At 37.1% G+C, this 144,179-nt stretch overlaps 1 pseudogene; it reads left to right on the forward strand.

Moving 5' to 3' along the window:
- The first annotated feature begins 6,485 nt into the window (after positions 1 to 6,485).
- On the forward strand, positions 6,486 to 115,764 carry LOC149217793 (eukaryotic translation initiation factor 3 subunit A-like; annotated as a pseudogene).
- Positions 115,765 to 144,179: the final 28,415 nt, after the last annotated feature.

The raw sequence follows: 144,179 nt of genomic DNA on the forward strand, positions 1-144,179 counted from the left end.
TAATTGCACAATTATGTTCGCTTGATGTTTCCACATTGGAATCATCTATTTCTCCAGATCTCCAAAAAGTCCTGGACAATCATTCCAAGGTATTTGAGACTCCCAAAGATCTCCCACCTATGCGTGATCGTGATCATGCTATTCATCTGATTCCAGGAAGTGTTCCTCCAAACATCAGGCCGTATAGATATCCCTATGTCCAAAAAAGTGAAATTGAACGTATGGTTGCAAAAATGCTAGAGGCTGGTATAATTCAACTGAGTCAAAGTTCTTTCTCAGCTCTAGTAGTATTGGTGCACAAGAAGGATGGATCATGGCACATGTGTCCAGATTATAGGGAGCTCAACAAGCTCACTATTAAAGATAAGTTCCCCATTCCTGTCATTGATGAATTACTGGATGAATTGCATGGATCAATTTACTTCACCAAGTTGGATCTTCGTTCGGGATATCATCAAATCAGAATGAAGATTGAAGACATTCCGAAAACAACATTTAGAACTCATGAGGGTCATTATGAATTTTTGGTCATGCCTTTTGGCCTTACCAATGCACCTTCAACATTTCAAGGTTTGATGAATTCAATTTTCAAACCATTCCTTAGAAAATTTGTGTTAATATTTTTTGATGATATACTAATCTACAGCAAGTCTTGGAAGGATCATGTTGAACATGTTGACAGGGTGCTACAACTGTTGGAGGAGAAACAATTATATGCAAAAAGATCCAAATGTTTCTTTGGAGTCCAGGAGGTGGAATATTTGGGTCATATTGTATCTCATAAAGGAGTTAAGGTAGACCCTAGCAAAATTAAAGCCATTAAGCAATGGAAAATTCCCACATCCATAAAGCATCTGCGAGGATTTCTTGGGTTGACAAGGTATTATCGCAAGTTCGTTAAGAATTATGGGAGAATAGCATTACCTCTAACAACATTATTGAAGAAAGATTCATTTTCATGGACTCCGGAAGCAACAAAGGCCTTTAAACATCTTAAAGAGGCAATGTGCCAAGCACCGGTCTTAGCTACACCGGACTTCACAAAAACCTTTATTGTGGAATGTGATGCTTCAGGAAATGGAATTGGTGCTGTTCTAATGCAAGATGAAAGACCCGTTGCTTTTGAAAGTCGTCCAATTAAGGGAAAGTTTTTAAGCAAAGCTATTTATGAGAAGGAAATGTTGGCAATACTCCATGCACTTAAGAAATGGCGACCCTACCTAATGGGAAGACACTTCAAGGTAAAAACAGATCATGATAGCCTTAAATACTTTTTAGAACAAAGATTATCCTCTAAAGAGCAACAAAAGTGGGTCACAAAGATGTTGAGTTATGACTTTGAAATCATCTACAAAAAAGGGAAGAAAAATGTGGTGGCAGATGCACTCTCAAGAAAGGATGAGGATATGGAAGCATTGTTGTGTGCCAATTCTATTATTCAACCAGATTAGATAAACGAAGCAAAGGAGGAATGGAAGAATGATGAAGAAGTGTGGGCACTTATTCGAAAGTTACAGCAAGATTCCAGTACTTCTGATACATTTAGCTGGCAAAATGATTCGTTATGGTATAAAGATCGCTTATACCTCTGTAAGAATTCTCAGCTAAAACAAAATATTCTTATGGAATTGCACACTTATCCCTTAGGAGGGCACTCAGGATTTTTAAAAACTTACCACAGGGTTAAGAAGGAATTTTTTTGGGATGGCCTTAAATCAGATATTCAAAAGTTTGTGGCGGAATGTTTGGTTTTCCAACAAAGTAAAGTTGAAACAATTAAGACACCGGGTCTATTACAACCTTTATCCATTCCAAGCCAACGTTGGGAGGAGGTTTCCATGGATTTTATCACAGGTTTACCCAAGTCTGAGGGAAAGAGTGTCATCATGGTGGTAGTTGACAAACTTACCAAGTATGCACACTTTTGTGCATTATCACATCCATTGAAAGCCAGTACAGTTTCTACTGCATTTATGGAAACAGTTCAAAAGCTACATGGAAACCCAAAGATTATTGTAAGTGACAGAGATCCCATTTTCACTGGAAATTTTTGGAAAGAATTATTTTCTTGTCTTGGTACTCAGTTAGCTCATAGCTCATCTTATCATCCTCAATCTGATGGGCAAACTGAGATAGTAAACAAATGTTTGGAAGGATATATTCGTTTCTTTGTATCTAATAAACAGACACAATGGGTCAAATGGTTGCCTCTGGTTGAATGGTGGTATAACACTTCCTTCCATACAGCAACAAAAATGACCCCATTTATGGCACTTTATGAGTACCAACCACCATCCATCACATCATATTTAAGAGAAAATTCTAAGGTTCAGGCAGTGGTACATCACATCGAACATCAACAAAAAGTCCTCCAACTCTTAAAGGATAACCTTGTGTTGGCACAAAATAGAATGAAACAACAGGCAGATCAACATCACAGTGAAAGAAGTTTTGATGTAGGTGATTGGGTATTCCTACGGCTACAACCATATAAGCAAATGTCCCTAAAGCAAGCTAAGAAGGATAATAAATTATCACCAAAGTATTATGGTCCGTACAAGGTGTTGTAAAATATTGGTACTATGGCATACAAATTGGAGCTTCCTGCAGCATCTCGATTGCACCAAGTTTTCCATGTTTCATGTTTAAAGAAGGTTATAGGCGACAAGCTCCCAGTTCAAACAATATTGCCAGAACTTGACGAGGAAGGAAAAATTATATTGGAACTGGAAGCAGTCACAGAAACAAGAACTTGACAGCTACGAAATCCATCAATTTCAAAGTATCTTATCAAGTGGAAGAACTTATCCGCTGAAGATTCCACATGGGAGGATGAAAATTTTAAGGAAAAGTATCCAGAACTACTCAAGCATTGAGGACAACACTTTTTTGTAGGAGAGGGGCATGTTGGGTCCCTATAATACTACTAATTACCCCATTACTATTGTAGTTATAACCCTTATTTATATTGTTGTGCCCCTATTACCCCCATATTGTTATTTCTGTGCCCCATAGAATCCCTCTATTGTTATTTTTGTGGCTTTATATTATTATTGTTAGGTCGGCTGGATTGTATTGTGACTCCTTAGACTCCTATATATAGAAAGGAGGTGTTCTCATTTGTATCATCCAAGAATTGTTCATTTATGTAATGTAAAGGAGGTTGCCCCCTCGAAGAGGCTGAATTCTAAGGCGTTGATATTTATTTTCTATCTTTTCTTGAGCTGGTTTCATAACATAGACAGAGCATTAGTGACCCATTTCCATGTTTTCTAAGAGATCTTGTGGACCAAAAGGGGGCAAACTTGTCCCAAGGGCTAAATAAGGATCTGAAATAGTATCATGCTAACAAATTTGGTGTCTTAAAATTTATTTTTTAAGAAAATGCTTTAGTTTTTCTCTCACAAAAGAAATTTTTGTTGAAAGAAAAGCTAATAAATTGTACATCTCATTTTGTTGAAATAGTTGTAGGCTACTCTGTTTTGGTTCAATAGTTGTTAAGGAATATTGAGAAAAGGAACTTTCGGTTATGCAAAGTGTTGAAATGACTTTAGATGCACTGGTGAATACATGAATATGTGAAATAATACATGTGTAGAATAAGACTTGTTTGCATAGGAAATTGAATTTTTTTTCAAAGCATAGTTCTGCACGGTTTATCGAGTCGAGAGTCTCATCATATTCATACGTCAACACCCCCTCTGAAGAAAAATAAAAAATTACACTAAAATGTACACTAAAATCAATCAGATACTCTTTTTTTAGAGCAAACCAACATTAGATAGATTAGGACCTTGGGTTAAGAGAGTGAGTCAACTACCCAAGGTTGAAAATCAAACTAATGTTGTTAAAGAGTGAAAAATCCTTCTGCACTCATGTTATCCAGATCACACCACTCACACTGGAGCAAAATACAAGACAATCAGATTGTAATCGAAGGTAGCCCACCTTCTTTTACATCTCCTTTGGTCATTCTATGTAACGGGGGTCCCTTCGGGGATTTCAGAACTGAGTTGGGGACTCAGGTATCCTGCCCACACATCATGCTATTTATGACTATGTCCCCCCTGATAATGTCTGTGATTTTAGGTATCTCTAGTGGCCAATACTTCTAGGTACTTACCTAAGGTGACTCGGATGGGCTGTCCTAATACCTCAAACGGATGGACCTACTTTTTCTTCATTTTTTGGGAGGGTGATCATCTTCACGAGAGTACTTGGCCCCTCAATCTAAGGTTTAGGTGAAGCTCAAAAGTAACCATAACCGTACATTTGGCCATCCTTCTCTGTTACTCATTGAGAGACTGGGTTTCATCTCTAGTAATCGGTGTTTATCAGACAAGGTAATTTCACTTTGTTTGTTGATTGTCATTTTAGTGTATTTTTTCTTTTTAGGTACCTGAGTGCTACCGTTTTTGAGACTTAAAGAATATCACCTTAAAATTTATCTGATAAAAAATACCACTCATTGTGGCTACATCCAGCCCTCACCGTCAATTTAGACGGTTGTTAGGACTTCCTCCACTCACTGTGGAGGATCTGCCAAGATCCACTAACTTGGATTCCTCATCTTCAAGGAATCAGTCTCCTAAATCACACACGGGATCATTTTGGATGACCAACAATTCTGATTTGCCAGAGGATTTCTTTACAAAAGGATTTCTTCCTCATTTTAACACTTCTCTTACAAATTTGTCAGACCTTGTTATTGATCCCATCGTACCAGTACTTCACTCTTCACTGGGAAGAACTCTCCCATCTATTCAGTAAACACCTGAAGGGTTGTGGAATTATAGAGACACTGTGAGTCCTCTACCACTTCCCCAATCGACGGTCATCACAACACCAGCAATGTGGAACCCAAAAATCCTGTTTGTCCTAGGTACTACAACTCACATAACACCCCCTATCAGTGGAACCCAGTAGATGCCAGGTTCCACTCCTATGGTGCGCCAAAGCATACCTTCGACTAGTGTCACATATAGTGCTCCATATAACACTCAATGTGGCACTATGGGCACGGTTCCAGTTTACCAAAGGCAAGGTTGGCCGCCAATGTATGGTTATAACCCCTAGATTCAAATATCTGGGGTGGTTCCCAATATGCACATGGCGGCGGGGAATGTCACAGTTCCCCCGCCGTTCTCAGGCATGCATGGACAGTCGCTGATTGACATGAATTTTCCTCCTGTCAACCAAACCCATATGGTTATTTCAGTGTTGGTTGGGAATCCACAAGGGATTCCCACCCAAACCATGGGGGCACCCTACTCACAAGCATAGATGAGTCAAGGGAGCACCGCTTATACTGGGGGCAACTTTATACCCCAGTATCAAAACCCTCATGGTAATCCACTTTACAACACCATACCGCAAAACAACTGTTACACCCCGCAGCCCATGTACAACATGGGGAACCAAACGATGGGAGGAGCGCAGAGCTCCTCTGGCCATCCGTCTTCAAAATGGTCCGAGTCGTGGGCACCCAACAATTTGGATTTTTGGGCAACATTGGATATCCCCAACTTATACAAGTTGAATAACGACCCCATCTACCATAACCTACAATGGCCACCGATCCCGCATAAAATATCGGTGGATATTCCTAAGTTCAACGAAAAACAAGGGGAGGATCCAGGCACTCATGTCACCACCTACCATCTATGGTGTGTTTCTAACTCCATGGTGGATGACAGTGTCTGGTTGCGTCTTTTTCAATGCACCCTCACTGGAAATGCTATAAAGTGGCATATTGAGTTACCACATGCATCAGTGAATACCTTTGATGCTTTAGCGATGGAGTTCTTAAAGCACTTTCAGTTACCTATCCATTACGAGACAGGGATGGAGCTCCTTAATTTGTTTCATCGGGATACCACCACCCACATCTTCGATCATATCCATGAATGGAGACGTAGGCAGAGGTTAGTCAAAGCCCCCATCCCTGATTTTCTCTTAATAGACTGGTTTTGTAAGTCGCTACTCCCACAAATCGCTAGGGATGTCGCTCTAGGTGGTGTAGTCACAGAGGACCAATCCATATGTCGTTCCCAGCACTTGGATTTAATTTATTGACAATCTGGCACTCTCTATGATATTATCCCCTATGCTCTCAATAACCCCAATCCTCCCACCACTCAGTGCCCTAGAGCGCATGATGACGAGATCGTCGGCATAACCTCCACAAGCACTGTAAAACAACTCAATGGGTTGGTTGACAAGTTGGTAGTGGATCCCTCTACCAAAACGACTACTCTTCCTGCCACTGCGATTAACTCTATGTAGTCTACAAAAAAATCCAGTAGCAAGAACAAGAAGAAACAGAACACAATCGCTCCTTCTGTGGATCAGTCATCTAAGCATCCCAACTCGAAATAGAAGGCCACTGCACCTACTAATAGGAAAAGGATAAAGGCACCAAATATTTTTGAAAACTCTATCTTGAAGATCATGTAACCTGGTGTTGTCTGTGTCTTCAAGAATGCATGGATTACCTCACCAAGAAGGATTCTGGTAAGGCACCGGCTGTCCTTAGCAATCCTTTTCCTAATCAACAGCAGCAACATCTCGTTTCCAACCAAACACCACCCATGTCAGGGGGCAATGATGATTCACAACAACCTTCAGCTGGTGAAGGAATTTCTACCGTTTACACATTTGAAACGGTAGGACTAACAACTAGAGCCAAACCATATGAAGCTCCTATCACTCCGACAACAGAATCATCCACAAGTCAAAACCCATCGCTGCCCAACAATTTGTGAATCAAAAGGCCAGTTGAGGACCTTGTAATTCGACCCCCCAAGGGGGCACTTCGATGCACAATGCACAGCACATTTGCACGTGCCACCCAACACTACAACATTGTAGAGGATTTGGCGCAAGCGTCGTCGACAATGTCAGCGGTCGAAGTATTACAAACATGCCCTAGCCAAAAGAAAGCCTTGCTTTTGACTATCCAGGGTATTGACCCTACGGATTCCATGCTTGCCATTTTTGACATGGACAAGTGTAAACCTCCCCTTTCCCACCAGCTTTCATTTCAAGTGTATATCACTTCGAAAGGTAAAGGTATACACCGAACTGTCATCGACGAAGGTGCTTCGACCTGCGTCACGTTGGCTTCATGTTGGCTTGCCTTAGGTTCCCCAACCCTCTCCCCACCATCGAACTCCATTAAATCTTTCGACGGCGACACCTTTGTCCCAAAAGGATACTTAGCCAATTTTCCCATCACTTTGGTTGGGAAAACAGTAATGATGGATGTAGAAGTTGTGAACGAAGAACTTGACTATAATCTATTGCTGGGTCGTAGTTGGACATATGCCATGATGGACATTGTATCCACTGTCTTTCGTATCATGCAATTTCCATTAGAAGGAAAGATCATTACCGTGGATCAGTTGTACTTTTGTACCCCTGATTATTCCCCATTACCAAGTGGCCTCGTACCCCTAGTAGGAGGTGGAATTGACTCTTACGTTAGTATCGGTACTGCTCTGTCTTCTTCCCTCATGGTTTGTTTCCCTCTCCAATTGCCCAAGGTTCGACAGATGGTAAATATGCTTTCATCTATTCCTCATGAATAGACTGATCCATGGATCCTACCAGCTCCTTCAGACATTGACACTTACGGAGAACAAATGCCGCTGTCACCAGCTGAACTGGCCTACAAAGCCATTCAAATTGCATCCAAATCTCTGGTCACTTTGGTTTCGGCCAATGGTACCATTGCCCCTCCCATAACCGCTCCTTCTGTCAATCCACTCAATCAAGTCCTATCGGTGGACGAAGCTATTAGAGAGATCATGAGGTTAGAAGAGCGACCTTGGGAGGATTCGTACCATCATGTTTCGATATCTGATTTGGACATGATGCCTCCTCAAGTCCTGTCACCTGCCGCACATGAAATCATTTCCTCACCGTATACGACTATCCAAATTTTGGACTCAGAAGGAAACAGGGGAAATATTTCACAAACATTGCTCCCCGATATTTCTTCCATGACATGCATCATGGAAAACATATAGAGTGGAGCCAATCACAATCCTGAGGAAATTGTGAGCTTCACCTACCCATATAGGGATTTCCGCGATGTTTTTCCTTGGTCTTATGAGGAAATGCATGGCATAGACCCTTCTAATGTCAAGAATGAGATCGAGAAATATCGAGTGTTCTTCTTATGGTATTTTTATTGCTCATTAATCTGAAAAACCTCGAGTCTTCTTCTTGGGCTCATTAAAATACTACAAAGATGAATAGAGCACTGTTAGGGATATTTTACTACTCTTTAAAAAAATATAAACATCCCCAAGATTTTGTCATTGCACTCGTTAAATCTATGCACCAACAAATAGAGAACTTTTGGAGACATTTTACCGCTCTTTAAAAAATACAAACACCTCCGAGTTTTTGTGGTAGAGCTCGTTAAACATATATACCACAACCTGTAAAGAAATTTTTATGATATTTTATCGCTCTTTAAACAATACAAACATCCCCAAGTTTTTCATCCTTTGCACTTGTTAAACATATGCAAACGATGCTCTGAGCACCTCTTTTTTGATCTAGTTCCAGCTTATAAACTGAAGAAGACCAACGGAGCATCTTTTTAGGCACTTTTTTCTCGCTCTTTAAACTGAAAAGATCCCGAGCTGTGCCTTGCTCCTCGTTAAACATGCTAAAGATGGCCCAAGAAGTCTTTCAGGTACTTTTTTTCAATTTCGTTAAAATATGAAAAATCTCAAGTTTTTGTTACTGAGCTCGTTAAAGTTACACGAAAAAACATGAGTTTAGTCTACCACCTCGTACTCGTAAGAAAATGAGGTCGACATCTATTGGAAAAAGGTTTCTCTTTATCCTGGTCCAGTAGATTAAATACAGAAAAGTAACCAATATGGGTATACTATTAACCTTTTGTCGCACTCGTTTAACAACTATGACAAAGGGATCACCATGGAGTCTCTCTTTACGATCTTTTCAGACTCTTTAAAGATGAAAAGATCACTGAGTTTTCTAGTCTGGACTCTTTAAATACACAGACAAGATATAGAGTCGTTATTTTTACGATACTTTTCAGACTCTTAAAAGATGAAAAAATCAACAAGTTTGCCTGTCTGGACTCATTAAACTAATCGGATAGGGCAAAGAGTCATTCCTTTTGTGATCCTTTTCAAACTCTCTAAACATGAAAAGATCAATGAGTTTACCCGTCTAGACTCATTAAAAATTAGATGGGGAAAAAGTGGAAATACAACCGTATCCTAAATCGTGATTTAGCAGCAAACTTCCCTTGAACATGGCACTCCCTTACATAAATCGTCATTTTGATAGCCTCTCAATATGAACCCTACCAACCTATGAGTTTTTATCCTATATACCCTGATGCCATTGCATCTCCGTATCTGAAACACTCTGTAGTGTTCATGAGTCTAGTGCTGTCTAGTTAAAACTATTGTCGTGCCTTCTATTGTTCAAGGGTCCCTACTTGTATCCTAAATCAACTGACCCTACATATCCTTTCATCGTTCCCTCCATTTTTTAGTCCCAAAATCTCAAAATATTCTTCAAATAGCAAAATCATCCTTGTCCAGTTTTGTGTCGACTGATGTAGGACACGTGATTTCCTACCTTTCGACAGGTTCCTTCCTATCAACATCAACACTCTATCTAGGAAGATAACCCAGAAACAGATTTAGTGTCTTGGTGCTTGTAGACATTAGTGGCAGGTTACCTTGTTCTTGATCACGAGTTTTCATCATGGGCTCCTCGTTAAGTGATTCTACGAGTGTTCGACGACAAAAAAGCTTTCGCACTCGCTAGTTTGCACTGTGCATCTTGGAGACCATCACCATTATTGGTGGCCTTCCTCGCATATGTTAACAGTCTCCATTATTGGTTGGTAATCAGACGATTTCGTGCATGTTCAACGTTAACTCATTTTATCACATGTACCGATCTATGTTGTTCAGTGAAGCAGGAATCAAGACCTTTAGTAGAGGCTTGCATCATTCAACCTTGTTTCCTCTCCCAAGCTACGATATTGTTCTTTGAAGACAACCATTTCAGGATAATCTATTATGGCACTGGATCTGCCTTGTGCCATGTTGGCGGCCAACATTGTTATATCTTTGAGGAGAAAGTTACTGTGACATAGCTACTGAGCATGGGAATGCCCAAGCTAGAACATGATTTTAATAGTTCATATATATGTACTTTTGTTGTATCAGGTTTTCCTTATTGCCAGAAAATTCTCTCTCTCTACAAAGATTTCGACAGGAAATTACAGTATTTTCATAAAGTATTTCGGCCATCATCTCTGCCTCTAATATCATACTTTAGGGGGCATCTGTTATAGGACGAATTGACCTCCTAATCAACTCAGAGGAGAAGGATAAGATGACTGAAAGAATGACCACAGTTGTAGGCCTAGAATCCACACTAACGCTCTCTGTACATTGATAACCTACTTTATAAAGCTTGTTTACAAGCATAAAGAAGCGTTGGTCAACCTGTTAACTCATGTTTTTAGACTAGGCAGAGCGTTAGTGAAATTTAGTGATGCTCAAAGTAGTTATGCCAATGAATCTGCCATTAAATATCTAGATATTATTTCCCTAAATTTGTGCAAGAAAAGCAAGGAGACTCCAAAAATCAAGATATTTGGAGAAATTCTATTATGGAAATAGAGGCAAATTGGAAAAAGCTGGTAAACAAGGAAAGTTCATGGTTTTTACCCAAATGAACTACAGGTGGAGTTGGGAAGCCCTAATTCGACTGCTATTTAAGCAATGAGAGGGCCATTGCACAAGGGTCAGAGCATTTAGAAGGATAGTACATGGTGTTGTCGTGATATTGTCATATTCTTGAAGGAGTTAGCTGAAAGAAGGAGAGAGAGAGAAGAATAAGGGATAAGGAAGGCTGATGCAACAAGGTTGTTGTAATCACTCTTTTGAATATAGGACTATGGTTTTGTTCCACAACCCGAAGTATCAGTGATATTGTACATTTATTTGTCCATTCTGATGGTTGTTGTGTTGAGTAGATAAGTTACACATTTATACATGTTTGTTACAGATCTTTTCATTAATTGTTAGAATTATATGTTGTGATTGGTTTGCTTTGTTCTTTTGTGCAGGAATCAACTTCGAGCTGGTCAGGAGGAGTTCTTCTTAACGCACGTAGATCCCCAAGTGAATCTAGAAAGAACCAAAGGTGATCCATTCTCCATATCCTGTCCATATATGTCAGATAGATGAACATGTGTGTAACATGTACCTTTTGCAGATAACCTTATGGTCTGTCGAAAGTCCCGGGAAGACTTTCGAGGGTAGTTTTCATCCCATGCATTTTACCCCATAGCAACTTGATCAACTCAAAATTAAAAGGGGAAAATGTTATTCTGAATTAAATGAATTTTATAAAGCTTTGACACAACTTGCTTTTTCAATTTTTAAGAGTCGAGAAAAAGCTAAAGATGACTCTAGTCGCCTTCGATTTTTAATGAGCCTGAAGTGACAAGTGCTTAGATGGAACTTTTCTTTTAGGGAGTCGAAAAGGAACAAAAGTGACTACTTTGGAAGTCTAGACAGAGGGAATACCAAACAAATAAAAAAACTACAATATACACCTTGGTGGTAAATTAAAGAGAAATTACCAAGGACTTTACATATGGCAGTCAATCTTCTCGAATGTTGTGTTTAGTGCATTGCGATTGATAGGGCGCTAGACATGGCTTCCTAAGGATAAAGGATATCAGCCTATTGTGGTCTCCCAATATGTACTCTATGGTACGGGGAGCACAAGTCCGTACTGGCACTTGTCATATCAAAGAGGAGGAATCACCCAACCTTCAATGAAAATGATAGTTACCAGGTTTTACGACAGCGAACGTCTCTAGCCTAGACTTCTAGATGTTGTGCGTTAGGTTCCAAAGCATTTTTATGTTCATTGAGGTTTATTTCAAAGTTGATCTTTCTTAAGAAGTTTCCCTTTCAAGGTTCACCGCATGATGTAGATGTAAAATTCCTAAATATGCAATCTAAAATGATAAACAGTCATTTGTTTTCTTTTAGCAATGAAAATCCTAGCTACTAAGGAAAGAAAAGTATGATTCTTTCAACAGAAAATAGAGAGCACACACTAAATGCACTTTTCTTAAATAATTTTCCGCATACAGTCTAAATGCAAATGCACATGGATGTATTTTTTTTTCTACTTCCTTAATGTCTGAATGCCAAAAAGGAAACTAAGTATAGATCTAAACTACTTTCTTCAAAGTGACACTTTAACAATTTCTTTTCAAAATGAAAGGAAGACTAAGATGACACTTTCAATTTCGAATGGAAAACTGCTTTTGACACTTCAAATATTGACAATTCAAATCAAATACAATGGAAAAAGTACAGTCAACTATATAAAATAGGAAGACTTTACGACACTCTTTTTCTTGACTCAAAATGACAGTTGTGACACTTTCGAATCAAAAGACGACAGCTCGATTAAGCTACATTTTGCAAAGGAGGACTGTAAATGATGAAAAATACATAAAAAAATATTTACAATTCCTTATCAATGGAGGCTGAATAATGTAAAAGAAGAAGGCTTCAACAATGATATACTGATCATAAGCAGCAAAACTACTGAATAGAGCTGAAAATAATGAAGAAAAACCAAAATCTAGAGAGGGAAATAGTCTCATTCAATCATTGCACCTGTCCTTAAGGGAAACAGGGATGCATCTCACTTGCAACACACGGGAGGTGTGATGCATCCAGACTGCCAATGAGAGACATTGTGATGGTCCAAGGATGAGATTGAGCTTGGTTTTCACTCACAATTTGTAGCTAAGTTCAGTGATTTAGGCCAAGCTTATGATGGACAGTAGAAACAAAGTATAGGGGTATGATCTTATGAGGTTATTGAGATACCACCAGGGCACTTAGGATGTTTGCAAGTTAGATGTCCAGTTCGTAAACCAAACCAGAGATTGACTGAAGTGTTGTTGATCTACTTTGTTGTTGCATAGCAAACACAATTCGAAGGCTAGCTAGCTTAACTTCAAGCTCTGTCCGTAGTTTATAAAGCAAACAATAGTAACAAACAAATGAACTATTTTCTCTCCAGCAAAGTCACCATTTTGTTTTCGGGAAAACTAGTGTCTATTCAAATCTGCTAATCCCACTAAGATGGGTAGCTATCTTAGAAACAAACAATTCAAAGTAACTTGTGTTTTCCTTTATGGGAGATAGATAAGAGAGAAGTAGAGAGCACCAACCTTGGTCTTTCACTTGGCTCCTTGCTTGTTTCCTTTCTCCTTTGATAGAGATTGCTACTCCTTTCTCACTTATTCCACTTCAAAGAACACCTGTAGGGGAAAAGCAACAAGAAACCATCAAAGCATAGAGATCTCTGATACCATAAACAATGTAGAATTAGAAGTACATTAACCATACATATGCATACACAAATACAAGATTCATAAACACACAAGCATATGGAGGAAAACTCAAATAACTTTATTGATAGTAGAAGTAGAAGAGAGGATTACAACTCAGCTATATGATCCAGCATCATCCTCCCAACATGAAAGCCCTCCACCTCATGAAAAGCTAGATCACCCAACAATACAATATCTCACAGAGAAACCAAAAACACTTCCTTACAAATTACAAAATTCTAGCCTCTGGATCTCTAGGATGAGGGATCCATATATAGATATTTGCAGGGGGGTGAGTCAGCTTCTGGGTTTTTGATTAGTATCATTTCAATGATAGTTCTTGGTTCCACTACAAGATTTCATGATCTCTTACTCATCCCTGGGCGAATTCAGAGAGGCAAGTGTCATATGAGCTGTTTCTAGAAGATTCTCTGGGTTTCCACTTAGCCAACTGCCTCTACCATTTGTCTACTCTCACCCATTGCACCCTATAGAAGGAATTTTTAGTATGCATCGTACCCCCCGTGTGTAATAGGTGAGATGCATTGCACCTTGGCCAAAGAGTAGTCTGTATGGGTTAGTTTTGACCAGTTCTAAGTAGTTTTTCAGGTGGAACTTTTGGGAAATGATGTAATCAGTTGACCTTGATCCTTTAGGGTATGAAACAACACTTTTAGGGGTCTAAGAGCCCTTAGTTTATCGACATATGTGATTGGGGTTGCAGTACCCAAATATGTCTATAATAGTAATGTTGGCCTACCCATGGTCTGTGGACGATGGGATTGTATAAATAGAGCGAGGCTCTAAGTTGTAAAGAGATAATACGAGGATAAGAAGATAGAATAGAATGGATAAAATGAGATAGCAAAGCATAGAAGAAGAATCAAAGTGTGTCTTGGGTCATAGTAGTAAGAAGAGGCTTTGTAGTTGAGTGCACAGAGGCCTAGTAGAGTCCATAGCTAAGTGCATGGACCCATGCAGCTGAGTGTGAAGGATAGAGTTGAGTCTGTAACTGGAGAAAAGATTAATAAATAAAGGTTTTGTTACAAATCCTGTGCATCTATTTTGAGTTATTACATGTTTCATCTCATTTGAAATTATACTATTTATTTACTCTGTGCACTTATATGAATTGTGAATATTGTCATGTATAATGAAAAGCATATAAATAAGCTAAGTAAATCAACTAATATCGGGCTACTAGTAAGGACTTGGGTAATAACACTATTTGTCCCTCGAGTAGGGCTGTACAAAGGCAGTATCACAGGCTATGAGGTATAGGTAAGTGTGCGTAGCGACGTGCGCGCAGGGTCGAACTGTAGACCACTAGAAACCATCAGACATCTCCAAGGTGCGAAAAATTGGTTCTAGCACCCTTCCATACTACATCGGGTGAGACCTCAGTTTGCGCTCTGTGGACTATTGGCGAAAGGGCCGGTAGTACCAAGATTTGTTTGGCTAAATCAACTTTGAACCTGGGTCAGTCCCCAACAAGCCAACAAATGGTTATTTCCAATACCGGGATCTACATAAGGGATGTCTGATGTTGTGTCACTGAAATCCAAAAAAGAAAGAAATTGAAGGGTCGTTGGAAAAAAAGATTCATGAGTTTGCAGCATAGGAAAACAGGAATTTGCAAGTATCAAAGGAACAATGGTTAGATCACTACTTATATATGGAAATCCATGAAATTTTCTTTACATCCTTCCCCTATGAGTTGTACAAGTGGATCACGAAGCTAGTAGACAGTCAAGGAAGGTGTAGGCTGGACAAGACGATTGTGTGGACTCTAGAAGTCATGCACAAAATAGAAGCATCAGAAGATAAGATTGCACACGCTATGTACCATTGCCTCGATCAAATTATAGGAGGGTTTATCACTGAGTTCGCGGTAGATACGACTATCAACTACAACGAGGCAGAACGATGCTTCCTCAAGGGACCGCGAGGTAAGTACATTAAATTGTTGAACACTTGGATTAAAATGCTATTGTGTGAAAAGTGGGTTATGAAAATAAATTGATGTTTGTGACTATGCGAAGTGGGAGGATCTATAGAAACAAAGGTAGTGCAGAGATAGAAAATAGTCCATTGATTTTGCCACAGCAGGAAAGTGACGAAGAGCTCGCGAAAGTTTCTCCGAGAAGTGAAATCAGTTTGATAAGGTAGCGAATTTCACACATACCACCCCCACCTACACCATCACCAGTTTCACCATTGTCACCCCCATCTCCACCAACACCATCTCTGCCACCACCACAGTTCAATATGGTGAGCGCGATAAAATTTATAGTATTCAAAGGAGTAGGGAACAGATATTTTGACCAGTTTTGGTTCATAGTAAAGGCTATATGGGAAGCCCAAGGAGTCATGGATGACAATATAAAGAAGGAAATGCTGGTAAGCGTGTTGTAGGATCACACACTAACATGGTATATTAAGAATTGTAATGACCATCCAAACGCAGGGATTGTAAATATTCAGGTCGCACTGAACAGGGAATTTAGCAGGCCAAAGTTGGAGACACAATTGATTATTGGGTTTAAGGAAATTTCGATTCTTCCAGGAGAGACCCCATGGTATCCAGACTAGAGACTAAAAAGTATGATTCACGAAGCCAACATGACCTTGAGGGATGGACATCACCGCACATGGTTTGTAGCGTCTCTAACACCACATTTAAGGATGATGTTGTCACAGTAGATGCTATCCACCCAGGCCGAAGCTTTGGAGATTGTAATGAGACTGCATGAGACCCCAATACAAGATCCTAGTTTGGGAGCCCAAAAAATCCACGTGCAACTGCAAAAGTTATGTTTGGAAATGCAGAGTTTGAAATAGGATAGGATGACTTGACCAGAGGCGTGCGAGGAGGTATGGTTCATAAAATGCAAAGGCCAGGGACATGACAAGGACCACTATCCAGTCTTCACGAACTACTTGATAGGAGGAGGGTCGATGCCATTAAGACTAAAGGCACAAGCACGACCGAGTGTGGTGCTTGCATTATGGTGCATGATTTCTTAGATATGAGGAAAACACACCACATATAACTGTCACCAATTACAGAAGTATACACAGGCATCCCAACAATTTTTTTGTAATTTTTGCAAGTCAGTAGGCCATGATGAGCACATCTATAGAGGTTATGAGTTGATAATGGATCAAACTCCTACCTATAGAGTGCAAATTGAAATGCAAGCCCTCGATTCAAATGCAGGGTTGGCACATACTAGATTTTAGGGGTGAGAATGAGGTTGAGTTGGAATGGGACCAGGAAGGGGTCATGGATAACTGATTTGTTACAATTTCGGAGGGCTAGGGCATTATGCTAGCAATTGTACAAATATGACAAGAGAATCATATTTATATTGTACCCAATTTGATCATGAGATGGAGGACTGCCCTACATTGATAGAAAGGTTTCACAATAAACGAGTACTCCAGACTCCCCCGACTCAAAACCTACAAATGATGAGGTTTGAGCCACGCGAAGAGGACCCAAATGTAAACATAGTGCTTCGAAGCAGTATTACAATAGGAGATGACAAAGGTAAGCAAGCAGAAGAAAGCATGTGCGTTCACAAGGTTCCTCCAAAGGAACCTAAATTTGATTTGGAGCACACTGTTACACAGTAATTTGTCACTGTCTCTCTATCAGTCACCCTACTGTGTCAAGAATTCACAATAATCAAGTTCATGCCTTCTGAACTGGCCCAAAACCCACTTTTCCAAAGTTTTCCTCATCAGCGCGTCTGTTTCTAAAATATCCGCGCTGACTGGCAGCTTGTTGTGTATTCAGTGCGCTGCCAGCGTGGAAGCACATCACTTTTCCGCGCTGGTCGCATTTTATGAGCCAGCGCGCCTCTCCTTTGTATTGGGTCACGCTGACATGACTTTCCTAGTTATTGAGGCGCAACGTCAGTGCGTCAGTCGCCTTATAATCCGCGCCGATCCTGTTTGGGCGAATTTGTTCCAATAGCCAGCCTTCCAGATAACTCCAGGTTTGGTTGTTGGCTTTGTGAGTATCGACTCCCTTCTATGGCATGTCTGTTCGACCCTTTGTAACCATTTCCCTCAAGGATAAGCTCATCCTTCCACCCTTTTAGGAGGCTCCTTCTCCTATATAAACTTCCACCATTACCATGAGCAGCTAGTTGGGAATAGCTTGGATTGTGTAGAGCTTATAGTGCTCAGATTGCTGCTAATATAGGTATTTGGTGTGCTAAGTGTGGAAGTGATTGATAGCTTAGGGAAGGTTGTTTTGTGTTGCTTGTGTGAGAGAGAGTTTCTTGTCTTGGGAGAATCATTTCCAAAGGTGAATGCTTGAGACGCTTGCTGACAGGCCCCTCCCGAGAAGGATACCGATGTCAGAACATTTAGTTGTACTCTTCTCTGTCTTGATTAATAATAGATGACTTCTATTATTGTTCCATTCTCATTTGTCTATGCAATGGTTAAATGTGAATTACATCTTTTCTGACTGATGTATGGTTGCTTTTACTAGATTTCACGCTTGCGTTTGTTTCCTCTTCGTGTGTGCAGGTATCTATTCGCGGGGATCGCGGAAGGATTGTGACCGGCCAAAGCGAAGGAGCGAAGGCAGCATCTCTTCATCAAACGACAGCGCTGGAATTCAAGTAGGTGCTCTTTACCTCTTGTTTAATTGTAATTAGGAACATGCATAGCAGCATTGTTTGATTGTTGCTAGACCCTTGCTAGGCTAGTAGGGATCGCCTCTATCCAGAGAGGGGATTTACCTCTCCAACAATTTGGCGACTCCACTGGGGAGCAACCTTTTTGTCTCTTGATTCCACTTTTGTGTTTGGATTTGATTGTTCTCTCTTTTCGAGATTCTGGGATTGTGTCTCTGCTTATAAACTTTCTGGGTGCATCTGGGAAGCGTCTTAATTGTTAAAAGGTTCTTACCTTTGGTTTGGGGAGTTTTTCCTTTGGCTTTACTGGCTTTTTACCCTCAGCGCGCTTTAATTCAAAACAGACGCGCTGGCGTCGTGCCCCTTCTTCTGTGTTGTCCTTGTCATCGCGCCTATACAATCAATAGTCGCGCTGACCTCGTTTTTAGAGACATCGCGCTTTATCCGTGTGCTTCCGCGCTGACGTCGCACACCTGCTTCTTTGTCCTCCTTGTCATCGCGCTTGTGTGACTTATAGTCGCGCTGACCTCGTTTTTCTGAGACAACACGCTTTATCCGTGTATTTCCGCGCTGACGTCGCAAAGTTGCTACGGGCCCCCTCCTGTCAGTGCTGAGTTGCTGAAGGCCACCCGCGCTGATCCTGTAAAACTTGATTTTGTCCAGATTAGCCTCCTGAACCTGTTGCTTTAGCTTTCCCCTCTTCTCTCCACTTGGTTTGTGACTTGTTTTTCACTATCTGAACTCTGAGTTGCTTTCTTGCGAAGTCTTGTCCCACAGAGTTTCGTTTTGCTCATTTTTCGATTTTTGTAAATACCTTCCTCTTTGCTTTCGATGCTTCGTTTGTATTTCCACCATCACTTTTACAGCTGTTGGATTGTGTTGAATCTCTATTTGACTGGTTGGGACTTTTATCCTCCGGGTGTTTGCTTTTCTCCATTGATTTCGCACTCTAGCCCTAGGGCATCTAGTGGCCGTGTGTGTGTCAGCCTCCCGTAGGGATCTTGTTTGCTTGTTTGACCGGCCAACTTCAGATTTGTTGTTGCACTTGTTTAGTGATTGTTGAAGTGTTTTGGGTTGTGTTTCCGAGTGGTTTTCACTTCCTCCTTGCTTGCAATCCTTGCTTGTCGTGTCGAGCTTAGATCACATAGCTCGTGCGGAACTTAGTTTTCCTTTTGATTTGGAAGCCTTTGTTGGATGTTTCGGGAACTTTGTGTGCTTTCATTAAGTGATTTGCTTGGTGTTCCGGTTCCTCCAAATTCATTTAGATGCTTTGTGCCATTGAAAGAGAATCAAACTAGTAGCTTTGCTTTTGAGAATTGAAAAGGAAAAGAACATTTCATTGATTTGCATTTTCAAAAGAAAAAAGTTTCCTTTCCTTGCTTTTAGCTGCATTAGGTTGTTTGGTTTCTTGTATTCGTTTTGTTTGATAAAAAAAAAAAATTCTTTGCCTTCTCATAGCTAGAATTCATCGAACAAAATGAAATTCTTTGGCATGTAGTCTGCATCTAGGGAATTGTGGGAGAACATACGATAGGACCTGAAATCGAAACTTAATCTCAAGATCAACTATAAAATGAACTGAATGAATCTAAAAACGCATTGGAACTAAACGCAAACATCTAGAGGTCTAGGTTAGAGACGTGTTCCGGCGTCTTTAAACATAGTCACTGTTGTTTCACATTATGGTTGGGTGATTCCTCCTTCTGTGACTCGATAGTGGTCTAACACGGATTGCGCTCCCACGTACCGTCGCGTATATAGGGAGACCCCACTAGGCTTTTATCCTTTATCCATAGGAAGCCGAGTCTGCCGCCTTGTGAACCGTAACGCACCGAACACAGCATTCGGGAAGATTGACTGCAGTACGGAAAGTCCTTGGCTCTCATACGATTGCTGAGGTGTATAAGCAGTTTTACGGGTTGCTTGATAAACCCTATGCCTAGAAGTCTCCAGAGTAGTCACTTTTGATCCTTTTCGGACTCCCTAAATGAAAAGGTGCCCATGAGCATCTTGTCACTTCGTGCTCATTAAATATTTGAAGGAGACTAGAGTCATCTTTTGTCCTTTTCTTGACTCTTAAAACATGAAAAGGTCAAGTTGTGTCTGTGCGTCTTAAAATTCATTTGGCTACGATAACATTCCCTGGTTAGATCTTGTGTGCGTTAGCTTGAGTAGGTTTCGTTTTCGTTTGCTATGGAAACTTTTCCGGGATTCACTAACCCAGGTTCCCCCTCTGATGGGAATCCAGGACAATTCCCTCCTCTTGGGAATGTTGGTGCTCCGTATATGGCGACGTTGTCCCTACCAGGGTTAACTGTCGGGTTGCCTGTGTGGTTTTTTTCAAACTCTTTGGTCCCTACCGTATCGGCTATTAGTCCATCAGTCCCTCCACCTGAACAACATCATGTTGATCCTAAGGTGGATCTCTCCCCTTCGACGCCTACTTCTACGTCGTCCTCTTGTACTTCGCCTGGTGAAATTCTCGATGTGAGTAACCAGGTGGCTAAGAAGAAGAAGAGGAAGACCAAGAAGAAGAAGTCCCCTAAGGGAGAGCCTACACACACAGTCCCCCTCTCAAGTCCAGCTATCCACTCCAGTACACCTAAAGTCGGGTCACCTTCTGCTCCTCCGCGGAAGGTTAAGTTTCCTTGTCGATTATGCAGGGAGGACCATCTGCTTCGTGATTGTCCTGGCATTCCCAGGGTATTAGAAGTTTGGTCTCACGATCCAGCCCGCCCTTCATCGTCCACTGATGATCATGGCGATGCTACCTCATCAGTTGGGAATGGTAAGGAGAAAGGGAAGCTTCGAATCCCCTGTCGACTTTGTGAAGGCAAACATCCCCTTCACCTTTTTCCACTCATGGATAAAGCCTCTGTTGTGTTGGAAAGTCTTGTTGCTCCTCCGAATCCATTTCACGCTGGTTATCAACGTCTTTCTGCAGCTGCAGATCATTTGCCTCCCGATAATGAGATTGGTTCACATTTTTCTCTTGTCCAGGCCCCTCTTCCTGAACCTGGTTGTGTCCAGCCTATTCCAGACCAACCATTGGTCGGAAAGAGTGTTGACTGGAGTCCACCTCCTGTCAACCACCCTGTTTCGGAAGAGCAAAATTCCCATGTTCTTCTCGTCTCATCGAATTCTCCTGAGCTTGATAATGGTTTGCCTATCCCAACCTCTCCGGAGAATCCTGATTCGGTTCCTTCCGAGCAGGGGGGCACCCATATGGTTCCCCCACCAAGTAGTTCGGTCATTTCCTTCGATTGGAGTTGTTTGACTACCCCTCCCCTTCCATCCCATGTGCCTTTCTGGGTCACCGCCTATGCCTCCCATATGGCGCTGCCTGGCACTGTGTTGGATGAAGGCGCATCGGTTAGTCTTATGCCCGTTACTACTTGGCAGGCTTTGGGTTCCCCATCGCTTGTATCTATCGCACCGAATCTCACCGCCTTTGACGGAGGAACGAGTCAACCATTAGGGATCCTTCCACAATTTCCTATTACTTTGGGAGGCAAGACCGTCTATATAGATGTCTCGGTTACCCAAGGTTCTTTAGACTTCAGTCTTCTCCTTGGTCGTGACTATGTGTATGCCATGGGAGCCCTTGTTTCTTCACTTTTCCATGTGGTTTGCTTTCCACACGATGGAAGAATAGTGACGATCGATCAATTATCGTTCATTCGTCCACAAGCCCCTCCAGCACAATTGTCCTTCCCTCCTGGTTTTCATCCACAAGTTGCATCTGCCTCGCCGCAAATCAACTACGTGGCCACCTACCCCGTGCCCGTACCCAGTGATGACACCATCATGCATAGTGTCCTGGGGACATTAGGTCCTGATTTCCAAGATGTCGGCCTTCCCTTCGGAGCCACTTTCTTGGGGGCCTCCACTTCCCGTTCATTATGATGAAGTCTGGATGGAGCATAGTTCCTTTCCAGTGTCAAGCTCCTTAAAAAATGAAACTAGGTCTGGTGGAGCATAGTTCACTTTCCTATGTCAAGCTCCTTAAAAAATGAAACTGGATCAGTCCCGAGGATAGTTCTGATCTTGTGTCGACCTCGTTAAAAAACGAAACAAGGAGACGAGCATAGTTCCTGATCTTGTGTCAAGCTCATTAAAAAATGAAACAAGGGTTATGAGGATAGTTCTTTTACTGTGTCAACCTCGTTAAAAAATGAAACAACTCCCTTTCCAAATCGAGTCTTTTGATTAAGATCTCGTAAAATACAAGTCGAGTCTTTCATAGATCTCGAGAGTGAACCTTCATTCCATCCACTTTGTTGAATGCAATGAAGCTTGGGGGGCATGTACCTTGATTTGCGTCATTATGCTGGGGGCATGCGAACTTATAACAAGCATAGTTTTTCGTTTCAAGCTCGTGTAAACATGAAACAGAATCCAATCAGAGTTCTCCATGGTTCAAGATTGTGTAAAAATGAACCCATACCCGATTTACATCTCGTGATTGCCATTTTTATCCGCTGAATTCTGCTGGATGAGCCTTGGTTGTTTTCATTCCATCGACGCCATCTCTTTGGCCGATCATATGCTCTCACTTGGTTGTTTATCCTTTCCTGAGGAACCGTAGCGATGAGTGGTTTTATTAGCCAGCCTCTTGACCATTACATGTTTTGAGCAGTTCCACCATTGCCGGAACCAGTTGCTACCATTTATACCACTCGTTCCTCTAGGACGAGTCACCTTTAAGCTCTTTTCTGACTCGTAAAATGTGAAAAGATTGCCGAGTATTTTTCCCTTTTTGACTCGTTAAAGAGAATAAAAATGGAGGTCTGCTTTCAGCTCTTTTCTGACTGTTTAAAGATGAAAAGATTGCCGAGTTTCCCCTTGACTCGTTAAAAGGAATGAGAGGCAGTCGCCTTTAAAGCTCTTTTTTCGACCGTTTAAACTAAAAAGATTGATGGGTTTTTGTCGTTTCGAACTCGTTATTGGCTCCAAAACGACGTGCTTCTGACCGCTTTTTTACTTTTTTCGGGTCGAAGTCACTATTTATGAAAAGTACTCCTCGATCATTTTGGTCGGGCGGTTCTTTCGAGTATTTTTTTATACTTTTTCGGGCTCGAGAGACACAACTTTACGAAAAAGGACCCCCCTGGAGTTTTCTTTTCTGCTGTCTTTTCAGACTCTCTAAACAGGAAAAGATGCCAAGTTCTTCCTTTGTCAGACTCATTAAAGCTTAAATGACATCGGGTATCATCGAAATGACACTTTTTCAAGCATATGCTACCCCCGTCAAGCTTGTCATCCAAAAATAATCGGGGTACCTGCCAGAAATGGTGGGGAAATGGAACTGTAATCATAGTCGTGTCGGCAGTATGTCGCTCTTGAACATGGCACTCCTCTGCTTCGTGTCTGTGTGGGACCATCTCATCTTGTTTTCCACTGGCCTCCATGGGTTTGGGTTATCCTATTTGACCTCTCATCTGCTCATTGTCTTGTCACCATGACCCCTGCTCATTTGATGTCAAATACTGCCAAGTCCGCTATCGTGCCGCCGATATGTTCAAGAGAAGTTGACCTCTACAGAGTTACAACCTACCCTTGACGCCTCACATACTTCTGATTCATCACACTAATCTTCCTTTGTCTCGTGTCGATGATGTGGGAAACATTATGGCCCACCTTCGATCAAGGTCACTTCCTGTCGACTTCAGCTCATTATCCGGGAAGGTGACTTAGAGACTCCCTTCAGGTGCCTTGGAGCCTGCATGCCTCAATGGCAGGTTCTTCGTGTTCGACGCGAGGTTTTCATCATTGGCCTCCGATCGAATGATTCTGCGGGTGTTCGACACCGGCTCATTGATTCACACGCCGCAGATTGTACCTACAGTACCTTGAGGACCATTGTCATTATTGGTGGTACCTCTCGCGTCTGTTAACAGTTTTCATCATTGACTGGTAATCAGATGATGTTCATGCATGTTCGACTCCAGCTCATGTATTCACATGCTTGAACTTGTACTTTGTTCGGGTCGGGATGAAGCGCAAGACCCTGGGTCCCTGTCTGTTATGGTCCAGGTTGCGATTTTGTGGATGATCATTACATGACTCATTGATGGATGGCTGCGCCCATACCTGAGTCTTGATGGATGGATGCGACCATACCTTATCATTATTTTGGTCTCTCTAGCTGGGTGGCTGTGTCCACTCCACAGACCTTTTCGCATGTCTTTTGGATGGCTGCGCCCATGCCTAGACTACATGTACTTGATTATCATAGATATTCGGTCCTTCCTGGTGGCGTTCCAGTTCGGCAAAGTGTTGTAAAGCATTTCACCCCTCCCACTCTCTCGGTCTTCATGCTTTAGGGGGCATCTGTTACACAGTAATTTGTCACTGTCTCTCTATCAGTCACCCTACTGTGTCAAGAATTCACAATAATCAAGTTCATGCCTTCTGAACTGGCCCAAAACCCACTTTTCCAAAGTTTTCCTCATCAGCGCGTCTGTTTCTAAAATATCCACGCTGACTGGCGGCTCGTTGTGTATTCAGTGCGCTGCCAGCGCGGAAGCACATCACTTTTCCACGCTGGTCGCATTTTATGAGCCAGCGCGCCTCTCCTTTGTATTGGGTCGCGCTGACATGACTTTCCCAGTTATTGAGGCGCGACGTCAGCGCGTCAGTCGCCTTATAATCCGCGCTGATCCTGTTTGGGCGAATTTGTTCCAACAGCCAACCTTCCAGATAACTCCAGGTTTGGTTGTTGGCTTTGTGAGTATCGACTCCCTTCTATGGCATGTCTGTTCGACCCTTTGTAACCATTTCCCTCAAGGATAAGCTCATCCTTCCACCCTTTTAGGAGGCTCCTTCTCCTATATAAACTTCCACCATTACCATGAGCAGCTAGTTGGGAATAGCTTGGATTGTGTAGAGCTTATAGTGCTCAGATTGCTGCTAATATAGGTATTTGGTGTGCTAGGTGTGGAAGTGATTGATAGCTTAGGGAAGGTTGTTTTGTGTTGCTTGTGTGAGAGAGAGTTTCTTGTCTTGGGAGAATCATTTCCAAAGGTGAATGCTTGAGACGCTTGCTAACTGGCCCCTCCCGAGAAGGATACCGACGTCAGAACATTTGGTTGTACTCTTCTCTGTCTTGATTAATAATAGATGACTGCTATTATTGTTCCATTCTCATTAGTCTATGCAATGGTTAAATGTGAATTACATCTTTTCTGACTGATGTATGGTTGCTTTTACTAGATTTCACGCTTGCGTTTGTTTCCTCTTCGTGTGTGCAGGTATCTATTCGCGGGGATCGCGGAAGGATTGTGACCGGCCAAAGCGAAGGAGCAAAGGCAGCATCTCTTCATCAAACGACAGTGCTGGAATTCAAGTAGGTGCTCTTTACCTCTTGTTTAATTGTAATTAGGAACATGCATAGCAGCATTGTTTGATTGTTGCTAGACCCTTGCTGGGCTAGTAGGGATCGCCTCTATCCGTAGAGGGGATTTACCTCTCCAACACACATGAAGGAGACATTCATGGAAGCAAAGAAGAGCTTCATGGAGGCCTCCACTTCAGGTAGTAAGGATCAACTAGAACCAAGGATGGATCCTTCAATGCTCACTACCTTTCTAGAGACATGCATGAAACTACTACATGACAACAACACACTAAAAGGACTACAGGAACTTATCACTAGGTGTGCTAGGTCAGGTGAACCGTGTGTATTCCGGAAATGTGGAAAGCATACATTGTGAATAGGAAGGGAAATGAGATTGACTACACAAATCGGAGAGTACAAAATGGATCAAGTAATTCTAGATCTCAGATCAGACATGAATGTACTACCAAATAAAACATGGGAATGAATGGGTAGACCTTCATTATAATGGTATCCTACTAAATTGCGAATGGCGAACTAGCAGAAGATCCTACGGATGGGAAGATTGCAAGGGATAATAGTAGACATCGAAGGTACGAGTGTACTGGTAGATGTCAAAGTGATAAAGATTGTCGATGAAAAAAATCACTATCTTGTGCTACTGGGAATATATTGAGCCACTGATATGAATGGAATAATAAATCTAAAGAAGCACAAACTGATTTTTGAGAAAAAGTCACTACGCATAGTGGTACCTTTAGACCTTGCAGAAGGATCGCACTATATAGAACCGATGCACGACGATGATAGTGATGACGATCTCGACTGTATCTACAAGATAATTTCTCGAGAGAAGGATTGGGTGAATCCAACTGCAGATGGTATGATTTCGTGGGAGCGCGAAAGCTCCTGCACTTCGGATTTGGATGAAGAAATAGAACAATGGAAGAATCGGTTACATGGGGTAACCACGATAAATTGCAACATGATGATAACATCACTGTGCTACGTGATAATTGAGGTGAGGAACCTGCCTAAGTATGATGGGTTAATAGTGGTGGATGAATTCCTAGACAAATTTGAAAGAGAAGTGCCGGAACAATAGAGTTTTGATGCTCTAAAATGGGCACTGCGTGCTATGCCTACAAGGTGGTGGGGTACGCATCAGAGAAGCTTTGGGGACTGGCACGAATATAGAAAGATGATGCTTTTATGATTTGGGAAGCCTTAGATGAGGATGGAAGCAAGGCATGATGAACATAGTAGCCTGCATGCCCACCTTTCCAGATGGATACAGGCATATGGTATGCAGCTCGCACAAATGCACACCGCTCTCACGGTCGAAAATAGGAACAACAAGCAGAAGCAGGAAAGATGAAGTGCACCAAATACTATCCATGGGAAGCCTTTGACAAGGTGTACAAAGTGCTAAACAGGTTCCACCATGTGAAATACACTGATTGGGACCTTTGCGTACTAGCAGTTCAATGGGCCTATAAGACCATGTGCAAAACCCTAACCGCGAGAGCAGTTCTAAAGTTGAAGTATGAAACAGGGGTTAAAATCCCTATGGAGCATGTGAATATGAGTCTGTGCGTAACAACACCTATACATACAACGATCCACATAGACCGGAACAAAGAAATCACACAGCTACGTGAAGCAGAACATATAAGACTTTAGGAAGAAATTCAACGGGGAAAATTTAGACTTCACGAACTTGAAAAAAGGCCAGGCAGGACTAAGCGAGAAAAGCGCTTTAATGGACGTAGAGGTCAAAGGGCTGGAAAACGAACTAAAGGAAGAATTTCTCATCAATAAACCAAGGATGGCAAGGTAAGGTTCGTATGATCATTCTGACGAATTGGAGGACTCTTTTTGAGAATTGGTTAGTCTACTACCATGGCTGGGACTGTATATCGCTAAACGCAGTAACCAAGGTAGCGCATTACAAATAGTAGAGTATTTGGTGCCAATCACCACAATGGTAGATGAGGATTCTCCACGAACCATGCTAGAGGATGGGGAGCCCCGCACAGGTGGTACAACCACTTGACTAGCCATGGGAAGGACAGTCTTAGTGCTCCAAGTAGTTGAAAGGGAGCGCGGGACTATAAAATATCCTACCTGGAAGCTGCACGATATTAGACATATGCGTAGAATCAGAATGTCATAGGGTCTATGTCTGTGCATTCAGGGCTACGTTGCCACGTGATTGGCTAGGAGCTAACCATTGGTGTCACTATTCATGACCGGATGTCCGATTTGAGGCCAAATGGAGTGGGCGGCGGGGATTTAAGATGCAAGTTGTGGGCAAGATTTGGGAAAATTTGCCACCAAGAAAGCATTAATGGCCCAAAATTGGGGGGAATGGTTGAATTCAAATCTGAAAGGTGCTATAAAACTCACAAGGCTAGCCAACAAAGAACACTTGGTCATTTGATAATTAAGCAGTTGAGCAGAGCACAGAGTGTTGAGAGCCAAGCGATAATTGAGCCCCTAAGTTCGCGAGAGATAGAATACAATCTAGAGATGATGAAAACCACTAAGGATGGGTTGGGAATCGAAGAGGTAACTGCCGACGAGGCCACCCAGACCCAAAATATGGGGGATATCCTAGAAGGTGTCGGGGTGGTGACAGAAATCCCCAAATCACTATGAAAACCACAGCCCAAGAAAGATAAATAGGTAATGGGTCCAGTATGCATGTTCCTAAGGAATTGTGTCACACCACAATATCCATGGAAGAGAAGGGGAAACTAGTCACAATAGAAACCAACGAGGAAGAAGAAGACTTGCAGGCCCTGATTGTCACAGCAGAAGAAGAAGAAGACATGGAGGAGCATATCCAACCGTTGTGCTCTGCAATAAAACTACTAGTGTATGTCCCTCCATGAAAATGGAAAGCCAAAGTATCGAAGGACTTGGACGAAATGAAAAGCTCTCTCTAGACCCCACTCCTCCCTGACGGTATTATATTTGAGGGCATGCACCTAGGCCGCATGCCAACCATGAAATTTGAAGACTGGGACCTCATTGACAGCGAGAAGCTCCCGCACCTAAAGACCAGGAACTTAGTGAAGCAGAACACCAAGGGGGTAGTGATAACTTTAGAATCACAAAAATGGTTGCGTGGTATGGAAAAGGGCAAGTTGCTACACTTGTTATGGATACCACATTTCCACCAAATGCCCATCACCATTTTCATCATCATGTGGTTGCTCTGCTTGGTGCATGATGGGTATCTATGGCTCGAGGAGCCTATTCCCATCATGATAGACCTCATTCACCATATCTCTCAGCTCCCTTATAAGGGAAAGGACCCAGTGACTATAGCCAGAAATGCTAGAAATTTGGCTCTTGTAGAAGCCGTGAAGGCAAAGTATAAGCTGGAGAAAAAAAAGAGGGGCTACACCATCTCCAGCATCAAGGACAAGGGTATGCACATAACAACTCAACTCCTGGCTCATAAAATTATGAGAAAATATCACGCTGATGAGGTATCAATGCTGGTGGTCACGCTGGCCAAGCAGTGGGAAAAGGGGGCCTAGTTCAACTGAGCTGAATTCCTCTTCGGGGAATTTTTGATAAACTATTGCGAAGCCCATGAGCAGGGTAAGACCTTCCACTACGCGTGGATTCTCTTATCCATATTGCTGGTAGCAAGAGAACTGTCAGAGGATAGTCAGTTCCCCAGCATTGATAGAGAGTTACCAGAGGTCGCGAAGTACACTTCGCCCTAGGCCACCAAGGACGTGAAACAGATTCGTGACACAAAAATTTCCTGGGTGCTCATGGAGGTGAGCATCCAGATTTAGATCAATAGGAGGTCACCATGTCACCTACAGTGCACAATAGTCTGCAGAGTTTTGCAGACATCAAAGCTGATATGCACAAAATCTATATCAGGGCACGAAAGGATACAATGAAGAAGTGGATGAAGCTACCATTTGTAGCCACTAACGATGTGATTTTTTTGTATTGGAAACATGGCCTCCTGAATGATGTGCTCCAGACATAGCAGAACTCGAGAAGGTGAAAGCCCAGAAGAAAAAGGATGATGTTAAGCTACGCGTCACTCAGTTCGCAGAGAAAAGGTGAAATGAAAAAGCAACAGCTGAGGTAAGGGCATCACACGAAGAGGCACAGAAGGTTGTGGGATAGAAGAAGGTCATAGAAGAAGTAACAACAACACAGGCAGCAGAGGCAACAATAACATAGGCAGACAAGGGCCAAGAAACTTCCTCAGGGTAGGAGGCAGAGGAAATAGAAATGGCAAAAGGGAGCATGGACCCAAGGGTCGTGTCCACACAGTTAAAGTGGTTGCATATCGCAGAGAGATCGGGCCCAAGGAAGAAGTTCAAGGCCTCAAATTTGGCCATTGACTCAATCACCTTAACCAAAGGTGATCTCCATGACATCCGTGAGATAGTTCACGATGTCTCAAGAAAAGCACTTTAGGAATTCATGTAGGAGCATCAGCTTGTGTTGGGGACCCTTAGGGCACAACTGTAGGAGTTACATGTGTGACCCCCTCAGGAAGGCACGCTGTCCACACATGTCGCAGCAAGAACTTCAACAATAGAAAAAATACTACGCTCAAGGATGGAAAACACAATAGTGTTGCCAGAGGGAGTGCTAGTATCATCCAATGCGATGGACTGGCTGTCACTGAGCATGATGAAAGACCTTGGCCTTAACTTGGATGCCCTTCCCTAGGAAATACTATATTAGTTACAAGATGGGATAACAACGGAGCTGTGGGCTAGGGAGATAATAAGCAGAAAATTAACATAGAAAAACTCAGCTTGTAGCGTGCCAAGTTGGTGTCACAAAATCAACATTTGGTGCACACAGTAGATGACACTTGTTGACACATCTCAGAGCTCACCATTGTAGCAGATCTACCAGTAGAAGTGCAGATCCATTGTTTGGAAAGTGGAGTCCATGACGCTAGAGAAGAGATGACAAGGGTGTAGCTAAAGCTGAATCTCTAGATTACTGAGTTGCAGTTGAAGGCGTAGCCTTCCAGTCCCCTGGAAATCAGAGAATAGCGCACCAGATCTATTGCAGTAGGATTGAAAGATATTGGAGGTGCAGTGCGTGACTGTATGAGTATGTTGAAATAGGCACTGGAGCTCCTCATGACTTTGCAGGAGGATCCCAACATCCAACAGCTGGAGATAGAGGCACGCGAACTCCAGGAGAAGTATGACAACATCAGAGGGACTGCGCAGACAGTAGTCCTCACTCAGTGGCTTGGGAGGATGGAGCAAGCCAAGGCACTAAAGGAGCAGGTGGACATGGCGTGCCATAAGGATGTAGTTCTCAAAGAGTGCGTCCAACCATGGATTGACATGGACTTCATAATCATGAAAAATATTGAAGGGGAGCTCACGCACATTCAAGGGATGCATGCGCAGATGAAGGGCGGCACAATGGAAACAGAGGCCTCAAAAGAAAACATGCAATAGGTTCAACAAGTAGCGGCTCAGTGCGCTGTGGACACCAGGACTGTTCGGGACCAGTTGGAGGGACTCCACACCAAGATCGCCCCGCTGACAGAGTGACTCAAGGGCGAGTCACAATGTTTGTGTTGGGGGCTTGTTGGGAATGGAATCCCCCCACCACATCTTTTGGGGCTCAAAGCCTAGGTTTTGAGTAATATTATTCTAAAGCCCTGCGAATTGCAGGTGCGGAACATATGATAGAGTCGTAGGGTTGTCCAAACTAAGTTTGAATGTAATCTCTGCCTACCCATGGTCCGCGGACCATGGGATTGTATAAATAGAGCAAGGCTCTAAGTTGTAAAGAGATCATATGAGGATAGGAAGATAGAATAGAATGGATAAAATGAGATAGCGAAGCATAGAAAAATAATCGAAGTGTGTCTTGGGTCGCAGTAGTAGGAAGAGGCTTTGCAGTTGAATGCACAGAGGCCTAGTAGAGTCTCTAGCTGAGTGCGCAGACCCATGCAGTTGAGTGCACAGGATAGAGTTGAGTCTGTAATCAGATAAAATATTAATAAAGAAAGGTTGTTACAAATTATGTGCATCTATTCTGAGTTATTACATGTTTGATCTCAATTGCAATTATACTCTTTATTTACTGCGCACACTTATATGAATTGTGAATATTGTTATGTATAATGAAAAGCATACAAATAAGCTAAGTAAATCAACTAATATCAGGCTACTGGTAATGACTAGGGTAATAACATTGTTTGGCCCCTAAGTAGGACTGCGTGAAGGTAGTATCACAGGCTATGAGGTATGGGTAAGTGTTACACGGAAAAGTGTCTATGCAGAACTGCTAATCCCACTAAGGTGTGGCAGCTACCTTAGAAACAAACAAAGTAAAGCTACTTTCATTTTTCCTTTATGAAATATAGATGAGAGAAGAACGAAGGAGACCAACCTCTATCTTGCGCTTGGCTCCTAGTTCGATTCCTCTCTCTTCTGATAGTCCTTTGCTACTTGCTTCCTTGTACGCCTAGCTTCGCAGAGTACCTATAGAATCAAAGTAGCATAACACTATACAAGAACATGGATCTATAATCATAAACAATTTAGGATCATATGTAAATTGACCATACAAATGCATAAAACATAAATGACACAAGAGTATGGAGGAAAACTTGAATAGCTTTTATTGATAATCAAGAAAGAGCCAAGGGAGTTACAACCAGTTGTTCTAACCCAGCATCATCCTCTCAGCAAGTAAGCCCTTCTTCACCTCATACAAAGCTTAGATCACCCAACACTATGATGTTGTCTCAAGAAACCAACAGCAATTCCTTACAAGATGCAAAATTCCAGCCTTTGGATCTCTGGGATGAGGGATCCATATATAGATATCTGCAAGGGAGATGAGTTAGCTGGTGATTTGATTAATGTATTCCCTCTGATAGTTCTTGCTTCCACTTGGAGATTGATCATATCTTACTCATCCTTGGTCGAATTCAGAGAGGCAAGTGTCATAGGAGAAGTTTCTGGAAGATTCCATGCCTCTCCACCTCGCGGAATGACACTGCCATTTGATACTTCTCGCCCATCACACCCCATAGAAGGGATTTTTGAAATGAAATCCACCCACAAAGTGTACTTAGGTGAGATGCAATGCACTTTGCCTATGGAGCAGGTGAAATGATCCTGTTTTGACCAGTTCTGAGTGGTTTTTCATGGAGAACTTCTGGGAGAAGATGTAATCAGTTGACCTTGCCCCTTTAGGGGTTAGAACAACACTCTTAGGGACTTAGGATCCCTTGGTTTATGGACATTTTATGCTTGGGGTTGTAGTGCCCAAAATGTCTATAACACTTTCCCCCTAAAGCATGAGGTCGTTAATCCTTTTTGATGTCGGGTGAAATGATTTATTATGAGGATCCGAAGTTCTTTCAAGCTGGGAGGAGACCTGTAATAAGATACAATAAAATACATTATCTTCATATTTTTTTCATGATCTAGCTGAGGTAGGCATTCCGATGCTCAGATTTATAAATTCATTTTCATGTACATAGGACAGACAATCGTCCAAGTGTAGACTGATGATTCTGGTAGAGTCATCATCCCTTTGATTGGATGATTATTTGTGCAGCAATGATGTACATTTGATGTCTTTATTTCCCTGAATATATATCGCAGCCCGGATGGATGAAACTAGATCCGGGGTCTTCAATCTCGTTCGATATTCACTTGAAGTACAAGTCTATCCATGTGAGAGTTGTTCTGGGGTCGAACATGGAAAGACATCGCCTGATTACTAGCCAATGATGTAAGTTGTTAACAGGCGCGAGACGAATCACTGATAATGATAATGACGTTCAAGGTACTGTAGTACAATTCACATGGTGTGAATAAAGGACTTGGCATCAAACGCCACGCAAAATCTTTCAGTCGAAGGCCATTGATGTAAGCCTATCGCCAGAAGTGAGAAACTTGCCATTGAGGCATGCAAGCTTCAAAGTACTGAACGGGGTGTTCCTAGATCGACTTCTTGGATAATGAGCTGATGTCGACAAGAAGCGATCTGTCATAGGAGGGCCTTAATGAATCCCACATCAATGACACAGAATGGAGCAAATGATTTTAATGGAGGTGAAAACGATCTGGTGATATAAGGTTCAGGGTGGCGGTCATGAAAGAATGGAGCGTAAATGTATTGTAGCGGGTGAGACACAGGTGAATTCTCTGAATGACTTCTCTTGAACATATCGGCGACACTGACGTGATGGATTGGTAGCATTAACCCCAAATGTGGATGGTGTGATGGGACCATGGTGATGTGACCGGTGAATGAAACAACCCAACCCGACTTGGATGCGGAGTGAAAGTGTCATGTTCAAGAGCGACTTGCTACCAACAAAGTTTCTTCAAGTTTTCTTCCCAATTTTTCCCTATTCATTGCTGACTAGTAACTCTTTATTTTTGTCAAGCTTGAGGAGGATAACATATGCTTGTTCTATAATTTGCCCTTTGGGCAAACCCATCTCTATGTTTTAATCAGCCTAGCAATAGTGAAACTTGTTCTTGTCTGCTATGGACAAGTTTGTCACTATTAGGTTTTAACGAGTTTAACGACAAAGATAACTCGGTCCTTTTCAATTTTAGAGAGTCTGAAAAGGGACGTAAAGAAAACTCCAAAATTCCTTTTTCGTCATCTAATCCCTTAAGTCCGAAAAATTATAAACAATACAGAAGGGATGAATTTTTGATACTTTTAACGAGCCGAACAAAACAAGCGCTCGATCTTTTTGTGTAATAATCCCTCAGGTCTAAAAAAATTAAAATCTAAATGAGGGATAACACTTCTGGTCCCTTTAACGAGCTGGAGAGGCCAATGGCTCGGCAACCTTTTCATATTTTATGAGTCAGTTGGAAAGAGATTAAAGAAGACTCGTTTTTTGAGGAATGAGTGATAAAATTGGGTAGCAGCTGATTCCAGGTAAGGTTTGGAATTTTCCAATCATGGCAGTGTTACAAGGATGGCTAGTGGGATCACTCTTCGCAGCTGTTCCTCAAAAAGGGGTAAACAATCAAATGGAGGTGAATGATCGGCCAATACAGAGTGGAGGTGATGATGAGAACACAACCAAGGCTTTAAAGGCTTAAGTACTACATTCACGATGGTTATTTATCGGGAAATAGTTCATTTTTTAATGAGCTTAAACGCGGGGAGAAACATTTGCTCATGACTTATGTTTATTTTCTAACGAGCTTGAACTATGTGCTAAAACTGCTCGATACAATGGTCATTTCTTGACTTTACCATAAATAGCTTCATTCTTTCAAATATTGTACTACATTTTCAATTGCTTCATCAAACTAGTTAGAAATGAACAATATATTCTTGAAAAATGAGTTAGAACACCAATATTTTACTCAAATTACGTAAAAAGTAATTTAAAAGTGATTTTACCTCTCATTTTACCATTTCATTTGAACTTTGGCTTGTTGGAGCTTTGGAGGTGCTTTTCCCCCTTGATTTTCATCAGCTGATTTCGGGAGATTCTGTGGACGATTCTCGGCGCCGTATGGACCAGGTAGGAGCTAAACCTAAGCTCTTTCATTTCATGCCTTCCATTTTGCATTCTAAGCTTGATCCCTAGTTTTTCTGAGCCTCTGGGGTTTGAGAAACTCGCCCTGGCTTCAGCGCACCCCTTGTGTATCGAAAGGTGTGTTGGATGTTAGCCTGTTTACTGACCAACTAACATGCAACGCACCCAGAACACTACTGTAGGTGCGATGGGAGAAAGGAAGGAAATTTATGCACAATTGTTGATGGAAATTTTGCCTGTTTCTCACCAAATCAGGATCTAACTCTTCTCTTATTTGTTTTCAGAGATTTTTTGAGCAAGATGACTATTACATGGCGAGAACATGAGCATGAAGAAGAGGACATGCTTGCTTTACATGATTTGGTTACAGTAAATGCATTGCGGAACTGTGGCTTGCTGAAGTTTTTCTGCATTTATAGAATGAGACAAAAAATCAACTTGCTGTAGTATTTTCTCGATGCTTGGGATCCTACCAGCCAGGTGTTCTAGATTAGGGGCAAATCCATCCCCTTAACTGTAGTGGACATCTATTTCTTGACCGGCTTATCGAGGCGAGGTGCCCCCATCTCTTTATCAGGTTTGGCCCGAGGAGGTGAATCTCTGAGAGATTATGTTCGCAGGTATTGTAGAGAGGGATCTCAGCCGAGTAAAGATGGCAAGATCATCATCCGTGATGTCACTGACAGGTCCCTGAGGACTATTATGTTTACTTTTGGTAGAATAGCTGGTGGTGCGGCTCTTCATGTAGCCAATCGATCTTATATGCAGTATGCCTTGGAATGTCTCCAACCGAAGGTGTTCAACTAGTGCAACGTAGTACTCCTTGTGATGAAAGAATAGTTGACCAAGGTGAAGAGTGGGAGGTTGAAGAAATTTGGATATGGTTCTATCTTGATCTCCTTTTCCTTTGAAAATATATCACTGATGCAGCCGCAGTATATTGCACTCGATTTACCTTCACCGATTGAACCACGTATGTAGAGATGGGTCAACCATATGTCTAGACATGCTGGTTAGTCTCAGATTTCCTTTTCTGATACCTTCTTTGGGTGGTTTGATCGTTAGGAGATGGTTTATTCCGAGTATCCATATGCTGGTATGGACTTCCGGGGCGAGCCAGATTTAGTACTGCCGGCTGGCGAACAGTGGGGTGCCATTGGTAAATTTTTTGACCACATTCCTGCCTATCATTTTTCTTTTATAATGTCCTTGTGCTTTATCCTATCAAGACTAATCAAAACTCATGTGTTCATGCAGATGTCGGTCCTGTTCGGCCAGTAGTACGCCTGAGAGTACCAGCTGCCATCCTAGCAGGAGAGGCTGTTGGAAGGGCTATCCTTCGCGACCTCGATGTGGCCGAGACTCTCACAACATTATAGGACTAGGTCGAGGGCCTCACTCTCGATATTCCAGATGTGACGACTAACGAGTTTCCTTTGAGGTTGTAGCAGCATACTACTGGTGTGCCAAGATGATGGACTAGGCTCTTACGCATGATCGCACAGGCTATGACTTGCTATCACGAGCATCATTAGACTAGGGTGCCCCCTAGCGTTTTGATTTTTGGGTCATTTGACCAATTTTGTCTTGGTTACAAAACATTATGTGTAAACCATAAACAATTATATATGTGTTTTTATTTTTGGAGTTTTATTATGGTTAAGTTACATGATCCAAACACAAATATTGATGGGATGCTTCCTTTTATAAATGTTGCAAATGTCTATCTAACACATAATTTTCCAATGAGTTAGTTAATGTGTTTAGGCTTCTGGAAATATGATGATATTGAATAAAATCAAATTTCCTTTCCAAAATCTTAACCCTTAGGAACATGCGATAAATAGTTGGATTTCGGACATAGTAGATACCAGTGAGTTGTAGTATGACAAGTTGTGAGTCTAGCCTGACAAGCAGTTGGCGTATACCATGTGTGATGGCATCAGAGAGAATTTCTATCAATGCGCTATATTTAGTGATGTTATTCGTTGATCGACCAATACATGCCCCTCTGAAACTTACTAACTCGCCGCTTGGATAAAAAATGGCCCAGGCCGCGGAAGATAGGTTCCGTGAGCTACGACTCGCTCCGTCAACATATCCAACACATGACTCCAATAGGTTTGACATTTGCAATAAATGTAAAAAGTGGATTACTTGACGAAAACAAAAACTATAGCGAAAACAAAAACATAACAAAAGCATATAGGTTACTATACTGAATCATGCATAGTAATGCTTAAGGTACAACCCATTACGAGGTTGCGCCAGTGGAATCCCGTCATAATCCATTAACTCGTAGGCTCCTTTTGCTAATACTTGCTTAACAATATAAGGGCCCATCCATAAGGACTTGAATTTACTTGCCCCCAATTTATCGGATTCTTGGTCATAAAGCAAGACCAAGTCACCTTTTGAGAAGACATGGGGTTTGACATTCTTGTCGAACTGCACCTTGACTCATTTCTTATGGGCTTCGTTAGCCAAAGTGGCATCACGACGGGTTTCATCCAATTGGATTAGTTCCAAGAAATGAGCTTCCTCTTTTGAAGTTCTGGGGAGAAGGTCAATTGCGAGTCTTAGGGATGAGATTTCACACTGGATTGGTAAGACTGCTTCTAGGCCATACACCAGTTAGAAAGGTGTAAACCCGGTTGCATTCCTTACTGATGTTCAGTAAGCCCATAAGGCTGAGTACAAGATTAGGTGCCAACTTCTTTTTTGAGCTCCAATCATCCTTTGCAGCATACGCTTCAGGACCTTGTTGATTGCTTCAACTTGTCTGTTGGCTTGCGAGTAATATGAAGTAGAGCTGTCGTGAGACAACCCTAATTTGGCAGCTAATTCGACCATCATGTGATTGCGAAAATGCAATCCATGATATGTGACTATAGCTTGTGGGACACCGAATTTGGTGACTACATGATTGAAAAAGAAGAGGGCAGTTGCTTCACCAGTGTTATCTTATGTAGGCATCGCCTCGGCCCATTTGGTAAAATAGTCAACTGCAACTATGATATACCCATGCCCCCCGGTCGAGGTGGGGTTACATGTCATGAAATTGATGCCCCATTTGGCGAATGGCCCAACAACAACTATTGGCTGCAAAGGTGTGGGTGGTCTTCTGGTTTTGCTATCAAAAATTTGACAGGCATGGCAACTTCTGACTGCAGTTATGCAATGTTTGAACATTGTTGGCCAGAAGTATCCTGCTTGTAAAATTTTTTGTGCTGTAGCGTAACCGGATTGATGCCCCCCACACGCACCTGAATGACAATCATTCAGGACTTTTTCGGCCTCCTCATGGGTGAGGCACCTCCGTAGAACTATATCGACACCACGACGGTAAAGTGTATCACCGACAATCATGTAGTCTTTTGATTGGTATCGAATACGTTTTTTTTCGAAGCGAGAGGTATTGGGCCTATATTTTTGGGTTTGGAGATAAATGATTATATCTCCATACCACAGATTGCTTGAAGATATCAGAAATTTTTTTTCGTCCACGATCGTTTCTTCGGATGTTTCATCGTTGGACGACGATGGGAGATCGCATAATAATTCTGCGAAAACCAGAGCTTTCTTTAACTTGGATTTTTACAAATTCCATATCAAACTCTTGTAGAATTGCTATCCATTTTGAATATTTTCCCCCTAGTAACTGTCGTGACAATATATAAGTCATGGGGTTGCAATCTGATAGAATGGTAGTTTTTCAAAAGAGGACATAGTGTCGAAATCTCTGTATTGCTTGAACAGCTGCGAGCGCTAGCTTTTCAACATAAGAATATTTTCTTTCTGTATCATTTAAGTTCTTACTTAAATAATATATAGGATGTTCAATTCCATTTTCCTCTTGAACTAAAACCATTGCGATGGTTGTATCCGCTGCAGCCAGATACAGGTTAAAGTCTTTTTGATAATCAGGAGCATACATTAATGATGCTTTCATTAGGGATTCTTTTAAAGCATCAAAGGAAGCTTGCGCAACCTGATCCCAGACAAAGGATACTTCCTTTTTCAAAAGACGCGCATAACCTTTAGCAAGTTCGACGTAATTTGGAATGAACCTCCTCAGAAAGTTTGCTTTCCTTGGAGTTTCTAAATCTGAAGCAAATTCGAAGGTGGAGGAAAATTTATGATTGCCTGAACCTTACATGGGTCGAGACGAATCCCGTCTTTTGAGACTACAAAGCCAAGTAAACGACTAGAACTGACACAAAATACACATTTGTGTGAATTGAGTCGTATTTTGTAGTGTCGACAATGTAGAAATATCGCTCTTAAATGCTGCGGATGATCAGTCCGCTTTCGTGAATGAGCTGGAAGGTCGTCGAGGTACGGTTGAACGATGTTCTTGATGTCATGGATTGCCCTTTGTAATTTTTCCCCTGCATTCTTTAAACCAAAGGGTAATTTTCGATATGCGAATGTGCCCCATGGACAAATAAATGCAGTCTTTGACTGGTCCTGTGGGCGGATATTTATTTGATTATAACCGGAGAATCCATCCATAAATGAAAAGATTTCACATCCGGCGCATTCATCAATTATCTGGTCAATGTAGGGTGTAGGATAGTTGTCTTTTGGACAAGCTTGATTTACATCCCTATAATCAACGCACACTCTAATCACTCCTTGTTTTTTCATAACAGGAACAATATTCGATACCCAATCGATTAGAGGAATCGGGTAAATGAAACCTGCATGGAGAATTTTTTCAACTTCTGCCTTGATGGCAGTGGCTTTCTTGGGGTGCACCTATCGTAGCCGTTGTTGTACTGGTTTGACATCTGGATACATCTTGATTTCGTGTTCAACGATACTCAATTCAATGCCTGGAATTTCATTATATGGCCAAGCAAAGACATCTATGAATTCGCGAAAAAGAGCGTTATATATTTCCAATTCTGAAGGAGAACAACATTTGCCAACATAAATATTCTCTACAACATCTGTTTTGGCCGAGATATTTATGGCCATAGTCTCTTGAATATTGGACAAGTTTTGCTCAGAATCCACCATGTTTACATTTTTTGATAGAAAATAAAAAACTGAAGGATGATAAAGGTCATCAGGAGTATTTTCTTCGCAATCCGGAAGAAAGGAACGATGGTGGTAATCTTCCCATGGTACCCCTTCAATTACCATTGATTGAACAATTCCTTCGTAAGTGACATGCACTCATGACCAAGGACATGAAGGGGTGCCATATTCCTTAGACCTATCTATCCAAACGCTTGATGAGCATTGATTTGGGTTTGCCTCCCATGCTAGGACCATTGATTGCTACAATATTTTTGTTGGGCTTGGAGGCAAAACTTGCGCATGATCCATGTCGATATCGTTTTCTAAGATATTTTTAGTTGAAGATATCATATTGTAGGTTCCTACCGACGCTACTTCCGCCAAATTGATTGGAGGTGGAAGGGAAAAAGTTCCCATTAATATAGGGTATTTTAGTAGGCATACTTTGATATTTTGAAGCAAATGGGGGCTTCCATGGATCATTGGAATGCTTCCCGTAACTTGAGAACCATTGGGGAGGAAGTTTTTTTTATTGACGATTGTAATCCCTCCTTGAAAGGGAAATGCAATCTTCCTAAAATAGGTCGATACAACAGCAGCCATAGCATATATCCATGGTCTTCCCAATAGGATGTTGTAATTGAGATTTCCGTCGATTACCTCAACATCTATTTCTACTGTTTTCCCTCCTAGTTTAACCTTCAAGTTACTTAGAATACCATATGGAGTATATGTTCATCCGTCAAATTCTTTTAATGTCATCGAAGATCGCGACAAGGTCAGAGATCCTAAAGTTTTCCAGCAACTCATCAACATAATACATGTAGATGCCCCCTCATCAATAATTGTTCGATGAACAATTTTGTTGAGGGCTTTCACTTGAACGAGGAAAGCTAGTTGAGCTGGTAACTTAGGAGCATATCCGTTATGGTCAAAGGATACAAGATTGGAATCCTTTAGGTCTATCCCACTGATGGATTATAATAAAGCTTGGTTTTGGGATGGGAAATTTTGTGGTACCATAAGTGTCGACATAGCAGACGGAGATTGGGCCAGACCCTCTACTATATTATAATTCTATGATACTTTGGCACGAGGATTAAATGTTGATTTGTGTACTACTCCCTTTTGTGGCTTTATCATTGGTTTAGGAACGATGGGTGGCACAACTTCGGTCAAAGTTGTTGAGTCGTCATTTTGTTACAGGGAAAAGTGTCTATGCAGAACTGCTAATCCCACTAAGGTGTGGTAGCGACCTTAGAAACGAACAAAATAAAGCTACTTCCATTTTTCCTTTATGAAATATAGATGAGAGAAGAACAAAGGAGACCAACCTCTGTCTTACGCTTGGCTCCTATTTCAATTCCTCTCTCTTCTGATAGTCCTTTGCTACTTGCTTCCTTGTACGCCTAGCTTCGTAGAGTACCTGTAGAATCAAAGTAGCATAACACTATACAAGAGCATGGATCTATAATCATAAGCAATTTAGGATCAGATGTAAATTGACCATACAAATGCATAAAACATAAATGACACAAGAGTGTGGAGGAAAAATTCAATAGCTTTTATTGATAATCAAGAAAGAGCCAAGGGAGTTACAACCAGTTGTTCTGACCCAGCATCATCCTCTTAGCAAGTAAGCCCTTCTTCACCTCATACAAAGCTTAGATCACCCAAAACTATGATGTTGTCTCAAGAAACCAACAACAATTCCTTACAAGATGCAAAATTCCAGCCTCTGGATCTTTCGGATGAGGGATCCATATATAGATATCTGTAAAGGAGATGAGTCAGCTTGTGATTTGATTAGTGTCTTCCTTCTAATAGTTCTTGCTTCCACTTGGAGATTGATGATCTCTTACTCATCCTTGGTCGAATTTAGAGAGGCAAGTGTCACAGGAGAAGTTTCTGGAAGATTCCATGCCTCTCCACCTCGCGGAATGACACTGCCATTTGTCACTTCTTTCCCATCACACCCCATAGAAGGGCTTTTTGAAATGAAACGCACCCACAGAGTGTACTTAGGTGAGATTCAACGCACTTTGCCTATGGAGCAGGTGAAATGATCGTGTTTTGACCAGTTCTGAGTGGTTTTTCATGGAGAACTTCTGGGAGAAGTTGTAATCAGTTGACCTTGTCCCTTTAGGGGTTAGGACAACACTCTTAGGGACTTAGGAGCCTTTGGTTTATGGACATTTTATGCTTGGGGTTACAGTGCCCAAAAATGTCTATAATAGTAAGCATGCGTATCGATGTTCTCACAGGGTTGAACCGTGGACCACTACAAACCATCATACATCTCCAAGGTGCAGAAATCTAGTTCTAACACCCTCCCATACTTTCAGGTGAGACCTCAGTCTGCGGTCTGCAGACTATTGCCAAAAGGGCCAGTAGTACTGGGATTTGTTTGGCTAAATCACCTCTGAACCTAGGTGAGGCTCCACAAGCCAAAATCAACATTATAAAATAAGTTGGTATTTTCAAGACCTAATGTCTTCTACAAGGGAAAATGTGAAGAAGTGGGAGGTAGGAGTAAAGAACAACCAAGGAGAGGTCTGACTTATTGAAGCTTATCTTATCCAAATATATGAAACTTATGAAACTTGTGTAGGTTTTCCTAATTTTGAAATTTCTCGCTATGATTTTGATGATAGTAACAAAAGAATGTCTTTGCTATGTAAGATCATTTAACCATTTTGCTTCATAATCTCTCTCTCACAGGGGCTTACCTCTAGAGAAACCTTTAGTTAAACATCAATTTCTGCATCTCCAAATGAGGCATGAACAAATCTTGAAGCAAATTGGGGTTGCATGAGTAAAAGTGAAAGCCCTAGAGTATCATTTTGTTTCTGTCTATTTCTAATCCTTGGCACTGAATAAAATGATTCCAGAAAAGAATTAGGACCAAATAGCTGGCCTTCAACATGTTTTTGTATGGTTTATCTATATTCTAAAATACAACAATGAATTCATATTGATCTTCTGGAAACATAGAAAACATAACACCACACTTCACTAGATTAGTAAATTTCCAAATATGAAGGTAGATATTTCTCATCGTAGTTTTAATTATGGTCCAAGTTCAATTTAAGTAGCATGTTAGTTTGAAATTTCTTATGTTGAGAGGCATTGTAGATTTGCTGTACTATTCTTTTGTTTTACAATATATTGTCATGCATCTCTGAAGGCCAGTTTCACTAATTCTATACTATCAGATATATGGAGGATAAAATGTTTCAGGAGGTCAAACAGGCATCTACATGACTTGAATAAATATATAAAGTATTTAATTTATTGTAAGTGAAGAGTTTCATAAGTTAGATGGCCGCCTTACAATAAGTTTCATATTTGGATACAAAATGTAGAATTGAGTAGATTTGAAGTTTCATAAGTTTCATAACTTATAATACATGACATCTTTTATGTGTCCTATTTAAAAAGTTATACCAATGCCCAATTTAGATTGGATTTCCAGTTCTCAATGAGGAAGGCGAGATGGTATTAGAACCATAAAGCATTTTGTACACCTAAGCCAAATCACTAAGATTTGGACAGATAATTGAATACTTAGTAAGGTGAAGAAATCTATCTTGGGGAAGCCAAAGGTAATGGGTGGAGAAGGGTGGAAGAGTTTCATTATCTACTAAGGAGGATGACTGATAACCAAGTTTTCTTGAAAGATTGAATCAACTCCAAAAACATGTCAAAAAGGATGGCTTTAGGTATTGGTCTGCAATTTTCTTAGAACTCAAGCATCAAGTGTCATGGGGGTTCAATGGTCATCTTATGCATTATGAATAAGCTCATAATCCCATGATCAATTAATATCAATAGGTTAAACCTTTGGAATAAAGAAGTGATTAAATATTTTGAAATCATTTATTTTACATGTTTAAGGGGAGGTATAATTTCCACTGATGTCTGTATTGATTTAGTCTTTGAAGCAACTTATCGCAATGGCAAGATTTAGACTTTGGCTCAGGCATCTAGATGATAAGTTATGAAAAAAATGAGGCATGCATTGAATTTGTCAGTAAAAATAGTAGCAAATATTGTGAGATAGTTCTTTTAGTAGGATTGTTCCTATTCATAGTTTTTCTCTTTTAACCAAATAAATCAAGGAAAACTACACTTCATAAAAATTATATGGCTTCGTTGTCACAAGAAGAGTCCAAAAGTGGTTATCGTAACTCTGTTCATACAACTACCAATTATATTCTATGAAAAGCATATTGGATAGTACTGTTTTATTCATTTGAATTCAAGGTAAAATTCATCAAAATTGCAAAAACGTATAAGAGATATCAATTTGTTATAAACAGTACATCTTCAGCTCCCCCTGCTGTCTCTTGTAAAAATTTTCATTTAGCTAGCCAACCTGTTATTTATCTAGCCAACCTGTTATGTCAAATTAAACTAACTCAACAAGAAATTTTCTAAATTGATCCTTAAATGTCAAAAAGAAATCATTGGAAGAATCAGTGTTAGCTAGACATTCCATCCTCTTCTTCTTGCTATGAGCCCTCTTTATTCCAGCACTAATGGAAGTGGTGGCTACAGCCTGATGATTGGTAACAAGAAGGGTACTGTCGTTATTTTCAATAGTATCATGGACTACCTTCATAGCCTTTTCTTTGTAGCTTCTTGATGAATTACAGAGGGATCAATGGCCATTAGGAGTTAATAGTAGAGCTAATAATAGTTCTCTTTCAATTTAATGAAAAAATCTCTAATCCACAAGGTGAAACCCAAGCAGGAACTACTAGAATAGTAACCACTATCACCAAAGCAACCTATCCTCTCATTTTTGGTTGACTCTTCCCCAACTTAAGGACTACATACCTTTGTCTTTCATGATCACTAGAGGCAGGTTCAAAGCCTTCTTCTTGATCTCATAGTCCTGGGCATTATTCTGGCCTTCAAGATTTAATTGTGGACTTGCTTCAAATGATCCAAGACACTTAAAAATGCCTTTGTTCAGGATGCCAAGCTAGAATAAGGCATTGGTATATTTTTATTTTTTAGCCATAAATTTGTTATTTCCACTCTATATTTAATAGGCCGTGAGGCTTGGTTCAATGTGGATATTTAAAGGGATTTGTACTACCATGGAAAATTCCCTCTAATTTTAAGAGGCAATGAAGCTTGGGTCAATTTGGATATTTAATGGGATTTCTATTACCAAGGACAATTTCTAGCTTGCCATATCCATTAAAAAAGGGGTAGAGGTCTATATTTCTGAGGTGAAAACATGTTGGGTTGATTGAAATCAGTGGATATCTTGATTCAAAGGTTTGTTGGGAGCGTGTCTCTCTTGATCCACATTTAAAACAACACATACACAACATTTCTTTGGGTTGTCGTAACAGATATATTACTACTGTGCAAAGTTTATTTCCAAACTATTTGAAAATAAACTCATGCTTGTCTAGTAGTTTGTATTTATTTGCTTGAATGAAAGTTTCACGTGTGCGTTGTGAGCAATAAATAGTCCATAATGCTTGGCAATATATTCCAGTTGTTCTTATGTGCAGTAGAACCATGCTATGTGAGTTTTAGCACTAAAATGTCTTATTATCTTGGGCATGAATAGATGAGTAGAACTGCATTCTAAATGGTTGATAAAATGGTGTGCATAAGTTATTCTTCACAATGTATGCCCACTTCAACAAAGAAAATTCAAATCTGGGTTTTCATAGGAATATTTGACATCCTGTTTAGTTTTCTCATTCAGAACCAAAAGTGGCAATTCCATAGTATGTCTAGAAATACTTGAAAGACCTACAATACTTTTTATTTAATTCAGATTAAGTGTGGCTGTTATCATCAATGGTCTTTGTCAACCTTTAGTCATTCACTGATTCTAAAATATTTAAAGAATAGTCACTTATAATTAATTCTCTGTTTCATGCTTCAACCCACTAGGATCAGGGTCTTTTCATAACGATTTCAATCTGTGGATAGTTTCAATGATTACTCTGTCAGATTCAAGAAACTAAATGCATGAATGCATTAAAGTGTTGGCTCTGAAATGTTGTTATTTCAAGATGAAACTTAGATTTCCTGTTTGTAAAGTTATTACATGCATTTCACATCTGAATAGATTGTACCTTATCACTTGGAATTACAACATAAGACAGTCTTGGTTTTGTCACTTAGGTTTCCAAGTAGTTTTCCTATGATATATATTATTGAATGTATGAAGAGACGATGTAAGAAAAGCATCTGGCAGATGTCTCGTTGAGAAATTTTTAGCAATTGATAGAGCCAAGTGTTGCATTTATAGGTAGTATAAGATACAAATAGAAACTTTACTTCCTTTTATGGTTATTACCATCAGGATATATTGCAAGAGTCTTGTTCAGGGAAGCCTCGCTTGTGGTGAGAAGATAAACCTTGAAAAGTGTTATCTGTTAGGTTGCACCAGGAAGAACTTAAAGACCTCATGGCCCAATGTATAGGGCACTAATCATTATTTTTTTCATAAGACCAGGAGTCAACAGGCACCTATTTACCTTTTCTCTATCCTCTCTCTATTCTTCTTCCTCAAATTTCACACCCTTATAAGGAATTGTATTAAATGTCACTAGTATGATGACCTTTTATAAAAGGCCTAGGTGACTTGGGACTCGATCGTTGAGTGAGTACACTCTAGAGTGTTTTTTCACCTAGCTAATTATTCTTTCTTTTCAACAATGAATAATTAACTGAGTTTTTTCAATCACCTACCTCGAAAGAGGGAGTGGTGGCTTTGATGATTCAGCCCCGGGCCTGTCCTAATGCCTAGAGTCGATGTATATTACCATACTAGGACATATCTAAAGTTTTTTGAAATTTGATTAGGTTTTGATATGATTTTTTAATTTATTAAAACTTCCAATAGAATGGGATTGTTAATTAAATTTTTCAATTTTTTTTTAAATAAGTGAGCCTAAAATATGTTGGGGCCTGGGGGCTTATAAGTACTTAAAAAATATGCTCTCCATGCCAACATTCTTCTAGAGTCCACTTTGAGGGTCAAAAGATGACTTATGGCCCCTCAAAATCCAATTTTCCTATTTTAGTGGTATAAAGTGGTGACAAAAATAAAAAAAAAATAATAAATGGCGGAAAAAATAAATATGTCACAAAGTGGAAATGATGTGGAAAAACAAAGTGAATTCAAAGAATAAGTTAATGACAACTTGGATAGCCACATAAGAGCGCCAAATCTGAGTTCCAAGTGGAGGGGTGAATTTGTGCTTACTACAGCAGTTTGGGGGGACCAAAGCCCACCAAATGTGGTCCATCTTCAGTTAGAAAGAGGGTCGAGTCCATCAAGTTGGGTGCTGGCAGTCAAAGGGTAGTCAAAATGGGAGTTAACCCCCCCATCTAGCCATGTGTTAACACATATCTAGCGACCATCTATGTTATGAAACCAACTCACAAAAAGATATAAAAGAAAGATCAACACCTTAGAATCAAACTCTTCAAGGGGGAAACCTCCTTTACATTACAAAAATGAACAATTATTGGATGAAAGAAATGACAAGACCTCCTTTCTATATATAGGAGCCTAAGGGGTTATAATAAAATAAGATCCGACATAAAAATAATAATGTAAGGGCACAACAATAACAATAGTGAGCTTCTATGGGGCAAAATAATAACAATATGGGGACTACATGGGCACAAAAATATAATAAGGAGGTTGTACTAATAACAATAAGGGGTTACACTAGTAGTATAGGGATCTAATATGCCCCTCTCCTTCAAAAAGTGTTGTCCTCAACACTTCAGTAGTTCTTGATTCTTCTGTATAAATTCTTGTCCTCTCATGTGGAATCTTCAGCAGGTAAGCTATCCCACTTGATGAGATACTCTGAAATTGATCTGTTTCATAGCTAACGATTTTTTGGTTTTGTGACTGCTTCAGGTTCTAATATGATTTTTCCTCCCTTGTTAAGTTCTCGCAAAACTGTTTGAACTGGGATATTTTGCAACTTTTGAATGAGTTCCCACTCCTTTGGGCATATGGATATCTGTAAGGCCTGATGTTTGGAGGAAGAATTCCTGGAATCAAATGAATAGCATGATCATGATCACGAATAGGTGGGAGGCATTTGGGAGTCTCAAATACCTTGGAATGATTGTCCAAAACGTTTTGGATATCTAGAGAAATACATGATTTCGATGTGGGATCCTCTAGTGAACATAATTGTGCAATTACGCCCCCATTATTCTTTATTTAGAAGCTTTATCATGTTGTTAGAGTTGATTACCTTTCCAGGTTTCCCTTCGATACCCATCAATTCAACTTCCTTTCCTTCCCAAAAAAATTTCAACAAAAAGTTCTTGAAAATTAAAAGCTATCGTACCCAAAGATTCTAGCCATTTGACTTCTAGTAAAAAATCAACACCACCCATTTGAATAGAAATCATTGGGCTATTCAATACATATCCTCCCATGGGTAGCTTGATATTATGGCACTTTCCAGAGAAATTTTTGGTTCCTCCACTTGCAGCCATCACTTGAAACTCTGGTGTTGGATATAGGAAGCAATTCAATTCCTTGGCTACCTTACAATGAATAAAATTATGGGTACTACCCAAATGAATCAACACTTTTACCTTTTTCTTCATGATATGTCCTTCTATCTTTATAATTTGAGGAGTGGTAATTTCATCCAATGCATTACAAGATATGGTCGGATTCATTTCTTGATGCTCAATGTGATCTTTCAATTCTTGAACATTTTTCTTCTTGATATGTCCTTCTATATTGATAGTTTGAGGAGTGGTAATTCCGACCAATGCATTACAAGATATGGACGGGTTCATTTCTTCTTTCTCGATGTGATCTTTCACTTCTTGAACCTTTTTCTTATTGATATGTCCTTCTATCATGAGAGTTTGAGGAGTGGTAATTATTTCCAATGCTTTACAAGATATGGTCAGATTCATTTCTTCTTTCTCTGGGGTGGGTTCCTGGTGTATATCCTCTTCTTTTGATGTTTCTTGATCCTTTTCCTCCTCCTCTTCATAATCTATGTAAAATAATTTCTTCTCATCACACTTATGACCTTTAGTGTATTTTCTATCACAATTGTAACAAAGCCCTTTTTCTCTTTTTTCTTCCAATTGTTGTGGTGTAAAACTTGTAGGTTGTGGAAGGCTAGGAGAAAAAACACTTCCATAATTATAGTCGTGAGTGGTGGGACTCATTGTTTCCATAATTTCACTTTCAATTTTTCTTGCCAACCTGAATGCCTTCTTCGATGAATTAGGTTCCCAGAGACGAACCTCGTGTTGAATGTTATCCTTTAAAGTCCCTATGAAGACATCAACCATTTTCTTCTCTAGAATATCATTTGCCCTTATATTGAATTTTTGGAAGTCCTCAATGTTCTCTTCCATTGAACCATTTTGTTTGATATTTATCAATTTGCTAAAGAAGGTGTTTCTCTTTGTATCCTCATAATGTGCTATCATTTCCTTGGTGAAAATTGACCACGTAACAAGTGGTTTACGAGAACAAAGCCATTTATACCATAAAAATTGATTCACTTCTAAATAATTAGATGCAATATGTACCTTTTGTAACAATGGTACACCATGTAGATAAAAATTTTTCTCCATCTATAGTATCCAATTTACTCTATCCTTGCCATCAAACTTCCTCATTCCGCTTTTTCTTGATTTTAGGAGCTTGATCTTGAAACCACTATAACTTTGTAATGTTTGATCTTCCATCTTTGAAATCATGGCCTTCAGTAGCCCTTTATGTCCTCTTTCCAATGCCACTAGTCTGATATAAATTGGATTCTCCAAGAAAGAGTTATGCACAATCTCCTAAGATCAACTAATTATATACCTTTTTCAAAAGAGTGAACTTGTATGAAGTTCCATGTGTCACTGTTTTTACCTTTGGATCTAAGAAATATACACAGAAAATTATAGCCCATCCTCTTTCTCTGACTTCTGATGAGATTTCAATCTAATTCTCATAGAGATAGTTATGACGATTTTCCTGAGGTCACATGTTTGGGATGTAATTCGGGAGCCCGCAGAAACCCTAAATGTCTTAGCTTGTATCTCCGAAAATGTAGTGAAACAAGATCTAAAATTTACGTCCAAGCTTCCACACAATTTGGAATCAAATGGGATTTTATTTCAGAGTCTAAACCATCATAGAAAACATATTATAGTGAACATTCCATGATGACCTGTTTGAGATGAAATTCTGGAGCTTGTGAAAACCCTAACTTCCTTAGATCATATATCCTAAAATATAGCAAGCCATGATCTGAAATTTGGTCCCGAGGTTCAGTGTCATTTCTTATCAAATGAGTTGTCATCTTGTCTTGTGAAACACCGTAGAAAAAAATTATAGAAAAAATTCCATGATGACCTGTTTGGAGCAGAAAAACCCTAGAATCCAAACCTTTGATACCAAATGTTAGGAAACAAGCTCACAAAAAGATAGAAAAGATATATGAATGCCTTAGAAATCAGACTCTTCGAGGGGGAAACCTCCTTTACATTATAGAAATGAGCAATTCTTTGATGATACAAATAACAAGGCCTCCTTTCTATATATAGGAGTCTAAGGGGTCATAATATAATCAGATTCGACATAACAATAATAATGTAAGGGCATAATAATAACAATAGTGAGCTTCTATGGGGCACAATAATAAACTTATGGGGACTAGATGGGCACAAAAATATAATAAAGGGGTTGTACTAATAACAATAAAGGGTTACACTAGTAGTATAGGGACCTAACATTCTATTATAGCCCACGCAGGTTAGACAAGATCCTCCATGCACAAGCTTGTACATATGTCATTTATTGGAGGATCATTCATAGTAGTTAAGCATAGGTTTTGAGGGAGTTTGTCTCCCACTCTCTACACTCAACTCATATGTGGCTAGTATCTATGTAAATGCACATATCTCAAGAAGAATATGCTACCAGAAGAGGAGATGCTACAACAATTTCACTTCACACTTGGAAAGCCCTTGTGCCACATGGAGAATTCAACCCTCATTAGGATTTCCACCGCTATGACACTTGTTGGATCACTTCTTCATTGGGATTTTCTCCCAAATATGCATAAATAAACCCAAAGAGCTCTCATTCTCTCATGGTTCGGAAGCTAATGCTTGGGTATATGTTATGATTTTATTATTGAACATGCTAATAAAGAAAAGTATTTGAAGGTTTTATCTTGGCATGATGTTGGTGATATTTTCTTGATGCAAGGTACATTTGTGTTTTTTTGAATTGGTTTTGTTGGATTTATTTTGGTCGAGAAAGGTCCAAATAGGGGCAGTATTGGCTAGGAAGAGGTAGAAAAGTATTTGACTATCCTCTAATAGTTGTGCAAATTTGAATAGATTTCATTGTGTGTTTGTGAATAACACAAGTTATTTTTTTATCTTTTGCAAATATATTCCTTGAGTTTATTAATTTTTGGATGCAAGTACCTTAAGTGAAGCACATATTACTTTTGAAAGATTGAAGGTTTGGGGAAATTGTTGGTCATATTAACCAACCTTAAAGAGCTAATGAATTCATGATCTTGCCATCATTAGGGGCAGCCAAAGACATCCAAAAGGAGGACATTGAATCTAAAAAATTCTTCTCTCAAAATTATAAATTTTTTCTCTTGGTTACCTTATTTATGGATTCATTGAAAATTTAAGCTATTTTAAGGCTATTTAGTGGCTGACCTAAATGCCACAAATCAGCCAAGAAGAGTTGGTTTAACCCAACATTTCTTGGCTACCATAGGGTAGAGTTTTATTCAAGTTTTAGTATTGTTAATTTTTTAATTTTTTCTAATTGAGTTCGATAACTAATCTAGTGGACGCCCAAGTAAGCTTGGCCTCTTTCACATTGGATTTTCCTTAACTTTTTTGTACATATCAAGTGTCTCCTAAAGCTGATTTGTCTCTCCTCTTTTGGACTCATATTGGGCAGCAAGGAACTTTCTTCTTAGTAGATTTCCTCTACCTAAGAAAGTTGATTTTCGTTGCATTGGATTGGCCATATTTGCCCTTTTTTTGATTGATATCTGGACGTTGTACTAAAAGACCTAAAACTTCATTTTGAGATGATTTTGGGGCAGATTTTGAAAGGGAACAAACATTTGTGGATTTGGACAACAAGGACAAGCAAACTTTTTAACTATTAGACCCTTTCATTGTACCTTCTAGAGTGGTTCTACATTCCAAGGATTCTTCATGGATTACCTATTTTGTAACTCATTTAGACTTCCCTTCTCATCCATAAAGGGAGTTCTAAGTTTTGATCTTATCATTGAGTGAAAGATCAAACCAAATTTTGTAACTATTTCCAATTAACATCTAGTTTGATTTTTTAATCACTTGTAACTATTGGAAGGAAGTATCTCTCCCTTTTGAGGGATCATTTGTAACTTCATCCAAAAACAAATTTCCATCCCTCATTTCATAAGAGGGAGATAATAAAATATAGAGGCACTTGTTCTTGGGAGCTTGGTGACCTTTTCCATTGGCATCCCACTCTTCCTCATTTGAGGAAGGTCTCCATGTTATTGATTGAGTGGTTTGTTTTTGTCACTTAACACTAATTCGATTAAATGAACACTAATTACTTTCATTTTCATTCTCTCTTTTGCTTTTATTTCATGCATTGTAGTTCATATGCTCTAAGCTTCACATGCAAAATACTTAGATGAGTCTTTTGAACTATTTTAATTTATTTTGAGCATTCCATTTCCTTGCATTTTGTGTCTTTCTCTATTGCAATTCCATTTTCTTATCTTCATAAGTTTCTCTTGTTCCTTTTCTTAAAGGAATCATTTATTTATTAAGGCATCTTTATCACTAGTTTGGCAATTGCAAATCCTTTCACCTCCTTTTGAGCAATTAGTAGATTTGAATCTTTTTTGCAGTTAAAGGAAATTAACGTCTAGCTTAATTGGTTGTATTGTTTTATAGGGCTCCTCTTCACCCATTTATTTTCCAATCTTGGAAACGATAAACACTCGACTTGCTAAATTAGTTTGGGCATGCCAAATGTTGGATCTACTTGCGAGTGGGTTCACTTGAAAAATTAGTTGGATACTCATTAATGAAGCTAAGCTTCTCCATGTTGGATCTCCTTGTAACCATCCTTATCTTAGCTTGGATAAAGTTTTGGATCCTCCACCCTTAGTTCAGTTAAGAACCCTAAAGAGCCAACCGACCACTATGTCTAATGGGAGGAAAAATGTCCTAAGGCATTTTCCAATGTTAAGGGATACAACAACTGTCTCAGATAATCACAAATTTCTTCTACTAGAAGTGGCTAGCTAACATAATGTCTGCAATTCCCCTTCCCTAGGAAAAAATAATGCTAACCTAGCAATAGAAAGATAGTACTTATAATAATCCATTCATTAACAATACTGAAAAATAACTCTACGCACAGAAAGTTTAGGGGATTCCATCAGTTGTTCATATAATGTGTATAAACAATGGGGACAATATCAAAGTTGGTGAGGGTAAGTTCAGATGGATCAACAAACCTTTGTGTTGCATCTTTCTAAGCCACACAAATTTGTCCCATTGCCTCCGCGACCCATGCACTTTCCTTCTCTCCTGCAACCAATAGTTTCAATCTACGGATGATCTGGTATTGCTGGCCCTTTTTTGTTCCCATGACGTCTTTTTCTGTTTCTGGTTATCCTCCCAAGTCTCCTCCTTCTGCCTTTTTTTCCTATTCCAAATCGAGGTTTCCTAGAGCGAATGATTTATGGTTAGCATATTGAAGATGGAAGCGAGATCCATAGGTTCCAGCTCTAACCCTTTTTGTTCCCACTTTGTCTTTTTCTGGTTATCCTCCCAATTCCCCTCCTTTCGCCTTTTTTGCTATTCGAAATCAGGGTTTTATGGAGCGAATGATCTATGATTAGGGCATCAAAGATGGGAGTGAGGGCCATAGGTTCGAACTTTTTTCCTGCACTAATGATCTATGGTCAGATCATTGAACATTGGAGTGAGGGCCATAGATTCCAGCATAGTTAGGGAAAGCCAAAAAAATAACGTATTTATTGGCCAGGTATATTTATTTCTTGAAATTAAAATAATCCCTCATAAATAAAAAAATAAATATATATACAGATTCATCATCTCCAATTAACAATTTCACATTAATAAACTTCATGCACTCCTATATCGATAAACATGCTTATTATCTTTCATGAGTTTCATCAAAGATTTAACATATTATTCATTAACTTTGGATATTCATCATATCCAATCAACAAATATACATTAAGCAAGTTCATGCACTCTTATATCAATAAACATGCTTATTATATTTCATGAGTTTCATTAAAGATTTAACATATTATTCATTAACTTTGGATTGGGCGAGGATGAATTCTAGTATATTACCAAGTGTGATTTTTTTCAATTGTAGTTTTTACATTCACGATTAATTTAGTTATAGTTTTTAGTTCCATGATTAGTTTAGTCTAAGTTCTCTAGGTAGTCATTAATGATCTATTCGGTGCTATGTGGGGGTTTTAGTTTTCAATAAATCTGAACTATCTATGTTGCATTGGGATCTAGTGACCTTGTTGAAATACCCTAGCAAACATCTTTGAAGCCATCTACTAGCACTATTTGAACTTGAGATTTCCCAACAACTGAAAGGAACAAATAAGGGTTGCTTTTCCCATCCACTCATAACCTAATCCACTTTGGTGATGAAGGGAAACCAACTATAATATATCAAGCACCTTCCCTCATGCACAATGTACATAGAGGATCTACCCTTGTAAAGGTTTGAACATGTGTTGCTTACATTGTAGTGCCCATAGTTGTACCATTTATTCTTTACTCCTGTCCCTTTGGGAGGAATAGATCACTTGGGCATCATTTAGGATTTATTGATTTATGCAATAATTATTTTAGTCATTATTGATTTAGGTGTGAAATGCCATAGTGGTTTTTTTCCAATAAGAAAAAAATATCATTTGTGTATTAATATTAATGCAAAGGTGTAATTTAGATCATGTAACATATATTAAATATGTTTCACATGTATGACATGGTATTATAATATGTGAAACATCTAATGTTCGTTAAATATGGAAATCTCCATTGGATTCAAACAATTTCATGAGAGTCTAGTACCACTATGTTCCTAATGTACATTCAAACTAGATAAGAAACTTGATATCCACATTAAAAACTAGTATCCAAAATTCAATAGATATGAACCTAATAATCAGAAGTGCAGATATGCATTAAATGTTAAGTCTTCAACTCGGGTTCAATCATTATCATAAGAGTGTCACAACAATGGTGGAGAATTTCATAATTGAAAATGCAAATAGCTAACATGAAAATTAGAATGGTTAAATAATGGAATAAGAAATAATACTATAACAATTCTATAGACGACTTTAATAAAAATTGCTATCATTGTTGTGTATTGCAGGTGCTAGGAGAGGCCATGGAAACAAATGAATTTATTTCCAATGAAGACACACAACATGATTTAGAGCATCAAGTACTTAAATATTACATTAATTTATGCAATATCAATAAAATGAAATTTAGTTTCCAATCCTTGTTTCCTAAACCTAGTAATTATATAGATTATGATTCAAACTTGAAAAAAAATAATGCACATCGTTGATTATTTTAGGTGGAAAATGTGTTTGCAAAAAATACAAAGTTGAACCGTTTTATTATTAAACAACCAAAATATGTACACAAGGGTGGACCCCATACTGTTAAAGCACATCGTATGAAAGTGGGTGGAAGAAGATATGACAATTGAGTCTGCAAATACAATAGAAATTGGTGGGAATGAACAAGATGTTAGTCATGATGATAATACATGGAATGAATACTTTGATACAATTGCTATACTTTGTGGGTGTTATAAATAAGTTCAGCTAGAAATTAATGGACAATAGTACATTATATAGTCTAATCTCTAACCTTGGAAAAAATAATGCATGTATCAATTATTTTAGGTTTTCAATGGAATCAGAACAAATGAGGAGTTTAATCATTTTGATAGACCAATACAAATACCCACATATGGATGTGGCCCAAACTGTACAATTATATCACGCAAAAAGAAATGGGTGGAAGAGGATATGACAATGGAGTTTGTAAATGCAATAGAAAATCAACACAATGAACAAGAGGTTGGTCATGATGATACTACATGCATGGATGAATACTTTGAGAAAATTGTTGTTTTTGGATGTTCATAAGGTAGAAAATATAAGAATATGAAATTGATATGGCTTGTTTATGAAATAATGTGTTCAAAAATAATATTTTTAATTTATTGTATATATGTATAATATTGTTTTGTTGAGTAATTTATTGCGTATAATATATAAAATTAAATAATGGTTGCATTTAATTATCGTTAAATGATATTGATGATACACCTACTAATTACCAAGATCCAACTAGACCATTAAGAATTCAACAATATGATCCAATTCATCCTTTAAACCATATTAGGAGAAGAAGTGAAGCACTGAAGAGAGCACTACCACGTGAAAAATTTGAGGAATTGATGAAATTAGCATACATTGATCACATGCCATCCACTTCTCATAGTAGAGATGTTGATGGAAACATAATGCATGAAGAAGGACTGAACGAAATGCTCACAAGTTTCTTTGGGGATGGAAACAATGATGAGGGTGATGATCCTATGCATAATAATGATGATGTTGATATAGAGGGAAATTACCACCAACATAATTATGATGATATCAACATCAATGAATCAATTAAGCAAGAAACAAAGACAATGGTGTTCAAATCGGGTGCAAGTAGAACATCCAAGCTTTCATGCACATTAATATTATTGGAAATCAAGTCAATATTTGGTTGGTCAGACAAGAGATTCACTACCTTACTAAAGTAATTTGAATTACTTTTCTACTTTTGCATTGTCAATTTTGTGTCCTCAATTAGAATATGAGTACTAACTTCATTTAATTTAATTTTAGGTGGATTTTACATTATGTTATATAAACAATGTTATAAATAACATTTCTAACATGTGGGTTTGAAAGAAAAACTTACAGGGCTCTAAAGGATAAAATATTCCCTGAAGATAATGTGTTGCCACCAACTTGTAGAGAAGCGCATCAATTGTTAGTCAAGTTGGGGATTGAATATAAGCAAATTCATGCATGTAAAAATGATCACATATTATATGGAGATGAATATAAAGACAATGAAGAATTCCCTGTTTGCAAAGAGAAAATATATTGTACAAATGTACAAGGTTCTACAGTTCCAAATAAGACACATGCCAATTATTCCTAGATTACAACAGATGTTTCGTTGTAAATCTGTTACACAATTGATGGATTGGCATGCAAATAAGACAAGTAAATATGGATTCATGCAAATTCTTATGGACTCTAAAGCAATGAAACATATAGAGGAAAAGTGGCCAAAAAACTTCAAAGATGAACCTCGTAGTATTAGGTTTGGACTTGCAATGTATGGAGTGTGCCCTTTCTCTTTCCTAAGCTCAAATTATAGTATTTTTCCAGTTGGAATGATAGTATACAATATTCCCCCATGTATGAGTGTTAGAAAGGAACACCTTGTGCTAACTCTCATAGTTCTAGGAAAACATCAAGTGAAAAAAATGGATGTTTACGTTGCACCTTTTATTGATGAGATGAAATTGTTATGGAAAGGCATAAGAATGTATGACATATCACGTCCTCCATCAGATAGGTCGTTCATGTTTTATGGCATACTATGTTGGACAATTCATGATTTCCCAAGACTTGGTGTTTGTTCTGGTAAGAGATCAAATAATTTTCATATTCGTAGTACATCATAATTTATTTTCAATTCAAGTTGTATATAAGTATTACATTATTATTGTTTTCTTATGTAAGCTGGTTATTGATTATAAAACTACAAACAAAAGGGATTTTTGCAGGTCCAAGGTGTGTATAACAATTTGAAGGGAAACATTCTAAAGATCTACACAAAGTTACTTATGCAAACAACATGGTTTTTCTACCACCTGACCATAAGTTTGGAAACCACCTAAAGAATAAATTTGATGGAAAAATTGAAAATAGATCTCCTCCCAAGGTTATGGGTCCAGATGATTGGCTTAAAATGTATGGAGATGTAGAATAAAAAATATTGGAACCATTTTTTTTGTCATGATCATTCAATTAAGGAACCGGAACAAGTTATGGTTGAAATTCCAAAAGGAATGAAAACGAAATCCATATTTTATGATCTCCCTTACTGGAAGGATCTATTTATATCTTAGTTATTAGATCATATGCATGTTTTCAAAAATGTCCCTGATTCTATTTTTCAACATATATCTAGCAAAGATAAAGACACTTTATCATCAAGGAGGGATATTTCTCTTTCACGTACCAGATTTGATAGAAGACATTTTTGGCCAAGTAAGGAAAATGAATCATATGAAGAAGCTCCATGGATACTAGAAAGGAAAGAGTTAGATCAACTAAAAAATGTGGTCCGTTCAATAAGAACACCCACAAGATATGGATCATCATTGAATAAAGCTTTTACAGTAGAGGGGCATATCACAGGATTCAAAACACATGATTATCACAATTTTATGAAGGTATTAACATCAATTCATTGTTATTCCTATCATTTACTTACTAAAAATTATTTTGATATATTATGATAAATCAATATTAATGAACTATAATAATTTGGATTGATAGCATATCATGCCACTAGATATAAGAGGGGATTCATGCCTTACAATTGACTTAAGGAATTCCATATCTTGATTGTCAGCCTTTACGAGGTATGTGGTTGCTTGATATTTTCAAGGTTTTACATGGTATGAAATGTTCCTCTATATGATATAATGATATATTATATATCTCATTCTAAATGTCACTAAAAATTCATACTAACTTAATGAAAATATCTAATTAGGTGGGTGACCTCTAAAGAGATCCATGAGTCTGAAGTGCCAAGATGGAAGAAAGAAATTATAGAAATTGTATGTGTATTTGAGAAGGATCTCCCTACAAGTTTCATGGACCTACAGGTCGATTTACTTATACATCTAGTTGATGACATTGAATGGCAGGTATCATTTCAACGAGATGGATGTTTTTCTTTGATAGATAAATGAAAACCCTAAAAATATATGTTCAGAAGAAGGCACATCCAGAGGGTTGCATGGCTGAAGTGCATGTACCAAATGAAGCATTTTTCTTACTATGTGAATTCCTCAGCAAAGATTTTGAATTTTGGGATCAAGAACGTGCATCCGATATTATAGATGGAGAATAGCCTCAAACTAATGGTGTTAAAGAAGTAATTGGTATGTAAAATATTCATTATTATAGCTATTTTAGAATCATTTACTAAATAATTTTGGGCTTCCTGAATTGAAAGAATAATATTTTAAGTTTGAATTATACATGTTGATTTTTAATAGGTGTTGATGAAAGTGTTGTGCTCAGCAATTTTGTCCTCTACCAAATAGAATTCATGAATAAATGGAGTGATATGTATGATATAAAAAGGAAAGAAGTGTTAGAAGCAAGGAAACAATTTAAGATATCGAACCCAAGGAATACCCCACTTCCCACTATTATTTCTGGTTAATGGGGAAAAGAATGCACAACATAATGGGTTTCTAAACAAATTCAAAACCAAATAGATGAGGAAGGAATATATGCAAACATAATAGAAGATGAGATCAACATGTGCAAAGGATGTGAAAAAAAGGTAAATTTTGAATTATTACAAAATGTTGCTTGAGTACATTAATCACAATGTTAACTATTTAACTATGCACAATCATATTTATTTTCACTCAAGTGAATGGCTTGTCGCAGGTAAGAAAGTATCCTGCAATGTGGGCATACGGTCATCATTATTTTGTAGAAAGAGTAGATGCAAAAATACAATCCTTTGACTGTGGGGTCATGGTTGATTTAAAGTAATCAAGTCGAGCAAGTTCAAAAGATAAAAATGTTATTGAAGGGAATCTTCAATAAGTTGGAAAAATACAAGAAATTATTGAGTTAGATTACCACTCTTTCAAATGTAGTATTTTTAAATGTAAATGGTATGAAGCATTTAACAGGACAAAAAGAAATGATATCCATAGTGGATTGTTTTCTATAGATTCATCAAAATATCTACCACAGGATAAGGAGACTTATGTTCTACCAATTCATTGCGAGGAGGTGTTTTTTCACTAAAAAAATATAATAAATTTAAGAAATAATGGTCTTATGTAATCTTTTAATTCGTTTTTTATTATGGATATATACATTCTCATTGATAATAAAATTTGATACCACTGGAGATCTAATATATTTATCTTCTTCACATGTAGGTTTTTTTTCTATGAAGATATTTTGGATCCAAAATGGACATTTTTCATTCATTATGATCCAAGATTAAGGCATATATTCGAATATGCCTCGATCAATATAGACAAAAGTAATGATGACCAACAAAATATAGTTCAATAAGTGGGGAACATAGAACAAATTGGCATCAATGATGATGTTCAAGTAGAAGACTGTGAATTGGATGATGGTGACAACATTCCTTTAGCAATATGGAGAAGCAGGGCTAGAGGTGTATTTTCACAGAATGATAAATTAGATGAGACAATTCACCATGGCAACCAACAATTTCCAAAGGAAAATGATCTTATAGAAGAAGGAAATATTGATGATATACAAAATGAAGATCAAATTAACATATCTGGTACCATTGATATTTTTGATCTAGAAAGAACTTTTATTGATAAAGAATATAACGAAGGTGAATATGAGGATGATCAAAATATGACTTTAGCAGAATGGTTTAGGAAGAGTAATATTAATTGCCTTCAAGAACATATGAACATTGACAAGGAAGCATTGGAAGACATAGATGCAGATGATAACATAAATGAAGACTTCTAGATAATTTATAGGGTATGTAATTCATATTTAAATAAGGACAATTATTATGTCCCATTTTGAAATGATTCATTGTTATTTGGTTGTATTGTTCATTTAATTACCATGTTTAGAACTCATAATCTAAATTGGTGTTTTGAATATTCTTATAGATATACTCATTACTTGATGCAATTAATGTCATTAAAATGTATGTTAGTTAATATGGTTTGTTGGTTGGAAATAACAAGCTCAATTAGTTAGATAAGGGTTACTATGGTTAGTTTCATCTATTAGTTGAAAATGGTTAGAAATGATATGAAATTATGACTGAGACAAAATGAAAATAACTTATGTGTATAAATTGTCACATAATGTGCATATAGACAAATATAACTTAACGCACAAATATAACTTGTTAAGTTGAATTTATGGAATTAATTAACACAAATATATAAACTACACTACAATAAAAATTCAAATTATTAAGGATCTTTGGATGGATAATGAAGGTGAATTCAAATTGTCTAATGAGTTTATTCATTTTTGTAATCAATAATAACTTTCCCACATGCAGGTAATATTTTCCCCATATGGGGAATCCCTGATGGCATAGGGTCCCTATCATTGTATTGTTGTCACTGTTATCATCATTTATTCATCATCCTCATTTCCATTGTCATCATCATCATATTCACCATCACCACCACTATCATAGGTCATTTTTTGATGAGGATTATCATCATATTTTCCTTGGTTTATATATATATATATATATATATATATATATATATATATATATATATATATAATTATGATGATTATGATGATAAGAAAAAAAATAATTGGTCATAAAAGGTTTACCATACATAGACTATCTTTAAAGGTAGATCAAATTATTTTTTTGCACACTTCCAAAAATATGGTTTCTATTCCAAGGTAGATCTTGAACACATTGATGAAGGAAACTTTGTCTTGGATGTATCATCCAAGCATTCTGTATATTTACAAGTTCACCTCTCATTTTCATTGTTTTTTAAAATGTTAAATATTTTCACACATGATATATTGAATAGTTAATGGAAAATACAAATAGTTTCCATGGTTGATATTATTCTACTTATATGCTCTTTGTAACTGAACAAAATTATTAACTTTGTCTTGAGAATTAGACTTGTAGAACAAAGAACATGGGTTGGAATCATTTAATGGCTATAGAAATTCACAACTACTAACAATTTTTTTTGCTTTCTCCTTAAGTTTTGCAACCCAATTTGACTTAAACATGCTTAATAATGAAAAAACCATTTGTCAATACTTTAGGTTTTACAAAATTCCTATAAAAACCTATCTCTACTTGGTAATATAAAAAATATCAACAAATTCATAATCTCATATATTGGTCAGAAGAGGCCATCATCAAAGTGAATCAAATAAAAAGAATGATCTATGTCTACTAAAACATATAATAACATTGTTTCCCTAATAGCAACTAAAAACTTCTATACCTAGTTTTTGAAATTTTGCAACCAACTATAAATATTCAACATGAAGTTGTTTCATAATGAGGATTATTGCCATGTCTTCCTTGGTTTTACGAGTAAAAAGAAATAATAATTCATTGGTTATCAAAGGTAAACCAAATTAATTATTTGCATACTTCCAAAACCTAGGGTTTTGTATCCAAAGTAGATCCTAAGCACATCAATGAAACCAACTTTGTTTTTATGTATCATCCAAACATTATATACAATTACAGACTCACCTCTAATCCATTGTTTCTAAAATGTTGAATATTTTCACACATGATATCCGGAACAGTTAGACAATAAAAATAGTTGCCATCTCTATTCTTCCATTTATATGATTTTTGCAACTTATTTGAAAGCTCAATTTTGTCCCAACAATTAGACTTGTAGTATAAAGAACATGGTTGATACATGTGATTCAACCAAAAACTAGTTACTACCAAAATTTAACGAAAAAATTATTACTGCATAAAAATAGAATTAAAAACAAGAAAAAAAAAAAAAAAATCCAAATAAAAACAAAAAACAAAAAAAAAATTCCCAAATTAAAATGAATAAATAAATAAATAAACTATCATTTTTTTTACCAAAATTTAATGATTTTTTTAGTGCTAATACTAACATCACCATTACAACAAGATATTTTTCTAGTGCTAATACTGCCATTACAACAAGTTATATGAGGGATATAATGCAAAAAGTTTAATTATAATATGTATGTAGAAGATGGTCTTCCAACTAGTGAATTCATGAAAATCAATAAGACTACGGTCAAAATAATTGTATGTTATGTACCTTTTTACATAGATTGTCAAAATAATTGCATAAATCAATTTTTTTAGACCAAAATTTAACAAAAACTTTTTTGGTGCTAACATTAGAACCACCATTACAACAAGATATCTTTCTAGTGTTGACAACACCATTATAGTAAGATACCTCTATAGATATGGAAAATGTAAAAAGTATGATAGTAATACGTATCCAGAAGATGGTATTGAATGTTGGCATTATGGCTAAAGTGTTGTCCTTGATGGCAACCCATTCAGGTGGTAGTTCACTATTCTTCAAGTCAGCAGCAGAAGTTGATGATCAGGTCTCATTTTATTGAAAAATTATGAAGGACGCAGGAAGCCAATTCAGAAAGTGCGTCCCCGCAGGTATACCATGCAGAACCCGCGACCAAGGACGCAGGCCAGCCGTTCAGGGGGTGCGTCCACCTAGTGCACACATTTCAAGGCAGAGAAAAGCACATGGGGGTTTCTTGTGTGGTATCTAGCCGACGGTTTTATGTCTCTATGGTGTCGGCTCGTGGTATTGTTCCATGATTTTAGGAGGAGCTTGCCTATATAAAGAAAAGGAGTTCATTTGGATTGAGATATGGTTTTGGGTTGAATATCTTATGAGGGCTAGATCTGGTCTAGATCTAAACAAGGCGAATCTGATGGACCGAGATCTCTTCGACTCTTGCTCGGATCTGTAGATCTAACTGTCTGGGTCATTTCTAAAGTCTTGAAATTCTCTATGCCCGGAGGGACGCAGGTGCAGTAAGGGTTCAAGTGCGTCCGGGACGCAGGAGCGAAACGTTTCAGGTGCGCCGGACGCAGGCGCAGAAGGGTTCAGGTGCGCCGGGATGCAGGCAGTTCAATAGACTCAGTGCGAGGGACGCAGGCTAGCAGTTGAGCAGGGTGCGTCCGGGACGCAGGCTAGCAGTTGAGCAGGGTGCGTCCAGGGACTCAGGCCAGCAGTTGAGCAGGGTGAGTCCGGGACTCAGGCTAGCAGTTGAGCAGGGTGAGTCCGGACTCAGGCTAGCAGTTGAGCAGGGTGCTTCCTTCTCTTAAAATCTTTGTTTATCATTGTTGTGTTCTGGGTTTGGTCATAATATTATTGATCTGGTTACTTCAGTTGATTGGGTGTTTCAGAAGGTTTTTTGAGCTTCAATGTTGTTGTTGGGTCCAGTATGAAAATTGGATGAAATGTGGCCTTTCAGTTTATGGGTTGTGCTTCAGTGTATCTAGTATGAAAATTGATGAAACGTGGTACTTGAAGGAGATAAGATTGTAGGCCGGCGCCTACGTACTAGTATCTAAGCTAGTACAAGAGCTAAAGGAAATCTTTGGAGCATTGTAGCAGGTAGTAGCCTGCGTACTAGTAAATGGATCGGCTAGTACAAGAGCAAAGGGGGTTGTAGCTCCCGTACTGGTATAAGGCTGCACCAGTACAAATATTGTAAAAGAATTTTCTTATTAAGAAGAAGATTGAGATGACTTGCAGCAGGTGGTTTTTCTCCCGCATTGGGTTTCCACCTTACATCATTGTGTTCATGTGTGTGCCTTATGTGTGATGATCTACTTTATGTTATTGCATCTGTTAACTGATAATATGGTTGATAATGTTCTAATGCATTCATTGAAGATCGATTAACTTAATCATAAGAAGTTGTGGAAGTAGCATATATGAATCTGATTATGGAAATGAAAAAGTTTTATTAATATGATAATACTGATTCCCCCCCCCCCCCCCCTCTCAGTATTATTTCCAACAATTGGTATCAGAGCAGGTCCTTTGATAGAAGCTTGATCACTTGAAGGAGATCCATGCAACAATGGGAAAGAAGCTTAAGAAGAAAGCTAATAAGAAAAAGAAGTCATCTCAGAAGAACTATGACAGTGGAAGAATCGATTGGGGATTAGGCATAAGAAGCTCTTCAGATTCAGAATCAGATTCAGAGTCATTATCAGGTATGAATGTGTTATCCTCTGATGTTCCAACTATATTTCCTTGTGAAAGAGATGAAAGTGATAGCGAAACTACTGAATTTGCTCTTATGGGTGAACAAGAAAGATATCAAATAGAGGCAGAATTTAAAAGGCTGACAGAAAAAATTAGAGATCAACAAGATCTATTAAACAAAAAGGAATGTGATTTCAAAGAAGAAGCTACCAAACTAAGGGCACAACTAGAAGAAGGAAACAAGGTAAGAAAGCTACTCAAGGACAAGGAAGACCAATGTCAAAAATTGCAGCATGAAGTGACATCATTAAGAAAAGAAGTCAACGAAAGAAGCACAACCATCAAGAAACTCAAAGATAGATCCAGCTACTATGAAAATCTTGAAGCTACAATCCTCTCACTAAAAGGAGATCTTGAAGAATCAAAGAAGCATAATACAGATCTACTCCAAGCTATTGCAAAACAAGAAAACGAAGTCACCAGCTTAAAATCTCAACTAGAATGTGCCTTTCGAGTTCGTCAAATGCAGCAGGATCTGTATGAAGAACAAGAAAAAGAAATTCTCAAACTAAGGGAACAAATGGAAGAAGGAAGGAAAGCTGAAGAAGTTTTGAAAAAGAAATCTCTTGAAAAGGAAGAACAGCTTCAGGTTGAGGTAAATATCTTGAAAGGTAAACTAGAAGAAAAGGATAAGCTTTTACGATTTCAAGATAGCTCTAAAGTATTGGATGATATTCTTAGTAGTCAAAGGTCCCCTGCTATAAAGACTGGTCTTGGTTTCCATGAATCTGTTGAAGGTGAATCTAGTTCACAAGGTGAGGCAAGAAACTCTAAAAGGAAATCTAAAGTGATCAACGAAGAAGTGAAAAATCAATCTCATCATCAACCAAGGAAAGAGATTCCTCAAAGAAAATCCTTTACTCCTCCTATGAATAATGTTGAATGTTATGTATGTCATAATCTTGGACATGTTGCAGCTAGATGTAGAAGAAGAAGAGTTCAAGACCATTATGCAGAAAGGTCATCTCAATCAAGGTACTTTTATGGATATTTCTTTGCTTGCAATATGTTTGGTCACAAAGCTACTGATTGTTACAGGAGGAATATGAAACATGTAAGATGTTATGCATGTAACAAGCTTGGACATATAGCCAAGGAATGCAGGAACAAAGTTTGGGCACCATATCAAAAGGAGAAAATGTCATCATCACGCTTGAAGATATGGAGGAAAAAGGAAGTACAGTCAGAAAAGGATGGCACAGTACAATGTACAGACATACCAGAATCAGAGGAAGCTAAAAGTACAGGACGCAGTGCAGTAACAGGAGACCTGCGTGCGGACGCAGGCCAGACCAAGTCCAGGTGCATCCAGGACGCAGTTCAGTAACTGAAGATCTGTGTGGGGACGCAGAGCGACTGAGGATCAGGTGCGTCCCTGAAGCAAAAGGACGCGGCGCGATAGTAATTTTGGGTGCGTCCCTGAGTAAAAGTACGCGGCGCGATAGTGTTTTTGGGTGCGTCCCTGCAGCAACAGGATGCAGTGCAGCAGAAGATGAAGTGTGTACCTGTCTCAAAGCATTTATTGGCTGATTCTTCTTGATATGCATGATCAAATTTAACAGATGGCACTGGTTCAGGGGGAGCATATGTCCTAAATTCATTGTTGGCATTATGGTCCTTGATGACAATGCTTATGATTCATCTTGCTATTATGAGTTGGTCACATGATCAGATGTATGGTTGATTCTCTAATGATGCTTGCATGAAGTCTTTATTATCCTTGGCACATATATGGATGAGGTTGGCTGATTTCGTGGATGATTATTCAAAGTCGCATTGTTGGAGACATGATGATGATGAGTTACTCATATGCATTTCATGATGATGTTGACATGAGCAAGATGCATGATTTCTTTCTTGGCACAAATGGATGAGGATTGTTGGCTGGATACAGGGATGATTATTCATACATATGTTGATTGATGCTGATGCTTTCATTTGATGGCTCTTGATTCATGTAGATCTGGATGGTTATGAGTTGATGTTGACAGATACTATGGAGCAGATTATACAGTGCTGTTGTTTTTCATGATCTTTAGATGTTTGGAAGGTCGTAGCAAGACTCATGTTGTAATAGTCTATCTATTATCATCATCTCTTCAGGTCATGTAACGGCCTATGTCCCCCCACTATGCATAGGATGAAGATGTAATGTATTTGGCTTTCATATTTCTGATGTATTCCCACTTGGTTGGATGGATGATCCTTATTGTGATGGGTGATGGATGTATGTATTTTATAGAGTCATGTTCTTCTTGTAGAACATCTTTTTGCAGACCTTGCTTACAGTCAGGGGGAGCTTGAGCATGAACAACACTATATAGCAGAGCAGACATCTCAGAAAGACCATTATTAGATTGGAGCACCATGTCATATTCAAAGGGGGAGCTCATTCAGTGACTTCAGCAGATCTGGTTTATAGTCAAAGGGAGCATGTTCTTAGGGGGAGCATACCCCTTTGCCCTTGATGTCAAAGGGGGAGAGTGATCTAGTGTTGTTGCCATCAAGTCCAAAGGGGGAGATTGTTGGCATTATGATGCATGTGTTGTACTTGATGGCAACCCCCCTCATAGAAGACCATCTCACTTATATACATTCGGAAGAGATATCAGATGTAACATAATACATAGATGCAGGACAGCTCAAAGGAATCAAATGGCAAGTTCTTAGTAAGCTTTGCCATCAAGTCCAAAGGGGGAGATTGTTGGCATTATGGCTAAAGTGTTGTCCTTGATGGCAACCCATTCAGGTGGTAGTTCACTATTCTTCAAGTCAGCAGCAGAAGTTGATGATCAGGTCTCATTTTATTGAAAAATTATGAAGGACGTAGGAAGCCAGTTCAGAAAGTGCGTCCCCGCAGGTATACCATGCAGAACCCGCGACCAAGGACACAGGCCAGCCGTTCAGGGGGTGCGTCCACCCAGTGCACACATTTCAAGGCAGAGAAAAGCACATGGGGGTTTCTTGTGTGGTATCTAGCCGACGGTTTTATGTCTCTATGGTGTCGGCTCGTGGTATTGTTCCATGATTTTAGGAGGAGCTTGCCTATATAAAGCAAAGGAGTTCATTTGGATTGAGATATGGTTTTGGGTTGAATATCTTATGAGGGCTAGATCTAGTCTAGATCTAAACAAGGCAAATTTGATGGACCGAGATCTCTTCGGCTCTTGCTCGGATCTGTAGATCTAACTGTCTGGGTCATTTCTAAAGTCTTGAAATTCTCTATGCCCGGAGGGACGCAGGTGCAGTAAGGGTTCAGGTGCGTCCGGGACGCAGGAGCGAAGCGTTTCAGGTGCGCCGGACGCAGGCGCAGAAGGGTTCAGGTGCGCCGGGATGCAGGCAGTTCAATAGACTCAGTGCGAGGGACGCAGGCTAGCAGTTGAGCAGGGTGCGTCCGGGACGCAGGCTAGCAGTTGAGCAGGGTGCGTCCAGGGACTTAGGCCAGCAGTTGAGCAGGGTGAGTCCGGGAATCAGGCTAGCAGTTGAGCAGGGTGAGTCCGGACTCAGGCTAGCAGTTGAGCAGGGTGCTTCCTTCTCTTAAAATCTTTGTTTATCATTGTTGTGTTCTGGGTTTGGTCATAATATTATTGATCTGGTTACTTCAGTTGATTGGGTGTTTCAGAAGGTTTTTTGAGCTTCAATGTTGTTGTTGGGTCCAGTATGAAAATTGGATGAAATGTGGCCTTTCAGTTTATGGGTTGTGCTTCAGTGTATCCAGTATGAAAATTGATGAAACGTGGTACTTGAAGCAGATAAGATTGTAGGCCGGCGCCTACGTACTAGTATCTAAGCTAGTACAAGAGCTAAAGGAAATCTTTGGAGCATTGTAGCATGTAGTAGCCTGCGTACTAGTAAATGGATCGGCTAGTACAAGAGCAAAGGGGGTTGTAGCTCCCGTACTGGTATAAGGCTGCACCAGTACAAATATTGTAAAAGAATTTTCTTATTAAGAAGAAGATTGAGATGACTTGCAGCAGGTGGTTTTTCTCCCGCATTGGGTTTCCACCTTACATCATTGTGTTCATGTGTGTGCCTTATGTGTGATGATCTACTTTATGTTATTGCATCTGTTAACTGATAATATGGTTGATAATGTTCTAATGCATTCATTGAAGATCGATTAACTTAATCATAAGAAGTTGTGGAAGTAGCATATATGAATCTGATTATGGAAGTGAAAAAGTTTTATTAATATGATAATACTGATTTACCCCCCCCCCCCCTCTCAGTATTATTTCCAACATTGAAACTAGTAATTTTTCACGAATCCATAAGACTGTAAGGTCATTCTCATTCTCATAATCATTTTCATCATCATCACCATCATCATTGTCATTGTTATTACCATCATTACATTATCATCATAATCACCATTCATGCCATCATCATCAACTCCATCATCGTCATCATCATCACCATCATTATGGCCATTGTGTGCAATTGTTCATAATTATAGGTGTTGTAAGAAATATCATCAACCCAAAAAATGTGATCAGTGCTAAAAAAGGGTTGTTTGACACATTCATATATGTAATAGAAATAACAACTCTATTTTTGAGAGATTATTGATGATGATGATCATCACCACCGTTATCATCATCATTTTCATTTTTATCATCCCCATCATCATCATTAATGTAATTTCTATCATCATTCATGCCATTATTGTTTTTGATGATGACATAGATGAAAATGATGAAAATGATGATGATGACAAGGATGATGACACCAAAGATAATGCTTATGATTATGACAATGACAACATTTAAAAATTGGGAAGATTTTCCAAGGTCATTAGCATCGTCATCATCATAATCATTGCCATCATTATCATTTTCATTGTAACCCCTATTGTCTTTATCATCATAATCACAATTAATGTCATTGCCATCATCTTCATTTTCATCACTATCAAGATTTGACATTGTCATCATTTGTTCATAATTGTCAATGCCATAAGGAATATCATCAATGCAAAAAATATGATGAGTGTTGGAAAAGGGATGCAAAAGCGAACATAGAAATGGGGGCAACAATAGAAGTAAAATTGGATGAAAAGTGGATGCAAAAGAAAATTCAATTGTAAATGTAAACTTGGATGCAAACATGGGTCTAATGGTTGGCATAAAACTTGGAACAATTTGTGGTGAAACAAATGTGGATGAAACAATGGATGCAGAAAAGGACACAAACTTAGATGAAAAAAAGAGACAAACATGGATGCAAAATAAGATGAAAAAAGGGATGTAAACATGGACACAAACATGGGTGCAATAGTGGACACAAAATTAGATGCAAAAATAGATGCAACAAAAGTGGATGCAATAGGGGATGCAAAAATATACACAATATTTGATGCAAACTTGAACACAAAAGAGGGTGCAAATGTGGATGCAAAAGTGGAAGCAAATGTGGTTACAAAGTTAGGTGCAAGATATGGTGCAACAAAAGTGGATGTAACAACAAACATAAAAATATGAAAAATAAGATGCGAAAAGTGTTGTAAAAGGAAGCAAACATTGATGCAACAGGAGAAACAAAATTGGATGCAAAAAATGGATACAATGGAAATAGATGCAAAAGTAGATACAAAACGAGATGAAAAACCCAATTCATAAACCCGACACAAAATTGGATGCAAAAACAGATGTAATAATTGATGCAAAAGAGGATGTGAACATGGATGCAAAATTGGAAGAAAACGTGGGTACAACAGTAAGTGCAAAACATGGTGCAAATTGTGGCACAACAAAAGTGGATGTAATGATAGATGAAAAAAAGAATCAAATTATGATGCAAATGAAGATGTAAAAAGAGATGCAAAAATTGGACTTTAAAATCAGTGCAACAGTGGATGAAAAATTATATGCAAAAGTGGATGAAATAGAAGTCAATGCAAAAGTAGATGTAGAACGAGACACAAAACCCGATGAAAATCCTGATCGAAAAGTGGATACAAAAAGGGATGCAAAAATAGATGTAAAAGTTGATGAAAACCTAGATGAAAATGAGGATGCAAATGTGGATGAAAAATTATAATTAGAATTGGTTGCAAAAGGAGGTTCCAAACTAGGTGCCAATTGTGGCACAAAAATATTAGATGCAACAGTGGGCACAATAATAAATGAAAAAGAGGATGTAACTATGGATGCAAAACAAGATGGAAAAGTGGATGCAAAAAAAGTAGATGAAAAATTATATGCAAAGCTAGACACAAACCTCGATGTAAAACTTGGCGCAAAGGGGATGCAAAAACGGATATAAAAACTGATTTAAAAAAGGATGCAAAAGTTGATGCAAGTGTAAGTACAAAAAGTGGATGCAAAAGTGGATGCAAAAGTATGTCAAACAAAATTAGGTGCCAAAGTTGATGCAAAACCTGGAAAAAAACTTGGTGTAAAGGATGACAGAAAACTTGGCATAATATTTGGTGCAAAAACCGATGCAAAACCTATTGCAATACCTGGTGCTAAACTTGGTGTAAGATTTGGTGCAAAACTTGATGCAAATTTTGTGTCAAGTTTTGCACCATATTTGATAAACAGACACAAATAGCACCAAAAATGGGCTCTAGATGCAAAAAAAGAAGTAAAAAGGGATGCTAATCATAGGGATTTGTTGTAGTGAGGTATGAGTTCTATTGTGACTTTCATGTAGCCGATTCAAACTCTGAACATTTCGATAATTCCCCAAGCTGATAATTTTGTTTTTTGAATTCGATGTAACATCCCCTGCTGAGTTTTGTGCGAGAGCTAGAACTCAGGTGAGTACATATTCGATTGTCAAAAAACTTATCTTTATTTTTGTGTATTGCAGTTATATTACTGATTGTCAGTGCAAATTCGTTTTGCCCTTTTTCCATGTTGTTTGAATATTCACCTTGGGGTCCTTGTTATTTGCTAGTATATTTGAGAAATTCGTGATGGGTTTATCTAGTAACTCCCTTATATGTTGGCCTAAGCCATGAATTTCATGTTTTATAGTTTCAACATCCATTTATGAGAAGGTTTGTGGGAAACAAAGTCTGCTACATTTGTGCGACTAATTTCAAGGTTTTTATTTGGCTGTCCTATCAATTTTTTTCTTAAATGCGTACCATGCCATTTGGATGTCTTGAGCTATTCTTCATCCTCTGTATAGCATGGGATGATTGGGCTCTAGCTGTTATATGAAACATGATATTGAGTATTTTGTATTCAATCTATATTTTTGCAACTCTAGTTCAATAATCTGGGTGGAAACAACATTTCACCCTCTTACTCAAATCTCCTCCTCCCTACCCCACTTGAATGACAGCAAAAGCTACCAAACCATAGTTTCATTTTTTCATCAAAATTCAAAACCTTCGCTGGTTCAAGGGTTTAGATATTAGTGGGAAGTGGTGAACATATCCAGTTTAGCTGGAATTTTATTTAGAGACTATAGATCCAAATCAGCTCATGTCTTTCTTTGTTCTGAGCTTTTAGTTGAGTGAAGTTTCCACATAACTTGACCTGGGAATGACTAACCTATGCATTTCCAGTTTGTATGGTTGTTTCATGTTATATAAGTTTTGTTGGAGTTAGTTCTTGGTTATTGACATTTCAGTAGTTTAAAAGTTTTACTGAGGGTTTAAACACCTCAATATGGAAATAGTATATGGAGATAAAGTTTAGAGGGGTGGGATATTGCACAACTGAGGGATGTAAATAGATGGCATTTTGTCCTTTTATTCTGCATTATTATTTATCATGAGAACTGAAACTTTCATGTTTGTGGGTCGTAATGAAAATTTCTTTGTAGGCAGTCTTGATTAATTTGATATCATCAACTATAATATTTTGTTATTAATTTTCCATGTCTTTTTTCAATCAGATGATTCAATAGTAGATTTAAATATTATTTTGTTGTTTAGGAAGTGATAAGCCTCTGTAAAAGTTTCCAAGGAAACTTTCCTGGCTTTGAATACTTGCAATAAACAAAGGTTCCTCTTTAGATTGAATTAAACATTTTATCTCATTCTAATCTATCATGTTAAAATATCACAATGTTATTTATGTTCATACCTTTGACAACTTCTTCGAAGGAGAAGTGGCTTTCAGGTTGCATACACATTAACCATGTACAAAGGGCCTTTGGATGTGGAGTGCTCCACTGAAGAGGAATGCTCTAGATGGAACTGAGTAGAACCTTTTAGTTCTTGGCAATGAAGGCATTGATCATATGATCAAATTGTAATCACTAACCCTATTTTCCTTACTCTCAACATATATTTTGTTATCAATTCACAAGTATTGCAATTCACAAAGGAAACTAGTTTATGTTTTGATAGTTTTTTTCAAGGTCATCTAGATGGAAGCTTATAATTATAATCATAAACTTATTGACTATGGATGTAAATATATATGTGTGGAGAACCATTTCCTTAAAAAGGATCTTATGCTAGGAATTAGTTAAAATATAGCAATTAAATGGAGCAAAATTATTTATGTTGGAAATTATGTTACTAGAAACTTTCCCCAACCCCTATTTCCTATTTCAGATTAAATAGTAAGGCAAACGTGAGTCTTTTTATTTTTGAAGTGAACTACTTTTAGGAAACTCATTATTTTTATTGTGATTTAATATCAAACATAAATCTTATGATTGATGTAGGTAGCAGCTAGGATTGAGGATATTAGTTGCGTTAGTTTTTGGTATGTTCTATGATTAAGAGAAATTTACTTCAATTTCTTTATTCACCCAATATCAATATCCAGTTTAGCAATCACATTAGCATGATATTAAAATGCAGATAGAACACAAACATAAATAGTAGAAGATAAGCCAAGACAAGAGGACGCAATATGTGGCGCCAGCCAGGGACAAACCCGAATGTGGGAAAACCCTTGATCAATTCTTCTTATTCTCTTCAATAGTTCAGTGGAGAGAGAGATAATACAAATTACAATTATGATAATTTATGAAAATAATAGATAAGCCCTAACTAGAAGAGTCGATGCTGGTAAAATAGGGTAGAATTATTCCTCTAAGCAGCTTGGTCAAACCTAATCAACTTCGGCCTCCAATAGTAAGCTCAATTAGCCCAAAACACTGCTCATAATAAAGTTTAAATTTTTTTATTAATTGTTGTTCTATTTAGGGCACTTTTTGTAGCCGTAAACTCCCTTGACAGTCTCCAAATAGTCCATTGGATAGTTGTGGCACACCCTTGAGAAGCTCCTCCCTTGATATGATGCTGCCTTAGGGCATATGCCAACCCTTGACTTCCCTATGTAGCCCTAGCTGTGGTGCTATGGACTGTGGCCTAGCACATATAAACCCCTGTAGCAAATGGTCCCTAAAACAACACCCAAATACCATCAATCTAGTAGCGCGTTAGCCTTCAAGAACTCAGCCTAATTGTCTTGTTAAAATTGGTAACTAGGGCCAAACTCCATATGGGTCACCTTATTTATGGAAACTGATATTTTTCTTCGATTCCTCTCTTCAAGAGGTGTAGGATTTATCTAAATATCATCTGATTCCGACATGCATTCATGGAGATATCAATTTATTTTTATTCTTGACAATTTGTTAAGATCGGCCAATAAGAAAAATAGTGATTTTGACCCCAAACTTAACCTCAACGTTGCATATAAAAGGAGGAGACCTTGTGGCATCATTTCCCCATATCATCCTCACATCCCTCTCTCTTCACTTGATTGGGTACGCATAAAGGAGCAACATCTCTCTCACACGTGCGAAGGAGGAAATCTATTTTCTAATTAGGGTTGTGTTGATTGAGTTTAATCAAAGCTGCAAGGTGTATTTTTGGACAACGTTGACCAAGTGTTGATTCCTCTTGTTTGCGGATTGGGTTAGGCTGTGTCACCTTGGCAGGATAGAATTCTGAATAGCTACTTTGACCACACTTTGACCCTATGTTGACCAATGTTGACTTTCAAAGAGCTGACCATAGGTTTGACCAATGTTGACTATCAAAGAGATGACCATAGGTTTGACTAGCATTGACTAAATTTTGAATGGATTTTCAAACTATTTTGGATTAGCGTTGACTAAATTTTGAATGGATTTTTGAACTGTTTTGGATTTTCTTTTCTTGCCGCTGGAGGTTGAGCATTGATTGGGATTTATTAGAGGTCAAACCTAACCTATTTGACTAGCTTTGACTTTGCTGGTTAGGGTTTTGTTGTTGGTTTCGTTTAGAATTTTGTAGATGCCCAACCTATAGAGATGGATCCACATGTATGGTTTGGTAGAATATAGTAATAGAAGTTGATGGAATTCTAGTGGGCTTTTTCTTGGTTACTCAAATATGAAATATGCAAAGTTGCTTTACTGTTAAGAAATTATATATCTCTATGAGGCAATTATTCATTAAATAATCTTGTTCCTCACTGATTTTTGTACTTTTAAGTTGGTGTTATGACATTTCTCTTAAAATGAGTTTGTTGTTTGTGCTTGAAGTTTGAAAGAAATCCATTTTCAAGTTCAAAACTCAGGAATACAAATATGCTTCTTGTGTTTCTCAGGATATATATTTCTTACATAGATGAAAAGGGAAGCCTGCTGAAATTGATATCCTATTTTATTTGATCCTTGATTTTTCTACTGTTGTGCACATGTGCATTTACTATTGTTGTATGATTCTATTTTTTATATGGATCAAAGCTTCAAAAGTATTGTGACTACACTGTTGTCAATGATCAAAACTCCTAGAGACTAACCATTAGCTTAAGAATGCAAACTCACCTTTTAAATATCTTTATAAAGGACTGAGTTTATTTGTATAGAATTTTTTTAATAGTAATATAAATTAGTCCTTTATGACAAGATCCTTAGTGGTTGGGTCAATTAGTTGGTGTGAGTGTTGCGAGGATGTGGCCTAAAATCTGGCACACTCTCCAGATCCATGCTCTGATTCCCATGGAGCTAAGTCACATGTCTTGATGGAACATTACACAAAGGACTTGGAAATATGAGTGTCTGATGTGGGACTGCAAATATACATGGTTTTCGTCTCCTAATATTACCAATGATCTGTGGTAGATATGCATGAGTTGAAACAAGTTTCATTCTACCAGATGGTAGAAATTGACAACAGAATTGAACATACATAGTCTAAACACCTATTTTTTGACTTTTCTACTATTCACTTATTGTTCTCCTCATGATGCACATTCAAAAATCAATTACATAATTGGCTAACTAAATTGAATTCCTCATGGCCTATGCTTCACTACCCCCTCCATTCTTTGTCATGACCTTTAGGGATTTGTCCCATGGATGGGAGCCCTCTCTACTAGTTGGACAAATTCCTGCTCATAGCCCTCTTCTCATTGATGATTGACCTTATTTGCATTTATCATCTGGATCGTTTTTACCAATTTTTGACTTCTTTCCCTAACTGTGTCAAGAAGTATGCTAGTGTCCTCCACTTCTTGATATTTCTTGGAAGTAATTTTAAGTAACTGGCCTCGGGATTTCACCAATTCACAATGCTCTATGGCTGCCTTCACTGAATGCCTTAATATTATTACTACCATTTCTTCTCATGTTAAAGTTTCCTTTCTATGCCATTTGGTACCTAAGACACATTAGTTGGTTGTTTATCTGGTCTTTCTTCTGAACCTTTTCTCCTATGGATCTTCCTGCTCCTTCTTCGGTTTGGGATTGGTTGGTCGAGGGATTTCCAAGGATATTAGCTACTACATGTTGGTATTCTTTGTGGTCTATCTAATATGACCTAGCTGGTTATTTTACGTGGTATTTCATCTAAACATTTTCTCCTGTGGATCTTCATGTTCCTCTCTAGTTTGGGATTAGTTGATCGAGGGATTTCCTAGGATATTTATTGCTATGTAAGTGCATTCATTTTGGTTGGTGGAGTTGCTAACATATTTGAATTTTGAATTTGATCACAAAGGAGTCTCTTGGGGTCATTAGCTTTTCCATGGTGATATTTATTTTCCAAGTTTGCCATTGATTATATGAGGGACAATCCATTAATGGTTTGTGTCGTCATTGAAGATCTTTGTCGATTCTTTTCTTGATGATATTTTCTAAAGGACATTGGTCATAGGTGATTGGTCGATCTATTGTATTTGAAGGGGCATCCTAGTGGAGTGATGTGGTGATAACCTACATCAAGTGGGGTCTATAATTGATAAGTAGACTGTTATACATGGTGTCTAAGCTTTGGACAGAGATCAAGCGGTCTTATCTGAATCTCCTCAAAGGAGATTTCCAATTCCATGACCATGTTGTTTTAAAATGAAGGGATGAGTGTGTAATTGTAAGTTGTGCACTATATACTGTATTGGATCAACACTTCATCTCGTCTTAATTTTTTTTCCAGCTATGTAATATGTTATTTATGTACAGGAAACTTATCCCGCGAGAGTTAATTAATAATCTCAAATAATATGTCCTAATGTATATTAACCAAACTTTATTACTTATAGTTGTGAATATAGGAGTAGGACTATTAGTAATGTAGTATATAAAATTATATACCTTTTACCTATTGCAGTGCAAAGCTAGGATATCTTCTTTGTCATTGGAATTGAGTGGGTGCTTCTTACAACACTTTAGAGCTATTGATTTGTCACATTGTTCCATTTGCACATGAATTTTATAGTGAGATGTGCTTTTCATCCCCTATAATCGTTGGTCTTGTGGATAAAAATCATTTAAAAAATGACCAGCCTATTGATAGATTAACTTCTGTCAAAGCCCCATTTTGTTCTTTACATGTTGTTTTGGCTTTTTTTTCTTGCATTGGATGCCTTTTTGGGACATAAATCTAGGGTGAGCTACCTCCATAGCAATATTTGTTATCTAACAACATGTAATAGAGTCTTAATCTGTTAGGTAGTTTCATAATAGTTATAAAAAATAAATGGCACATGCTTAATGCCTAGATGTGAAAACATGAAACCATGGTAATTTGTTTTCAAAAGTAGAAATAATGTGCCTAACACTTCCGATAATGATATAAAAGATTAATGTGCTTTATTGTAAGCTGTATGCAGAGTCTTGATAAATGTTGGCTATAAGCATACATCATTATAGGCACTTCAAAAATTGATAGCATCAAAGTGGTACAGAGCATGGCAAAGGACACTGGAAAAGATAATGTTCATACATGTGGAACTTTGTGTGGATGACGAGTGGTCGGTTTGAAAAGGATGGAATTATTCAATATGACATTGTATGCCTGCAAATGAATGTCAGTTCCTTGGATGAGGTTATCAAGTATTTCCTCCATCTCTCCAGTGAGAAGGTTGAACGGGCCCAAGCTCAATCACATGCATCTAAGATTTCTCTTGATATTGAGGACTCACAGGTAGAGAAGACACGAGAGGACTTGATGCTTAGTTATTTCAGTGGAGAGAGAAGGAAATACAAGTCTGATCGGGAACTGGTTACCCCATGGTTTAAGTTTCTTTGGGAAACCTATAGGACCATACTTGAAATACTTAGTGAATTGTAACAATTCAAAGTTGGAAGCATCATATGTAGTGAGTTCATATTATCTAGTGTTGGAATAGATGGAACAATTTCTTAATTTTTATACTTTTATAGTAATGGTTGTTAACATGTATTCCACTTAATTCTTTCACGAACAACTCCAAATTGTCTACCCCAATCCCAACAATGGGTGCACTGACATTTATTGATCCTGAGCTATCTTGTTTTAGGAGCTTTAAATGTTTGTCTATGGAAAGTATGGCAGAGTTTGTTCTATATATTTTGTTTCAATGAAAAAGCATATATTTTGTTTCAATAACAGAGACACATGCTGCACTCCTTATAGCATGTGTAGTGGATATAACATTCAATGATTACTAAAGGAAAAATATTGTGTTGTTTCTTAGTTGCTTGTTAAAAAAGTATGGCTAACTATAATCCTAATTGGATTGATAGATGACTACACATTGAGCCTTTCAGTTTTGTTTGTAATATAAATGGACAACAAAGTTTTGTCAGCTTAGTGAAATAATACAAAAACATCTTGTGAATTTCAATAAGTACAGGGATCAAAGAGATAGGCCTGACGTGAATCTCTATTGGATTTTTTAGCTTTACTTTGATAAAAGGCTTGGGCAACTGAAGGTTGCAACTGAGCTTGAGCTCTCGAAGGTTCGTGAGCTAATTTTTTTATTTGTAATATATTTTTGCCTTATACTATTTCTTATGATGGATGGCATATGATATGTAGGAAGCTTTTCACTCTATAGAGGATATTCATGGCCTTATGTGTATGGTCAAGATTCTGAAGAAGACTCCTAAACCTAAAATGATGGCAATTTGCTATTCAAAGTTTAAAAATATATTTTGGATATTAGAAGGTAATTTGTATCATGCTTATGCATGGTACAAGCTCTATATCCTCTAGAAAAGATATAATAAATACTCAACATAGAAGGATTTGTAGCTGATGGCATCATCTATATTGTTGGCTTCCATTTCTATTATGCCTTATGATCACAAGCATGGGGCTCACCATTTTGAACTGGAGAATGAGAAGGAAAGAAGCTCAAGAATGGCCAGTCTTTTGGGATTTAGTTTGGATTCTAAAATGGATACCAAGGAATTGGTAAGTTATTTCAATGAAAGGGCTAAAGTTCATTTGTCACTATTTGAGATGTTTGCATTTGTATAGGTTTTTCCAATATAAGTATTATATTTTATGCTTAGGTCAAGGAGTTTTCTTCCAATATGTCTAATAATAACATTTTTTTTGGTAGTTGTCACACTCAAAACTTCTATCTGAAATGGTAAGTAATAGGTATAGAGCTCATTGAAGCATTTATTGATGAAATTAAGTCCTTCCTTGATGTTGCTGAGAAGTCAAAGCACACATAATATTTTGTTTTAGAAAGCTACATGGTTTCAATTATAACTAGATAGAATGTGGTGCAATATTAGGAAAAGTTTTATTATATCTACTTATATTTATAGCTTATACTAAAGTTTTATACCATATAATCATAATGTGCTTCATTTTTTAATAATTCAAAACCGTCTTCACCTCAAACTATTTGGTTCTATGTATCTCCATTATTTCTTATAAAAAGATGGTGTATAAGCATGTCAAAAGACATTGGAAAAGGTAATATTCAAATATGTGGAACTTTGTGTGGATATGATGCGTGGTAGTTTTGAAAAGGTTGGAATTATTCAATATCGCATTGTATGCCTGCAAATGAATGTCAGTTCCTTGGAGGAGGTTATCAAGTATTTCCTCCATCTCTCTAATGAGAAGGTTGAATGGGCTCAAGCTCAAGCACAGGCATCTGAGATTTCTCTTGATGTTGAGGACTTAGAGGTAGAGAAGGTGCCAGAGGACTCGATACTTAGTTATTTCATGAGAGAGAAAAGGAACAACAAGTCTGATCGGGAATTTGTTACCCCATGTTTTAAGTTTCTTTCAGAAACCTATAGGACCACACTTGAAATACTTAGTCAATCGTAGCAATTGAAATATGGAAGCATCATATGCAGTGAGTGCATATTAAATAGTGTTGGAATAGATGGAACAATTGCTTAATTTGTATAATTTTATAGTAATGGTTGTTAACATGTATTCCACTTAATTCTTTCACTAACAACTCCAAATAGCCTACCCCAATCCCAGCAGTGGATACAATGACATTGATTCTTCCTGAGCTATCTTGTTTAGGAGCTTTAAATGTTTGTCTATGCAAAGTATGGTAGAGTTTGTTCTATATATTTTGTTTCAACGACAGAGTATATATTTTGTTTCAATGACAGAGACACATGCTGCACTCCTTCTAGCATGTGTAGTGGATATAACATCTAATGATTACATAAAGGAAAAATATTGTGTTTTTTTATTTTCTTGTTAAAAAGTGTTTTGAATAAGGTCTTTATTCTAGTATGGCTAACTAGAATCCTAATTGGATTAACAAATGAATGCACATTGAGCCTTTCATTTACCTTGATACAAGATTTGAGAAACTGAAGGTTGCAACTGATCTTGAGCTCTCATAGGTTGGTGAGCTAAATTTTTTATTTGTAATATATTTGATGCCTTATGCTATTTCTTATGATAGATGGCATATGATATGTGGTAAGCTTTTCACTCTATAGAAGATATTCATGCCTTATGTGCATGGTCAAGATTTTGAAGAATAATCCTAAACCTCAAATGATTACAATCTTCTATTCAAATTTTAAAAAGATATTTCGGATATTAGAAAGTCATTTGTATCATGCTCATGCATGGTAAAATATATATATCCTACATAAAAGCTACAATAAATACTTAGCATAGAAGGATTTTCCACTGATGACATCATTTGGATTGTTGGATGCCATTTCTATTATGCCTTATGATCACAAGCATGGGGCTCACCATTTTGAACTGGAGAATGGGAAGGAAATGTGTTCAAGAATAGTCATTCTTTTGGGATTTAGGTTTTTATTCTGAAATGGATACCAGAGAATTGGTAAGTTATTTCAATGAAAGGACTTAAGTTCATCTGTCATTGTTTGATATGTTTGCATTTGTATAGGTTTTTCCAATATAAGTATTATATTTTATGCTTAGCTCAAGGAGTTTTCTTCCAATATGTCTAATAATAATATGTTTTTTTAGTAGTTGTCATGCTCAACACTTCTATCTGAAATGGTCAGTAATAGGTGTTAGGCAGCATATCCCCCAATAGCGGATTTGTGGGGCTTAAAGCCAAATTTTGGGTAAATATCATGTAAGACCCCTCATAATGTAGGCGCGGAGTGCAAGAGTCTAGGTTAGTCTGCCCTAAAATATTGTAATTTAATTTAGAATGTGTCGGCCTACCCATGGTCCACAGACCATGGGAATGTATAAATAGAGTGAGGCTCTAATTGTAGGAGGCAGTTTTTGGATAGTTCTGATCTTAAGTGTTATGGGTTTTTGAATGTGATATTCACTCTGAGTCTGTAAGTCTGAGTCGTGGTTGGTAGTATTAAGAGTAGGCTTTGCAACTGTGTGCATAAAGGACTAGTAGAATCCACATCTATGTGCACGGATCCCTCCAACTGAGTGCACAGGGTGGAAGTGGATTGTATTGAAATCGAAGGTTAATAAAAGATAAGTTAATTTTGGAATACTGTACATTTGATCTGTGCGTTTATGTTTGGTTATATCCTTGCATCTATTTACTATTTATGAATACATGCACTGATTATAAAGGTTAATTGAGTAATTAAGAATATTGGGCCCGCAACATTAAGTCAGATCTATAATAATATCACAGTAGGAGTAAAGGATTTAGACCATGCCTCTTCAAACTCAGTACAAGAGCTACACAAAGGTCAGAAAACTGCATGGAGCAGCGCGAGTGCGCAGGATCCAATTGTGACCCTTCCAGACCTCATGAAGACATTCCTAGGGTGTGGAAACCTGGATCCAGCTGTTATAGACATATTTGGGCACTGCAACCCCAATCACATATGTCAATAAACCAAGGGCTCTTTAACCCCTAAAAGTGTTGTTCCATACCCTAAAGGATCATGGTCAACTGATTACATCATTTTCGAGAAGTTCCACCTGAAAAACCACTCATAACTGACCAAAACTGCACCATACTGACTGCTCCATGGTCAAGATGTGATGCATACTGGCTACTACACTAGCTAGGTGCGATGCATACTAAAAGAGAATTTTGTGGGGTGTGATGAGTGAAAATAGACAAATGGCAGAGATAGTTTGCTAAGTGGATGCCCAGGAATCTTCTAGAAACTTCTCATATGACACTTGCCTCTCTGGCCCAGGGATGAGTAAGAGATCAAGGAAATCTCCAAGTGGAACCAAGAACTACCAATGGAATGACACTAATAAGAAACCCAAAGCTGACTCACACCCTTGCAAGATATATATATCTATATATCTATATATATATATATATATATATATATATATATATATATATATATATATATATATATATATATATATATATATATATATATATATATATATATGGATCCCTCATTTGAGAGATCTAGAGGCAGGAATTTTGCATTTTGTAAGGAAGTGCTATTGGTTTATCCTTGAGAAGAGACATTGTATTGTTGGGTGATCTTGCTTTTCATGACGTGAAGAGGGCTTTGATGTTGGGAGGATGATGCTGGATCAGACAGCTGGGTTGTAATCCTCTCTTATACTATTAATAAAATTATTTGAGTTTTCCTCCATATAATCGTGTATTTGTGAATCTTGTTATTTGTGAATGCAATTGTATGGTCAATGTATTTCTGATTCTACATTGTTTATGGTATTATAGATCGAGATGATTTGATGGTGTTTTGTTGCTTTTCCTCTACAGGTATTCTCTAAAGCGGGACAAGTAGGAGAGGAGTGACAAGCTCTATCAAGGGAGAGAGTAAAAAGCAAGGATCCAAGCGGAAGATCCAGGTTGGTACTCTTTTTTTCTCTCTTATCTATCATACATAAAGGAAATCATGATTTGCTTTGATTGTTTGTTTCTAAGATAGCTAACTGTCTTAGTGGGACTAGCAGATTGAAAAGACACTAGTTTTCTTGGAAACAAAATGATGACTCTACTAGGGAGCGATTAGTTTTTTTGTTTGTTATTGTTGTTTGCTTTATAAAATACAAACAGAGCCTGAAGTTAGCCAGCTAGCCTTTGAACTGCTCTTGCTATGCAATTGCAAAGTAGATGAATGTTGCTTCAATCAATATTTGGGTTGGTTTATGAACTGAACATCTGACTTACAAGAATTCTAAGAACCCTTGTGGTAGCTCAATAACCTCATAAGATCGTACCCCTATACTTTGTTTTTACTGTCCATCATAGCTCAGCTAAAATAACTGATCTTAGCTGCAATTTTTGAGCAAAAATCAAACTCAGTTTCGATCCCTAGCCCATCGCACTGTCTATAACTGGAAGCTTGTATGCATCACACCTCCTATGTGTTTTAGGTGAGATGCATCCCTATTTCCCTGAAGGATAGGTGCGATGACTGAGTGATACTATTTCTCTCTTTGGAATTTGGCTTTTTCTCCTTGTTTTCAGCTCTATTTAGTAGTTTTGCTACATATGATCAGTATCTCATTGTTGAAGCCTTCTTCCTTCACATTATTAAGCCTCCATTGATTAGCATTTGTTTTTGTTTTTTATGTATTTTTCATCATTTATAGTCCTTATTTGTCAAAAGTAGCTTAATCGAACTATCGTCTTTTGATGCAAAAGTGTCGTAATTGTCATTTTGAGTCAAGAAGAAGAGTGTCATAAAGTCTTCCTCCTCTAGATAGTTGATTGTACTTTTTTCATTGTATTTGATTTGAATTTTCAATATTTGAAGTGTCGAAAGCAGTTTTCCATTCGAAATTGAAAGTGTCGTTTTAGACTTCCTTTCATTTTGTAAATGAAATGTTGAAATGTTGCTTTTAAAAAAATAGTTCAGATTTGTAATTAGTTCTCATTTTTGGCATTCTCACATTAAGGAAATGGAAAAGAAAATACATGCATTTACATTTGCATTTAGACTATATGTAGAAAATGATTTAGGAAAAGTGCATTTAGTGTGTGATCTTTGCTCTCTGTTGAAAGAATCATTATCTTCTTTCCTTAGTAGCTAGGATTTTCATTGCTAAAAGAAAATAAATGACTGTTTATCATTTTAGATTGCATATTTAGGAATTTTACATCCACATCATGCGATGAACCTTGAAAGAAAAACTTCTAAAAAAGATCAACTCTAAAATAAATCTCAATGAACATAAAAATGCCTTGGAACCTAACACAACTCATCTAGAAGTCTAGGCTAGAGACGTGTTCCAACATCATAAAACCTGGTAACTATCATTTTCATCGAAGGCTGGGTGATTCCTCCTCTTTGATATGACAACTGCCAGTACGGACTTGTGCTCCTTGTACCTTCGACTATATATTGGGAGACCACAATAGGCTGATATCCTTTATTCATAGGAAGTTGTGTCTACGACCCTATCAATTGCAATGCATTGAACACAACATTCGGGAAGATTGAGTGCCATATGTAAAGTCCTTGGTAATTTCTCTTTAATTTACCACCAAGGTGTATATTGCAATTTTGTGATTGGTTTGGTAATCCCTCTGTCTAGATTTCCAGAGTAGTCACTTTCATTCCTTTTCAACTCCTTAAAAGAAAAGGTCCATCTGAGCACTTGTAACTTCAGGCTCATTAAAAATTGAAGGCGACTAGAGTCATATTTAGCTTTTTCTCGACTCTTAAAAATTGAAAAAGAAAAGTTGTGTCAAAGCGTCATAAAATTTATTTAATATGGAATAATATCCCTATTCCCTCATTGATATTAGGTTGAGATAATGGAGTCCACCAATGAATGAATTCCCCTTGGGGGGAATCCTAGTCCCTTCTCTTCTTGGGGAGATATTGGTGCTCCATATATGGCTACATTGTCCCTTCCGGGACTCACAATCGGCCTACCAGTATGGCTATTCTCAACCTCTATCATTCAAAACACCATGATTCCTCAGCAATCAAATTAGCAACCAGATGATATTGAAGTTGTCCCTTCACCTTCTACTTCGCTTGTTTCTCCCTCCCCTTTCTCCTCTTCGCTTGGTGAAACTAATGATACTAAAAACCAAGTAGGTGAGAAGAAGAACAAAGGGAAGGAGAAGAAGAAGAAGAAGAAGTTAGTCAAGCAAGGGTGCAACCATGCATCATCCAGTGAAAATCCGCACACTGAGCTTTCCAAACCCAGATCTCCATGCATAATTTGCAAAGGAAACCATTTTCATCAAGATTTTCCTTGAATTTCGCGGATCTTGAGAGAATGGTCTCCCCATTTTCATTGTCTGGTGTCATCAACCTTTGTTGATCACGTTGACAGCACACCATCAACTAGTGAAAATGAAGTCATTGAACAAAAAAGGAAAGTTCAGATTTTGATGTAGGTTGTGTGAATGCAATCACGATCTTCACCGTTGTCCTTTCCTAGACGAAGACAAAAGTGTCTTGGATAACCATCCTACTTCACCGCAGTGATTCCCGCTTGGATACAAGAAACTCTTACCAAGTCCATCGCTAGTTGAAAATTTGACTAAAATAACTCAATTGTCAGTCAAAATGCCTATCGTTGAAAGTAAACCTTCTGAGTCCATACCAAACCAAAATCAATAGGTCGAAATGGTAGTCAACCCATTCTTGCCTTCACAAGGTACACCTTTAGATGATACAATTTCCAAAGAGAATGAGAACAACATCATTAAAACTCTTTTTTTTAATACAAAGTCTCACGAACTTAGGGGAAATCCACCCATTCCTTTACAATAGGAGGAAATCTCCCCAGTTTAGGAGGTTCATCCAGTGGTTTATTTGGTACCTCCTCTGAGCAGTCTAGTCGTTTCCTTCTATTGGAATCAACTAGCAAGACCTCACCTTCCATCTAATGTACCATTCTAGATCATAGTACAAGTGTACAAAATGATTGTGTCTAGAACTATCATATATGAAGGGGCTTCAGTGAGTATCCTTTCCTCAACTAATTGGAAAGCGCTTGGTTCACCATTTCTTATGCCTGTAACTCAAAATTTGTTAGGCTTTAACAAAGGAACTAGTCGACCATTAGGGATCCTTCTGAAGTTGTCGATAACTTTGAAAAGTAAAACCATTCACTTGAACGTGATGGTAGTCCAAGGGCCACTAGATTACAATCTACTTCTTGGACATGACTACATATATAACATGGAAGCTATTGCTTCCACACTCTTTCGAGTGATGTGTTTCCTGCATGAAGGCAGTATGGTACAGCTTATCGACCAGCTTTCATTTCCTGGTTCAAAAACAGCTACAAGTCAAACATCATCCCTAAATGGTCTCTTTGCATCAATAATGTCTCTTCAACCTTCATTTCATCCACCTAATTACCACGAGTACTCCTGTGAATGTAACAAAGCTTAGGGGGGCATGCACCCTGTTCTAATTCAGCAGGTGAACCCAGCTGAAAAGATAGGTCTCCCGACAGGTTATGTGATTGGAAGCTCACACCATTCACCCTTGTCTATTTCGATGGACAAAGCCAAGGAAGTGTTTTGGTCTAACCAATGACAGAAACAATCCTGCCTAACCACAAGGACTTCCATATGGTGAGCTAGGGACTCTCCTTCTCTTAATACCTAAGGGCATGCAAACCTTTTTATGCAAAGAAAAAAGTGGCCAATTTATTTTTTTAGTTTTTTTGATTTTTAGTTCAATTTCTTAGGTTAGGTGATTGGTCTGATCCACCATTCACCTTTGTCTGCAGTGCGTAGACAAAGAAAAGGGGGTGTTTTATCTTCACAAAAGACAAAACTATCCTACCTAACTTCAGTATTTCCTTAGCTTTTAGTGTAGTTAGCTTTGTAGTTTGGTCATTTCTAGCCTGTATAAAAAGGAAAAGAGGAAAGTTTCGCATGGTGCAAGATTGCTAAAAAATGAACCTACTAATAATAGACATCTTTAAACGACCGGCATGAGCAATGTTTCTGCAAGGTTCAAGCTCATTAAAAAATAAACCTGCCACTGAGCATAGTTTCTCCTGATTTAAGCTCATTAAAAAATGAATACACCTTCAGTAAATGACCTCTGTGATTGCCATGCTATCAGCCTTTTGAACCTTGGTTGTGTTCTTCCATCACCTCCATTCTTCTGGCCGATCATACGCTTCAAACTGATTGTTTACCCTTTTGAGGAACAACTGCGACGAGTGGTTTTTTTAGCCACCCTCTTCACACTTCCATGTTTTGAGAAGTTCCAAACTTACGTGGAACCAATTGCTACCCGAAAACACCACTCGTTCCTAAAAAACGAGTCTCTTTTAAGCCCTTTTTAGACATGTTAAATATGAAAATATTACCGAGCTATTGGCCTTCCTAGCTTGTTAAAGTAAAGGGAAGTGCCATCCCTCCTGTACATTTTAATCTTTTGGGACCTAAGGGATTATCAAACAAAATATTGAGCGCTTGTATTTTTTGTCTCACTAAAGCGATCGAATAGTCATCCCTTTCTTATTATTTTATACTTTTTCAGACTTAAGGGATTATGCTATGAAAAAGGATCACTAGATTTTCCTTTTCGTCCCTTTTCAAGCTATATAAACATGAAAAGGACTGAGTTATCCTTGTCATTAAACTCGTTAAAACAATAGTGACAAACTTGTCCATCCAGACAAGAATGAGTTTCACTGTCGCTAGGCTTGCTAAAAAATAGTGACAAGTTTTCTCAAAGGGAAAATTGTAGAACAAGCATATGTTATCCTCCTCAAGATTGACAAAAATAAAGAGGTACTCGTCAGTAATGACTGGGGAAAAATGGGAAGAAAATTTGAAGAATTTTATTGGTAGCAGGTTTCTCTTGAACATGACACTTTCACTCCATCACCATGATTGGGTCAGGTTGGGTTATTCCATTCACTGGTCATATCACCATTGGTCCTCCACACCATCCATCTTTTGGGGTTAATGCTACCAATCCATTTCAGTGTCACTGACATGTTCAAGAGAAGTCATTTAGAGAATTCACCACCCAACTAACGCCTCATCCATTGCAATACCTTCACCCTCCATTTTTTGTGACCACCATTCTCGAACCTTGTATCATCAGATCGTTTTCACCTCCAGAAAATCATTTGCTTCATTTTGTGTCCTAGATGTGGGATACATCAACGCCCTCCTACGACAAGTCACTTATTTTCGACATTAGCTCATTATCCAAGAAGTTGACTTAGAAACAACCCTTTCAGTACTTTGAAGCTTGCATGCCTCAATGGCAAGTTTCTCACTCCTAGCGACAGGTTTGCATGAATGACCTTCGACCGAAAGATTTTATGTGGCATTCAACATAGACTCATATATTCACACCACGTGAATTGTACTATAGCACCTCGATGGTAATTATAATTATCGGTGATTCCTCTCGCGTCTATTAATAGATTACATCATTGGCTAGTAATTAGGCGATGTCTTTCCATGTTCGACTCCAGAACATCTTTTCACATGGAACGACTTGTACATCAGGCAAAGATTGAACGAGTTTGAAGACTCAAAATCTAGTTTCATCCATATGGGTTGTGATATATTCTGGAAAATAAAGACATCAAATGTACACAAAAGCTACACAGGTGATCATCCAAGCTAAGGTATGATGACTCTACATATAAAGAATCACCAATTTGCAACCGCAGATGGTTATCTGTTCCATGTACATGAAAATGAATTTATAAAGATGAGCATGGGAATTCTTGCCTCATATAGATCATGAAAATAATATGATGATGATGTATTGTATTGTATCTTATACACATCCCCTTCCAGTTCGAATACCTCAGATCCTCATGATAAAGCATTTTACCCGACATCAGAAGATTTACGACCTCATGCTTTAGGGGGCAATTGTTATAGACATATTTGGGCACTGCAACCCCAATCACATATGTCAATAAACCAAGGGCTCTTTAACCCCTAAAAGTGTTGTTCCATACCCTAAAGGATCATGGTCAACTAATTACATCATTTCCTAGAAGTTCCACCTGAAAAACCACTCAGAACTGGCCAAAACTGGACCATACTGACTGCTCCATGGTCAAGGTGCAAAGCATACCGGCTGCTACAATAGCCAGGTGCAATGCATATTGAAAGATCCTTCTGTGGGGTGCGATGAGTGATAATAGACAAATGGAAGAGACAGTTTGCTAAGTGGATGCCCAAGGAATCTTCTAGAAACTTATCATATGACACTTGTCTCTCTGAATTCACCCAGGGATGAGTAAGAGATCAAGGAAATATCCAAGTGGAACCAACAATTACTAGTGGAATGACACTAATAAGAAACCCAGAGCTGACTCACACCCTTGCAAGACATCTATATATGGATCCCTCAACTGAGAGATCTAGAGGTGGGAATTTTGTATTTTGTAAGGAACTGCTATTGGTTTATCTTTGAGAAGAGACATTGTATTGTAGGGTGATCTTTCTTTTCATGAGGTGAAGAGGGCTTTGATGTTGGGAGGATGATGCTAGATCAGACAACTAGGTTGTAATACTCTCTTCTACTATTAATAAATTTATTTGAGTTTTCCTTCATATAATCGTGTATTTGTGAATCTTGTTATTTGTGAATGCAATTGTATGCTCAATGTATTTCTAATTATGCATTGTTTATGGTATTATATATCAATATGATTTGATGGTTTTTTGTTGGTTTGCCTCTAAAGGTATTCTCTAAAGTGGGACAAGTAGGAGAGGAGTGGCAAGCTCTATCAAGGGAGAGAGGAAACAAGCAAGGAGCCAAGCGGAAGATCTAGGTTGGTACCCTTTGCTTCTCTCTTGTCTATCATACATAAAGGAAATCACAATTTTCTTTGATTGTTTGTTTCTAAGATAGCTACCCATATTAGTGGGACTAGCAGATCGAAAAGACACTAGTTTTCCCAGAAACACCAGCACCCTCCCACACTACCTCGGGTGAGACCTCAGTCCGCACTTTGCGGGCTATTGCTGAAAGGGCTGATAATGCATAATTGTTTTGGCTAAAACACTTCTGAACTTGGGTGAGGCCCAAATAAGCCAACAAATGGTTCTGTTGCTGGGATAGGGATCTGCCTAAGGGATGTCTGATGTTAGAACACTGGAACCATATGAAGAAGGAAATTGAATATTGGTTGGATCAGAATCTTTGCGAGTTCATAACACAGGAAAACAAGACTCCACAAGTATTTGAGAAGAGGTGGCTGGATCGCTACTTACATACGGAAAGCCACGAGATCTTCTTCACATCCTTCTCTTCAGAGTTGTATGATTGGATCGTGCATTTAGCTCACAGCTAGGGTAGGTACAAGCTCGATCAACTGATAGTGTGGACTCCAGAGTTAGTGCACAAACTAGTGGCATCAGAAGATAAGATCGTGTAGGCTGTGAACCAATGGCTCGATCAGGTAATAGGATGATTTATAACCGAGTTCGCGATAGACATGACCGTGAGCTATAGTGAAGTAGAACAACATTTTCTCAAGGGACCGCGATGTAGGTACATTAAATATCTGAATACTTGGATTAAGATGTTGTTATGTGAAAAGCGAGTTATGCAAATACATTAATGTTTGGAGCAATGTGGAGTGGAAGGATCTACCAAGGAATCGAAGGATTAGTAAATAGTCCCTTAATTTCACCTTCGCAAGAGAGTGAGGAAGAACACACTCGGGCTTCTCCAAGGAGTGAGGTTAGTTTCATAAGGCAGCAGATTCCATAGTTATCACCTACACTTACGCCATCACTCACTTCACCTACCTCACCTGCATCTTCAGCCACCCCACCTCCACCAAACCTGTAGTTTAGCATGGCGAGCACGATCAAGTTATCTATATTGAGAGGAGTAGGGAATGAGGATCCAAATCAGTTTTGGTTCGTGGTAAGAGCAGTGTGGGAAGCACACGGGGTTGCGGATGACAACATTAAGAAGGCCAAATTAGTGAGTGCATTGCAGGATCACGTGCTGAAATGGTATATCAAGCACTCAAATGATCACCCAAATGCAAGAATAGCGGAAATCTAGAATGCGTTGAATAGAGAGTTTAGCGGACTGAAGTTAGAGACAAAGTCAATCATTGGGTTTAAAGATATCACAATGCTTCCATGTGAAACCCCCTAAGATCTGGATCAGAGCTCAAAAGTATGATCCACAAGGATAATATTACACTGATGGATGCATAGAACTGCACATGGTTTGTGGCGTCTTTGACACTACACTTGAGGATGGTGCTGTCACAGCTGAAGCTTTCAACCCAGGTAGAAGCATTGGAAATGGCAATGAGCTCGCATGAAACCCCGATACAGGATCCTGGGTTGGGAATCCAACAGATCCACGTACAGCTACAGAACCTATGCTTAGAGATGTAGAGTTTGAAGCAGGATAGGGCACCCCATCCAGAAGCCTGCGAAGAAGTGTGGTGCATAAAATGTAAAGGCCAGGGCCACGATAAGGATCACTGTCCAGTATTCATGAACTATTTGGCAGGAGGGAGACCAATTCCATTGAGACCAGATGCAGAGGCAGGGCCAAGTGTGGCACCCGTGCTCTATGCGCGATCTATCAGGTAGGAGGAAAGCACATGACTAAAAATTGTCATTTGTTGCAAAAGTATACACAGACTCCGCAACAGCTATTTTCCAATTTTGGTAGATCGGTGGGCCATGGTGAGCATACTTGTCGGAGCTACGAGTTAGTGATGGAGATGAACCCAGCATATAGAATGCAGACAAAAACACGAGGCCTTGACCTAGCGGCAGGGATGGAACATAGGGGATTTAAAGGGTGAGGTCGAGGAGGAGGAGGAATGGGGCCAGGAAGGGGCCACAGATAGTTAATCTGTTACAATTGCAGGGGACCAGGGCACTACGCCCACAATTGTACCAACCCAACAAGACTATCTTGTTCATACTGTGCTCAATTTGATCATGAAGCAGTAGATTGTCCTATGTTGGTCACGTAGATGCGCGAGAAAGAGGTACTTTAATCTACTCCGATGTAGAATATTCAAATGATGAGGTCTGAACCATGCGAAGAAGACCCAATGTAAATATGTTGTTGCAAAGTGGCGCAACTATGGGAGAAGATAAGGGGAAGAAACTTGAAGAAAATACATGGGTTCGCAAGGCTTCTACAAACGAACCTAAATTTGACTTGGAATGCGCAAAGGAGATGTTTATAGAAGCTAAGAGGAGCTTCGTAGAGGCTTCTACTTCAGGTAGCAAGGATCAACTAGAGACAGGGATGGATCTTTCTATGCTAACTACCTTTTTAAAGACATGCATGAAGCTGTTGTGCAACAATAAGGTAGTTAAAGGACTACAAGAGATGATCACTAGGTGTGTAGGGTTGGGTGAACCATGGCGAACCAAAAAAATATCTTGCCCATGGGAAGGTTACAAGGGGTAACAATGGATATTGAAGGTGGGAGCATGCAGAAAGACTTTGATGTAATAGATATTGTGGATGACAATAACTCTTACCCCGCGTTGCTAGGAATAGACTATGCCATTGATATGAATAGAGTCATCAACCTCAAGAAGTGGAAGATGATATTCGAGAAAAGTCTCTATGCATAGGAATTCTGCTGGATCCAACCGAAGGAGCATGCTACACTAAACCTGTGCGCGATGATGGCACTGACGATGAGATAGATTGAATTTACCAGAGAACAATAGAAGACGAGGATCAGGTGAACCTGATAGCGGATGGGAGAATCTCATGGGAGCGCGACAGTTCCTGTACTTCAGATTTAGATGAAAAAATAAAGCATTGGAAAAACCAGTTGAATGAAGTAACAATGTTGAATTGCAACATGATGGTTAGATCACTGCGGGTGATGATTGAAGCAAGGGAACTGCCAACATATGATGGGGTAACAAAAGTGGATGAATTCTTAGAAAAATATGGAAGCGCAGTCCCGGAACAAAAATAGTGTGGTGCACTAGAATGGGTGTTGTGCGCGACACCCGAATGATGGGTGAACATACATTAGAGGACTATGGGGAACTGGCACGAACGTAGAAGATGGATACGCTTATGACATGGAAGTCCCCAATGTCAAACATGAGCTGTGCAGTCAGGATGAAACAGTTTGCGTGCTCACCTGTGTCGATGGGTGCAGATGTGTGCTATGCAAGCATACCTCAGATTAAGGATAGAAAATCAAAACCCGACATGACAACAGGGAACGCGATACATATTCAATGAGGGGGCATTCAAAAATCTATGAAAAATCATGAACTGTGTTCACCAAGTGGGGTGAACTTACTGGGACCTACACATACAAGCAGTTCGATGGGTCTATAGGGCCATAAGCAAAAACTGGAACACGAAAATGACCCCAACACCAACAAGAAGAAAGAAAACTAGGAGAGCATAGAAGAATCACCGGACCAGGCTCCCGTAGTTGGGACAGGATGCGAGGACCTGGGTAAAGGAATTAGGAAATTACAGGAAGCCATTCGGCGAGGGAGCTTGAAACTTCACGAACTCGATGAAGCTTGGGCATGGTTAAGGAAGAAAAGCGTGACATTGGATGAAAAAGTTAGCAAACTGCAAACTGAAGTTGCGCAAGTGAGCCACGAGAAATTGGATAGGATAGGACCAATTCTAGTCAGCCCTACTACTATCTTAGAACGAATTCCGACCTTACTATCATGGCTGCTACTGCACCTTACTAAACAGGGGAGCGTACCATACAAAGAAGAATGCGATCCATTACTAGAAACAAGGGAATTTTAAGTGTGCCCGTAACTCGAGCTAGCAAGAAAATTGAAGGCTCTCACCGGGGGTACGACCACCTGACTATCTGTAGGAAGCACATTCTTAGTGCTCTAAGTAGTTGAAAGAAGCCACGGGACTATAAACAAGTCTATAGGAGAGTTGCGCGGAAAGGAGGTTCTGCACAAGGCCAGTATGTCATAGGGATCGCGGTCGCGCATAAGTGGCTGTGCTGCTGCGCAGGTAGGCTTTGAGGTGACTGTTGATGTCACTATTCATGACATGAGGTTTATTTTAAGACAGAAAGGAGAGGGTAGCGGGCCATTAAGACATGAATTAAGAGCTAGATTCAGGATGATCTGTCGCCAAGAAGGTATTAATGACTCAGAAGTGGAGGGAATGGTCGATTTCAAATTCAAATGTTACTATAAAATCCCTTGGGTAGCCTCGAAGCAAAACTTGATTGTTTGAGATTTGAGCTAGTACAGAGCAGTGAGCACCAAGATACCTTGCCACCCATGAGTACGTGACCAAATGAATCCAATGTAGAAACAATGACGGCTGCGAGAACCAGAGTGAGATTTGTAGAAGAGCCTCGTCTGACTTAGGAGGAGCCTCGAGAGGCAGAAATTGCACCAGAAGTTCCAAAGTCCCCATGCATGCCACGACCACAAAAATATGGGTAGACAATGGGGTCGGTCTGGGTATCACCACAGAACCCATGATTCGGTAAATTATCAATGACAGAGAAGGGCAAAGTTGTCATTGTTGAAACATAGGAAGAGAAGGAAGATTTGCAAGCCCTAATTGCCCAAATTAAAGCATAAGACGATGAGGCGGAGAATGTTTACCAAGTACCTTTAGTGATAATTTTACCCCCCTACATCCTCCTGTGGAAAGTAACAACCAAAATACCGAAGGACCTGGAGGTCATGAAGAGTGCGCTCTAGTAGACCTCGCTTCTTTCGGACAAAATAAGGTTTGATTGTCTGTCGTTGGGATGGGTGCCTAGTATAAAGTTCAAACACTAGGACCTTGCAAACAGTGAGAAGTTCCCACAGCTGGCCACAGAGAAATTATTGCAGCAAAAATGGTTACGTGGTGTGGAGAAGGTTGGGATACTACATTTGCGGTGGATACCCCAATACCATCGTGCACCCATCACGATTTTTGTCATCCGACAACTGTTGTTTCTAGTAGATAATGGGGTATCTCTAGCTGGAGGAGTTGATTCCCATCACGACCGACTTGATTCACTAGATTTATCGGCTGCCCATCAAAGGAAACAATCCCACAGCCATAGCAGGAAAGAACGACGACTTAGCCCTCGCGAAAGCGATGAAGGCCAAATATAATATCGATAAGAGGAACCAAGGGTATGTAATATCAAGAATCAAGGACAAAGGGGTGCACATAGCCACCTATATGCTAGCCAACAAGCTCATGAGGAAATGTCGTGCAGACGATGTGCTAGCATTAGTAGTTGCGTTGGTGGATCAGTGTGCAGAGGGAATCCAGTTCAACTGGGCATAGTTTCTCTGCGATGAATTTTTGACATATTGTAGGGAGACTCAGGAGCAAGGTAAGACCTTACACTACATGTGGTTGCTCTTATCCATCCTATTGGTTGCAGAGGAGCTCTCGAGGGACAACCATTTTTCCACCATTGAGAGGAACCTACCTGAAGCCACGAGATACACCTCGCTTTGGGTAATGAAAGACGCAATGAGGGTTCACGAGATCAAGGTTTTTTTGATGTTCATGAAGGCAAGCATCCAAACACAGATCAACTGTAGGTAGCACTTGTCCCTGACAGTATACAATATTTTGCAAAGTGCGGCCGAGTTCAAGGCAGATATGCATAATTTGTATATCCGAGCTCGAAAGGATCCACCCCAAACATGGGTGAAGCTTCCATTCATTGCAACAGGTGATGCAAAATTTGACGTAATGGCGGCATGGTCTCAGGAGTGTGTTGGGCCATTAATATGTCATTATTATTATCACTTTTTAATGACTATTTCTAAAATTCTTTATCATATCATTTATCATAATTTATCATATAATTCCATTTTATAATTATTTATGCTCTTATTGACAAATATTTTTTATTCTCCTTTATTTTTAATAAATTGATTATTATGCATGTTTTTACCAATGATGGTTTATTAATAAATTTGTTCACCATTTTAGCCTCCAAGATATTTTTCAGATTGAAGATTTGATCATTAAATGTGCCAACTCAGAAATTCGTTGGAATAAGAAAGGACAATTTTGTATTGAACGGTTCGGGCAAATTGAGAAGAATATAAAAAATCCGAAACATGGGTTTTGTTTAGAACAGACCAAATTAGTTTTCTAATGTGCAGTTTTCCCAAATTCGGCTTGTACTAAGAGAAATGGAAGGTTCTCTGAAGACGTTTTTCTCAGATTCACTATTGTGGTCGTTTTCCAAATTATCCTAGTTGCAATGCCAAATTTGACCTGTTCGTGTTGAATGATTGATGGAAAGATATTTCAGATATGATCTTGCTTATCAATTTGTTGAGAACAATCCAATTTTGTAATAGAAATCAGATTGTAATCATATCTGTTGTAACTTCTCTCTACTCTCTGTGTATTTAAATGAGAACAAAGATCAGAGAAGGGGAGAAGAGGATTCATGATGGATGATTAGAGAGAGAATTAGATAGATTAGAGATAGATAGGATAGGATAGGAGGAATGGGAGAATTACTATTGAGAAATTGTAACTGTTATTGTTGACTCTTGTTGTTGAAGCAAAGAATGAAACTACTGTAATGTTTATGCAATGATTAACATACAAAAATAGGTGTAGTTCCTTCGCATCTTCTGAAGTAATCCGGTAGTATTCACTGAAAGTTAAGGACCCGACCTTGGTGGATCCACTTGCTTCTTGTATCATTATTTTACAGTTCTATGTGATGGTTTGATTTTATTTTCATTTCTTTAATTTGTTTCATTTATTAATCTTCTGCCTTTGAAAATTTCGCTGAATCGCCCTGTTATATCAAAATCGTGATTGGATTGCGTTGATAGTAAGATTATTATTCATAGCTTAAAATGTCATATTGTTCATTCTAAAATAATATTGCGCCGTCTAATTCAGATTCCATTGTTCATTTACAGTTTCGATTGTTGTTCATTTAACTACAGTTCACTTATGATTGCAATTGTTGTTCACTTAATTACCATTCAATTATAACTACGATTTCCATTCCTATTATACCTGTGGTTAATGTTCATTTTGCTAGGATAAGATTGTTGATTCAGTTTAATTTACAGTTGTTGTGTGTTTCCGCTTAATTAGCTTTACTGTTCCATTAATTTAGTATTGCTACTCATTTCTATTAATTTCGTAGTGCTATTCATTTCCATTTAGTATTGCTACTCATTTCTATTAGTTTCATAGTGTTGTTCATTTCCATTTAGTATTGTTGTTCATTTAGCTTTGTGGTTCATTTCCATTTAGCGTTGTTGTTCATCTTCAATAATTTAGTATTACTATTCCTTTCCATTAGTATTTCATTTATGTAAGATGAGCTTTGTTGTTCAATTCATTTCCGCTAAAGTTAAGCTTTGCTGTTCAATTTTTCAATAGACTTAGTCACTGTTATTTTTTGCAAGGATTTGATTTCATCTTTTAATTGATATTGCAACAAGTGTGTTTTAGTAAGCATTTCCAATTGAATTTCCATTTCCAGTTATTTGCTTTAGTGTGGATTGAAAGATCAACAACTGTAAAGAACATTGACTTTAGTTGTCTAAGTTCTCAGATTGTGGATCCTATTTATGTTTGATTTCATTTATATCAGTTGACAGAGGAAAGAGTTATCACTACTGCATCCTTGGCTGATAAATTGCTATAGTTTTCTGAGTGAATGATTTAAGTTTTAGAGTGTTAAGTTTCTTTTAATTGTAAATAGATTTTATTTCAAGAATTCATTTAGTTTTGCATTTTAAGCACTATATCGCAAAACATTACTCTTGAGTAAATAGCCTCGTCAGATTGAGTACACTCTTGAAATAAAAAATCGTACCTGGATTGATAATTACTCTGGAGATAAGTAGGAGTTAAAAAGACATCTTTTATCACTCAACATTTTGGTGCCGTTGCCGGGGAGAGTGTAGCCATTTTTAAAGAGTAGTGTGCATTTGATGAGTGCCTGTTAGGAGGGAATTGGGTATTAAAAATGGAAGGTAAGAACCTCTGTACGAAGGATGTAAAAGCCTTTCTCCCTCGCCTACTTTCCTAGAGAATTGTTAAAATTTTCTCTTAAACTAGAAATAAATGTTTGAATTTTTGTGTGAATGACTAAAAAAGAAAATAGAAAATTTGAAAAACAAATCTCATGATTTCACTCACGTGGTGATGTAAGAACCACCCATTTCACTAACCAGTTGACAGGAACATTTGAAGAAGGAGCCTCAAAGAAACGCATGAAAAACATCTTCTATTATGGTAAGAAATGGCTCACATTTCTACTTTTGAATTTCCTATCAAAGATCTAGGAGGAGTCACACAAATGCACATAATTCCCCCATATTCTCTACCAAATTTTCATGGTTTGACAAATGAAGATCCATATACATTCTTATTCGAGTTCGAAATACTTTGTAGAGGATATGATTATTATAATAATAATCAAATATTGAAAGTGTTTCCTCTTACTCTAAAAGGAACAGTTGTCCGATGGGTCATGAGCCTAGGTGGGAACTGCATCCAAACATGGGAGGACATGAAGAACATATTTTTGAAGAAGTACCAAGACTACTGCAAATCCAATGAAGATATTTTCAATATGATACAAGGGGAAGATGAAAGCTTGGAGGACTATGTAGAGAAATTTCATTACAACCTTCAAAAATCAAAGCATAAGCATTTGAAAAAAGAGATCTTAAAAACACTCCTACTCAAAAGAATCAAAGATGAATTTTTATAACTCTTAAATCTGATAGGAAAAGGTGATGTTTTTCAATTATCATATGATGGTGTTTGTGAATTGTGCATAAGGTATTCAAGAAGAATCTCCAAGGCTAGTAAGAATTCTAGAGATGTTTGTTCTTTCTTTTCCAAATTTGCTACAAGAACAAGAGACATAAGAGCTGAAATCAATGTTTTATTTGAAAATTTTAAAGTTGATTTTATTAGCTCTTTAAATGCAAAATTGTATGTTTTGCAGGTTCAGAAAAATGAAGAAATTGAAGAAGTGTTTTTCCCTCATTACCAAAAGGAGCATCCCGTAGATAGTTGTTCTTCCTTATCTAGGATGGAAGTAGCATATCAAAGAGATGAGGAAGCTGCAACAAGGTCAAAACCATGGAAATCATAGCCTACAAGTATGGTTTAAAAAACTTCTTCTCGATTCTCTTACTTGCATAATCCATTATGGAATACTAATGTGTTAGGGCAGCCATGTCAATCTCAATATAACCACCACTAATCTTGCCTACAAGTTTGGCATGGTTCACCTTATGATTGCATGACTACTCTCCCTCATCTTGTAGCACAAACACATCATCCATATTCTTCACCAGCTCTTCCACAACATCTTGCTTGCATATCAAAATCATCCACTCAATCCAATCAACTACATCATCAAAATGCTCCATTCCGTACACAATTTCCTGCTCAACTCATTCCACACCCTCACCACAATAAACCAGTACAACATTCTTACAGTGTTGAACTGCAAAATTAACCCACCCTTTCCACCCATTCCATCTCACATGCACCATTGGAGGAAGCTTATATTGAGATTTAGAATGTTTCAAATTCAAAAATTGTAGAAGTTATGGAAGAAAATGAAGTTTCTTCTAGTTTTCATCGACAAAATATTTTAAAAGCTCAAGAACTTCATGATATGATCGCCATGGGAAATCAAGAAAGTAAAGGATATATTGAAGATTGGTTTCACTTTATCACTTGTGCGCAACATCACTCCATACTTCAACAATTTTTGGCACCATATTTTCAAGGGAAGTTGGCCTCTCATACCCTAATATTCATTAATATGCATTTTTCAAATTTGGGTATGTGCATACATGAAGTCTTATTTTGAAAGTGGTTTCGTTGGAAGTACTCTTATATGTAATCATATTCATTCTTCAAGTCAGAGTAGGTTAGTGTAAAAAATAAAAATAAAAATAAGGACATAAATAAATACATATTTTTTTAATGCAAGAATAGTGTTTTTGTTGCAACACGTTGTGAAAATAAACATTGGTGATAAATGTTTTAATCCATTTGTGTATGTTGATAAATTATAATGGAAACAATAGTTCTACAAACACTCATATTCATTTTTATCACTAACTTGACAAAATGATTGAATATCATATTTTTTTGGCTTGTGGGCTTGATGAAATTTCTGAAAACACAGTTGGGATAGTCATGTTTTGAGGGATAAAAAGGGAATATTTTTAAAACCTATTTCTATCCTAAGTATCCCCTGATTTATAGTTTCCTACCCAATTTGAATCAATCAATTTGGATTTGAAACGAAAAAGTTAAAACCAAAACATTGATAGGGTGTCTAGAGGGTAGCTCAGGAACAAAGTTGGGACAATATGTTTTTTGGGGCCTAAATGACTATAATTTTAAAACATATTTCTATACTAAGTATCCCATGATATATAATTTCCAACCCAATTTGAATCACTCAATTTGGATTTGAAACGAAAAGGTTATAACCAAAACATTGACAGGGTGTTTAGCGGGAAGCTCAGGAATAAAGTTGGGACAATTGGTTTCTGGAGGCCTAAATGACCATATTTTGAAAACATGTTTCTATGGTATATTCCCTTATGAATTTAGTTTACAATAAAATTTGAATCGCTCATTTTTGATATCGTATGAGAAAGTTATGACAAAAATGTTGTCTGTCTATCGTAAATCAGCACTCTTAAAACACTGTCTTTCCAGCTGTTCCTTAGAGTATTTGACCTATCAATTATTTTTTTCTTCAAATACTATTTCTATTTGAGATAAATAAATGAATCTTTCATTTCCAATTTGAATCATTCAAATCTAACATCAAAAAAAGAATCTATGCTTAAAATATCCATTGTTGTTCTAGGTGCGGTAATCGAAAATGACTCTGTTATGCAGGTTGTTCTAAGTAAAATTAACATATCATATCATTTAATTATTTAAATATATTTCTATTGGAGATATACCTTTGAATTATCTCTCATCTGGCTTTGAAATCACTCAATTTGGACTAAAAACAAAGAATTTGTGATTAAAACACTGCAAGTTAGCATGATTGGTCACTGCTCTCCCGCAAGTGACAAATAAATTTTACATTGTTATTTCCTCCATGGATTTGTTATACAGGGTAACTACTTATTGTTTATTTGCATAATTCTTGGATTATGGGAGCCCGATCATCTCTCTTTCTCCATGATTTAATTTTTTATTGCTGGTAGACACTCGTTTTTGCAGGTCCTAGGAGAATAAAGAAGGTCAATTTATGGACGAGCACTTCTTGAAATAAATTTTAATAAAACAAGGAAATTTCATCCAACTCATTACACAACAGATTCATAACAGAATAAATGAAGAATTTATTTCCAGTTGAAGATTCATGTTATGTCACTGCTGCCAATACATTTTTTTCCTTTCCTTAAGAAATAACATCATAGCTGTTGTAACTTACTTTATTTATTTACATATTGTTTTTAAATAAAATGTTGTTTCTTTTCTAATTTCTCTTATATTTTTGTATTTTAGGTGTTGCTTCCTTCAAATTGTAACCCATCCTTAGCATCAATGCAGTGAACAACTAATTTGTTTTTTGCATGCTTGTATTTGTTGTGTTGTTCCTTTTAAAGGAACAGTTGTTGTTCCTCTAAAGGAATAGCAGCTGTCCCTCTTTAGGGACAACAGTTCTGTGCACTTTATATTTTTTTTGTTCTTTTCAAAGGAGCAACACTTTCGTATGATTGTGCCTTTTTTCTGTTCCTTTCAAAGGAATGGCACTTTCCCATTTCTGTTGTTCCTTTCAAAGGAACAACACTTCCACATTTTTGTTGTTCCTTTCAAAGGAACAACACTTCCGCAATTTTTTTGTTCCTTTCAATGGAACAACACTTCTAAATTTCTGCTATTTCTTTCAAAGGAACAAAAATTTCGTATTTCTATTGTTCCTTTCAAAGGAACAACACTTTCGTATTTCTATTGTTCCTTTCAAAGGAACAACACTTTCGCAACACTTTTTGGGCAAACTGGTCAAAAATGTAGCGCCACTTTCCACATACTTTTGGAAGCCTTCCCCTTAGCCAAATTGAGTGCACAATAGCTCATTGGAAATCTTGTTGACTCTAATTTCTAGAACATCTTGAATTCTTCAATTTGGAGTTCATTTGATCTGTCAAAAGTCCAATCTCTGAATACTAGTCAAGATGAGTAGAATGAGGCTGCCGAAATGCATAGTGATGTTGCAGTCAACCTTTTAAGACCCTCCTCAAATCCAAATTGAGCTCATGATAGCTCATTGGAAAGATCTTTATGTCTGATTGTTAGTTGAATCATCAATAAAATCCTTTGGGCATCTCATATATGAGAAAAAAGTATTTTACCAAGGTCACTACAAAGGTGCACTAACCCTCCTGACGTAAATAATGTTTTTGACATTTCTCGCAAATCATGAAACCTGTGTAAAAAATAAAAGAGGTTTTCTTCGTAAGTAAATTATGGACAAAAAACTCTCTCACTTTTCTCAAATTTATCTTTTCTTGCCCAGAAACACAGTTTGAAGAAAATTGTCCCTTATGTGTGGTGAATGCCCTGTTCCTTGGAATGACTTCTCGACAAATGATGGAGACCTGATGTTTGATGATATGAAATGGCCTCATAACTTCTGATATCCATCATACCTCCTCTACTCAGATATATCTTAACAACACTTTTGCATATATTTTTCTTTGCTATTCTCTACAAGGAACACCACTTTGGGAGTATTTTTGAGAACAACCCTTCCTTCCTCTTCTGGGATTATTCTTGGTTCATCTCAACCACATTTTCCTAATTACCTTCCATGGCATGAATTACACTACTTTTATGACGATAAGAATTATGGATTCTATTGAAGAGAGTTAATATCATTCATGTTATGATCTTTAACAGGACAACGCCTTGATGATATATTATTTTCAAAACAGACACAATTATTTATATACTACTTTACTGCATTTTTTCTATTGTACATGATACTAATTAATCATCTTAATACCATGTTGGTTCCACCCTTCCTAGTTATAATCTTCTCTGTCTATAATAAATGAGATTATGGGTATATTTTTTTCTATGGACATGCTCAACTTCTTCCACCACCCTTGCTCTTAAGGAGTACTGAGCCTCCCTCTATTCATCATAAAAATGTGTAATAACAACAAAATTTTGCCTACAGATAGAGGACAGGGGGTCTCATCAAGAGCCAACCTACCATGTTCATAAGGATGTAGTGAAGTGACATTCCCACTATGGCCACCACACCAGGGTTATGACCCATTAGATAGTCGCAATATCCTTGGAACAGGAGGTCTTATCACGAGCCGACCTGATCAATTTTGCTACATCCCAGTGAATGGCAGTGTGGTTATCTGGTTACCATGCTAGCACACTGATCTCTTCTGTAGAACAAAATTGGAACTCTCCATTTATAAATTGAGAATCCTAGCTCATATGGGTTAAAAAGCAACCCTGTCGAGGCTATGGATGCCTGCTGGTAGTAGAGGCTTTGCTTATGGTATTGAAGTTATATCTTATCGTCAATTATTACTATAATACCCTTTTCTTATTTTATATTTTTATAGGAGAAGTTATTTCCTTAATTTTTTCCCTGTATTGATCCTTTACGCATGAGAAATTATTTTCAGATCAATCGCATCATTTTGAACTAGAATACCGTCAACAAAGCATCTTTTTGGCATATTGCTATCCTTTTTCATTTTTGCATAACTTATAATCAATCCAAAGCATCCTATCTCTTATTCATAACTATGTTTACATACTCTGCTTTCATTATAACCATACATCTTGTAATCCTATCATTGATATATGTACTCTGCTTCATTTACTGTTGTATTGTTCATTCCCTTGCCTTGCCATCAGCACAACGCCTTTCATATGCTTTATGGTCATGGAATCCCTTTTCCAATTAGAAAGGGGAATGTATGCATTGTGGGATAACATGCGATATGATTACTGCACTCTACCATAACTTGTTTATTTGACAAAATATTAGTATTGCATGTATACAAAAATTTTTCTGATTGACATTTTTGCGTGCATCTTATCTGTTACTATTTAAAACCAACACTGTGGATTCAAGAACATTGTATGCAAAATAGTGTTTTTTTTATAGGAGAACAACAGGTATGGGCAGAATTCTATTCGAAGCATGACCACACTATTGCAACTAACAGAAGAGGCTCGAGCAACTCAAGAACGCGCATAATTATTCAGACATGATGTGCTTGCCTAGATTCCACCTTTTGCATCACTTTCAGCTCAACTCTACCTATATCAGCTTCAACAGATTCCAGTCCATACATGTCAATCCACATTTTTCCCTTTGGAGGTAAAACTTGAGGTAAAATAACATAATTTTCTTATTTATTATGAATTTAAGAGAATTTCATAAAAATCCATTAAGCATTATTTATCATCATTCATTCCATGTTGGAAATAATACTGAGAGGGGGGGGGTGAATCAGTATTATCAGATCATTAAAACTTTTTCAATGCTCAAAAACATATACGCTACTTCAGTTAAGTGAACCCGCGTGTACACGCGACTGTGTCTAAAGAAACTCGCGTATATCCAGAAATCTTATGATTCAGTTAGCTTATCTTCAGTAAATGCATCAGAACATTATTAACCATATTAACAGTAAACAGGTGTAGTATATCAGAACAGATCATCACACAAAAGCCACACACATGAATACAAAGATATAAGGTGGAAACCCAATGTGGGTGAAAACCACCTGCTGCAAGTCATCTCAATCTTCTTCTTAATAAGAAAATACTTTTACAATATTTGTACTGATGCAGTCTTATACCAGTACGGGAGCTACAACCCCCTTTGCTTTTGTACTAGCCGATCCATTTACTAGTACACAGGCTGCTACCTGCTACAATGCTCCAAAGATCTCCCTTAGTTTTTGTACTAGCTTAGATACTAGCACGTAGGTGCTTGCCTACAATCTTTTCTCCTCCAGGCACCATGTTTCATCAATTTTCAGACTGGATACACTGAAGCACAACACATAATCTGAAAGGCCACATTTCATCCAATTTTCATACTGGACCCATAACTATCATTGAAGCTCAAAACAACCATCAAACTCTGAATCACTGAAACCCTGTTAACAACACTGTCACCAGAACACAGAGCAGACACAGAACTCTGTAATAACCATCAGACCCATCTGCAACTTCAAGTATCAAGCTTTACAATGTATACACTACTTTGATGAATCAAACCCGCGTGTATACGCGCTTTTGCCAAAGACAACCCGCGTACAGATCTAAAAATACTTTTTCATAAGTTGCAGCTGTACCAGACATCAATCATACTCATAATACTTATAGAACAATACATGCGTCAGTATGTAGATCTAGAATAAGCATCATAAAGATAGTTCATTTCAAACCATTTGATCCCGATCTCTCCTTAGATCTTGTTCTCCATCAACCGATGAGATCTCTCCTTAGCTCAGATCAAGCAATGCATCATCAACCCATAACCTGCATACTGGATCTAATGCTTCATCAGATATTCAAGACATTTCAGATACCCTTGCCTAATGATTTCCTTCTCCTTATATAGCCTTAGGCCTTGTTCAATACCAAGAGCCAAAACCATAGAAATCCAATACCATCAACTTCAAAACTAGGGATCAACACGTCCGCCGAGACGCCAAGGTCCAAAACCATAGGCACAACTTCCAAGGACTAACCGCCATGGACCAAAGGTACTTTTCCACATACACGCGCTTTTGCTGAAGCCAACCTGCGTGTACACGCGACTTGGGCTTAACGAACCTGCGTGTATGAACTTTCTCTTCTTCTTATAGTCTGATCATCAATTCCTTGCTGCTGACCTTCTGTACTATGATTTGTCATCAGTGAGGTTTGCCATCAAGGACAACACTTATCTCATAATGCCAACAATCTCCCCCTTTGGACTTGATGGCAAAGCTAACTTGTCACACTTAGAATTATCATCTGATTCCTTTGAGCTATCCTCCATCGATCACATCTGATATCTCTTCTGAAGATTCATCCAGTTATACATAAGTGAGATATTCTTCTATGAGAGGGTTGCCATCAAGTACAACATATGCATCATAATGCCAACAATCTCCCCCTTTGGACTTGATGGCAACAACACCAAATCACTCTCCGGCTGCATTTGACGAACTCGGAAGGCACATTCTAGTTGAGATTTTAAGCTGGTGACTTCGTTTTCTTGTTTTGCAATAGCTTGGAGTAGATCTGTATTCTGCTTCTTTGATTCTTCAAGATCTCCTTTTAGTGAGAGGATTGTAGCTTCAAGATTTTCATAGTAACTGGATCTATCTTTGAGTTTCTTGATGGTTGTGCTTCTTTCGTTGACTTCTTTTCTTAATGATGTCACCTCATGTTGCAATTTTTGACATTGGTCTTCCTTGTCCTTGAGTAGCTTTCTTACCTTGTTTCCTTCTTCTAGTTGGGCCTTTAGTTTGGTAACTTCTTCTTTGAAAGCACATTCCCTTTTGTTCAATAGATCTTGTTGATCTTTAACTTTGTCTGTAAGCCTTCTAAATACTGCCTCTATTTGATACTTTTCTTGCTCACCCATAAAAGCTTGTTCAGTAGTTTCACTATCACTTCCATCACTTCCACAAGGAAATATAGCAGGAACATTAGAGGATAACACATTCATACCTGATAATGATTCTGAATCTGATTCTGAATCTGAAGAGCTTCTTATACCTAATCCCCAATTGACTCTCCCACTGTCATAGTCCTTCTGAGATGTCTTCTTCTTCTTATGAGCTTTCTTCTTAAGCTTCTTTCCCATTGTTCCACGGATCTCCTTCAAGCGATCAAGCTTCTATCAAAGGACCTGCTCTGATACCAATTGTTGGAAATAATACTGAGATGGGGGGGGGTGAATCAGTATTATCAGATCATTAAAACTTTTTCAATGCTCAAAAACATATACGCTACTTCAGTTAAGTGAACCCGCGTGTACACGCGACTGTGTCTAAAGAAACTCGCGTATATCCAGAAATCTTATGATTCAGTTAGCTTATCTTCAGTAAATGCATCAGAACATTATTAACCATATTAACAGTAAACAGGTGCAGTATAGCAGAACAGATCATCACACAAAAGCCACACACATGAATACAAAGATATAAGGTGGAAACCCAATGTGGGTGAAAACCACCTGCTGCAAGTCATCTCAATCTTCTTCTTAATAAGAAAATACTTTTACAATATTTGTACTGATGCAGTCTTATACCAGTACGGGAGCTACAACCCCCTTTGCTTTTGTACTAGCCGATCCATTTACTAGTACACAGGCTGCTACCTGCTACAATGCTCCAAAGATCTCCCTTAGTTTTTGTACTAGCTTAGATACTAGTACGTAGGTGCTTGCCTACAATCTTTTCTCCTCCAGGTACCACGTTTCATCAATTTTCAGACTGGATACACTGAAGCACAACACATAATCTGAAATGCCACATTTCATCCAATTTTCATACTGGACCCATAACTATCATTGAAGCTCAAAACAACCATCAAACTCTGAATCACTGAAACCCTGTTAACAACACTGTCACCAGAACACAGAGCAGACACAGAACTCTGTAATAACCATCAGACCCATCTGCAACTTCAAGTATCAAGCTTTACAATGTATACGCTACTTTGATGAATCAAACCCGCGTGTATACGCGCTTTTGCCAAAGACAACCCGCGTACAGATCTAAAAATACTTTTTCATAATTTGCAGCTGTACCAGACATCAATCATACTCATAATACTTATAGAACAATACATGCATCAGTATGTAGATCTAGAATAAGCATCATAAAGATAGTTCATTTCAAACCATTTGATCCCGATCTCTCCTTAGATCTTGTTCTCCATCAACCGATGAGATCTCTCCTTAGCTCAGATCAAGCAATGCATCATCAACCCATAACCTGCATACTGGATCTAATGCTTCATCAGATATTCAAGACATTTTAGATACCCTTGCCTAATGATTTCCTTCTCCTTATATAGCCTTAGGCCTTGTTCAATACCAAGAGCCAAAACCATAGAAATCCAATACCATCAACTTCAAAACTAGGGATCAATACGTCCGCCGAGACGCCAAGGTCCAAAACCATAGGCACAACTTCCAAGGACTAACCGCCATGGACCAAAGGTACTTTTCCACATACACGCGCTTTTGCTGAAGCCAACCTGCGTGTACACGCGACTTGGGCTTAACGAACCTGCGTGTATGAACTTTCTCTTCTTCTTATAGTCTGATCATCAATTCCTTGATGCTGACCTTCTGTACTATGATTTGTCATCAGTGAGGTTTGCCATCAAGGACAACACTTATCTCATAATGCCAACAATCCACATCTTTACCATTTTTCAGCGACATATCATCTTTCAGTTTGGAGTAGGGTTGCTTTCATTCATTTCTTTCTTATGACTATGTCATTAATATTCTTTATCATCCATTGATATTCTTATTCATTCTCAACACCTCCCTTATTCCATGTTGTTTTACACCAAGCATAGAATTCAATAGATGGTAGCAACCACCTCAATTTGTTTTCTAGCATTGCATGAGGACATGCTAATTCTTCAGTTTGGGGGATGAATTTCTATGCATGATGGAGGTTTTCTACTTTCTTTCTCATTTAAGGCATACACCTTCATTTTTTATATAGCGCAGAAATTGATTTCCATATATTTTTAAAAACTATGAACTCAATTCTTGTGATTTTTGGAAAACACAAACGTATCACTAAAATACACAAATCCAGATAATTTCAAGTTAAATTTGTTCATAAAATTTCAGAAATCATGCACTATCACCTACAGCCATTTTGTTTATATCTCATGATCTGTGCATCAAAACGATTTGATTTTTGGATAATAGAAGCATTAATATATTATAAATCTACTTGCAAGGTTTCAGCAAAATCTATTTTGTAGTTTTTGAGAAAATAGTTAATGAAGTTTGATGTTACTTATATCATATTTTGCTACAACTTCATATACACATAAGTTGAACGTCAATGTAAAAATTGTTACGCCTTCATCAAGATTGCTAAAATTGAATATTCATTAATTGAGGAAGAATTCATTTGCTCTATCCATTTCATGAGCTGGGATGAATAATTTTTTATTGCTTGGTTAACACAGAGTCTTTGGGTTGCATGAGGACATGCAATATATTCAATTTTTTGTTACATGAGGGCATGCAATATATTCAGTTTGGGGGTATGTTGGGCCATTAATATGTCATTATTATTATCACTGTTTAACACCTATTTCTACCATTATTTATCACATCATTTATCATAATTTATCATATAATTCCATTTCATATTTATTTATGCTCTTATAGACAAATATTATTTCTCTTCTTTTATTTTTAATAAATTGATTATTATGCATGTTTTTACCAATGATGGTTTATTAATAAATTTGTTCACCATTTTAACTTCCAAGATATTTTCCAGATTGAAGATTTGATCATTAAATGTGCCAACTCAGAAATTTTCTAGAATAAGAAGTGACAATTTTGTATTGAATGGTTTGGACAAATGGAGAAGAATCTAGAAAATCCAAAACATGAATTTTGTTCAAAATGGACCAAATTAGTTTTGTAATGTGCAGTTTTCCCAAACTCAACCCGTACTAAGAGAAACAGAAGGTTATTTGAAGACGTTTTTCTCATATTCATTGTTGTGGTTGTTTTCCAAATTATCCTAGTTGCAATGCCAAATTTGACCTATTCCTATTGAATGATTGATGGAAAGATATTTCAAATATAATCTTACTTATCAATTTGTTGAGAGCAGTTCAATTTTGTAATAGAAATCATATTGTAATCATATATGTTGTAACTTCTCTCTGCTCTCTGTGTATTTTAAATAGAACAAAGATTAGAGAAGAGGAGAATATGATTCGTGATGGATGATTAGAGAGAGAATTAGATATATTAGCGATAGATAGGGTAGGATAGGAGGAATGGGAGAATTGCTATTGAGAAATTGTAACTATTATTGTTGATTCTCATTGTTGAAGTAGAGAACGAAACTACTATAATGTTTATGAAATGACTAGCATATAAAAACAGTTGCAGTTCCTTCGCATCTCCTAAAGTAATCTAGTGGTATTCACCGGTGGCAAGGGCCCGGCCCTGGTGGATCCACTTGCTTCTTGTATCATTATTTTAAAGTTTTGTGTGATGGTTTCATTTCCTTTTCATTTCTTTAATTTGTTTTATTTAGTAATATTCCGTCTCTGAACATTTCGCTGAATTTCCCTATTATATCAAAATCGTGATTGGATTCCGTTGATAGCAAGATTATTATTCATAATTTAAAATGACATGCTATTCATTCTGAAATAATATTGCGCTGTCTAATTCATATTCTTTTGTTCATTTACAGTTGTGATTGTTGTTCATTTAACTAAAGTTTACTTACAACTACGATTGTTTTTCATTTAATTACCGTTTAATTATAACTACGATTTCCATTCCTATTATACCTATGGTTAATGCTCATTGTTCTAGGATAAGATCATTGATTCAGTTTAATTTACAGTCATTGTGTGTTTCCACTTAATTAGCTTTTATGTTCCATTAATTCTGTATTGCTTCTCATTTCTATTAATTTCGTAGTGTTGTTCATTTCCATTTAGTATTGTTGTTCATTTAGCTTTTTGGTTCATTTCCATTTAGCGTTGATGTTCATCTTCAATAATTTAGTATTACTATTCCTTTCCCTTAATATTTCTTTTCTACAAGATGAGCTTTGCTATTCAATTCATTTCCACTAAAGTTAAGCTTTGCTATTCAGTTTTTCAATACACATAGTCATTGTTCTTTTCTGCAAGGATTTGATTTCATTTTTTAATTGATATTGTAGCAAGTGTGTTTTAGTAAGAATTTCCAATTGAATTTCTATTTCTAGTTATTTGCTTTAGTGTGGATTGAAAGATCAACAACTGTAAAGAACATTGACTTTCATTGTCTAAGTTCTTAGATTGTGGATCCTATTTATGTTTGATTTCATTTATATCAGTCGACAGAGGGAAGAGTTATCACTACCACATCCTTGACTGATAAATTGTTGTAGTTTTCTGAGTGAATAATTTAAGTTTCAAAGTGTCAAGTTTCTTTTAATTGTAAGTAGATTTTATTTCAAGCATTCATTTACTTTTTTGTTTTAAGCACTATACCGTAAAACATTGCTCTTGAGTAAATAGCCACCTCAAACTGAGTACACTCTTGAAATAAAAAATCATACCTGGGTTGATAATTAGTGTGGAGATAAATAGGAGTTAAAAAGAAACCTTTTATCACTCAACAGAGTGGCGTGATTCAGACTTGGCAGAACTAGAAAATATTGCAGCATAGCAGCAAAAGAAGGAAACCAAGTTGTGCATCGCAAAGTTGGTGGAAAGGAAGCACCAGGAACAGGAAGCAGCCATGCAGCGGATGGCGACTGAGGCAACAACGATAGAGCAAACGAAAAAAACCACAACTGCACCCGCCAAAGAGATCGAGGAAGGTCAGGAGATGTCCATGGAGTAGGACATACAGGGGGAGGTGGAGACACAAGAACGCACAGACGTTACAATAAAATCGACCCAACTCAAGAGGTTGCATGTTTAGGAGCAGCCACCCTCGCGCAAAAAGGTAAAGACAACGAAGACCTTGGAGGGAGACCTTCTTGATAGTAGCGAACTAGTTCGTGATGTCACTAAGGATGCTCTGGAAGAGTTGATGATGGAGTAGAAAACTATGTTGGGGGTGCTTAGAGTGTAGTTGCAGGCATTACAGGTGTGGCCCCTAGGAGTTATGACACCGAACCTTGCGGAAGGTGCATCTACAGATGAGAAGATGTTGTGTGCTCGCACAATGAACACATTAGTGTTACCAGAAGGCGTTTTCTTAGAAGAAGCTGAAGGTGACATGAGGGGCTGCAGGTTGAATTTGGCTACCCTCCCTAGAGAAACCATATACCAGCTGCAGGATGGGGTCACTGTTGAGCTTTGCGATAGGGAGGGCCATGCCCTCCAAATATTGAGTGAGCATAATGAAAATTTAGAATAGCTCATCCTGCAGTGCGACAACCTAGTCGTAAAAAACCAGGGGTTAGAACAGGCTGTGGAGGAAGCCTCTAGAAGCTTCCCGGAGTTGGTTGTGCCGATGACACTCCCCACCATGGAAAGGATTCACCAACTGGTAGCTAGAGTCCGCATGACCCAAGACGAGGCTGCAAAGGTTTAGTTGGATCTGAACTTATAGATCATGGAGTTGAGGCTAAAGGCACAACTCTCTACACCCCCGGAAGTCAGAGAGCAGTGTCACCACACAATTCAATCGGGGTTGGAAGTGATAGAGCATGCTGTATAGGACTGCACAGGATTGTTGGATCAATTCCTTCTTATGATTACTTCACTGCAAGAAGACCCAAGGCCGCAGTAGGTAGAGATAGAATCATGGGAGTTACAGCGGGCTTATGAGAATGTCTACAAGACCGCACAAACAATCTCCCTCACTCAATGCTTGGCCAGGATGAGGGAGGCCCGGGCTCTGAAGTAATAGGTGGATGTCGTACGCTAGAAAGAAGTAGGGCTTAAAGCATGCATCCAACCTTGGATCGAGGAAGCGATCACGGTCATCGCTGCAATCGAGGGGAAGCTGGCCGAGATGTAGGACACATATGTGCTAAGGCAAGAAGGTGCCTCCGATAATAAGGCATAAGAAAATCGCGCACAATTGATACAACAGGCAATGGAAGAATATGTGGCAAATTTCAACATAGCGCAGATGTTGCTGGATGGACTCCGAGCAAAGATCACTACACCAGCTGAGTGACTCGAGATGAGTCACGATGATTGTGTTGGGGGAATGTTGGATAGCAAATCCCCCAATAGCAGATTTGTGGGGCTTAAAGCCAAAATTTGGGTTAATGTAATGTAAGACCCCGCAAAAAGCAGGCGCGGAGCGCAAGGGTCGAGGGTAGTCCACCCTGAAATATTGTAATATAGTTTAGAATGTGTCAACCTACCCATGGTCCACGGACCATGGGAATGTATAAATAGAGTGAAGCTCTAATTGTAGAAGGCAATTTTTGGATAGTTCTGATCTTAAGTGTTATGGGTTTTTGAATGTGATATTCGCTTTGAGTCTATAAGTCAGAGTCATGGTTTGTAGTAGTAAGAGTAGGCTCTGTAGCTATGTGTGCAGAGGCCTGGTAGAGTCTGCAGCTGTGTGCACAGACCCCTCCAACTAAGTGCACAGGGTGGAAGTGGATTGTATTGAAACCGAAGCTTAATAAAAGATAAGTTGATTTTGGAATACTGTGCATCTAATCTGTGTGTTTATGTTTCAGTTATATGCTTTCATCTCTTTACGGTTTATGAATACACGTAGTGATTATAAAGGTTAATTGAGTAATTAAGAATATTGGATCCAAAAAAGTAATTCAGATCTATAATAATATCACAGTAAGAGTAAAGGATCTAGACCACGCCTCTTTGCGCTTGGTACAAGAGTTGTGCAAAGGTCAGACAATTGCGCAGAATAGCGCAAGCATGTAGGATCTGATTGTGACCCTTCGAGACCTCATCAAGACATCCCTCGGGTGCAGAAACCTGGTTCTAGCACCCTCCCATACTACCTTGGGTGAGATCTCAGTCCACGCTCCACGGACTGTTTCCGAAAGGGCCGGTAGTGCGAGATTTGTTGGGATAAAACACTTCTCAACTTGGGTCAAGCGCAAATAAGCTAATAATAGGCATAGAGCTCATTAAATAATTTATTGATGAAATTAAGTCCTTCCTTGATGTTGCTGAGAAGTCAGAGCACACATATATTCTGCTAAGCACTTTTTATGCTTGTACAATTTTTTGTTTTAGCAAGCTACATCGTTTCAATTGTAACTGGATAGAATGTGGTGCAATATTAGGACAAATTTTACTATATCTACTTATATTTATAGCTCATACTAAAGTTTTTTACCATGTAATCATTATGCACTTCATTTTTTAATAATTCAAAAGCATCTTCACCTCAAACTTTTTGGTTCTACATATCTCGTTTATTTCTTATAAAAAATGGTTTATGTTAACTGTTTCCTTTAAATATAAGTTAGCATTTGAGGATATGTGAATATAAGTTAATCGTACTAAATTTGAAGGCATTTTGGGTTCATGAAAAGAGACTGACAACATCTACTAATGTGGGTAACTTGTGTCTTTATTATATTTTAGGTTTCCAAAGGTGTCATGACATATGTTTTGCAAGAAGTGAAAAAGTTGTATCATCTATTAGAAAATGATTTCCACCCTTTAGATATTGATGATAAAGTTCAATCATTACTAGTAAATCTCTTTAAGCTTAGTGAAAAAGTGTCTTCATCTTCTTTGGTCCTAGAAGTGCAATTGGAGAAACACATTCCTTATTTATAAAGGCTAACTTCTTTGAGCGTGTTATAGTAAGTGATGGGATTTAATTCCTACTTTAGTTCCATGCGTTCTATTATTCTGGTGGTGTGCCTACTTGTGATTTGTAAATGTGGCCTACTTTTAGAGTTACACAACTTACAAAATATGATGGGGACTTTAATTATTACTTTGTTCAGTTCATTTGTCTCTACTATTTTATGTCATACGGTGTGGACATCTTGGATTTGGTATATTTCTTACACTTTGGCATTAAAGTGTATACACTCTTGTGTCTTCTAAAAGTATAATTCTTGAGGTTTTATAAAGTTAACCCTTGCATGTTCTGGGTATCACAAGTGTATCAAACAATGAAAATCATGGCCCTGTCAAGGATGATACCATTTTCTGATTTTTTTTGTTATAAAGAGGCTTAGTGCAGATGATATTATGTACAATTTTGTATGTTTGAAGATTGACGACTTAAAAGGAATTATACAGTTTGGAAGTCACATGAAGTAATATAATTTTATGATTTTCAATATTTTGTATAAAGATACAACTTATGCTAATTTTGAGGATTTAGCTTTTGTGCATGCAGTCTTTTTTAGACTGTGCATAATATAAGCTCGTTAATGAATTTATTTATGTAATATCTTGAATCAGAACAGTCCATATATCATAATCTTATTGAATTATCTAAACATTCCATATATTAGGGCTATCAATTATAGTAGGAGGGGAGCATTACCTTAAGCACTATTATTAACTTACCATAGGAAGATGCCATAGAATTTTAGATCATTTCTTCATCTTATGATGGCAATTAAATAGGTACTCTCAAGTTTTGGTTTGTATACAGTGAAGGCTTGAAGTAAATACTTTTAATTTTAATATAATTTTCTTTTCCATTAAGCATGTAATTTCATGTTGATATTATCTGAAAGACAGTTCTTGTCATCAATTAATATTATCCCATATAAATTGCTTCATGGAAAACTCTACTAATCAATAGAACATAATAATAAATTTGGTCTTAATTAAATGTTTCAAACTAATAATTAAGTATATTCATTCAGGATAAGATAAGATATGTTTATTAGTGTTCAACGAATGACCAAAGGTAGGCCAACAAGACTTCTTAGTGCAAAAGTGGCAACACAAAGTGGGAGTGCAAAGGTTAGTATCTGAGCATACCTAACACAACACCAAAAAGAAGAAATACAATTCTCTAAATGAGCCAAAATGCTCTAAATTCCCACTATCAAATGAAGGAGAGGTTGTTCTTGAAGTTGAAAGGGAATATCTCTTACCATTTGGAGACCAAAAGGAAAGAAACATTGTATAGATGACTAGCCAAAGGATATGGATCTGGTCTAGGGATGTGTCTCTCTTCGGAAGAGGTGGCCCTCTGCCATGTGGTGGTAGGAGGGGGTTTCATACCAATCGAGCATGAACAACAACTCCCCATGGGTCTCACTGTAGGCGGTTAAGTTGTCTCTCAAACTGGAATGGTTCTGCAATTTGCTTGCATCTTGTTGCCCCTATCTAGGAGCACTAGGAAGAAAAATTTGATCCTCCTAGTAGTGTCCTATCAAGAGGATGAGGGGAGGGCAGGAGAATGTGAGTTGTGGAACTAAAAGCCTCTCCCAAGTATAAGGTTTGGCATCACTAGGCTAGGCACCAAAAAAAGGTGGAGAGGGAGTTATGAATATAATAGAAGTGACCATGTATCTCATTGGAACAAGGACACCTAAAAATGCAGTGCTCCCCTATCTCTATCTCCTATATATGGCATATCCAACATAACTTATCCTCTTGTGACATTTGGTGCTCAGCTTCCACCTGAAGCTTATCAGTGCACACTCAAAACTAACCTAAGGGGATCCTAATTCCATGCATAAAGTGTCAAAGAGTGTAAGCGGATCAACACTATAAAGTTGTCTCTAAGAGCCAACAAGTGCTCTACATAAAAGGCCATTTTGGGTCTCAAATCCCCAAGAGGGGAATCCAAGTGACCTAGATATACTACTTGTACATATCCTCCTGGATAATCCCATCCATATCTTTCTTATTAGAGAAAAAGTGACCAAGAGCATCCAAAGTGTGTTTGAATGGGGGAAGATGATCTATCAATATACTAATGGATCAAAATAAACAAGAAACTTCTAAATACTAACACTGTGCTCTCTCAAAAGGGGGGCAAATTGGTCAATGGTCTGCAAAGATAAAAGCAAGATATGGGTACCAGTCTCTGCCTACTATTGAGTAAATATCAAAAGCAAATAAAACAACTCTACCAATGTAAGCGTAGTCTAGATCCAAAAAGGTTTTATTAGAGACTATGTATGGATGATGGACTAAGGTATCATCCTCTTGCATTTGATGATGAAACACAGTAAGTGGGGCTGTACTCAAGGTCAATATAACCTAACCGAATGGCCAATCTAACCTGAGTAATCTTGACCTCCATACCTTGAACCATATAAAACTATAAGTGTCAAATTGGGGTCCATGAGGTCCAATGTGGATGAAATGCCTTAAAAATGGTGTTGGAAACATTTGTCTGTTTATAAAAGAAAGGAATCCATACCCCTTATTCACTCAAGGTTGGATATCCTCCCTCAAACCAAACTTAAAACCTAAAAAATGAGTCCCCATATATGTGTGTGTTAGTAATCGCAACCTCCACACCTCTAAAGTAAGAATGGAAACTAGATCCATAAAGGGTTTACTGCAAACTATGTATGGACGATGAACTAGGGGATCATCCTCTTGCATTTGATGTTGCATCACAGTAAGTAGGTATGCACTCTTAGTGATGTGTATGATTTTGGATTTTGGATCATTTAATCATCTACGAGAATTAACATATATAGGGATTTCCTTCTAAAATGTCATTTATGTGTCTCATTCCCTTTTTCTTGCAAGATGCATTATTAACTTATTTATAAAAAAGTTTGTGTACATAATTAATATATATATATCTATATCTATATATATATATATATATATATATATATATATATAGATATAGATATATATATATATATATATATATATATATATATATATATAATTTTTTATTTTTACTTTTCTCAATGTTTCCATTTTTGGCTTCATGTTTCCAACAATACCCATTGTGGAAACTTCTAGATACTTTGATGTTTCGTGCAACTTAGATTTAGGGGAAATAGGTGATTTTTCTCTAAGGGTGTTGCATGCATATGTTGATTCCTTTAATTTTGAAGGGATTGAATTCAATGAGGCAATAAGTTCCTTCTTACAAGGCTTTAGATTACCTAGAGAAGCATAGAAAGTTGATTGCATCACAGAAAAATTTGCAAAGCGCTATTGTAAGTGCAACCCAAAGGTTTTCACTAGTGTAGACACAGTTTATGTGCTTGCATACTCTGTGATCATGTTCAACACTGATGCACATAATCCAATGGTGAAGAATAAGGTATGCCTTTTTCATCTATGTAATTAGTTGGCAGTTCTCATGGATCATCATATTTCAAATTATTTTGGGATCATCCTTTGTCCAACTGCCTCTTTCCTAACTTGCAGTGTTATTGCAAATGTCAAAGGCAGATTTCATAGGGAATAACTGAGGTATATATGATGGAAAATATTTACCAGATGACCATATGGGATCCTTTAATGATCGTATTGTGAAAAATGAAATCAAGATGAAGATGAAAATTTGATGCCACAAAATAAACTTCCCATAAATGCAAATAGAATCTTAGATCTAGACAATATACTAAATATTGTAATTTGTAATAGGGGGAAGAAAAAGCTCTGGAAATGAATGGTTCGCTTCTCACCTGCCTTCCTGGTGGTGTGCTTCTCATTTGCTTCTCCATTGTCTCCTTTGAATGGTCACAAGGCCCTCTCTGAGGGTTGGTTCCTTGCGAGATCTTCCCTCTGGAGGTCTGCTTCGGTGGGCAGAGTATCGAACCCACATCTGTGAGAAATTATGTAAGTCATGGGCTCTCTTTTATGCATATTAGTAGTGATAGTCACCTAAGCTTGCACTAATCTAGGGGCAAGGGGTGTAATTTGAATGATCTGTCTTTGGAACATAGTCAAAAGATATTATTTTCAAGAAAAACCTTGAAATGAATAGTTGTCGGTGAACCAATGATTTTTCAAAAATGGGAATGAATTTCTCGTGCCAGTGAGCATTCTTACTTTATCTTATCTCTAAGTCCATGTTGGCCATTCATTTCTAGGTAGTTCCACAACATTGTTAGGCTTCATGAAAGTGCACAGGAACTTGATCAGTGAATCCTAACTTAAATTTCCTTGAATAGTTTCATGAATCCTAAAAAAAATTATACAACATATATTTTGGTTGCTATAAGATATAAATTAACAAAGTAATAAAAAAAAGAAGTAAAAGCATGTGTTTTCAATCTTGACATATAACCCCAAGACTTAGCTGCATATGATCAATTTTTTTCTCATTGTTTGTTTTGATTCTAAAATCAACAACTTGAACACCTTTACGTGACTCATAATTTATTTCCTACCAATGGAACTTGTGATCGTGAGCAATGACAAAGGGAAATTGGTACAATTGTCATGTCATAAGTAGGAAATAAACTGTGAAACTTCTTAGAAGATTATAGTCTATAGAGACAATTTTCTGTCCCCCACTAATTACAAAATGTTATAGCACGAGAAACAAGGATTCTTTCTTGGAAATTCAACATGGAAAAAAACTTTAGAGAAAATTGATATTTTCACACCACCATAAATGGTAAACCAAATCCAATTGTGGTTCCCAGTTCTGGCATGCTTGTCTATCAAATACTCTGTGCTCTTAATGGTTGAAGGTGACATACTGGATGGATGCAACATGTGTTAGAATGAAGCTTGATTATTTATCTAAGTCATGCTGAAGTCTCAACCTCATCATATATTTGAAACCCAACATTGTTGACACATGACTAACATTAGACACATCAAATCAAATCTCCACAGGTTAGAATACAGTTTATAGAAATGGAAATATTATACTAAATATTCCCTTTATCCTATTCATGAAACATTATTATTCATGTTTATAAATCTATGATTATTCTTGATCTAAAAAAGAACAGGGTTGTTGTGATTGAGAACACATATTATCTTATGAGGAGGTGATTGATATGCACCGATCAACAAATTTGGAGAAGAGAAATCTTAGAGCTAGAGGGCAGGCTTCAGAAAGGGCCACCAAGTCATTTACCGCATTTTCATTTTACAAGCTATCGTTGAATAAGCTAGAAAAAAACAATTCCAAGCCTTTTCCTTTGTTGCTATTGTTTTCTTTTATGCTCTTGGTTTTAAATGATGGTCAAGATTGCTTCGAAAATGGAAGAAAAGAAAAGGAGACCAATACTAGAATTTAGTATTGTACTACTTAGGAAACCCATTATATTTGAAAGAAACCTCCCTTGACTGAACGATAGTTATATTTAGCTCAGAGAAATTCCTTTTTGTGGCCACACTTCATCACTTGTTGTCTCCAAAAATTTCAAGTTGATTAATTTTTTGAACAAAAAGAACCATGAAATTCTAAACTTCTTATCTCTTTGGATGAAATTTCCTATTTTGGTTATGGGGTGTTTTGAAGAAACTGTAAAACTATGGTTATGTGTTTATAGATCTAGTTCTGTAATGCATACATTTTATGATGCAGAAAATTTGTGAAATATCTCTTGATGCAATGAAACCAGGCCATGGCCATGCCTTATTTACTACAGAGTGTTCCCACACTTTCCACTTTTCTTGCATTGCTTTGAATGTGAAGCATGGAAATAGGGTGTGTCTAGTTTGTCGAGCCAAGTGGAAAGAAATTCCCTTATAAGGCATTCATTCAGAACCAGTGCATTGCATAGCATGAATAAGTCCTTTGAATTGGCCACAAAAGAAAGATGGTAGGACAACAATTTTACCCCGTTCGCCACCTGCTCATCCTCCACATCCTAAAGTTGTAAGATGTATTACAAACCCTGTTGTTTTTGCTGATGATGAGACATTAGAGCATCAGTCAAGTGGAGAAAATGAGCCAGGTGTGAAAATGGGAATGAACCTACTTTGTTTGAAATTGAGATAGAAGCAGGAAATTTACATGCTATGGATTCAAGAGGAATATTGGCACATGGAATTGGAGGGTTTCAAGGTAGTGAAGTTGATAGTACATTTGTATAGTTAAAAATCTTTCCTGAGTTTTTTGGAATTCCATGCTTATATCTTCGTGAGAATTTCAATGTCCTAGTACATCTGAAAGCTCCATGCTCTAGTGAAAAACAATAGCAAAGCCAAAGAACTTGGCATATTGGTAATCCATCCTAGGCCCCTAATATGCCCAAAGATCAAGCACCCATTAATCTTGTAATTGTTCTTGATGTTAGTGGAAGCATGGGAGGCAAAAAACTGGCACTATTGAAGTCCGTTATGGACTTCATGATTCATAATCTTGGCCTAATGGACTGCATTTCAGTCACTGTCTTCTCATCAACTGCTAAGCATTTGTTTCCTCTACGACATATGTCTGAATAGGGTCAGCAGTTTGCTTTGCAAGGAGTGAATGGCCCATTGTCCACTAGTGGAACCAACATTGTTGAAGGATTGAGAAAGGGTGCCAAAGTGCTGGAAGACCGACGTGAGAAGAATCCTGTCAGTAGTATCATTTTACTCTTGGATGGGTATGACACCTACAATGTGGGAAACCACATGTAGATTTTCATTTTTTCAGATTCTAGGATGGTTTTGGATTATCAGTCATTGTTACCATGATCAATAAGGCAGACCTGCAAAGCAACATAACATACATATCCCTATACACACTTTTGGATTTGGGAAAGATCATGATTCAACATCCATGCACTCCATATCAGAGACTTCTGGCAGCACCTTTTCCTTCATTGAGATAGAAAGTATTATTAAAGATGATTCTTCATAGTGCATTGGTGGTTTGCTGAGTGTGGTGATTCAGGATATGTAGGTTATTGTCACATATGCAAGTTCAGGAGTGTGATTGAGTGCCACACAAGCAAGTAGTTATGTAGGAAATATTCTAGATGATGGGCAGAAGGTATTGGTAAAGATTGGAGACTTGTATGCAGAGGAGGAGAGGGAATTCTTGGTACATGTTAAGCTTCCTCCATTTAGGAAACCTGAAGAGAGCACCACTCTTAATGAAATGAAAATGTTAAAAGTTATTGGTTCTTACAGGGATCTTGTTTCATAAGAAATTATTCAAACACGAGTGATAGAACTATCTATTCAACATCCTGAATACGTTAGCAACAATGGATAGGCTATCTGTCTTGATATTGACAAGAAAAGAAACATATTTTTCACTGCAGAATCCATAGCAGAAGCTAGAGCACTAGAAGGCGGGTGATTTGACAGGCACCTAGCCTGTATTGGAGATCTGAAGAAGGGCTTTGCTGGCATCCCAAGGCTTTATGGACCAGTTATCAGCTGGTTTTGAAAAACCGATGGCTTGTCTGACATTATTCTAAGTGTTGCAGGGCTTATATAGGGTTGCACTCTTTTCCCCATCTTAATCAAGGTTTACATTGAATCATGAGCTTGACTAGTTTCTAAGGGAGATCACACATGCCAATGAAGGGTGCATTTTACACCATGGTCTGAGTACTTATTTTTGTTGACTGATTTGGTCTAAATTTCTTCCTCTCTTGATAGTCTTCAGTCACAACTTGATTTTTTGGCTTTCCATTTGTAAGTTGGGGTTGTTAATCTTAGTAAGGCTAAGAATATGTTTTTTAATGCAACCAAAGATATTATGTCTTGGTTGAATATCTCCAACAAAGGAGAAACAATTAAGATCACCCCTCCCTATTCTTATTAAGTTATTTAGGTGTCAAGTTTTCAAGGCCACCTTAAATTTGGGACCAGCTTCTTAAATGTGGCTATGTAAGGCATACACTTCTTTAGCTTTTTGGAAAAGTAGTGCTTCCAATATCATTTTTAAGACATCCTTTGATGATGGCACTCTTTCACTATCTTGTTATCTACCAATTGTATTGGATGGTGAATGATCTAATTAGACCTAACTTGGGTGAGGGCAGTTGATCACTTATTGAGAGATGATCAGATAATATATCAACCATCATGCTCCACCAGATGATCAAATGTAAGCACATAGTTCCACATGCCATTATACAAGTTGATTTAGACCTCACCCACTTCAACTAGAGACTTTGTTCAAGATTATCTCTTACTTAGACAACCTTTGTACTCTTGGAGATTTGGCCTTTGGGGAGGAGAGGTACCCCTATATGGCTCTTTTATCTTCCAAGGAGATTGCTTCACATCCTTCTCAAAGTACATTGAGGAAAGAATGCTGGTATTTTAAAATTTTTGAGGTATCTACATTGTTGTAGTCTATAGTTATTTTAATTGGTTTTCTTCCTCCCTACATGTCCTCTTTGAATCCCCCCATATGCCTCCTTTGATGGCATAAATCAATTGTGCAGTAGACAATATCTATAGGCAGTTCATTTAGCAACATGGACCTCCCTGTGCCACCACCCACTCAATCCTATGTTTGGATTCAAGGTTGAGACCTTAATAAGAATCTTAGACATCATTCTTATTTGATCAAGATACCTACAATAGCAATGGTCTCGTGACTTTAGAGATGAATTGGAAAATGAACAGGGAGAATTTACAGGAGTTCTAAAGGAAGCCTCTAACAAGTTGAGACAATAGCTTGACTCTTGAGTATGTGCAATGGACAAGATGGGAGGACATTGCAAAGAAAATATAGGCTACAAATGAGAATGCTTTCCATCCTCATGATGTTGGAAGTGGAACCTTAAGCTCCTCCCAAAACAAGAATTTTCCTCTGGCTGATCCTAAAATAATATAGGATTACCTACATAAGGGGTCTTGACAAGGACCTGGTATTTACTGTTTGCTGTTCATGTCCCTCAAGTGTTTCCTGTCATAGAATGAGCCTTGGTATTACCTCAACAAGCTAGACCTAAAGTGGATGGTTAGTTGGAGGTTTAAAAGCTAGTGGAGTGGTGACTTGGCATTGATCGGAGGGTTCCAGAGCATAAATACATTCTCAATCAAAGTTTCCTAAAGTGGGACCTATTTGGGTTGAGCATCAAGGAGGGTTTCCAGGTGCGGGGATTTGATTTTTGTCACTGGATCCAAAGGAAACCAATGAGTTTGTCTTCCATTCAATATGTGGAGAAAGTCCTGTACAGGCCAAAAAAGACACTTCATGCAATTTTTGATTGCCATCAATTCAGGTCCTCCAATAGAAGGATGTATTATGGTAGAAGGAGGCATATTGTGGTGAAGACAACTCTGTTACAGGTTCAGAATTGACTTCTTAGACAATGTAAAGCCCTAGAAGTGTAGAAAACATAACTAATTTAAGTTGTGACTCCTCGTTAGAGTAACTGATATTATGGGGTTTGGATTTAACTTATGGTTCATAGTTCGCATCTGTTAGGAACTGAAGTTGTTTGACTTGAATCTCATGTCGCGACTCTATGTTTATATGATATTAACTAGTGTATTGCCAAAAACTATTGTATTGTTATTTATTATTCCACATACCTTTGTTCATTATAATCAATGAAGACAGAGTAGCAATTCTAAATTAAAATTTAACCACTGTCATAGAAAAAGAAAGATTAATTATCAACAAATTCTACTATGAGTTATCATAACACTGTATAGTAGTATCGGTGGTAGGGGAACGCATTGTTGGATTTATTGTGTTAAACTGTTGTACAAGAAGGAGAAATTTTGTTGAAAACTAGGGAAAATTACACTAGCACATTATATAGATGTCAAAAATTCAAATTAAAATTATGCAACATGGATGCATGTAGCAGAAACTAGCTTAGATTATTTTCTGCTAGTATTAATATAGATGGGGTTTCTTTGTATTAGATTAATGTAAATATATATATGCATCTCATTAAAATGAGTATTGTGGTTGGATTTATATTTGGTTGTTTCTTTGTTGATGCTCCATAAGTTGCCTAATGTCTTGATAGATGTTTAGTTCTCCGTTTAACACTTATAAGGGATTTTGTGCAATGGAATTCATGTTTTTAAAATATATGTACTAATATGAAGATCTTGTAATTTATTCAGGATTTGAGAAGATGGCCTCTTGTTTAGGAAACATGACAATAATTGCCATGTCTACCTCATTGGGAAACATTCGAAAGGAGAGGAAGTTGGGTGCAATGTTTAATAATTATGGCACACAATTGTCTTGTCTTTCAGTTTTCTTGCCCATTTATTTTAATCACTTAAGAAAAGATGGACTTTGAGATTACACACCAGAAAGCAAGTAGTTAATACAAGAGCCATGGAAAAGGAGTTGTACTTCAATTGGGATGGCTCAGTGACAAAAGAGTTGCAGGTAAGAGGAAAATGCCTGTTTAAAGGAAGGTCACCTTCATGTAAAACTTCACTCTCGATGATCTTTCCTTGTCCACTTACATTTGATGTTAATGTGCAGTTTTAATTTTTTGTGGAGGGTTGTTTTGGCATATAATCCTGCATTCAGTTACAGTCTTATTGAAATCCCATTACAATTATCTTGTAGGCAAGTGTGAACAAACTTGTTGATCTTGTTGGAGTCACCCTTGGAACAAAGGGCATAAATGTTGTTTTGGAGAGCAAGTATGGTTCTCCGAAAATACTAAAAAATAGAATGATAATAGTTATGCAGGTAATTTGTAGATGTGTGTTCTGGTTTTGTTTTTAATGTTGTATTAGTTTCCCCTTCCTAAATGTCTTAGATCTGGTAGGAAAAATTTTCAAACTGAAAGGTCAAAGACAATATATTTGTTACTCAACGGTCTACTTGGCCTGTGGACTAGTCACATGAGAGTAATGAATAAAGATTTTCACAACTAAAAATAAAGAGTTGTAGTCGATTCAAGTTCTATTGTAATGGACCGCCTAATGAAATGTATTTCAATGCCATGGTTTCATCTTTTGTGCTTGCACATGGTTTAATAAGTGAAGGTGTAAAGGTAGTTTTTTGCCACTAGTATTGGTTTAAGATTGTAGGGATTTATGGTGTTTGTTTTTTTAGTTTTGGTTTGTGATTTAATGAGTTTAAGATGGTATTTGAACGAAAAAATTGTCATCAAGTATTTGAAAATTTTGGTCCTTTTGTCAATTTTTATGAGCTTGTTAGGAAGGATCCAACAGAAAAAGATAATATCTTAAATTTTTAAATAAGAATTTGAAATGAAACCTTTTTGTTTAAGTTGTTGCAACAGGTGAAAATCAAATTCAAATTAATAAGGGCATTGGCATGAAAACAAAGGTCTTTCTTTCGAAACTGAAAAGTCTATCAAAGAAGGTAAATCCTCATATTTTGAGTAGGCTAGTTTTCTATTTTTTTAATTGTTTGGAGTTGCATCTAATTGAATGAATTAGATGCCTAAGGTATTTTTGATTGCAAAATATTTTTCATTTTTCATAAAATATTTGTCTTGAGGAGTACATTTGGTTGTTTGGTCTTGTTAGATATGTAATATTTATAGACTTGTAGTTGTTTAGTCTTATGGTTGAGGTGCACTTTTATTATGGAAATAGTTGATGCAACATTATCATTTAATCCTTACTCCAAGGTATGTTGAGGAGTTTCTTGTGAAACATTTGTATTTTTGGAATCTTTTTTGTGTGTGAATGGTTACACAAGTTAGCACTTTGTAATTGGTATTATTTTCAAGGTTGTAGAAAATGAAATGTTGAGGAGTTTCTTGTGAAACATTTGTATTTTTGGAAATTTTGTTATGTGTGAATGGGTACCCAAGTTAACACTTTTTAGATTGTATTATTTTCGAGGTTGAATACAATGAATTAGTAGATGTTTCTTCAATGAGTGCTATGAATAACTATGAAATAGGAAAAATGATAGCAGAGGCTATGAGAAAATTTGGAAGGAAAGTTGTTGTGACACTTGAAGAGGGAAAAAGTGCATAAAATAATATGTATAGGGAATGCAATTTGATCATGGTTATATTTCTCCACACTTTGTGACGCACAGTGAGAAGATCTTCATGTAATATGAGAATTGCAAGGTAATTGATGCAAAAGAAGTTTCTTCTTGTTTCTTTGTTGTGTAGTTATTCATTTGTTTTCTTCCTAACATGAGAGAGAATAATTGAAAATTACACTTTATTTTAAATGAAACCCTCAAATTTTCATCACCATACACACTTGGCATAAATATAGGTGGAACTTTGATGTTTTACTGGAATGTGGCATAAATGTAGGTGGAACTTTGGTGTTTTGCAAGGTTCCAACTAGGTAGAAACCTTGTTAAATTTGGAAGATTAGCTAAAAATAGGTTGTTAACAATTAGAGTATGCATCTTTTAAGGGAGTGTATTATTTCAAGTAATTTGGAAAAGACTATTCCTTTCAAAGCAATGCCTTTGAGTTTGAGTACGAGTGAAGTGTCTAGCAGATCTACTGAAGCATGGTGCCTTAGTGTATGAAAATAACAGTTTTTGTGTAGGATGCTCCTAGCCAAGAGGCTTGTATAAAATATTCTTGAAAATGATAAGGATACTCAAATCTAACTATAAACCCTTTAAGAATTGTCTATGGGATATGATTAATCTAAATATTGTAATTAAACATATGGGTTGGAGGCTTGTTGGGTGATCTTATCAAAATTTGATCCATAATAACTTTTTTGGGGAGATTGGTAGTTCACATATACTCTGAAAAGTCCTGCTACTTTACATGGAACCCTTTAACAATATAATCTGTCATATCATGCAAGGGTGAATGTAATCTTAAGGATTGTCATAACTATTCACATAATAATTTAAAGTGTGCTAGCTCAATGGATGAGCATCTCCCTTACAAGCACGAGGTTGGTGGTTCAATTCAACTCTGGGCTAACATGAATTAATCAACAATTTTATAGTTTACTTTTAATTAAATGTTTTTCATAATGATTTATTTAAGTGGTGAGATATTTCTGGATTCATTGTTTTATATTGTCTCTAAAGAGACAAAAGTTATTTTTAAATAAACTTTTTATCTCTCGAGAGACAAAAATGAAATTGTCTCCTAAGAGATAATAATTCTTGTGTTATATATTGTCTTTATAGAGACAATAGTTTTAAAAAAACAATCTTTAAGACAATATTTTTTGAGACAATAATCTTTAAGACAATAATTTTTGAGAAACCGCATTAGAGACAATATTTAAAAAAATACACAAGTTTTTTTTTGTCTTAAGTTAAGACAATTTACCAAAAAAATTTCAAAATTGTCTTAAAACCCTCCTTTATCTAGTAGTGCAAGCTGTATCTAATCGTTAGAGATAGAAGGGACATGAGAGGAATTTAAGAAAATATTTTTTAAGCCAATAATCTTTAAGACAATAATTTTTGAGACATCCCCTTAGAGACAATATTTAAAATATGACACAAGTTTTTGTTGTCTCAAGTTAAGACAATTTAACTAAAATTTGTCTCAAAATTTGTCTTAAAACCTTCCTTTATCTAGTATTGCAAGTTGTATCTAATCTTTAGAGATAGAAGGGACATGAGAGGAATTGATGTCCATGAAATCTTGCAAGGAAAAGTTGTGGGGTTCTTCAGAGTGGGCTACCCCGACAAAACAAAGAGCCCAACAAATAGTTGTCATAACATGAATGGTAAGTGAAATAGAAGTCTTGCAAGGTGGCATGGTGCAGTGTGAGAGCCAATATTGTAGGTGTTAGATAAAATTGCCTTAAATTGATATGGTCTTGTCCTAATTGTTAAGTGTCTTAAATGGGTTTTGTCTTAATTTTCATAGTCTTAAATATAAAGTTGTCTTAAAATATTTTTGTGTGAAACCATTTTGATAGTAAATAGAAAATTTGTGTAGAATAGGGCCATTGTATGAGAGATCTTCTCATCATTTAAGTTGGCAATTTTTTGACTGGGATGGCTCATTGCATGGTTTCCAAAAGTAGGACCCAAAAATGTTCTCATTCAATATTGTAAAATGTAATAAATTGGTGAAGAAAATAATGAAGAAAATACTTTTGGGAATGACAAAGTTAAGAAATTCTTCATTTTACTAAAAAAATCATGGAACACATGAGGGATCCAGAAATGGTTAGAAGAATAAGAAATGTGATTGGAACAGACCCATATCGCGTAGAATTACAAATAGTTGTCCATGACATTGGAATGGCAAAACCTAGTAATCACATGTAGATAGCTTTTATCATTTTATTGAAAGACCAATGTTATTGGGTCGCTGAAATAGTGATATATGATACGTCCTTGTCTGAACTGGAGAGAAAAGCTATAAAGACCTTGAATTGCTCTGTGGAATGCCCTTTTCTCTCTCCGAGTAAACATTGCAGATGGTCACTGAACAGGCCCATGCTATTGGACACTGGAAAAGCTGAACAAGTGACTAGGCCAGAGTCTTAAACATTTTACAAAAGTTTTGGCACCAGGAAAAGTAAAGCCATAATGAACAATGAGCAAATAATGTGCGAAATGTCAATGCCAGAAACAGATATTGAGCAGGATGGGTCAAACACATCCAATGAAGTTTCCACTAGTGTTCCGGATCCCTTGTATACTGAAGCATTTAATGGTTTAAGCTGGCATTTCTTTAACTGGGATCGTTTGTTATTCGGTCTCGACCAGATGTTCGTTCATTCTTTGGGTGGGATCGTTCTTCAAAGCCAACACAAGCAATATTTAATTAAAACTAATTAAATACATTTATTTATTTTTGTTTTTGTTATGAAAACATATTTTCCTTTATTCTAGTGTGTGAGAATATGGTATTTGTGGTTGGTTTTTAATAAAGTTTATTTATTTATTTATAATAAAATGGTTATAAATTTCTATAATTCAGAATGATTTGTTATTGTGAGATTTTTTGGAAGTTTTTTTTTCAGATAATTTTTTCTGGTACAATTTCTCTAAAATCTAGCTAGAATTTATTGGAATTACAAGTTTAATGATTAACTCTTCACAATGAAAGTGCTATAAGACTTTTTCAGGGTGCTGAACATATATATATATATATTAAAAAAAAACTAATTTAAATAACATAAATCTTTATTTTACACTAAATTTTTTATCAAAATTCAGACACAAAAAATCCAAAAAAAAAATTATTTATTAAAAAATTTCATTATAAAATTATTTTCCCATATATGAGAAATATGGTCGTTTATATTTTTTTAAATTATTTTAATAATAATAATTAAATTAAATTTACTAAAATTTTAGTTTTTTAATATTTTTAATAAATTTAAAAATTAAATTAACCATTCAAATTAAATTAATTTAAGTTAAATTTATAATTAAAACAATAATGTATACCATAAACTTTGAAACCCTTTATATTATTATCTAAATTATATTATAATATTGGATAAAATAAAGCAATCATGTTATAATATTACATAAAAAACTAATATATGTATAAAATTAATTTCACAATTATATGCAGTAGTCTCAAACTAAAGGTAACTTTAATATTATCCTTAAAATTATCATTTTAATGATAAATTTGCTCCTAATAATGTTCCATACCTTTTCCTATATGGTCAATTTGAATGGTTCATCACCTAGTGGAGTATTCATACACTCACACACATCACTCTAAATTACAGGTAGTTGTCGATGACATTGAAATGGTAAAGACTAATAATCGCGCGCAGAGAGACCAATTTAACTGGTTGAATAATAAAGTAATGTATCTGCATTGGTGAAAAAATTTCTCAAAGTTGTCAATGGAGAGGCCCACCCTATTCGACAAAGTAAATTTAATGCTATTGTTTAAAAAAGTATTAATAAAGTAAATATGAATAATGTGTAATCATAGGGTTACACATTTACTTTAAAAAATGTATTTTACTGAAAGCGTTTGAATGTTCTAAAAGGGAATTAGACACATTAAAGTTAATGCTATTGTTTAAATTTTTTTTAATAAAGTAAATATTAATAATGTGTAATCATAGTGTTACACATTTACTTAAAAATGTGTTTTACTAAACACATTTGGTAGATAAATGGCAACAAATCTTTTGCTATTAAACACAATTTTTTTTAAGAATATTTATTGTGAACAAATGTTTTATAATTTTTTCAGAAAATCTTTAGTGGATTACTTCATAAAAATTTTGTAATTTAGGGAAAAAATTTATTCAAAAAAATTTATAAATTTTGTTTTCTCTAACTGTGTAGAAAGTTTCTTTACATCCCAATATGGTAGTAATCTTGTAAAATTTTATGTAATGAGTAATGTAATGTAACTTTATGTTGAAATTCCCTGGATGTGGGAGAAATGCATTCAGTGTGACACGACGCCACCTGCTGGCCATGAACATAGGACTAAAAGCCATGTGGGAGGAGGTTCGCCTGCAGGTGGGTGTCATTGCGTGCAAAGGAATGTCTGAGACCAGCATTAATATGTCGTCCCTATTCGCATGCGGTGATTTTTATCAGTCCTCGGCTCCCATGAATGCCATAGTTATGGCGGAAGAGTATCGAGGTGGAGGAAACTATTTATTAGCCAGCTTCACCAATGGCTATATGCTGCTATTTTTCATGTTGTTTTGGATGGTTGCGGGTTCTGCCGGTGCAAGGGCTTCGTGGGGGTTGAGCTCTGGCTTTTATCAGTAGCCCTCTGCTGTGGTTGTGGGCTCACGACTGCAAACCTGTGTGCTCTATTCACGTGGTATCTCCCCTGTTGTTCGTGTTGTTTACATTCATTTTGTTGTCATGCCGAGGCCCCGCCAGAGGATGCTCAGCCGTAGAGGCTCAGGGCGGGGCGCCCCTTCTCACCTGTCCTCCGGGACTGTCGCCCCGCCAGAGGATGCTCAACTGCAGAGGCTCGGGGCGGGGCACCCCTTCTCACCTGTCCTCCGGGACTGTCGCCTCAAGTCAGGATCCTCGACCTCGTAGTGGAAGTGAGGGCACTCTCAGGTCCAGTCAATTCCTCGACCCCAGTTCTCTAGGCTCTTCGACTTCGCCCTCCTTCAGTTCTGCTATATTTACATTCAATTGCTCCCTTAATCACCCTCAGATCACTACACATGTCTCTATCCTCTTTCTAGAGGAAGCCCAAGAAGAGGGCGATCCCAGTGCTCCAATGCCAATCATACAGGATGAACAGGAAGAGGGCGAGCCTAATACCCCGATGCTAATTGTAGATTTGCAGCGCGGGATGGTACCATCGGCCAGCTCTGTCAATGTCAATCTAATGGCGCTTGCTCCTCCAGACGCGCGAGAAAATGTAGGGGCCCAAGCTCAGGACCTTGTTAAAGGGGGTTGGTGCAGGATCGTGGAGGAGTTACCAGATGTGTAATCAAGCTATGCAGTTGCTTAACAGGTTTTGTAGCCCAGTCGAAAAGGTTTTTTGGCTCCATGTGTGAAATTTTGTCTCTGCTACCGTGTCGAGATCAGTTTCTAGTTTTTGTTTTGTTCGCTTGTTTTTTGTGTTTTTCTGGATCCCCTGCGTGGGAAATCTCATCCAATTTCTCAGTTTTGGACATTGTCTTGCTCAAGCGGCCTTCCTCTTGGGCTAGTTAGTTCACCATGCTCATCTTGTTGTAATTTTACTCTTTTACTGTGAATAATAGTATAGACTTACTTAGGAAAAAAAAAAAAACTTTATGTTGAAATTTAAAATATTAAAATAAAAATAAAAATAAAATTAGATGTTTAGGTTATACACTAATTAATATAAGTTTGAGGTTAGTATTTAAATGGGTTTAATAATGGTGGTTTATATGTTCATATTATTGCATGACCAGTTTCATTTGTTATGATAGGTTTTATGTAAAAGCTAGAGGAAATCTATTATGGAATGGAAGTATAAAAAATTAGATTGGTATTAACTTTGGAATTGATCTTTGTTAATAAAATCAAAACTAAATGTTTAGGTTATACACTAGTTAAGGTAAGTTTGAGTTACTTATTTGATGTGTTTACTAATGGTTGTTTACAAGCCTATGATATTTCTTATGATAAAACCTATTCAAGAGCATCAAAAAATATGTTATGAAATGCAAGAGTAAAAAAGTAACATCTTATATCCATATTAACTTTAGAATTGATCCCTCTAGAAACATGGTAGATCCCATTTAAGGTAGATCTATAACGATTTTCAATTTTTATTGTTATTTAATATATATATTTCTATTTAAAATTTTAAATATTTAGCATAATATATTGTAATTAAAGAGACTTCCTATTTTAGTAAAATCACAAAAAGTACATTCTTTAGAGCAATATAGGTCAATGGAGACTATCCATGAACATGGCCCTGTAGCTAAGAAAGCATATGATGGAGACATTTATGGGGAGAATTAAGCTAATAGGTGTAGTAGAATATGCAAAATCATATCTAAGGCAAAGAACTCAAGGTATATAGAAATTCTACCTTGAAAGACCAACAACTCTAGCTAACACTCAAGAGGGTACTCTTGGACCACTGGCCATGGTTTGTATTAGTGTGGATCATCTAGTAGGAGGCTAACTAGCTAGAAGAAGCTGAAAACTTAGAGTGCCAGTGGAGAGAGGAGTTGACTTGACCACTTTGGTTGCTAACCTAGTTGTTGTGACCACTCCCTTTGGTAGAGGAGGGATCTAAATGAACATAGAAAACTTTCTTCTTAATGAGTGACTCACATCATTATAGCTAGGCGATATGAGGCCTATCATGGGCTTGGAAAATTTTAGGGGCTAATATTCGTTGAGTGGGCTAATTTTCCATGATTTTTCCACAAAAAAGATTCACCAATTTCCAATTTTTATAAAAAGATGATTCACCCAAATTTTAGAATATAAAATTATTTTACCTTAAAAATTACCAACATTATATAAATACTATATATAAAATAATTATAAATTTGGATATTTTACAAACATATCAATAAATATTTTATAGTCTGCATATTAGGGATTATTAAGATTCGCCAAAGTTTTTAAACTTCAAAAAAATTTTCTATCCTTAAAATTTTCCATGGGGAGCATTTACGTGCAATGGAGAATGAAAGTATTAAAGGAGACTCTAAACCTTGAAGCTCCATACCAAAGAGTTTAACAACATGATGGTAAGTTTACTTTGCATGATGTAAATGGAATTCGAAGGCCAACAAAAGTCATTTCAACAGCACATTCATATCTTCTTTTCTTAGTAATGGAGCCCCATGAGGTCATGCATGACCCAAAGATGGTCACCCTAGATGGCAACTCACGTGCTTCAACATCTTCCACCATTCTTTTGAAGTATTGTGGAATATTGCAATAAAAATGTTCATCTCCTTACACATTCCACGAAGGGTACGAGCTCGCCCATGTTGTAGAGAAGACATATGACAATCTTTGAAGCTAAGTAACCACATTCGCCCAAATGGAGGATTTGATAGCCATGTTGAAATCTCATGGCATTTTAATAAGGAATGAGAGTGGGTAGACAAAAACCACTACCACCATGCTCCATACTTGAGAAATGGTGGAATGTGAGCCAGATGTGTCGTTGAAATCCAAACTTAGGTCTATGTGCTAGATTCATTAATGTTATTGAAGGCTTGTGTTATCGAACTCACATCTAAATCTGGGGGAATATTTTAGTATGCTTATTCATAAAAATATATTTTAAATTATAAAAAATAAGGTTAATATATATATATATATATATATATATATATATATATATATATATATATATGAGTGTTTATATTGAAAAGTATAAAATAAGATTTTGATAAAAATAAGAAATCTATTTTGAGAGTTATTTATCTTATAGTAAAATTAGAAGTATTCTTTGATATTCCATGAATACATGTCCTATGCCATAAGTTCAATAAATAGAAATCTTATAGAAAAAAGTGATATTTAGACATGCCATAAGAGTTAATGTAAAAAAAATAAATCCCTTTTTGTGAGTCCATTATGGTAACTCCAAATGAATTGCTTGTTTGCATTAAGAGATCATTTATAACCACATTGAAGGGAGACTCTTGGAATCTTAGATTCTAGTGTCTCTTCACCTTCCTTATTTTTGTATTTACAATATTTACATAATTTCCCTAATCCCAAAGATTAGGTGCCAACTTTCCCCCCCTTAATATGAAGGTATCTTGGTGAGTCCAAACATCATTCAAAATCATTCAAACTTTTCTTTTGCAAGTGCCGCTACCCAATGGACCGATCTATCGTTGCTCTGTTACAGAGAATGATAAAATCAAGAGGAAAATTCAATATCTTTTGTAGAAAGAGCACATTAGGCCAAGTGCAGAAGAAGGATGGGACCTGGAGACTCTGTATGGACTATTGGGTGTTGAACAAGATCACTAGGTAGAACAGATATCCCATCCCACAGATTGATGACCTTCTAGACCAGGTTAAGGGGGCCAAATATTTCAACAAGATTGACTTGAATTCCATTTATCACCAAGTATAGTTCTAACCCTCTGATGTTTGGAAGATTGCCTTCAAATCCAAGGAGGGACTTTTCGAATGGCTGGTCATGTCTTTGAGGTTAAAAAATGCTCCTACAACCTTTATGAGGCTCATGGACGACATCTTGCGACCCTTCACCAACTCATTTGTGGTGGTGTATTTGGATGACATTATGATCTTCAACTATTATTGGGAATAACACCTCCGCCAAATTGGACATGTCCTCCAAACTCAACGACAACACAAGTGTGCAAATTGGAGAAATTCACTTTTGGTATGATTCAGGTTCAATATCTCGGATACATCATTGATGCGCAGGGTGTGCATGTGGACTCAGCTAAGATACAAGTCATTTGGGATTGGTCAACCACAACCACTATAAGAGAGTTGCATAGCTTTCTGGGTCTTACCAACTTCTACCACGGGTTTGTGTTGGGGTTCTCTCATATCACTTCATCATTGAGTCGAGTCACCAAGTGAGGAGCAAAATAAAAGTTCGTTTGATGTGAATCCCAAAAGAAGGCATTTTCTGAGTTGAAGCATCACCTCTACTTTGCACTAGTGCTCCCATTACCAGACTTGCAACAACCATTTTATATAGATACACATGCCTCCTACTATGTTATTGGTGTAGTTATTACTCAATAGGGACATCCAGTGGCATATCCCAATGAGACACTTTTAGAAACAGTTTAAAAGTATCGCACCTATGACAAAGAGATGGATTGACATGCCAAAAATGGAAGCATTACATTTTGGGGAAGGAAATAATCATCCAAATAGATCACTCATCCATATAGTTCATATAGACACAAGGGAAGTTGCAGAACGATTGCCATTAGAAATGGTCCACATACCTGTAACACCTCCATTTGAACATTAATTACAAGAAGGGAAACACCAATAATGTTTTAAACTACCTCATTCAACTCTTGGTCATGGCGCTAACCACTGTGCTTGAATCTTATGGGCACGAGACTCTAGGGTGGCCACATCTTTACAAGAGTGATCTAGAATTTGGAAACACCTACTAGACACTACTTGAAGGCAAACCAGTTCCAAAATTTCACCTCCAAGATGCACTATTATGCCACCTAGGACACCTCTTTGTTCCTTCAAGTGAATGTACCAAGATTATTTTGGAGGCGCACTACTCGGGTCATTGGACATCTTGGGGTAGATAAGATAGTGGCATTGCTGCAGAAGCATTTTTATTAGCTGAACCTTCGAGAGAACATTGGGAAGTAGATCAGGTCCTACACTGTTTGTGCCAGTGACAAACATTCCATCAAGAAGAAAGGCCTATATACTTCTATTCCTACTCCTAGTTGACCTTGGGAATCCATCTCCATGGATTAAATTTTAGGTCTTCCTTCTACTAAGCATAGCAAAAACTACATTTTCATGGTTGTTGACAGATTCTCTAAAATGGCCATTCTAGCGACCTGCAAGAAGAGTATCACAGCAGAAGCTGCTGCTAATATATTCTTTGAACGGGTGTTTCGGATCCCACATTCCATTTTCTCAGAGTAGGAAAACAAGTTCCTAAGTAAATTTTGGTCAAGTCTCTAGTCGATGCTTGACACCAAGCTCACTAAGTCCACAACTTTCCACCCCCAAACTGATGGCCAAACAAAGGTCATCAATAGGATGATCATACACATTTTATGCATGTATGACATAGCTCTCCATATCTCAACTCACCACAACCCTTTTTCAGGTGGGATTGGGATTCTAGCCACTATGTCCCATTGATGTGGCCATACCATTTGCAACTAATTTTCTGGATTCGAATCATGTCTAATGTGAAGCTAATAGAGCTAACATCTTCATTGAGTGCACTCAACACATCCACCAACAGGTCCATCAAATGTTGGACAAAACCAATTCTAAGTAAAAGCATCGTCATGATCAGCATCAGGTGCCACACAAGTTCTAGGTAGGTGACAAATTTTAGTTACATTTGCAAAAGGAGCACCTTGCTGAGCCCCATTGTAAGCTTCACCCACTTCAATATGGGCCTTACACCATAACTAAGGGTATACGGAACAACAATTTTGAGATCAACGTTCCACTTTTTCTTGGCCTACAACTAGTGTTTAATGTGGAATGCCCTTGACAACACTTTCCACCATTACTAGACACATAAGGAATTGCAGAACAACTCACACCAAAAAAGTTAAACCCAGGCTCGACTGAACAGGCCACAAATTATCGTATAATGGACACACATATCAATAATTCTCGTCAACAAAAGATCCAACTATACTGGATTGTCAAAGCTGGGGAACTCATGAACTAAGTCAAGTGGCTTACCAAGGATCGATTTCAAAAAAAGTTTCCTCATCTCATGGAGGAAGTCAATGTAATGAGGACCATTGCTTCCTAGGGGGGAGGACTAATCCAAGTGGATATTGGTGGCCACCCGCCTATTCCACATGGAGCCCCACCATCATTTATTTCAATTTTTCAGTTTCGTTACTTGTATTACAAATTACTATTTTCGGCAGTCATTCAGGTTGTGAAATTCCGGAGCTGTTTTGATGCTCTAAACGACGTTTTTTTCCGAAAATGGGAAAAAATGAGGCTTGAAATTATGATTTTAGTTAGAATTTGTAGTCATTAGATAGATCTTTTGAACGAGGTATTGTGCAGGTCAAATGAAGCTTGCATGCCAAATTTATGACCCCGGGAAGTTGATATACCAATTTACCCAAACGATGCCCATAATTTTGGTGCTTCATCTCCTAGGGTTATTTTTTTGGATTTTTATGGTTTTCCACTGTTTCTCAATAATAAATAGGCCTTTAAGCCTCCTTGTAACATAGTTCAGAGGCATGTAGCCACCACTTTTTTTCTCACAGATAAGATATCATCATCTAATCTAGTTTATTTCCATTTTTGTATGTAAGTACATTTCAATTCTTTGATATTAATGAAATGAAGTTCTATTTTTGATGCATCTGTGTTGTATTTTTCTATTTTTTTGTGTTCCTGCATAAGTCTAGATCAAGTTCATGAGAAATGCATAAGAATTCATGAGGGGTATAGAGCTGGGATTTGTGACCTAGAGAAATGGAAAATCAAATAGTATCTTCTCCTCCCGTGTCTCTATAGGTCAGTCCTCCATCATTAAGGTTGAAGACTATTTACATTTTTTATGAGACTGTGACATAGTTGGGAATGAGACCTTGGGATTTCCAAGATGTTGGTGCTCCATCCTCAATGGTCATCTCCCCTCATAGTAACTCTTCTCCTCGTCATTGTTAAAAATATCATTTATTATTTCATTAGTATGGCAACATGATCTAGCCCTTCCAATACCCTTCCATCTTTCAGATGTCATCCCTTTCCCGCTTATTTACTATTCCTATTTCATGCCCCTGTACCTATGACATCTATGGTTTCCCCTCCCCTAAACATATGTCTCTCTCGGAATCAATTAAATATTTAGAGTCCTTACCACATTATAATCCCCATCCTAGACCATCCAAAGGAGACTCCTTTGTTGGAGTGGGGAGACTTGGATTCCTATCTTTGAACTTGCACAAAGAGAGAATTCAGGTAAGAAATATCACATCTCAAAGGTTAATATTAGCGCTCAACTAGACATAGGGTATGGTAGACAAAATGAATTGTAGGGGTTCTTGTACTAGTGAAAGTCCCTCTGTTTGTGCAGTCATGATTTCTATCTATTTTAACTATCAAGGTTTGGCTAACCACTCAAAAAAATGAGCTCTAAGTTGTGTTGATGAGCCTTTTGGACCATATGTCAACAAGGGGATGTGGCTTGGACTAAATTTCTTCACATAACCTAAGCCATTTAAAATAACCACTCTTTAGGAGTTTAGAGGCTTTGTTCTTATTGAGAAGAGATTGTGGGGAATATCATATTACTATCCTAAGGTCATATATATATATATATATATATATATATATATATATATATAGTAGTTAATCTTTATAGTATAGATTAACCTAACTAGTCAATTATACAATAATAGAGTTAGGGATGTATAATTAAAAAAGTACAATGATTGATATCATATACAAGAAATAATTACCCATATACAAAAAGAATGTACCCAAAAACGTATGTAACTAGAAAAATAATATGATTGAATGCTTTCTATTCTATTTATGCATATTTAGAGAAATAACTCTTACTCTGATATTTCATAAAATTTAGAGAACTACAATGATGTAATCCTATGTTCTCTTAAAAAAATGCAGAAAAGTATATCTTTTTTTCATTTTTCACATCAAGAATAAATGCAATGCAGATATCTAACATTATCCTCACTAAGGAAATTTAAATGACTATAATAATTTCCTTTTAAAAATTAAATCTTTTAGCACTGAAAAGCTTCAAATGATTAAAAAAATAAATACAAGACTATATAAATTACATACACTATTACATCTAAAGTACTAATCTCGTTCGTATGAAATTTACATATTAGGATGACCCCAATTCAAAAAACTACTTCTAATAATTCAAATCTAAGTAATGTATAAGTCAAAATTAGCTTTCAAAACAATGGTGTTAAAATATTAATATGATCAAATAAGTTTAAGTCTTTTAGCACTTCAAAGCTTGAAATGGTTAAACTAAAAGAAATAGAAGACTATATAAATCACATACACTATTACATCTAAAGTATTAATCCCATTTGTATGAAATTCACATATTCTAATGACCAAAAGTCAAAAAATTTGCTCTAATAATTGGAAGCTAAGTAATGTATAAGTCCAAATTAGCTTCTAAAACAATGGTGTTAAAATATTAATATGATAAAATAAATTTAAGAATAGAATTAATATTGTAAAAAAATATGTAAATAAATTAATGTTGATTTCCAAACCATGGTAAAAATTAATAGTATTAAATCTTCATAATTCTCCAAAACATAATTAAAAATTCAAAAAAAAATTAACAAAAAAAATGGATTTTAAATATCATAAATAATCATGTTTTAATAGTTTGAAATAGTTTAAACAAAACCAAAAATTTATAGTAATCAAATTTTATAAAAGGTTCCACCTTCACCAAAATTTAATCACCATCTTCCTCTTCTCTCTCTCTAAAATTGAGGCTCTATATATATCTAAATGAGTCTTTGATACATAAAAATAAATATAATAAATAAGAGCAGCATCCCAAAAGTAAGCACCATAAGCTAACTAATATGACCACAAGAGTTAAATGATAATTGTTTATTAATAAATTGACATGACCTCTATTAGGGGTAAAGTGTGGTAAGCTAACTAATATGACCACAAGAGTTAAATGATAATTGTTTATTAATAAATTGACATGACCTCTATTAGGGGTAAAGTGTGGTAAGGAAGAATAGGGTAAAGTGAGTTAGGTGTACCCTTACTGGGATGATCTAACTACAAAAGCCAACAAGCATTTGGATTTGAATGTGGTTTTGTTCTAAGCTGAGGCAAAAACAAAGGCAATAATTGCAAGGCAATAAAGGGGCACAATCATTATCTCAGGCAAGATCGAAAGCTACTCTAGGTTCTAAGTTGAGTTATTGAGTCAAATCAAATCAATTTTGGATATTAATTGACATGATATCCATAGGAAATTCAAAACAACTGATCCATAGTAAAAGAAGAAAATTTGAGTGGAGCCTCATGGAAATTCGAGTTAGCTGTCAATTAAATATTTGATGTGGCATATCATTAGTTTATTTGTCAGTTAATTCAAGCTAGATGGATTTCAGTGAGTTATGTGGTAATTGATTGTTATAATTTAGCAATCTATTTGTGTTTAACTAGTAGAGTTTGTGAGTTAATTAAATTCTAGCTCTAGAATAGAGATAGACTTGGGTTGTTGAGTTTAGTTGAGTAGTTTGAATATAGTTAACTCAACTAACTCTTAGTTAACTAGTTTAACTACTAAATTTAGCTCTATTTTTGCATTCAATACAAATTAACTATTAAGATTGGATGAAGGCACAATTCTAATTCAAGATTGTACATGTTTGGAGTATAGGCTTGAGAATTTAGCAGAAATATTTCTCTTGGGAATTGCACTAGGAGATAGGATAAATTCCCTTTTTAGGGGTCATGTTGTGAATGAAAATAGGACCTTCCTTACAGGTTGATTTGGAAAAGTCTTGAGAAATCATTTAGGAAGAGTTGATCAATGTTGTATAATCTTTAGGCTTGAAGTAGAATTCTTACAATAGATTAGATTGATGAGTTTATAATACAAGCAAGAAGGGTTTTTCAAAGTTGGGTTCCCTAGATAAAATATTTCTTTTCATGTGTGATTGATCTATTGTGATTGTTGGTGTTCTTACTAATTTCTTTCATTCCATAGAATTGTGAGTAGAGAAATCTTGTGTCACTTGATACCAATTTGATTTGATTAGTAGTTGCAAGGTTTCAAGGATTTTCTACATTACATACCAATGAATGGACACTAATAAGATTTTGTAGCTACCTGTAAAACTAATAATGCATATATTAGTACAACCAAATTTACCAATGTGGTTGACAATACAAGTATGTCCAGCGCTGCATTAATAATTATTAGATGTACTTTGTTAAAGGCTAACTATTTCTGATTATTGATAACTATATAAATAATAATGGCCATATTAATTTTTATTTATATAATTATATTAAGATTATTTTGTATATTAATATAATATTAATTATTACTTAAAATATTGCTAATATACTAATAATTATATTTAAAAGTATAATATAATTCACATATAATATATAATAACATTTAGTTATTATTAATAATATGTATTTATTTCTAACATTATGTTATAGTGAATAATTATTATACATAACCAATATATTTAATATACTTACTTGGAATATATTAATAATATTAACTCTATATAGACTATATATTAAACTAAAATATATTATACTATTATTTGTAATATATATATATATATATATATATATATATATATATATATATATATAATTTTATATAATTTAATTTAATTTAATTTAATAAGAATATTTTCTATAATAATATATTATTTAATATGAAATAATAAATTTAGGGGATCAAATTATAAATATAAGGAAATTTTAATATTATAAATAAAAGTGATTAATAAATTTAAGGGTTTAATTCTATAAACCCAATAAATAAATAAAACCAAAAAATAAATATTATTAACTTAAAATAAACAAATTCAAAAAATCATAATTATAGAATTAATAAACCTTAATAATTAACATTTTAAACCTAAAAAATTAATAAACCCCTAAAATTCAAAACCTAAAACATAGTTAAACTAAATTATAAACTCTAAATCTAAAACTTTAATTTTAAACTAAAACTTTCATGATAAAATTAAAGCCAAAACCTTTAACAAAAATAAAACCAAAATTCAAAACCTTAAAAATAAAACTAATATCAAAACATTAAATCTGAATGAACACATTAAACTAAAGACTTAAAACCTAAAAATTTAAGCTAGTTATACATGGTTTAAAGTTTGATAGGAATCAATCCGTTATTGGTTTAAAGTTTGATATGAATAAAGGGTACGTCTTGGGTGAGATTTGATATGGGTTAGTATAACTTAAAGTACACAAGCAATAATTAGTACTGAGACTAAAATCCAAAGAAAATCTATAATAGATGATTAAGTATTAGTAAGAAACCATTACACTAAATTATGGTATTTTTAACTCATTCATACTCAATTTTAATTTTTTTTACAATGTTACTTGAACTTAATTAATGCTAGGAACAATACTATATTATAACAATATTATAACCGTGGAAACTCACTACAAATTTGATTTTTTTGGTGAAAAATATGAACATTATTTATTAAAGTTTAGTGTAAAACTATGGGTTTTCTTTGCTAGCATCATATTATTAAAAATATATGAGCTTTCAATCCAGAGTGACAACAGAGGAGTTCAATGGCCTCGGTATGACACTATGACTATTTGTAATGTTTAAAATTTTAGAGTGGTTAGTATCAATTCTTATAAGGCTCAAGATGCCTTTAGATGCAACTTTAGATTCATGACCATTCACTTAGTACATCATTATATTATTTCTATCTCAATCTATTCATACTTGAAGCCATATTTGAGGGCAATTTTGAAGAGGTACAAATTCATGACTTTTTTTTATTGAAAAAACTAAAATATTTTAAGAGTATTTTTTATAACAATCATGAAACATGAAAGCCTCTTTCAACTCTCTTACTACCTCACTAATGTTGGGCTGATGTTGGGCCTAGAATATGAACTCTAAAACATCTAAGGGCCACTTTGGCAAGGATAGTGATTGATTTTATATGATACTTTCTGTCTATCAATTCCATTATTTTTCTAGGGTTTTCATTGATCTCCACATAATCTCTCACCTGCAAATTTAGTTATTCTTAAAAATGGACAAGAAAAATAGAAATTATGTAGTTAATTAAGATGATCATACACAAATTTGGGATAACTAATTAAAAAT

Source organism: Pinus tabuliformis, chromosome 1_1, assembly GCF_031772625.1.
Source record: "Pinus tabuliformis cultivar Carrire ecotype Pingquan chromosome 1_1, CPIR1, whole genome shotgun sequence".
In the NCBI taxonomy this organism is placed as follows: Eukaryota; Viridiplantae; Streptophyta; class Pinopsida; order Pinales; family Pinaceae; genus Pinus; species Pinus tabuliformis.